The sequence below is a fragment of the Podarcis erhardii genome (assembly GCF_964252035.2).
Source record: "Podarcis erhardii genome assembly, chromosome: 1".
NCBI lineage: Eukaryota > Metazoa > Chordata > Lepidosauria > Squamata > Lacertidae > Podarcis > Podarcis erhardii.
This window is the reverse complement of record NC_138497.1, coordinates 73115387-73259565: the sequence shown is the minus strand read 5'-3', so window position 1 is coordinate 73259565 and position 144179 is coordinate 73115387. Positions and strand designations below refer to the sequence as shown.

At 41.2% G+C, this 144179-nt stretch overlaps 4 protein-coding genes and 2 long non-coding RNA genes across 7 annotated transcripts in view; 2 read left to right on the top strand and 4 right to left on the bottom strand.

Annotated features, from left to right (window-relative positions):
• The window catches only part of NCR3LG1 (natural killer cell cytotoxicity receptor 3 ligand 1), a 25487-nt gene extending 11525 nt beyond the window's left edge, over window positions 1–13962 (bottom strand). The window contains exons 1-7 of the mRNA XM_081855134.1: window positions 13340–13962; window positions 10028–10378; window positions 7806–8132; window positions 6297–6392; window positions 3262–3702; window positions 2186–2500; window positions 1–228 (exon numbers count right to left, since the gene is read on the bottom strand). The exon at window positions 1–228 is cut by the window's left edge and continues 84 nt beyond it. Coding sequence (XP_081711260.1) covers window positions 1–228; window positions 2186–2500; window positions 3262–3702; window positions 6297–6392; window positions 7806–8132; window positions 10028–10378; window positions 13340–13430 — 1849 coding nt within the window. The 5' untranslated portion in view covers window positions 13431–13962. The remainder of the gene's footprint in view (window positions 229–2185; window positions 2501–3261; window positions 3703–6296; window positions 6393–7805; window positions 8133–10027; window positions 10379–13339) is intronic.
• Window positions 13963–17875: 3913 nt separating this feature from the next.
• NUCB2 (nucleobindin 2) lies at window positions 17876–48215 on the bottom strand. Its single transcript, XM_081841533.1, has 13 exons — window positions 47849–48215; window positions 37023–37166; window positions 36040–36147; window positions 34316–34442; window positions 30534–30637; window positions 26873–27058; window positions 23988–24078; window positions 22501–22559; window positions 21728–21820; window positions 21003–21092; window positions 19505–19675; window positions 18834–18915; window positions 17876–18087 (listed from the first exon to the last, which is right to left on the bottom strand). Exons 1-13 carry the CDS (start codon window positions 47867–47869, stop codon window positions 17963–17965), a joined length of 1401 nt encoding a protein of 466 aa, XP_081697659.1. The 5' UTR covers window positions 47870–48215; the 3' UTR covers window positions 17876–17962.
• Window positions 48216–61836: 13621 nt separating this feature from the next.
• On the top strand, window positions 61837–120628 carry PIK3C2A (phosphatidylinositol-4-phosphate 3-kinase catalytic subunit type 2 alpha). Of its 2 annotated transcripts, none has more exons than XM_081840061.1 (33): window positions 61837–61959; window positions 68179–69358; window positions 81455–81555; window positions 82451–82608; window positions 83379–83499; window positions 88350–88461; window positions 90666–90745; window positions 90851–90914; window positions 91812–91955; window positions 92485–92527; window positions 92610–92820; window positions 92911–93033; window positions 93894–94061; window positions 95859–95967; window positions 97510–97652; window positions 100064–100252; window positions 100887–100980; window positions 101758–101852; window positions 103239–103419; window positions 103516–103620; window positions 106196–106288; window positions 106691–106820; window positions 107447–107583; window positions 108897–109066; window positions 109473–109629; window positions 110118–110227; window positions 110416–110623; window positions 111527–111651; window positions 112797–112914; window positions 113008–113089; window positions 114667–114776; window positions 114981–115106; window positions 117306–120628. In XM_081840061.1, the coding sequence occupies exons 2-33, from the start codon at window positions 68246–68248 to the stop codon at window positions 117486–117488; spliced, it is 5103 nt and encodes a 1700-aa protein (XP_081696187.1). In that variant the 5' UTR covers window positions 61837–61959; window positions 68179–68245; the 3' UTR covers window positions 117489–120628. The 2 variants fall into 2 exon arrangements, with proteins under 2 accessions (XP_081696187.1, XP_081696186.1); XM_081840060.1 differs by having other exon boundaries at window positions 61890–62035.
• On the bottom strand, window positions 117806–124156 carry LOC309330873. The gene is made up of 2 exons (XR_014151629.1): window positions 123806–124156; window positions 117806–121260 (listed from the first exon to the last, which is right to left on the bottom strand). It is a non-coding gene; the product is annotated as an uncharacterized lncRNA (long non-coding RNA).
• Window positions 124157–124266: 110 nt separating this feature from the next.
• Window positions 124267–128148, top strand: RPS13 (ribosomal protein S13). The gene is made up of 6 exons (XM_081842494.1): window positions 124267–124373; window positions 125013–125061; window positions 126249–126327; window positions 126867–127036; window positions 127239–127339; window positions 127963–128148. The coding sequence occupies exons 1-6, from the start codon at window positions 124351–124353 to the stop codon at window positions 127994–127996; spliced, it is 456 nt and encodes a 151-aa protein (XP_081698620.1). The 5' UTR covers window positions 124267–124350; the 3' UTR covers window positions 127997–128148.
• Window positions 128149–136500: 8352 nt separating this feature from the next.
• LOC309331029 lies at window positions 136501–139602 on the bottom strand. Its single transcript, XR_014151687.1, has 3 exons — window positions 139453–139602; window positions 139111–139154; window positions 136501–136718 (listed from the first exon to the last, which is right to left on the bottom strand). It is a non-coding gene; the product is annotated as an uncharacterized lncRNA (long non-coding RNA).
• Window positions 139603–144179: the final 4577 nt, after the last annotated feature.

Genomic DNA, 144179 nt, shown 5'->3' with positions numbered 1-144179 from the left:
CCAAAGCAGTTGGTATCAGCTGGAGCTCAGAAGACAACTTCAAGCAGCCATTTGAGTCTTTGACTGGCCCCTCTGTGACCACACCTTTACTTATTTCAATACCCCCATCAAGCCATTGAATATTTATGTCACTAAGAAAGAAATCTGTGACTTTACAGGTTAGAGACAATGTAGTTCCATATTTAGGATAATTTGGTTCACACGTAATATCTGTAACTTTGGGGTAACCTAAAAAATGCAGATGCAGAGAAAACAAACAATTGAAAATATTAGTTTAAATTCAAATAATGCTAGTACATCTGGTATTGCAAAACAGTAAATCAGAAGTGACAAATGGCAGATGGGGTGTCACATTAGTATGTTACAGCAAAAGCTAGCCTAGTGTCACTTTATAACACATATCATGGCATAAACTTTCATGGACTACAGGCTACTTCCAGTGGCGTAGCGTGGGTTATCAGCACCCGGGGCAAGGCAAGTAATTTGCGCCCCCTAACCCATGGATTTGCGCCCCCTAACCCGTGGATTTGCGCCCCCTAACCTGTGGATTTCCCTAACCCCCAGATGTTGCGCCCGGTGCGGCCGGCCCCCCCTGCACCCCCCACGCTACGCCACTGGCTACTTCATACGATGCATGAACTCCTATCCTCAGTGGATACACACATGGATATATACACACGGTCTCTCTCAAAAAGAGTTAGGTTTGGAAAAATTACAGTTGCTTATCCTTTCACTCTCACTACAACCCTGGTTGAAATTAGAAGACAGAATGAGCAATTAACACCAGTCTTGTCAAAACTACCAAGTTTGCCTAGTTTAGATGTTATGGCTTCTCCCAGTGAACTCTGGGAGTCAGATCTTTTGTAAAATCAGAGCAATCTCACAAAACTACAAATTAAAAGCTTTGCAGATTTAATTACCGTATTTTTCGCCCCATAGGACGCACCGGCCCATAGGACGCACCAAGTTTTTTGGGGGGGAAATAAAGGAAAATAATTTTATTTCCCCCCAGGCGCTTGTGGGGCCGGCAGCGGGGAGAGGCGCTCTTCTCCCCGCAGCCCGCCTTCAGATCAGGTCCGGGGACAGCGGGAAGATGCGCTGCACCTCCCAGCTGTCCCCGGAGCTTGCTTTTTTGGGGGGGGGAATGAATAAAAAAAATTATCCCCCCCCCCCCAGCCGCAGCTGCCGCCCCAAGCCTTGCGCACACCTGCCCGAAGCACGGGGCACCCTCCGGAGGGCTCCACGTGCTTCAGGCTGCAGGCTGCCGCCCCAAGCCTCGCACGCTCGGCAGGACCTCCCGCCGGGCTCGCAAGGCTTGTGGACACTCACCGGGGCTGCAGGCTGCTGCCCGCAAGCCTTGTGAGCCCGCGGGAACTCCCACCAGGCTTGCAAGGCTTGCGGATAGCTTCCTGAAGCCTGGAGAGTGAGAGGGGTTGGTGTGCACAGATGCCTCTCGCTCTCTAGGCTTCAGCGAAAGCCAGCATTCGCCCCATAGGACGCACACACATTTCCCCTTCATTTTTGGAGGGGGAAAAGTGCGTCCTATAGGGCGAAAAATACGGTAGTTCAAATCCACACAATACGGTATATGGAGAAATGATAAGACTATGCATATAATGGCAGGAGAGCCTTGGCAGTCTGTAACATATTCTAACGTATATGACACCCACATATATATTATTTGTTATTAAATGCATATGATTAAACATGGCTGTGTTTTATTCTGGTTGGAATGCAAAGTGTGCCATCTTTGACCTTCTGGACTGAAACAGATGAGAGCTTCGATTTCTCATTTGATTCATGTTTTAAATTGGCTGCACTATAATGCTTGTCATGTTTACAATTTGCCACTAGCAGACACTATAATTTTCCTACGAAGATGCACATATCAGCTATGACCTTGCTTTGCTTTTTCACCCAGAAAAACTTCTAAACTAATTTTATGAAGGACTTGACACTTCTGTGCAAGGACTCTCTGAGTCATATTTTACATGGGACAAACCCACGATAGCATCACCTAATGACAAAGAGATACAAGTGATCTCTTTCAATACAAGTTATCAAAGACCCACAACAAATACAGATACAGGAAACAATTGCATTATGTATTTCCAGTTTTAGATAAACTATTTAGACAGAAAGCACAAGTAGTTGTTCATTGCACAAGAACTTGCCGAGTACTCACCTTTTAACATGAGTGGGTAACTATGTCTTATAACTTTTTTACAATGGTTGATTTGAACAATAAAGTCTACTGCATGGTCTTCTGGTTGAGGTATAAAGGATACTCTGCTTTTCTTGCAATACAGATTTGATCCTGGGTCCAGTTGTGGCTCCTCTGTGTTACTTATAGCATCCAAAGGCTCATTATTGCCTCTTAGCCAACAAATGTCACACTCCCGTGGGCAGAAATCTTTTACTAAACAAGTTAATGTGATGAGTTTCCCACACTCTGGTACAGGGGGCTCACATTCAATTTTGGAGACTTTGGGAGTACATTCTGTAAATAAATAAATAAATAAATAAATGTATACATACCAAAAAAAGTGATATTACTATTAAGTAGATTGCAATTGGAGAAGATAATAAGTATAGACTTTCTTTTATCCACATATGAATTTCTGATCTGAAGAAGGCAGGGAGTACACAATCCCATGCAGGCCTTATACCATGAAATGCTTTAAAGGTCATCACTTCGCCCTTCGTACGGGCTCACAAATTATAAAAACTAGTCAAACTGAACGAGATTGAGAGAAATAATCTCCACACAAGCCACCTGTGCTGCTTTCCCATTTTATCATTCACTTTTTGTAGACTGATCAAAGAGTTTAGCTACAATCCTGCATTGTTTCCCTTTGTGTATCATCATTGGCAGCAGAAAGTATCCCATTGCATTCATGCAGCTCTCTCACCTTTCATCTGTTGACAGAATTCTTATACAGTGGTACCTCGGGTTACATACGCTTCAGATTACATACACTTCAGGTTACATATGCTTCAGGTTATAGACTCCGCTAACCCAGAAATAGTGCTTCAGGTTAAGAACTTTGCTTCAGGATGAGAACAGAAATTGTGCTCCGGTGGCGTGGCGGCAGCAGGAGGCCCCATTAGCTAAAGTGGTGCTTCAGGTTAAAAACAGTTTCAGGTTAAGAATGGACCTCCAGAACAAATTAAGTACTTAACCCGAGGTACCACTGTAATAGCCAGTGAAATATGTAGTATTATTCTAAGTGATCATTTCAGCCCATCTTTCCTACTTACCTATGACTTTAAATGATATTGTTTCAGTAGACAAACGATCTGGAAAGGCCTCATGTCTAACTTCAAGTATAAGTTCAAACTCCTCCAGATGCTTTACATCTGGAACTATGTTGACTTTGCAGTAAACGTCAAAAGTGCACCTTTGTTTTACTTGCAAAGCTGGATCAAAGGTAAACATGGTCTTCAAAGTCTTTTCAAGATCAGAACTTTCTTCTTCTTTTCCAGTGATGATAAGAGGTGTATCTTCTCCGTGTTCAATATTGCTGCCTGTCATAGTATTCCAAGAGCACAGTTTCAGTTTTTCATTCCTGCTTTGGAGTTTTAAGAAAAAAACTATTTCTAAAGGCTTTGGACGAAAGCCTTGCAGCCAGAACACCACCAGTGCTTCTTCCAAATGTTTCAATTCCTTATTTGCAGTTGCTGAAAATATCCCTGGTTGAACTATAAAGAACAAAACAAAGAATTTCAGGTGTAGAAACTTGTAGCAGTGTTTCAACTGATATTATTAGAACAAGTCATCTGTAAGAGGAACATTCTTGCTGCAGTTTACAACTAAGCATTATTTTTCCTTTTTGTAATTATCACATTCAGTCTATTGCAAATGCTAGTGACTGATACATGGTGAATAGCGATGTATGCAAGATGCTGTATCATAGATCAAGTGGCACAGTCCCTATCCAGAGTGCTTGAAGTACAGATCAGGTAAAGCATAACTGGAAGAAAAAGACAGTCCTGGATGAAGCGTTGGCTCAGTGAGATTAGGAAGAGTTTATTTTTGAGGTTAGGTTCAGTTGAGTATAGCAACAGCCTTACTAAAGAAGCCAGTTCAACAAAGACTGTTTAAAGCTTTAAAGGGCTGGGGATGATATGATAGAAAGCCAGAAGGTAGGAGCAGGGATTTTAATAAGATGTTTGCAGCAAATGAATTTGCACAAAGAATCATTCTGATTTGGAGGATAATTCCTTCCATAATTCCTCTGTGGCAATAAGACACTGAATAGTGACAGTTCAGTGAACAAAAAACCTAACAGCTTAATGTATTGTATTAAGTTCCATGTTCTCTTAAGCTCCAAAATGCTGGGTTTTGCAGCTGTTAAAGGTCACACCTTCAACAGAAGTGTTATTTAGACAATATGGATGGATACGCAGTAGATGTCCTATGTTGTGATTAGTTCCACCTTAAGCAGAAGCCACCATGATATGTTATGAGTACCCATTAACACAGAATGGATGGAAGTGTACTGGCTATGTGCACCTTTCCCACAGAATAATAAGAGTTTAAAAGAACCTTATGGTGATGTGGGGTGCTATCTTCAATCTATAAATCTTGCTCTCTCTGTGTGTGCCCTGGAAGCTTCAGTAAAGTTGCTTAGCTCACCAACCCGAAACAGTTCTTGTTTTAAGTAGTTGTTTTACCTGACACACACAAAATACACGCTCTATATTTACACACTATATACAGGTTGCACAAAGGCTTTTCTCTCTTTGGTCCCAGAGGGTTTTGTGTAATTCAAAATCCTTGCTGAGCAAAATCCACATGCAAGCCTTCTTTTCAGATGAGCTCTCCTCAACAGTGGTGTAGCGTGGGGGGTGCAGGGGGGGCGGCCGCACCGGGCGCAACATCTGGGGGTTAGGGTTAGGTTAGGGTTAGGGGGCGCAAATCCACGGTTTAGGGGGCACAAATCCACAGGTTAGGGGGCGCAAATTACTTGCCTTGCCCCGGGTGCTGACAACCCACGCTACGCCACTGCTCCTCAAAGTGTTTCACAATGATCCATCCCTTCCTGATAACAGCCACTGACCCACAACCAATGCTCTAATCCAAGCCCTTTTATACATATAGTTGCATGCTTACTAAGGTAGCCATATTTTGAAGAGCAACAAAGAGAACGCTATGACAACTCTCGTTTTAAATATCTCTACTATATGTAGGATATAGATTCTGTGATATATTGCTGAGGGGGACAGGTGAAGAGAAGAGGAAAGCAAGTCTATGTCTCATCCAGAAAGTATAGCCAGAGACATTTGGGCATATTTTAAAAATCCACCGACAGAAATTTAGCCCTGAAAAAGAGGACGTGTCCTGGAATAAGAGGACACATGGCAACCAAATCTGCCCAGTAAATTGATAAAGAAGTCAAATTGAGGCAGGTGCATTTTGGAAATGAATCAGAGTGAGACAGCTTTTCCCTCACTAATGAAATTACTGTAACACACTAGCTATATTCCTTAACACCTTAAAGGTCATTCAGTCCAACTCCCTGTTCAGTGCAGGGTAGTCGCAGATTAAGCATTCCTTCTTACTCCTTTTGTACATATCCCACCCGAGTATTTTGGTTAGCTTTGTAGCCTTGAATTAAGAATCTTGCAGAGTGTGCTATTTCTGTATCATGTAGAATGAAGCAAAAGAGCTGAGAAAGAGTGCTTTATGTGTGACAGGGGCTTGGACTAAATGACCTTCAGGGTTTATTCCAGGACTTACTTTATGTGGATGTTATTGGTTGCTAGTTGAGCACTTGCAATGTCAAATAGTAGCTTCAGTTGTATAGACTCCATGAGTCTTTTCTAGTGAGCCGATAAATCTGGGGCATAGGGCCACCACTCTGTCACTGACAGCCATCCATCTCCAAGATAGTGCTGAAGCTAGAACTAACTAGTTAGGACCTCTTGCATGCAAAACAGATGTTCTATCACTGAGTTATGGCCTTTCCCCAATTAATTCAGCAAAGAAATCTTAGCCACTTAAAAGAAAACTTAGTCAAAATTCTTAACCACAGGCAAGGAGATTTTTTGGTGCCTGGCGTACTGGTGCCTAGGATTTTTTGAATACTGTCATTTCAGACCTAAGTTTACCAAAGATTAAGATTTCACAAAAGTACTAATTTTACTTTAATAATAATGAATACGTGCATGTATTATGTTTCATATTAATCTATTTTTGTAAACCACCCCTAACCACCTTTGATGAATAGTATAGAATTCTCTTAATTGAAAATGTCAAATAATCAATTAATTTAATGTTTCCCATTACTTACTTTTCTTAAAGTACATTATGTACAGAATTACAGGAATCACACCAAGTAATAATAAAACAAGTATCACAGCCAACCAGGTAAAATTTGGTGGTGGTTCTGTAAAGAGAGAGAAATTGTTCTTGTTATTTATCACACAAAATAGCAAAATGTTTCAGCCTTGTTGCAACCTTTTGATGAGAAGTAATATTTCATATTCAGCTACTCAATCGTGGCAAAGTTATTTTAGCCCCATTTATTCCAACTGCACATAAGAAAAGTCCTGCTGGAGCAGCCCAAAGACTAATCTGGTCTAGCATGACTATAAGGTTTCCAAACTGGACATAAAGACCTCTCATATTGTTGTTTGCCAGAAAGTTATATTCAGAGGCATGCTACCTCTGATTTTGGAGGTAGCAATTGGTGGGCTTACAGTCCACAATTGTGTCCAATCGCACTGTAAACCCATCTAAGCTAATGGCCATCAACAGACCACCACATGGCAGTGAATTCTGTAAGTTAAGCATATGTTGCATGAAAAAGTACTTCTTTTTGTCTGCCCTGAACCTCTCACCAGTCAACTTGACTGGATGATCCCAGATTGTGTTAATGGAGAACTAATTTCCATCTATATCACACATAAAGGTAAAGGTAAAGGGACCCCTGACCATTAGGTCCAGTCGTGGCCAACTCTGGGGTTGCGGCGCTCATCTCGCTTAATTGGCCGAGGGAGCCGGCATACAGCTTCCGGGTCATGTGACCAGCATGACTAAGCCACTTCTGGCGAACCAGAGCAGAGCTCGGAAACGCCATTTACCTTCCCGCCGGAGCGGTACCTATGTATCTACTTGCACGTTTGACGTGTTTTCAAACTGCTAGGTTGGCAGGAGCAGGGACCAAGAAACAGGAGCTCATCCCGTCACGGGAATTCAAACCGCCAACCTTCTGATCAGCAAGTCTTAGGCTCTGTGGTTTAACCCACAGCACCACCCGCATCCCAGATAATTGTATCACACATATTTTTATACAATTCTAACATGTCCCTTCCTCATATTTGCCTTTTTAAAAAAAAAACTAAAAAGCCCCAAGTGCCATAACCTTTTCTCACTAAGGAGTTGTTCCATCCCTAATATCATTTTTGGTTGCCCTTTTTGTGCACCTTTCCCAGTTCCACAATAATCTTTTTGAGATGCAGGAACTAGAACTGTGCACAGTATTCCCAAAGATTTGTATAAAGGCATTACAATATATTTTATCCCTTTCCTTGTGATGCCCTAGCATGGAAGTCCCAAAGACTAATGCATTTGTAAGTACAATATGAATCTTTGGAGAAAGAAGGCTACATTTCAGAACATAGGGCAGAATTAGTGGAAGGTGCTGAAGGCTCCAGGGTGTGTGGGCAAATATCCCCTCCCCTTCTGGATCAAAAGCCCCTACACTCATGGAAGTACACCAGTTGGATGTGACCCACTATTATACACAAACACACACACACACACACACACAGGCAGAAAAGGTCAACAGAAGGAATACCTGTTACTATCAAAGTGGCATTGAAGGCCTGCCATATGGAAAATGATTTGTGTCCCACAACACAACTATAGACATTTCCATTATCCTGTAAAGATGGTTGTAGCCCCAGTTTACTGGTTACAGTGAAAGTGCCATCTCCATTTTTCACAGGTACCCCTGTGCAAATATCATCTGCAGGTACAACTTCGTTATTGCCGCGTTCAGATTTTTTCTCCCAATGAACCTCAATCAAAAGAGGATAGAATTTATTCACTGTGCATGACAGGGTCTTCTCCTTGCCGTCTTCTAGTTCAACTGTCCTGGGAGACAGCTTTACTGAAGGCTGAGCTGCATGGAGATAATCAAAAGTGTCATTATTTCTGTTTTTACTGCATTTTTATACAGTTTTTCAGACAAAAGCTGGTTGAAAGTGAAGTGAAAGTCATAGTTCATACTCCTGATTTCTCAGAAGGACATGGTTTAAATTAAAAACCTGGGTTGAGGGTTGTTTAATTAGAAGGAGATGGCTGGGGCAAGAGGCACAGAAGAGAAATCCTGAAGAAGGTGTTTTGTGGGTCAAGAGGAGCTGTGTGCTATGAGTGAGAAGGGGGGAAGCCTACTAAGAAGGCTGGTCAAGAGTGTTGGTGGTAATAGAAGTGAACAAGAAGGAACTTGGGGGAAAATAATGGTGGAGGCAGAGAGCTAAAGAAAGGAGTCCAGGAGAATACCAAAATTGGGCAAAACTAGAGTTACAAGAGACTCTGCACAACTGGATGGAAAAAGCAGAAAGGTAAATGACGGACCTGAAGGGACCTGGTTTATTTTTCCCCACCATTGATATGAAGGTATTTTTTTATTCCTCTGCTTTGTTATTTTTGTTGCTATTTATTTATCATTGTATTGTTTAAGTAGTTAAGCTGCCTTCATAGCATTTTGACACTGAAGGATACAGAACAAATTTTACAGGTATACATATATACATACATACATATATATAGGATTATTACAATTTAGAACCTAGACCCCGAGGAGATAATTATGTCAGTGGCAGCTTCTATTGTTAGTGTAGCTTTTGTGATCTGGCAATTCTAAAAGCGCAGTGAGGGCAAAGAAGCAATGGGAGTGGACTTAACTTTCAAAGATTCATTTGAACTAACCAGCCAATTCTTTGGCTTCAAGTGTTTCAAATATATATGATAATATCAGTCTGTCGAACAGAGCTCAGGTGTTGAGTGACAACACCAAAAGAAGGACACAAGGAGGAGATAGTAGCATGCAGAAGTAAAACAACAACTACAGGGGGAAATCTAAGGAGGCACCCCCCCCCAAAAAAAGAGCATGCTTAGTAGCCACAAAATACTGACAACCTGTTGGGGATGGGGAGCATGAAAAATCGGGGTGATGAAGAGAGAATGCAATGGGGTATCTTGGATACCACCTGAGTGGCTGGAGGCCTTAATGGGAGCACTCCACAATACAACGTTTTAAGGCAGGTCCAACTTGGTATATAAGAAATTGCTTAGCAAAACTTTTAATGAGTTAGCTATACCTCTCCATAACACAAAGTGACTTTTTTTTGAAGAGATACACTTCTTAAGAGCTGTCTGACTTTAGAACAGACTCCCTCAGAAGGTAGCAGACACTCCTTCATTGGAAGTTTTAAAGCAAAGATTGGATAGCTATCTGCCATGTATGATCTAGTAGAGATTCCCTTGGGATCCCTTCCAACTCTACAATTCTAGAGTTCTATGATTCCCAAGCAGGTGATTTATAGTTAAGAAATTTTGGTAGAAGTTTAACACTTTCCTTTCCTCTCACTGTACCAAACCACCCCTACAAGGTTCCAAACCTGCATCTCGGGGGGGGGGGGGGAGGCTGAAGCAGCTTGGAATGTATTTTGATGCCTGGGGGAAAGGATTAAGCATGCTTCTCCCACCCCCGTAGTTCACTGTTCTAAATTACTGTCTTGCAAAGTGACTTTTCTCTAAAGATGGGTGATATCACATACATTTCCTTATATAATGCTTACAGATAGGTAGCCATGTTGGTCTGCCATAGTCAAAACAAAAAATTCCTTCCAGTAGCACCTTAAAGACCAACTAAGTTAGTTCTAGGTATGAGCTTTCGTGTGCATGCACACTTGTATAATGCTTAGTTAGACCTTAAAGCTACTGGGAAATTCTGAAATGTACAAGTTCGTTCTCTGTAAGTTTTTTACAAACTTGTGCAACATAAATACTTACCAATTAGCTCCACAACAGTGGTTCCTTCATTTGAATCTGGGGTAACAGTCACAGAACATATGTATATTCCTTCTTCACTAATCTGTATTTGGGGGAGGGAAAGTGCAGCATTGCCTTTTATCAGTTCACTTTCATCCATTCTTGCACCGTTTCTATAAGATTTAGGCACTCCAGAAACAATGGTGTACACTATATTTTCCGCTTCCTTGGAAGAAGGCTTCCAATACCACTCAACTGCTATTTTTGCAATCTTTAGCTCTGGAGTACTGTATTCAGAGATCTCACATGGTATCATCACATCTGTATCCAAGACTGCCACCACCCGACTTTCCATTGTCACTTTCAGAGATTCTTCGTAAAGAAAAAAAATAGCATTATTGCAAATAGTCTTTTGACCTTTCTAACAGTAGAAGGCTATGATTCATCACTGCCCATATTAAATGTATGGGAAACAAAATAGCTTTTTGTTTCCTATTGAATGGTCGGTGATCCTTTTCTGTGGCACTTAATACCATTTTGACACCTTATTTTATACCTTATTTTGAAAGAGACCACAATTACCTTTATTTTGATACCAAAATAGGCCCAATCGGTTAAAAAATAAGTGAAACAGGAGGTTTTTATCTGACACAGAAATTGCATTAGCCTAAAAAGGTAAAGGACCCCTGACAGTTAAGTCCATTTGCGAACGACTCTGGGGTTGCGGCGCTCATCTCGCTTTACTGGCCAAGGGAGCTGGCGTTTGTCCACAGGCACTTTTCCCAGGTCATGTAGCCAGCATGACTAAGCCGCTTCTGGCGAAACCAGAGCAGCGCACGGAAACACTGTTTATTTTCCCGCCGGAGCGGTACCTATTTATCTTCTTGCACTTTGACGTGCTTTCGAACTGCTAGGTTGGCAGGAGCTGGGACCAAGCAACGGGAGCTCACCCTTTCGCGGGGATTCGAACCACCAACCTTCTGATTGGCAAGCCCTGGCTCTGTGGTTTAGACCACAGCACCACCCGCCTAAATTGCGTGAAAATTTAAATTAAAATAAAATTATCCTGCCCCCAATTTTAAACCAAAAAGTATTTTTAAAATAATTTGAGGTTATCTCATAGGTATCTACACATAACAAAAAAAAAAAAAAAAAAACCTGAAGAAAATATAAGTTGTGAGAGCACATGGCACCAGGTGATTTGGTGTGGAATGACCCTTTTAGAAATATAGGGTTGGATTCAACTAACCTGATCCTCCAGCAGAAGCCAGCACCAGGGTTCCTGGTAGTAAAATGGGACAAAAAAAACAAAAACAAAAACCATAGTCTCCTATATTTCACCTGTGAACTTTGCTCTAATCTTTAACACTGGGGAATGGGCAGTCAATAATACTTTAGGACAGACAATGGCAAAATGTTGAGGATCCCTTTCTTTTTCTATATTTCCTTTATGTTTGTGTAGCCTATATGGTTTTTAGCAATGAAAAGATCAAGCTGATGTCCTGTCACTAACTGTTATTAGGCTGTTGCTCTGGCTTGAGGGTTATTTTAGCAACTGGTTTTTTTCTTTCTCTTTCTCAACTTGAACTGTTTTTCTGGGATTTACAGTGCCATCTAGAGGCCAGAGGATTTCCTGTTGCTGAGTTAGGGCTTCTGGAAAGTCAACAGCATGCCAAAGGGCCAAATTTTAGCCAGGAATGAAGGCTTGTTCATTTTCAGACAAATTGCCAAAACTCCTGATGGGGTTACACTCCCTCTGAAGGGAGGTGCTTCTGGATTCACTGCTGTCACCTGAGGCTCAGGTGGCCCCAGTGGCACAGAGTAACCTCCATCAGCTCCTACAGCTGGCCCAGCTGCACACCTATCTGGATAAGGATAGCCTAACTGCTGTTGCCTATGCTCTAGTAACCTCTAGGTTAGATGACTGCAACATGTTACAAGTGGGAGTGCCTCTGAGGATGGTGCAGAAACTCCAGGTGGTGCTCACCAGAGCAAGATAGTTTGAACATATTATACTGATCCTGGCCCAACTGCACTGGCTGCCAATTAGTTTCTGGGCCCAATTCGAAGTGCTGGTTTTGACCTACAAAGCCTTAAATGGCTCAGGACTGAAATACCTCAAGGACTGCCTATGCCCGTATGAACCAACCCAAACCCTATGATTGTCATTTGTGGCCCTTCTTCGTGTGCCCCTCTGTGAGAAGTCTGGAGGTTGGCAACAGGCCGTTTCTGTGGTGGTTCCCCACTTGCGGAATGCTCTCCCCAGGAAGGCTTGCCTGGTGCCTTTGTGACATAGCTTTAGGTGTCAGGCTATGGGCATAGCCAGGATTTGGGGGGGGGGGCAGGACTTTTGTTAGGGGGCAGAACCAACGCGATTGCTCAGTTAAGTATTTCTATTGTTTTACCCCCTCCTTGGCTACGTCCAAGCGCCAGGCAAAAACATTCCTCTTCTCCCACGCCTTTGGCTATTTGAACCATCTATATGACCTGTGAGGGGGTTATTGCTTTAGTTTGTTACTGTTATATATTTTTGTGTTTTTATATTGTAAGCCGCTCTGTGATCCTCGGATGAAGGGCAGTACAATATAAAAAATTAGTTAAGAAATAATAATAATAATAATAATAATAATAATAATAATAAAACGTGCCCCCTGTGGATCCAGACGGTAACGCAGCTGATTGACGGATTTAACACTCCGCTCTCAGGGATTTTTCCTCAAGCGCTAGAAATTAGCACACCGAAGAGGAAACTTCGGTTGAAACCAGCTAGTGGTTTCTCCCGCTTCCCCAATGCAAGCTGAAGAGGCCGGGAGTCCAGTCTGGATTCCGTTAAGGGTTTCTCTCTCCTTCCACACGCGTTATGGCTCCAATCCGTGCCCCAGAGATAGGTAGAGAAAACTCCCTAGTCTCAAAAGCCCAACTGCATGTCGAGCCTAGTGGGCACCATTTCCGCGAGGAAGAGGCGCACGGAGGAGCTGGGCTTTCCACGGAGGAGCAATTACAAAGCGCCCCCTTCCTCCTCCTCTGCTCCAAACAAGTGTTCCCCTTAGTCCGCCTTACTCTCGTTAGTTAGCGTCCGCCTCGCCCCTTGTCGCAAAACTCGCTTCTCCAAGAGAGGGCGAGCGGGTGGCCTGTGCTGCCCCACTCAGCTCCCCTACTAGCTCTCCCCTACATCCAGGAGTTTCCGCTTGTTTCCCCCGGGGCGAGAGCGACCTCCGCGCGCTCCCCCCAAGCAGGAGCCGAACTCACGGCGCGAGTCGCCCTGCGGCTGCCGAGCGGCCTTTAAAGGAAGCAGCAGCTGCAGCAGCGACGCCCCTCGCCCGCTCCGTTTACCTGCCGGCTGGAGGACGCCGCCGCCACAGAGGAACACCGAGAAGCCGAGCAGGAGACCCCTGCGGGCCGCCAACCCACCTCCCCAGTCCATGGGTCTCGCTGGTGAGGCGCGGTTTTCCTTCCACGCGAAGAACTCGCCAGGTTCCCACAATCGTCTTTCTCCTGTGAAAGGTTTCACTTTCCCTTATGAGATTGCGAGCTTTGGTTGGATTTGGACTTGACGTAGATAGTGGACATGCAGGGGCCAGCCGCGAAACTTAAAATCGCACGGAAGCTTCGCATGGTCAAAAAGTCAACTTCAACAGCTTGAGTAGTTAAACCGGGATAAATAAATAAAAAAACTCCGACCAAGAAACAGCTCCTGTACGTAGCTGAGTACTAGGCAATAAACTTTCGAAGCTCGTATCCGTGGCGTCAAAAGAAATCCTCATTTCTCAGGCAGCTGAGGAGTGCTCACGAGTAAGCCGGGTTAAAATACAGGAGGTAAACAGAAAACCAAACAGGCACAGCACCTCAGCAAATCTCACAAATGGTTGACAGCTCGACTTAAGCCTAATCTTGAGTTTAAGTGAAATCTCAACCCATAGCCCCCTACAGTCCTGAGTATTCAATTCATGCTCCAAGTCTCTGGTTTATTGTCTCACATTGACAACAAATAAACTCTGTGTTTTTCTCCAATTGTTGGTTGCTTCAATACATTTTCTGTATTAACCAACCAATAAATGTAATAAATATAATAAAAAATGTTAAACATCCATGTTTATGATCTACAGAGTTGTTGTCTTTAATTCTGCCAAACATAACAATTCTGCCACAACAATTACTGGAAGAAGATGAAACAAAACAAATTCCTTCCAGTAGCACCTTAAAGACCAACTAAGTCAGTTCTTGGTATGAGCTTTCGTGTGCATGCACACTTCTTCAGATACACACTTCTTCAGATACAGTGTATCTGAAGAAGTGTGCATGCACACGAAAGCTCATACCAAGAACTGACTTAGTTGGTCTTTAAGGTGCTACTGGAAGGAATTTGTTTTGTTTTGACTATGGCAGACCAACACGGCTACCTATCTGTAACTGGAAGAAGATGGTCATAGAGGACCCAAAGCAACTGACTATGAATTCAATTTAATTTATACCTCATGTATACAAAGTAAGGGTGAAACAACATTCTGCATACAAATATTGCACTGGAAATAACACAGATATGTACAACTTTGTTATACTATGTATCTGTTGGGATGCCCAGAGCATCTTCTTTGCAGGTGGAAGGTCCCAGGCTCAACCCCAGCATCTCCAGGTAGGACTGAGGGAGACACTGCCTGCCAGTGTAGACAGTGCAGAGCTACATGGGCAGTAGCTATGTGCCAAAGAACTCTTGCTGAAAAGTTTCAATGTGAGGCAGGGTGAAGGACAAGGAAACATAGTCTCCATGTCATAAACCAAAAAGGAATTTAAAAACAACCTTCATGAGACTTGGGCCACCATCCTAAATATTCCTTTTTAGAGAAATAAGTGGCACTAAAAACAAATGAACAATACTTCAAAGAAAATGCATTTAGGAATGAAGCACCAAACCATGGAAATTATGTCTTATACCAAGTTTAGGACTAATTTCTTTTAGCCGGGGAGACAAGAATGATTAAACCTGGGAATTTCACGATGCAAACCATGCCCGGCATCATTGAGTTCTGATCTGAAAACTTTGCAGGATAGGAATTTTGCCTCTTACCAAGGGAAGTGAACAATCTTTGCCAAGCTCTCTGTCCCCATACAGAAACAGTAATCATGTCTACTCAGAAGTCAGTACTCAATTTAATGGGGCTTACCCCCAGTCAAGTGGTTAGCATTGCAACTTGGTAATACTTTTTGTGTCATAGTTTTTTTATACTTGGGGGTGGGGGAAAGTCCCAAGCATAAGATTTGTTTATAAAACAAACAATTGAACAGAAGCTGCAGATTCATTTTTAATGTTAGATTAATAATACTACCGGAACCTTATTTTAATTCTTCCAGATACATTGGTTGTGTCTGATATAATCTGCATTCAGCATGGTCATAGCCTCTTATAAGCATTATAAATTATGAAGTAGTTTGAATAGCCTGGCCCATACACAGCCATGACTGTGCCATATTTCCTTGTAGAACGTGGTTTGGCTCACAGTAGTGATAAACGAAACACCATAAATTCTGTATCCTGAACATTTTTAAAGCTTCTTGATTATAAAATGCAATAAGCTTTTGGAATCATACTGCAACCCACCTTTTTATTTTTGTCATGTGATTTTATTTATAATCTTAAAAGAGGGATGTATGCCACATAAAATTTAATGACAGAATGCTTTTTTGGTCTGTATATACTTGTGAGGCCACAAACAAAATACAGAAGATAACTTTCCAACAATTGTATTAGGTGAGCCTCAAGCAAGGATCACAACCTGTATTTAAGCAGCTGTCTAATGTACTGTTTCAAGTAAAACTGTAGAGAAATAGCCTTCCTCCGGGAACTTCTTTTGATTCTCATGTAGGGTCTCCTGTATGGGTAATATGAATTAGGTCATGGGTATCAGTCCAATAATCCTGTTCCATCGCACCTTGTATATAATCCAACTAGGAAGGCACTATGCATGGTTGCAGTTGCATGTGCTGGCTCTTCTACTGGCCATCGTGGGCTGTGGAAAAAGAAGTCTAGGGCTACAGAAAGACAATTCAGCCTATAGATCAGAACTACATTGCCATATTCATTTCAGGACCATAAAAAGGAAAGAGTGGCTGACACCGAGCAGGAGTAGGAGATGACAAGAAGCAAGAAGGCAAAATTCAGTTAAGATAATGGAACTTGAAAAAAAGGAAGCACAGGACAGGTTCATAGGCCACTCTGACCATGGGCTGGTTCCATGGAAAGGCTGCCCAACTGGCCTCTTTGACTCCAAGAAGCCACCTGTGTGTATTTGCTATCTGTTTTGAGATGTGCTCATATTATGACATTTGTGGTTTTATTAAAGAATTTGGTGCATGGCAGGAGTCACACACTACCGGTTCATCAAGGGCAGGGAGAAAACCTGCACAGGTTTTTTCAAGTATCCACTACATGCTTAACAGTCTTATGCAAACTGTGCGCCAAATTCTCCTTCCCTAACTTTTGTATAGGGAAGGCCTGCCTTTCATTTTATGTCAAAACAGCCAATTTCCTGGAAACAGAAATCATTATAGTTGTTCAATATTTGAATAGCCACCTCCTATTTCTGCTCCATCAGCACAACCATCAGAAAAAAATACTGTCCTAAACGAATGTAGTTTTCAGACCTTATTTTTAAATACTTTGTATCCAGTCTTAATGCCACTGTCATTCCATTTGCTTCAGTAGTCTTTGAATCAAAATTCAAGTAGGAATAACACAGGAATAAAGAATGCCTTTAGGAGTCATGTTCAAAGGATAAACTGGGTTTCAGCTGTAATGAACTGGATGCTTGTTTTTGAGCTAAAATGGTAAAGAACTCTTAAAGCTATGTTGCTCTTAGCCAAGTTCACAGAAAAACAAAGGGTTATGTGGAGAAACTTGAATTATTATTGAAGATGCCGGCATCAGGCTTCCATGAAAATATCCACATCTAAACTGCATGCCTTTTAACGTTTAGGTAATCATACCCAGTGTTAATTAATTTTAGCTTAAACTCAGAATGCAGCTTCTGAGAACTGCTGTTTGTAACATACTGATGATTTTCAAAGGAGTCGTTTACAGCAGGAGCCAAGCTGTTTTGTCCAGGAAAAGACAATGAGAGGTCTTTGCTCATTCTGCAAATATACTTTATCATCAAAAGAGCTCGCTTTCATAGCTCATAAAGGGATAAATGCAACTGGCATATTATGAAACGAAGTAGGACAAAAGTATCTTCTTCATAGCTGACTTGCAGGGGATGTAGCCAGCTGACACACTGCATTCGGTTTGCAACAATAAGGATGGCTAAATCAATACACTTCAGAATTTACTGAAATCAGATCACAGGTGGTTTCTATTCATTTGGTCTCAAAAACCAAAGAGATTGGGGCAGGGGAACCCACCCTCATTCACTACACCATCCTAAATTCCTGCTTTCCATTGTTGGCACTTTTAGGAAAATATTGTCATAGACTTGTGTCTTGATCAAGCAAACTTCCACTTTACACCCACCGACAATCAAGACTGTCGGCATCATGAACATTTACAAAAAAAAGTAAAAGATTTGTGCCTCTTAGCTTTTCCCTCATCAGTGAGTCTTCTGGCAGATTATAAAACATATTTAATTTAACCATGAAGTAGGTGGAGATTTTCCAAGGCACAAATGATGGACAGCCAGCCAAATTATATTGAAGTCAAACAATAATGTGTTCCTGAGGATAAAATCTGGATGATATCCTTAAATCTAGTTACAAAATTAGAATATTTTAATATACCCTTCTCACCTGAAAGATCGGCAGCTTTATAAACCTGCCTTGTATCATTTGTGCCTTTGAAAGTCTTCATGAATCCAATGATTTGAAATGGGGATTTTAAGCTCAATTCCCAATTTGTTTTTACTTCTCTGACCACATCCCCTCCCACTTCTCTCCCAAATCTATGGTACAAATTTGAGGCACGTGTGGTTAAGGGTGAGACTGAACGTGATCTGATCCTGCAGCTGTTTCTTGTACTGGTATGCTTCCTGGTGGTAAAGGCTGACTGCCTCCTGCAGGATGATTTTGAACATTTCCAACTGGTTGTGTTGCAGCTGTAACACAAAATACAAAAAACAAAGGTTAGTTGTGTTGAACAATTACCTGGTAATCCAAATCTCAGAAAGTGTGGTTTTACATATTATAGTAGACTCAAATTTTACATGGAGGTTACATTACAGGGGGTTATGCATAAAGCTGAAATCACATATAGTCAAAACGTCCCCAAAGGTTATTAGAACAGAACTCCACATATTTAAGGTACTAGATATTTTTTTCCTTGCATAAAATCACCTTTCAGAGAACAAAGAAGGTCTGCAGTATTTGCTTGTTCATTTATGTGCAGTAAGATTTTATAGCTCCATTTTCAATGGTATTTTCAATTTCAATGGCTCTCTTTTATGAAAATGCATCTTTCCCCCCCCTCTCATATACAAAAACACACTTGCCCAAATTATATCTCTCTCTTTCATGTACAGCTGCTAAGAGATATATTTGGAGTTTGTATGAAAGGTGCTCCTATTTCATAGTAAAACATGATAGATTCTTTCATTTGAATTATCTGGCAAGGAAAGTATTTGTGTAGGGGTTCAGTTTCAGGCATCCAAGTGTTCAAACATGTTACATTCCAATCTAATGGGTTGGAAGGCTCCTTCTCTTATTTGCAGTAGAATATTAAGTGCCAAGCTATAAATTTGGTTCTGAATCACACTGAGGGCATAAATAGTTTTTCTCACAAGCAATGAACACCATCATCAATAATATGTGTGTGAGAGAGAAAGAGAATAATTAATTTACATACGTGGCTGGAATTTCAGTTCTCCACCTGGTCCTGAAGGAGGGTGTCCTTGCTGTAACTTCTTCTGTTCCATTTGTTGGACAGCCTGTTGGGCAGTTACAAACGTACATGGAATGAAATGGAAAATAGGTAATCCAAGGTGTATCGGGGTGTTAATTTCATGCAATAAAGCGCTATATATATATATATATATTTGAATATGAACATCCATATAGTTCTTGTGTATCACAGTAAAGTCTGCAACAAAATGCCTTCTTAAATAAACTCAGCTTTGCATGGATTCTTCTTTTCTCTGGAACAAGTGCTCCCAAATCCAGTAATCTAGTTCAGTACTGTGCAACATGCAGTAACTTTACAGTTCTTTAACACAGAATATCACCATCACATTATACTGCTGCTAAAAAAAAATTGCATTGGCTGCCAATTAGCAACCAAGCTATTTTTAAGGTGCTGCTATTGGTACAGGTACTGGTGTATAGGACCACAATACCTAAAAGATCACTCCAACCTTTCGAGGTCTGGTATGTCTGAGCAGCAGACCCAGCTAACATGCATTCCAAAGACAGTATACTTTCAGAACAAGAAATGATCATTTGTTCTGTTCTTACTAAACAATAAATACAATGAATTCCGTATCTATAACCAAAGGAAATTTGCAGCTATTCAGATGGTACCTGCTGGAGTTCTTGTCTCTGAGCTTGAAGGTGGTCGTGTTGCCTCTGTAGTTCTTCTTTCCTTTTCTGAAGTTCTAGTGCTTGCTTGTTCAGTTCATCTTCTTGCTGGGAAATGTGACTTTCAAATTCCTTCAGATCGTCTTCAGTGAAGACCTGTTGTTGGTCCAGGGTCTTAAAAACAACAAGAATAAAACACAAACCCCTCAAAGAAAGTTTAATGTTGAAAAAATTAAGAAGCAATTCACAAAGTATTCTATAGACCCACCTTTTGAAATATGTGTGCAAGATACAATATTTTTTATGATGATCCGAAGTTTTGATAAAGAGAAGCATTTTACACTAGCTAAATTCTTACCAGAAAAGGGGGGGGGGTAGAATATCAAGGTTCCTCAAGCACCCCTCCTTTTTCTAACAAGTTCCTGATCTTTGTCTATGCACAATTCACACACCTTGACAGGAACTTGACTTTGAAAAGACTAAGGGTCTGCCCATTGGAGTGATAAGGAAAATCATCAGCCTGCAGCATTACTTAGCTTTTCCCCACAAGAGGGTCCACACAGGACCTGCTGCCAGCAGAAACACTCTCCCCAGGAATCTTCTGTATAGGAAGATCTGTGCTTCTTAAAGACGGTTGACAACATCAGACTTTCAAGAAGTGATCATTTGCTGAACAGTGCACACACAATACAGGAGCAGTATGCTCACACCTTTTGGTGCTGTATGTTTTCCTCTGCTCCTCCACACCCCCACCTTCCTACATACATAAGCCGTGGTCCAGAAAGTGCCACCCCCACTTTGTTTTAATGTATTTATGTGAGGAATTTTGGGGGGGTTGGTTGGTTTTGTGTTGCTTTGTGTTGCCTTGAGCAAGATAAAGCAACTAATAAGTTTAATAAATAATAAGAATGGAAATCTGCTTATGCATATGGATTGTATTTGTGGTAACAGTGCAATTATCTGCTCTATGCTGCTGGGCTTGAATTTCCCTACACTCTTTCTCACTTAATGTGAAGTGCAACAGAATCTTGTTTGCCAAAGAGAACTCCTTCTGTGCTTATAGAGATATTACTGTAAGGAAGACAGCTTCCAAGCATACAGGACAGCATTACAGCACTTAACAGTTCTCAGTTTCTTTCAGGATCTGGGAAGAAATGGCATAAACCTGACTTTATAAAAAAGATAACACAATTCTCTCTCTGTATTTCCAATATAAATCGCTGACTGCTCTGTTCAAAGAATACTGCAGTCAAAATGCCTGTGCTTATTCTATTTCAAATGCATGCACAAACATTAAGATTGTCCCATAAAGTAGTGTATGCACAGTGTCCTTGGACTCACTGTTCAGATTTTATTTTGATAAAGTTGCTAATAATTAAGCACAGATAAATACAACAAAGAAACGGGGAAGAAAATCAAAGGCTTGAGACAAACCGACTACTTGTGGTTTGGGTCAGGATGGTGGTTGCAGCATGTTCTACTTTAAAAATGGCAGGATTACCTCCCAGCTTTCTGGCTCCAAAAACTCTTTTTTCTCTGTAGCTCTCAAGAATTCTTCCAAAGTCACTAACCGGTCCTTGTTGATGTCAACCTTTTATAAGAGGTACAAGTGGATAAGTACACTTTAGGTACTTGCATTTGTATTCAGCTTTTCAAAAGATTTTCAAAAGATACAGTATTTTAATGTTACAGCACAGGCACCACATTATTCTGAGGGGGAAATGATGACTGAAAACAAAGTCTTCAGGGTGGCCAAATGAATTCCCCTCCTACACACTCACTCACAGCATAATCCAATGCATGTTTATGGTACTCAGAAGTAAGTCCTAATGTGTTCAAAGGGCTTCTCCTATGTAAGGTCCACACAGTTAATTCTTGAGAGTTCTTCAAAAGCTTGGATTCCTCACTGAAAATACTATACAATGTTACCAAGCAACTATGTGTATTTCCTCCAGTCCTATTTTTTTAATGTCTAAGGGTCAGAATGCATTAGTGCCCACCACAAGGGACACTGCCATCCTAGTGATAACATTTTAGAATTGCTTGTCACTGTGACTGTCACCATCCTTATGTGAGAATTTCATATTCCCACTAGCAGCTGCCTGGAACAGACCAGGGATATAGAGACATTAGGATGTGAAGTGTGTGTGTGAGAGAGATGAATGTGGTAACAAAAGGGTTTTGCCTACTACAATTATTTATAAAAGAGTGATGTTTTGGCCTCACCTCATTCATGACATGTTCTCTCATTCGTAGCCTCTCTTCTTCCATTTCTACCATGTCATCTTCTTCATTTTTGGGATCATAGACTTTCTCTAGCTAAAACAGAAGCAAATACATCACTGAACTTAAGGAATATGCTTGAAACAGATTATCCATCCCTGTTATTGTTTAACTATATAAATACATCAAACAGAGTTGGCTTCTGTTTTCAAATCAAGAAATCACTGCTTTTTATGCCAATATACAATACATATCGGTACAAAATCAGTTTGAATTGAATTGAAGTCTTTTGGCTTATCCTCTTCAGACTGGATCAGTATATCAACTTTCCAAATTTTGAACTTACCAAGACATTTGGGCATTGGTCCACTCTGTATGTACAGATATGTAAAAGCCCCTTGCATTTCTATGCCCAGACACTGGAAATATGCATGCCAGGTAGCTAGTCCCAGCCTGAATATGAAATCAATAGCTAATTTCGTAAATGGCATCAGTTCCTGGTATGAAGTTTTTATGTTTTGCCCTTGCATCTATAGGTTTTAGCAATGGACTTTCAAAGTGTTGAAAGTAACTATCTCGTATTGCTCCCTGCTCCAGAATATATTGTTTATCCTTGAATAATTGACCTGGGGTTTTTGGGGTTTTTTAAAAATAACCTTTAACACATCTTTGGTGAATACATAAATATTACCAGTGCTGCCATTTTTATATAGAAAGAAGTCCTTAAATATCAACTAATTGTAAGGAAGAGTTTCCATGTAATGTGCATCACTTACCTCTTTAGTAAACAGGGCTTCTAACTCCTGCTCATCCAGAAAATGATCATTATTGACATCTATAAAAAGTATAATGCATATAAATATAGAACACCAAAGCATTAGCACACTCATGCACACCAGGTCTTATTCGCTTGTAGCAGGCTACAATCCCAACTTGATTAACATCTATATCTAACAAAATATTTTAGCACAGCACGCTTATTTTTCTATTTAGCTACTGACCAGACTGTTGCTGTTGACTATTTGGTTTTGTGTTCTATTAGCAAAGAAAATCTAGAAGTGCTCTTCAGGCTTCCATTACTCTTATAATGAAATCGGAAACCAAAACATAGCTCAAAATAAAATCTTAATACATAAATAGGCTTGAATATATTCAAAATTCATACATTGCCTCTGACAAGATCCCACTTGGCCACACTGATACTGAATCATGTTTATCTGCATTAAATCATGGCAGCTTGACTTTTAATAATTAACTTTTGAAGCAAGGGCCTGTTAGACAAGGGTGTGAACATCCATGACCTTTGTAAGATTTCAGTGCCTAACTGCTGTTTAGAAATTGTTGGTGCTATTTAACTTAGAAAGGAATTAACTATCTGTCTCAGATACTATTCTTTATATGTATCTGCTTCAGATCTGTCCAGCCCTGCACATTTGTCACAACACCATAATGTTGATAAAGTCACTTTGCCACACACAGCCTTTGTGCAACTCTAGGGTGTAATAGCAGGGATAAACAGAGAACAGAAATGAGGAGGGGTTAACTCTCAGTCCCATTTCCTGATATTTTACAGGTTCTTTAGTCCCAGTGGCTGGAGGGCAGCTGGGACAACCTTGCCTAGACTTACTTGCTAACAATAACAGCAAAAGAGGGTTTTACTTTGCAGAGCATAGCCTTATAAGCTCTGGCCCGTTTGCCCAGATCTGAGTATCGATTCTTTTAACAGTTTTGGAAATTCTGCTTATTGCAACTTTAAAGAACCTTCAAAAGACTGAGTAATTCCAGAAAGTCATGTATAAACCAGACTAGTTTTCAAGTCCTCGAAAGGGTGATTGCCATGAGCTTTAAAAATACAAGGCAACCTGAAAATGAATCTAAGTTGTAGTCCTTCTTCAAAACATTATTATTTTCTTCCTCAGTATGGACTCCAGACTATTGAGGTAAATAGTGCCAAAATGAAAATTAAGCGCAACAAGCCCACCAGTTATAGAAATTGTTGTGTTACAAGGACCTATACACATGTAAATAAACTCCAGTACAAAAGGGACACTCCAATGTGAAAATGCTGAATTAGAACTCAACTGTCTGATAAATTGTATCACCTCAGCCCTGATCTGCATAATGGGATTTTATCCTACTACCGATGTTAATTTACTTAAGATTCTTTGTTGTCACATGATGAAGGTATTGCTCCAGAGAAGGCAATCCGAAGAGTATCACTCAAGTTGCTTAATTTTTTACCGGAAAAAATTATGCTCCTTACCATGCAACTTGAAAAAAGTCTTTGGATCGAAATCATTGGGGTCCAGTCCATCTGCCTCCTCCCAGACCTCTTTCAACTGGTCTTTACTTCCCTGTAAGTTGATCAGAAAAAGCAATAATGCAAATGATTAGATAGACATTTCTTGCAACCACATTGTGCCAAATAAATCCATATTACCTTTCTAAGAAAAGCTTCAAAATCTAGTTATTCCCCCCCCACACACACACATACACTGAAAAGCACACATATATCATCCATTAATGCCAACATCTTCAGTAGGAATTCCTAAATTGTCAGCAGAGGTGATAACAAAAATGAAACAATATGTTACACATGGTCAAGAACCATTTGGATCATTCTACAATGCCACTCTTATTAACAGATGGGCATAACATAAGGGGAGGTAGAACTTGGTCAGGTTCTAGCCCCCATAGAAGAAGTTGTCATGAAAGCTGCAGCTCAAACATGTATTAGAAAAGTTTTCAAAGGAAGCACAGATCTCAGTCCCTTCTCATAAATGTTGATCAAATAAGAAATGGCTGGAAAGGAAGTATATAAAATGATATTTCAGTTCAGTAAAGTCCTGCCAGTCAGTGGCGTAGCGTGGGGGGTGCAGGGGGGGCCGGCCGCACCGGGCGCAACATCTGGGGTTAGGGCAAATCCACGGGTTAGGGGGCGCAAATCCACGGGTTAGGGGGCGCAAATCCACGGGTTAGGGGGCGCAAATTACTTGCCTTGCCCCGGGTGCTGACAACCCACGCTACGCCACTGCTGCCAGTTCAATAACCAAACCAAATTTAAGTGCATCTATAAAGCATATCCCACTACTTTTATTTATTCTCCTTTTATTTTATTTTTTTAATAAATATTTATTAAGGTTTTTTTTATAAAAGAAATGCACAGATAATAGACAACATTAGTTATGTCATAACAAAATCTCATAACTTCTTTGGACTTCCTCACGTCTCCTGCTCCCACTTACATCGTTGAATAATTTTTTCAAGCAAATTATCATCTTATTTACCATCTTATTTCCGCTCATTTAAAAATAGTCTAACAATTCTCCAGAAGGTTTATATTTTCCTTAATCTCAATTATCGTCAAATTCCGGTCTAATTTAGTGGTGGCCAATTATTTTATGATCAAGCATCCTTCTTAACATTCAACCAAATTACAATATTTTTGTAGATAAATCTTAAATTTCTTCCAATCCTCTTCAATCCTTTCTTCTCCCAGGTCTCGGATTCTGCCAGTCATCTCCGCCAGTTGCATATAGTCCATCAGCTGCATCTGCCACTCTTCCAGTGTGGGTAGATCTTGAGTTTTCCAGTTCTTAGCGATGAGTATCCTTGCTGCCGTTGTTGCATACATAAAAAATGTTCGGTCCTTCTTTAACACCTTCTGGTCGACAATACCCAGGAGGAAGGCTTCTGGTTTCTTAGTGAAGGTATACTTAAATACCTTTTTCAGCTCATTATATATCATTTCCCAGAAGGCCTTCACTTTAGGGCAGGTCCACCAGAGGTGAAAGAATGTTCCTTCATTTTCTTTACATTTCCAACATTTATTATCAGGCAAATGGTATATTTTGGCAAGTTTAACTGGGGTCATGTACCATCTGTATATCATTTTCATTACATTTTCCTTCAAAGCATTACATGCAGTGAAGTTCAGCCCAGTGGTCCACAACCTTTCCCAGTCCTCAAACATAATGTTATGCCCAATGTCCTGTGCCCACTTTATCATAGCCGATTTAACCATTTCGTCTTGTGTGTTCCATTTTAACATCAAGTTATACATTCTAGATAATACCTTAGTCTCTGGTTCTAACAATTCTGTTTCCAACTTCGATTTCTCCTGGAACCCTAACTTTTTATCTTCTGGAACCCTAACTTTTTATCATTTTTAAAAACTTCTTTAATCTGAGCGTAATGTAACCAGTCTCGCACTTTATCCTTCATTTTCTCCAAACTCTGCAATTTCCAATTGTCTCCATCTTTATCTAATATTTCCCAATATTTTGGCCATTTGGCCTCCATATTGGGTCTTTTTCGGGCCTTAGCTTCCAGAGGGGAAAGCCACCTCGGAGTTTTGTTTTCCAATAAGTCTTTGTATTTTGTCCAGACATTAAATACTGCTTTCCTGACAATATGGTTTTTAAAGGCCTTGTTGATCTTGACTTTGTCATACCATAGGTATGCGTGCCAACCGAAAGCATTGTTAAAACCTTCCAGATCCAATACATCAGTGTCTTCGAGAAGTAGCCAGTCTTTTAGCCAGCAGAAAGCTGCGGCTTCATAGTACAACTTTAAGTCTGGCAGGGCAAAGCCCCCTCTTTCTTTCGCGTCAGTTAATATCTTAAACTTAATTCTGGGCTTTTTACCCTGCCAGACAAATTTAGAAATATCTCTCTGCCACTTCCGGAAGCACAATTTGCAATGTTTGAAACAAAAACAACATCTTTGGCAATACATTCATCTTAATAGCCGCAATTCGGCCTAACAAAGAAAGCTTCAATCTGGTCCAACTGTCCAAGTCTCTCTTAATTTCAGACCAACATTTTTCATAATTATCCTTAAATAGACTCAGATTTTTTGCTGTCATGTTTAGCCCTAGGTACTTTACTTTTTTTACCATAGCTAATTCTGTTTCTCTCTGAAACCGTTCTGACTCTGTGTCTGTCAGATTTTTTCCCAGCACCTTAGTTTTCTGTTTATTTAGTTTAAATCCCGCCACCCGACCAAAGTCTTGAATCAATTGCAATACTCTTTTCGTACTAGGTTCTGGCTCCTGCAGGGTCAAAACTAGGTCATATTTATTCTCCTTTTAATGCATAACGCATGAATACACCTTCACTATATGGTAGACACAAACCATGTGCTTACAGGATGGTTAACTTTGGGGTGATTACTGTGCTTTTTCTTCAGTTCTTCATACTTAGCTTCCTCTTGTCGTCTCTTTTCTTCATCCAGTGTTTTTAAATATTCTCTTCTTTCATGTTCTTTCATCATCTCATATTTCTTAAACTCCTCATGACGAGTCTTGTCATAGTTTTCTAAGTCACTTGTGGCCTACAAATTAAAAATCAATTAAGAATACTGTGTTTTTTGACCACTGCAATATGCAGCACAAAATACTCCTTTTATCCAAGCTTTGTTTGTGTCCCAGCAGTGGGTCTGAGGTCATGCTGAACAGCTGATATACCGTATTTTTTGCTCTATAAGACTCACTTTTTCCCTCCTAAAAAGTAAGGGGAAATGTGTGTGCATCTTATGGAGCGAATGCAGGCTGCGCAGCTATCCCAGAAGCCAGAACAGCAAGAGGGATTGCTGCTTTCACTGTGCAGCAATCCCTCTTGCTGTTCTGGCTTCTAAGATTCAGAATATTTTTTTTCTTGTTTTCCTGCTCCAAAAACTAGGTGCGTCTTGTGGTCTGGTGCACTCTTTCCTTCCAATTTACTTATGAAAGGAAAGCGTATATGAAGTGGTTTAGTATCTGTCACTAACAACTGAAAAACCACATCAACTCAAACAATTAGATATTCAACACAGAAAATCCAGGGAGTTAAGCAAAGGTAAAATTATAAGAGAGGCAGAGTTGCAAAGCTGATTCCACAATTTGGTGGGCCCCTTGTGCAACAGTCAACTAGTGTGCCCCCAACCTGAAATGTAAAGATATAGCCAAAGAGAAATAAAACTTCAAAGTTATCACACCCTGACCACCAGTACCATCGACCAGGCCTTTAAATGAGGACAGGGAGCTAAGCTGCCCAACACGTTCTTTTTTGAATTGAACTGCCACCACTACATCAATGAGGAAACTATTAGTTTTGTCTTTTTCCCTTGACATTTGAGTGTGCCCCTGCAAAGCTGGGAGTCTCTGGTGACTTCCTGGCCATCTAGTGCTCAGGGTTGGACAAGCTGATCCTGACTGGGTGAGTACTATAGCACACCGGAGCCAGTGCAGCCGCGAGCGGAGGATCCTGCCACTGTCTGTACAGCGCCTGAGTGGCACCGGCAGCAAACCGCTACATACAACGCATGCACGGTGTTGCACGCATGCGCTGTATGTAGCGATGCCGCACATGCTCTGTATGTAGTGGTTTGCTGCCGGTGGCGGCGCCCGAGCGCCATACGGACGGTGGTGGGATCCCTCCGTCGCCACTACAGCTGCAAGCGGAAGATCCCTTCGCTGCCGCTGCAGCTGCGAGCAGAGGATCCCGCCAACGTCCGTACGGCGCTCGGGCGCCGCCACCGGCAAACTGCTACGTACAGCGCATGCGTGGTGTTGCCGCACATAGCGGTGTACGTAGCGGTGTCGCACATGCGCCCTACGTAGCAATGGCACACATGCATCATACACAGCAACACCACACATGTGTCGTTCGTAGCGGTGCAACGCGTACGCAGCCAGCGGTTTGCCCCGCCCTGGGTGTCGGTTAGCCTTCGTTCGCCCCTGACCGGAGGTTAAAATCCTTTATTTGAATGAATTTTTGCACTGCTTGAAAAACAACACACACTCTCAGGTAAACTACTTAGAACTGTGAAATGTGTCACTTAATGAGAAGCATACCTTTACTGAATGCCTCTGATGTATCAGAATTACCTTAAGTGTACAGTACAAAGCAATTCAATATACAATTGCCATCAGCCCCAGCCAGCATGGTCAAGTGTCAGGTGTGTTGGGAGTTGTAGTTCAGAACATCTGCTGCGGACCAAGTTGGAAGAAGGCTGGGCAAGGTGCAAGGTATTTATATATATGCATTTAATTTCACCATACCAGCTCCAGACTGATAAAGCTGAGGAATCAAAAAGTTGAACCTCTCAAGGATTCCATCCTAGAATGCTCTCAGATCTTACTGTGGCTTATTGTCCATCTGGGCATAGCTGGGGACTCCACCACAGCAGAACCATCCCCACCAGTGGCTCCTGTAACTGTCCATCATCTTAACCCACCCATCCTGCAAGTCATTAAAATTGGAGGGATGCTACTGGTCCATTATTTCTCCTCCCAACCAATCAACAACAGGAAGAGGGAGCTGGTAAGCCCAAGGCTTGCTTAGGCTCATTCCTACTTGTTAATGTTGTACAACTAAACTATGGTTTAGCATAACCTGAAAATGCAGCTGACATGAGTCACAAAGTCTCCCGGTGGAAATCTCACTCAGCTATGAACTCACTAGGGGGAGCTAAGAATTCACTATACTCAAGTCTCAGCCTTGCCACCTGCAACTTCATAATAATAATGTGGTACTAGTTATTTTTAAAGCGGTGTTGCTAGCAATTATCAAGATGACTTATTTGCCACACTTTGAACACTCTAAAGTACTATAACATTAATAAGTATTTACAGTGGTACCTCGGGTTATAAATGCTTCAGGTTACAAACACTTCGGGTTACAAACTCCGTTAAGCCGGAAGTATTTCCTCGGGTTGAGAACTTTGCCCCAGGATGAGAATGGAAATCGCGTGCCAGCGGCAGCAGAAGACCCCATTAGCGAAAGTGCACCTCAGATTAATAACGGGTTCGGGTTAAGAAGGGATCTCCAGAATGAATTAAGTTCGTAACCCGAGGTACCACTGTATCTGTAAGGCTTTCCCTCCTCTGACAGTTGTCCTTCCCAATTATTTAGTAAAGCAAAAGGGCCTATTTGGTGTTTTTGTATCTGCAATACTGTTAACCTCCCCAAGCCTTCAGGAGAGGATGAACTGCAAATCTAAACATACTTTTCAATTTCAAAAACAAAGCAAGCAGCTTTAATTGGCTGATTCATTAGCTCAGGGATGGGGACCTGGTGGTCTCTCCAACTGTTATTCATTGGAGCTGCAGTCCAATAACATCTGGAGCATCACAGGTTCTCTATCCCTGCTTTTGATCTATGGAGACCAATTTTGATCACTGTTAGGAAACACCTGCTTATATTTTGAGACTATTTTGATTCCATCAAGTTTAATGTGGAAAAAAGAGAGAATGAAAAATGCCCTTTTCAAAGATGGTGTTGCAGCTTTTGTTTATTTATTTGTAAGTTTCATTTATTTTTTGCTACTTCAAAAGAACCCATCTTCAGGTTTTGGCAAAATGCAAATCAGTCTAAACCTAAAGCAGTTAACTAGTGATTAATCAACGCAAAACTAGTTAAAATCTTTTGTACATATCTTTTGTACATATACAAATACACTTACATAAAATCGCTAAAGGAATCAGAGAAGAAAATTTGCCAGTATTAGCTGGCAAAGGTCAAAAGAGCACTCAATTTAAAGGCTCTGTAAAAACCTTCAAAGATTGCTTATGTTGGCTTGGGGATGCAAGTCGCATGAGGCACTATGAGAAAAATGAGCAGACTGTTTTCAAATGCACATAAATGTCTCCTGTGGCACAATATTACATTACGGAGCCAAATGGGATTCTCAGACTATGACTCTTGAGGTAACTATGAAAGTTATTCAAAATGGAGGCAGGGGGGAGGGAGAAAAAGTGGATTCCACTAAAGAAAAATACAGCAGTAGCAGCAAGCAAGCATCTGGAAAATATTTGCTCAACACTTACAGCTTTGATTAGCATGTCTAAATCTTTAGCTTCAAAAGTGTGAGGGTTGTCGTGGTTCAGATGCTCAAATTGTTTGAGAAGGAACTGATGGTCTATGCCAGAATCTAAAAACAACCCGTACAAAGACAGAAATGATTTAACTACATATATCAATATATATTGGACAACAGGTTAAGTTTCCTGGCACTGCATGAGGGAAGAAACATATTTTAAAAACACATTTATATGCTGCAGCCCTCAAGAGCAACTCAAGGATGAGCTTTAGCCAAAGTAAAATAAATATTGACACTCAAAAGGACACAACTGTCAAACTGTTGAGAGATTACACTATACTTTTAATAGGCAGAAACTAAAATGCATACTATAGCAGACATACACTACAACTATTCTGCACTTAAACCAGTTCCAATATCCATTATTTCCTCTAATAGCAAATGTTAGTTACTGAGGTCTTAGTTTGGCAGCTAAGCAGATTGTCACTCAACTAACTTACAAATAAGGGGGCAATTTCCACATACTCCAGGGACACAAAAGTATAGAATTTCTGAAGTAAAATTAAGAGGTATTTAACTTAAAATAAAAGTAAAGGGGGGAAATCCGGGGGGGGGGGGAATCAGTGAAGACTGAGCATGCTCAGCAGTTTACAAAAGCCATGGAATGGGGAGTGTCATTTGGAAAAGAAAAAAGTGTTAGCCTCCTTGGCCGCCTAACAATGGCTAGTATTCTGAAGAAGTGAAGGCCAGTATAATGCAACTATGGGTCAGGTGCAGATATACTGTTCCCCAATAAACAGAGTTAGGAAATCCAGAAGCAGGCTGTGATAATCTGTACTGCCTTCACTAGCAGCTTCCTTTCTCCCTTAACTATATTATGTTCTGGCCATTTCCTGCTAAATGGACTAGGCTTTTTTGTTAAACCATCTACAAACACTAGTTAAGATGAGGCCCTGCTCTGCAGTGTAAGAGAGAGGTGAGGGAATTCACACAAATGAGCAAGGCTGCGGGGGAAGCATGTGGGTAAAAGACAGAGTAATATTATGTCTGCACCAGCCTTGAAGTCTTTAGATTCTAAATTAATTCCAGGTGCTACTGGAAGGATTTTTTTGTTTAAATTAATTCAGTTTGAATTTGGCAAGGTTGGAGGGAGTACAGCGTGGGTGTGAAATGATGGGGGATGGGGAGGGAGATCCAATGGCTTTCTGAAATGTGACACAATTCTTACAAATAAAGACTTCTATCTTTCTTTGCCTAGAACCCTCATGTTGATCATCGTATGCACATACGCATCATATGCACATACGTATAAAGGTGGGATAATGTCCCAGGTAGTGGATTTCCAGTTGCCCAGCAAGACGTTCCCTTCCTTGTCTATCCCTGCTGTTCCCATGCAGATTTTGGGTTATGAAGGGGACAGGGGAAGCGGGGTGGTGGTGGAGAGGAATGGGAAGTCCCACCATGTGTGCAGAGGTCTATTCTACTCAAGAATGGACACAACTGGATGCCCCCCACTGTGTATACATCTACAGAGGTGTTTGCATGTTTCCCCCTCTATATTGGCATCTTGGGTAGCTCAGTCAGTAGAGCAACAGACTCTTAATCTCAGGGTTGTGGGTTCAAGCCCCATGTTTGGCAAAAGATTCTTGTATTGAAGGAGTTGTACTAGATGACCCTCATGGTCCCTTCTAGCTCTACAATTCTACAAAATGGCTCTCAGCAAGGAATGTTTTAAATATCACTAACTGCAGCAACTGCTAACCAGGAAAAATATTAATATTCCTCTCACTATCCAAATAATTTTGCTGTTTGAAAGTCTGCTTAAACAATGAACTTTTCTTTTTTAAAGAAGAAGCAATATTTCATTAAACAAGACCCAGCAAGGTAAGTCCAGCTGTGTGTGGAGTTTAAGAGCAGAAGCACTTCTTTTAAAATCCCCCCACCATCCCAAACCTTCCTAATGCTTGCTGAGCAGAATTGTGATTTGCTCTGGTGCGCAACAATTCAGATTATCTTTCTGCCATGAACACAGTGAAAGCAGGTCAAAAGGGGGGGGGGATCTGTAATGGATAATCATGTGAACTGGCCCTAACTGCTTTAGAGAAGAATGAAAACTGTTTCATGAACTAGATAATCTATCTTCATAAAGCCTGGCCTTACACTCTATTCCCCTGAAACACCATTTACTGCTGATTGAAATGTAAGCATTTCAAATGCTGTAGAGAACAGGCCAGTCATCCAATACAGTATATCCATATTTCACATTGCAAAACATTTTCTTCTCCCTATTTCTACATACTACACCTGAAAACAAGGACAGCGGCAACAGAAAAAAGATTTTGCACAAATTGTGTGTGTGTGTGTGTTTATTAAGTGTCACTCTTTTGATAAGTATTGCAGCTGCATTATGATAACTATACATGATACTTTGAAGAATATGTATTTTATCATACTGGACATAATATCAACTGGTTTTCTGAAATCTATCTTTTCTCTCCTTTAGACATTTTTTCAAGATATTGCCAATAAAAGGTGTGGTTTTTCTAATCAAGTTTTACTGTGACACATGCTACGGCCAGTGGGCCGGATGCTGAGCTCTCCTCCCTTTGTGGGTCACTTTGACAGGTAGGCAGCGCCATCTACCAGTCAATCAAATGTTGTCAGGCGACTTAATTTCAAAAGAAAGAGTCCCGATTCTTCCCCTGCATCCAAAAGAAAGTGCAGGGTAGCAAGAAAAGGTGCCAATTCAAAAAGGGTTGACTCTTTGAGGCTAAGGAAGAATCAGAAGTGCACTTAAGAAGGCAATTCTGATTCTTCTTCCTTTTAGCCACAGCTTGAAGTTTAAAGCTGCAGTAGGAACTTCCCTGTACCCTACATCCAGTACTATTTTTCTAGAAAAAGAGGTGCTGGAACTCACCCTAAATGCCTCCCTCGTTCTCTTACAATGGCAATGACGCCCACCTGAGAGATACTAGAACTGAGTTCCGGCCACTCCCGGCTGGAAAAAAGCCCTGCCTACATCATATATGAAATCAGGCCCAGCAAAGGATGGCATGGTTTGCCCAAAACATTCAATATCCTGGGCCCAGTTGAGCTTGATTAGGCCCATAAACCATAAAAACAACATTCAGCTTAAAAGATAATTCTCACATTTCTGCTATGCATATTAGAAATACCTGCTAGTCCATGGATTAATTAACATTGTTTCAATGAATTCATTGCAATGCAATCTGCAATTTAAGCATTTTGGGGAAATGATGATAAGTGTTTAACTTCCACACAAAAATTAGGAACAAGATGCTACTGCATTTTCATAATATCAGTATTACAGGGGTAGTATTAATTCATTTTATTTTTGCTCTGTATTCTCATAACCTTGCAAACCTTGTTTTCAAAAAACCTTTCTAAACAGGTGGCCCGATCAGATAGTACTTTGCAGCTCATCAATAGTTTAGTGTTTATATTCCAGTGAAGTATGTTGCTGGTCCTCAGTGAGAAAAGTAAAACTTGCAAAGCTCAAGAGAAATTAATGAAGAAGCTACGAAAGTATTTGACAGTATCAAAATGGAACTCGTATAGTTGTCTTTTCTTAAACCATTTTCCCAAATGTGTGTCTGCTGTTTCCTCAGAACTGGTCTGTCTTGTTCTCCTAGATTTCCAAACAGGAAAGGACTGTGTAATGAGATGAAAGGAAACACCAAAGCTCTTACGCCATTCTATTTTATATTAATCTCTGCTACTGTTGTAAACAAGAGAGGCAAATGAAACATTTTTGCTTTGTGTTCTTACCTTGAAATGAATCAATCTTGGCTTTAATTAACATCCTTAATCTTGCAACCTCTTGTCTTTTCAGTTCATCCAGCCTTGTTCTCACGTGATGGCTAACTAAATCTAGTTCTTTGCTTAACTTTCCACTCTGTCAATAAAGCAAGCAATTGATAAAGGTAGTCAGTTAATTTTTTTTAGAAGGTAACTGTGTTCTACTAGGTTCTCAACAGAGAGAAGACGGTGAAGCATTTCACAACTGACATGTTGCAGCTGGAAGGACATATTACCTCATTTTATCATGGAAACAGAACCCAAAGTCTAAGATCCACAGGTTCCATATATAATAAATAAATGAGTACAGTAAGCCAGTTAAGGATCCAATCCAATTTTTAGTCCAAAGTTGTGTGAGCACTATGTTGCTGACAGAGAGGTCTTATGCTTAGAAAGCCTTCCTTTTTCACTTAGGGGTGGCGGACCACAATGCATGAAGCTGAGATAGATAAACAGTACTTCTCTTATCTAAAGATAGGAGGAAGTCCTGCACAGAAACCTCCACACACTAGTGCTCCCACACACTCTAGGAGCAGCTAGATAACACAACCCTGTTTAATACCTGATCCCACTGTGAACAATTGCTATCTGCAATTGTTGCTGTCATATTATCATGAAGGAGCTGAAGGATGTTGACAAATTTATCTGGGCAGCCAATTTTCAGAAGGACAGTCGACAGAGCATTACAATTTACAGTGTCAAAGGCCTTAGTCAGGTCAGTAAACACCATATACAGGGGTTGGTTTTGCTCTCTGCATTTTTCTTGAAGCTGTCAAGCGGTGAAAATCATGTCCACCGTACCCCTAGAAGGTCAAAATCCATTTTGGGATTCGGGAAGGGTAGCCTCAGATATTGTTAGGAGACGGTTTGCTAAGATCCTTGCAAGAATTTTGATGTCCACAGCTAATAAAAAGATGCCTCGATCGTTTCCACAATCAGTTTTATTGCCTTTTTTAAAAGAAACTGATAATTTTGGCATCCCAAAGTCTGCTGGAATCTCTTCTCTCCCCCAGACCTTTTTTGGTGAGCTTGTGAAGTTGTTGTCTAAGTTCAATTCCACCCACTTTGAAGACCAGAAGGTATCCCATCAGGTCTGCTGGCTTTGAGAACAAACTTCATGTTACCTGTATGGCGTACTGGCTCTTATCAGAATATAAGAGGAGCCCAGCTGGAGCAGACCAAAGTCCCATCTAGCCCAACACCCTGTTCTCACAGTGGCCAGGGAGATGCCTATGAGAAACCCACAAGCAGGGCTTCAGCACAACAGCACTCTCCCTGCTTGTGATTCCCAGCAGCTAATTCTCAGAAGCATACTCCCTAACACTGGATCCAGTAGCTATTCTCCATGAATTTGTCTAGCCTCCTTATAAATGACAAACCAGAGTACAGTGGTACCTTGGTTTTTGAACATAATCCGTTCCGGAAGTCCATTCAAGTTCCGAAACGTTCAAAAACCAAAAGCAGAAGCCTCAAAACGCAAGCCTCAATACAGAAAACTCAAAACAGAAGGTGTGTTTCCTGTTCGACTTCCGAGGCGCATTCGAAAACCGAGGCACTTGCTTCCAGGTTTTCTGCATTCAAGTTCCGAAACGTTCGACTACAGAGGCGTTTGAAAGCTGAAGTACCACTGTGCTCTACTTCTCTCTCTTATTTATCTAAACAAGCTGCATGCTTGCACAGTTAAAACTACATACCTTTATTGCCTCTATGTCGGCTGTCTGGAGCTTCTCTCTGAAATGTTTGTCTGTCTCCAGGACATCTATCACTTGCCTGAGGTACACATCGTAATAAAGCCCAGTATCCTTCAGGAAAATGAATATCAGTTTGGTAAAAGAGGGCCAAGGAAGAAAAGCATTTCTCTTTCTACAGAAATATTTCAGACTAAATTAGGTGAGATCTTTAGTCCAGCTGTGATTCTAAGACCTAACTATCAGTGTCCATAATGTTTTATCTAGCAGTGAAGATAAATAATAATAATCACATGAAGCAGCTATAAATACACATTCTTTGGGGAACTGCAATTTCTGTGGATTTAACTGAGCTCTTTAGAGATGTCGTTTATAAAGAAAACTCAGTAGTACAGAAGAGAAAGAGGTTATAAGGGAATAAATAAGATATATGTGACATTTTCTCTATAGCTTTCCTTCCTATGTTTTTCTTCTAGCTTTAAGAACCCAGTTAATTTTAGGTCTCAAACTAAATGAGATATGGGGAGGTCAGTGACTGGATCCCCATGGTTTCTTTAAGTTAAAATCAGTCAGGTTGAGCCCAAATAATATTTGGTGTCTGGTGTTCTGGTACAGAAAACTTAAGTCCTTTTCCAATATCATATGGTTTATCTCTTTTTTAAAATGGAGGATTTCTTTTCTCTGCTGAGAAATTTCCTATTTAAAACACTGGATAAAGTGGTTTGAAGTCAAACTGCTTTCTCTGAGAGTCAAAATGGTCCAGTTAGTTCATTTCCTCACTCTAATTTGCTTCTTTTTTTCCTCTCTCTCTACAATATTTTCACAAAGCTAACAAAAAGAAGAAGACCTAAATTCAGACCCTGAGTGCCACAGATGGCCCTGAACAGTATTAATACTTTAAATTCAGAAATAATATTCCATCAGTTCAGCAGAAATGGTAATATAAAGTTATGATATTGATGCCATTACAAAGTATTTATTTCACTTACCGGATTATCTATTTTTGCATTCTCTACTTGTTCTTCCGCTTTTACCTTTGTCTTGTCTATGTCTATAGGCACTGCTTCCAGCGCAATAGCAAGATAGGTCAGGAGCAAAAGACACTGTTGTAAGAAAACAGCTTTCCATCTTATCTGAAATAAAACAGCAAAGTATTTTTTCTAAGCATGTAACACTCTTTATCCAGGATTGCTCCTATGGCAAAAGCAATCACGTCAGAAGTATGAGGAATCCCAGATGCATGCCTTGTCAACTTAAAAGAGGCTAAAGTAGAACAACTTTTGGTATGACAGGAGTGACTTATAGTCGCACTCTCGTGAATTCAAGTGGGCCAAAACTGAGGTGTTAGCATTAGTGAGCAGTATGAACACAGTTCAGGACTGGTACTAACTATGAACACAAGTTTACACATTTCTGGTTAATAATGCAAGAGATGAACATATAAGACCATATGCAAAGTGTCTGGTAATGGCATCTTGACATCTGCCATCATATTCTGTACTATCTTCATACCATTTTTATAGTACTGTCCTCCTATTCATTTTCACAACTTTGCATACTCCCTTTTTACAAATGGAGAACTGATACCATTTCCCCAAAAGGCTGTGCTGGCATAACAAATTTGGAGGGTTGAGCTACAGAAGCAACCTGAGTAACCTACATGAGCCAGACTGCACTTCAGTTGAAATACAGTGGTGCCTCGCAAGACGAAATTAATTCGTTCCGCGAGTCTCTTCGTCTTGCAGTTTTTTCGTCTTGCGAAGCACCCCTATTAGCGGCTTAGCGGATTAGCGCTATTAGCGGCTTAGCGGCTATTAGCGGCTTAGCGGCTTAGAAAAAGGGGGGAGAAAGGGAAAAAACTCGCAAGACTCGCAAGACGTTTTCGTCTTGCAAAGCAAGCCCATAGGGAAATTCATCTTGCAAAGCGCCTCGAAAAACGGAAAACCCTTTCGTCTAGCAAGTTTTTCGTCTTGCGAGGCATTCGTCTTGTGGGGCACCACTGTAAATCTATGAAATCCAAGCATGTAAGCTTAACCAAACTGTGGGTCCAATTATCACTGATCCTACTACTACAACAATTTAGTCCCTGAGCAGTTCCAAGGGAAAAACAAATCAGGTGTTGGAACTTTCAAACCTTGGAAGAGCACACATGAGAAACAGCAACAGAAGAAGATAAAGTTTATCTGTTGTTGTTTTGTCTCATATTGACAAAAAGCAGCCTCTCGGGCTAATATACCAGGACAGCTTTGTACTAAATATGAACTACTGGTTTGCGGACACTAATAAAAATATTATTGCTTATTCTAAATATTTCATTCCATATTTCACAGCTTCATTTGTTATTATAATAATGCCTTGAAACATTTCCAATAAAATACGCCTTTGCAACACCAGTACAGCAGCATGTTTTGTGATATCGTCTTGGCAATACACTCAGTCCTAAGCAAATGCTGAGTGGTCGAAGATGTGCTCGGGTCAAGCTGTACCATAACATCAGCTCACTAGAACCAACTGTGCTGTCACAACTGCGTGTTGTTTTCAGTATTATCTGTCTTGGGAAGCTTGGTCAGGATCACTATGGCTGCATTAGAGTTTTAACCAAACCAACCCACTGGGGTATATTAATTTCTAGCTCTCACTTGCATGGCAACTTTTGTTAAGCTGTGGCCTCTACTAAAGGTATGTGGCAGATGAGTGTATGAACTGACCCAGTATATGTAAATCGTAATGATTCTAATCAGAAGTATTAATAAGATAAAAGAAACTGCTTAGATGGAGGCAGTGCTTTTTTCTGGGGGGATGCAGGGGTACACATACCCCTAAACATTTTGTGAATCTAAGTTTGGCCTCAATGAGGGACAATATTTCAATATGAGTAGGAAAATGAGAGTACCCCTAAACATTGGGGGGGGGCTGCATGGCGGAACTTCATCCTCCAGTAACCAGAGACCAGCATTGAGTGTTAGAAACTCAGATATATTTCCTTAAAGCTATATTAATATTAAATATTAATATTTAATATAAATATAAATATTAATATTAATATTAAATGTATATTACCTTATACTAATTACCTTAAAGCTAATTGCCAAATGGCACCTTAAACCTAGGTTATGGTCACCATAACCAACAGTCTAGTCACCTTTTTGCAGTGAAGTTTATGACTAAAATTATTCTTATAACTAATTTCATTTCAACACTACTTTATATTTTAAAGAATGAATCTCAAAGCAGTTCATCACACCAGCCACTGTCTAGCACTATCACAGAACTGTAGAGTTGGGATCCTGAGTATCATCCAGTCCAACCCCTAGGGTACTGGAATATGCAGCTGCCCCATACAGGGGTTGAACCTGCAACCTTGGCATTATCAACCTCTAACCAACTGAGCTATCCTGCTTTTGCTGCTACCACTAGTGCACAAGCAATTACAATGCCAGTATTCAGCATCCATAGTAGCAGAGAAGGCAGAACTAAGAAAACACTAGGGAACAATGGACTCAAAGGTTCATATCTGAGAAATCAGAACTCTTACACCATTCTTTGGGGCTGCAGGAGATAAAAATCTCATTAGCCTGCGATTCAGCTACACTTGAATTCATGTCTCTTTGCAAGCTAGGAGCAAAGTGAGATAGTCAATGAGCTACTAACAACAGCAAAACATTTATCAGGACTGGGGATTAAATAGGACCCTTCGCTGGGGCTTTTGCTCTGACATCAACAGGTATTTAGGGACATCCCACTGTTTCATTTATGATATGATACAATAAGCAGTCACAGCCCGTTGTGTGACCATGCATAAATTATCATGGGTTCACTTTCTGTAGTAGCAAGCCAAAGTAGCATGGCAAACATGTTATCAAATGCAAAGTGGCATGTCCTTAGATTATCAGCACCCCACATTCAAGAACTATGGAATGAGTCTGATTTTGAACACAGACAGGTATAGCTGTGAGTCACAGCTCTGACGTGGAATGCATAACAAGGGTAGTGACTCCAGTCGATGCAAAATTCATAGATTCAATGATGACGGTGAGCAAAAAGAAAGCATGCCCTTTTAAATTAATAGATGCACACATCAGCATAACAAATATTAACTATGGTCTTGGAACCATGTATGCTTGCATTGCCTCGCCTGGAGGAATTCTACAGCTTCCAAAAGCCTCTCAGATTTCCCAGAAAATACAAGCATATCCTAAAATCCTAAATGGGAATTTAGGCCAGTCAGTCAATTTTATTGTATATAGCCAAAGGCCTTTACAATGGGCAGAGAATATAAGGAAAAACCTTAATCTAAAACCATACAATGTAGCCTGTAACAGTTTACAACATAAAAGAAACATTAACAGTTAAGACTGAAGTGTGTTCACATAGTTGGAACGGAGCTTCTTGGCTGCCAGCACAAATTTGGCTACCTGGTGTGTAATGTATAGATGTTTAGATGCAAGGAGTTCAACTGTCACATCCTGTGTGGATCAACCTGGAAGCCAATTAAGAATTGGCAATATACATTTTCCTCTGGGCATTGTATACAGGGGGCAAATCAGCAGATAGTGTGTAATGTCCTCTACCTCAGTGTTTCCCAACCTTGGGCCTCCAGCTGTTTTTGAACTACAATTCCCATCACCCCTGACCACTGGTCTTGCTAGCTAGGGATGATGGGAGTTGTAGTCCAAAAACAGCTGGAGGCCCAAGGTTGGGAAACACTGCTCTACCTGATTGCATCCACATATACATTTGCGATCCATATGGGGAATTCCCCTATATCTCCCCTCTAAATATGCTGAGGGAATCTGTTGGAATCTTATTTCTACAAAGGCCCTGTGTAGTTGGGGGAAGGTCAGAGTCTCAAGGTAAGGGGGCCTTGAGTGATTGGTCTTAATTTGGGGGTACCAAGTAGAGTAATGGGGGGCAATCATGGATGCTCTGTCTTGGTTGGCATCCTGAGCAAAAATCCAATTTCTAAGGTCACGTGGGCTAAGTAGTTCTCCATTTGAAGATTATAAGCTTATCTTGGCACTTTTGTGCCCAGCCCCTTGTCCTTAGTTGCTCTAACCAAAATGGGAATTTAGGAGGAAGTCAAGACACATAAGATTGCACTGTGAATTTAACCTGTCTCATCTTCCAGCATTTAAACACAGCAACCAACATAGTAAGTGTAAGACTGTACAGGCCAATTTTCTGAGCTCTGGGTCAGCCAACTGCAATGAAGACAGGAGGTTATGAAAGCTTACTCTCAGCGATATCAATCACAGGCATCTACAGTTAAAACATAGTACATTTTGGGGAAGAAACCCTAGCGAGAACCTGCTTGCCAGTGCCAGGATAGATAGATCGAAGGTCAGGCCACACATGTTCATGCTTCAAAGTTAATCACCCTGAAGAAATTAAAGAGTTATAGGGGCCAATTCACATTTCACTTCTTGGTTAACATTTTTTATTACATGTATTTTAAAATAGTATTTTATGTCACCCTTCAATATGAACATTTACTAGGTGTTTCAAAAGAAAGGAAGAAATCTACACAATAGAAGGGAACATAACAATAATACTAAAATTCAAAACAAAAGCAATTAACATCTTGGGAACATTTATAAAAGTTTGTCTGGAACTAAAAAGATAGTTACCAGGTTAAGCCTTGCTAGGAGGAGAATTCTACAATTGTGGCACCCCAACTAAAAATGTCCTTTCCCCAGAAACCACCTGTCCCACTTCTGACAAGTAGGGACATTTGGAGAAAGGCTTCAGATTAGAAGAAAGTAATTCTTATCGATCCTTCAAGGACTAGCTGTAAAGGAAAACAGGGCTGCTGTCCCTTTAATGGCTGCACAGAAGAGGGAATTTTTGGCAGGTGCTACTTGGCATGTAGAGGTGAGAAAAGCTGCACCTGCAAGCTTCTGTGTCTTTAATACTTGCAAGTGTGGCTTTTCTCACCTCTCCTGCTAGACTACAACCCCTCCTCCTGCCTTTTCCATACTCAATCCCTCATGTTTGGCACTCCTCATGTTAACAGAGGGAGAAATGATAACAGAGGGAGTAGCACTACATGAACCCTAGTGAAGGTTGTTGCCCCTGATGCCTCACATCTGGAACAATCATAGAGCAACTGTTATTTGATGGAATTTGTACTGATGACTGTTTTTTAAATGCACCGAGCTGAGGGGGTATAAAACTGAGAAGATCCATTGGGGGGTGCCAAACTTTGGCCTCACTCAAGTACCAAAGATTACCAAAGTCCACTCTGCAGCAGGAAAGCACCATGGTCTTCAAACCCTGCTTAAGGACTTCAAAGAGGCATCTGACGGGCCACTGTGTGAGACAGATTCTGGATTAAATGGACCTTCTTAGGTTCACAGATGTCTTAAGTATCAAGAGGCTGCCTCTGCCTGGAGGGAGAAATACTTTGGCAAGCTGGACATAAACCTACAAGTTTATGACGACTTCTTATCGTCCAAACAGAAATTTATTTTATACAGTGGTACCTTGGTTGTCAAACAGCTTGGCTCCCAAACAAATTGGCTCCTGAATGCCACAAACTTGGAAATGGTCCGGTTTGCGAACATTTTTAGGAAGCAGAACTTCCAACATGGCTTCTGCGGCTTCCGATTGAGTGCAGGAAGCTTTTGCAGCCAATCGGAAGCCGCACCTTGGTTTTCAAACAGTTCCAGGAGTCAAACGGTCTCCCAGGACAGATTAAGTTTGACAACCAAGGTACCACTAGAATACTAATTACCTTAAAATACTGAGGGAGATATTTTACACAAAAATTACTGGTGAATATGTGCATGAACCACCACTTGACTCCTCTACTGTTGATGGCTGGCAGCTGCATGTGCAGGCTGACTCCATGTTTATTACGGCCTCAGCCCAGTATACCTGAAGGAGTATCTCCACCCCCATGGTCCAGGCCAGACACTGAGGTCCAGCACTGAGGGCCTTCTGGAGGTTCCCTCCCTGCGAGAAGTGAGGTTACAAGGAACCAGGCAGAGGGCCTTCTCGGTAGTGGCGCCCGCCCTGTGGAATGCCCTCCCATCAAATGTCAAGGAAATAAATAACTATCTGACTTTTAAAAGAAATCTGAAGGCAGCCCTGTTTAGGGAAGTTTTTGATGTTTGATGTTTTTAATATGTTGGGGCTGGGGAAACCCAGCCAAGTGGGTAGGGTATAAATAATAAAAATATTATCATACATTACTATTATTATTTATTGAAATTATATACCGTCTGATACCCGGAAGTCTCAGGGCGGTTTACAGTCCATTCATATGTGCCGTCAACACCAAGGCAGAATTTTCACATTGCCTTACACCTATGATGCTGAAAAGCCAATTCATGATTTGGAAAATTTGGGAAAGTTATACTTAAGAGCTATTGATCACACTAGCTGGCTCTATAGCTCATCTGAACACAAATTAACTGACTGGCCAAACAGGAATTCCCTCATAGAACATATGACCTTTCTCCTTAAATCCCTTTACTGGCTTCCTAGCTAATTTAGCATCTGGAACAGCCATATTTTCCTGAGCCTTAACTCCGTCTGGCCTCGCCCTCTTTTTTTTTCTATACTGGTTGAACTGGGATGGCTGGAGTAATGTAGTTCTCCTGAGATCTGTCAGCAGAAGACAAGATCTTTTCAACTCTAAGCTATAGCCAGCCTGCTTTAAGATGACACGACATTACAATCTATGTGCCTCCCATCCCCCCAATCTCCTAATTTTGGTTTCCAGAGGGATAGCCATATTAGTCTCTTGCAGCAAAAATACCGAACAGTCTTATGCCATATTTATTGTTGTAATAAATTCGTTAGTCTTTAAGAAGCCAGCAAACTCTTTTTTTCCCTTTTTTCTTTTTGAGACATTACTGACTATAATTTCCAAAGGAGAATGAACTGTAAAAAAAATACTCAGCCTCCCCACTCCTCTTTTTTTCTTCTGTACAAGTTGGAACTTGAAAGAATATATCCAGGATAGCTTTTCTACAAGGTTATGTAAGTCATAACTTACCAAAGAAGCAGAGTATGTATTTAGAATACATAACATTTCTTTATGACTTATGTTTTCTGTATTGTTTTTAAACCTATTTTTGTTGCTTTTATTGTATGGCTGTAAATCACCTTGGGACTTATTGTGGAAGGTGATTCACAAAATAATAAATAAATGTAAACATGCACCCAACAACTTTGTTGAATACCACCCTTTTATATCCACAATGAAAATATACAATAAAATATTTCCAATTAAACAACATAGTAATGGAAGTCGGAGGCTCAGATAAAGAGAATGCCTGGGTAACCAGGTGTGTCTTCAAAAGCTGGCAAACACCAATACTGATAAGGCATCTCTTATTTCAACAGGGAGCATGGTTTTAACATCAGTGAAAAAGCTTCCTCCATATCACCATAAGCTGATAATTATTAGACTCCGGCAAGACTAACTTGATTCCATTTGATCACCTCAATGCCCTTACCAGGAAATGGAGGGAAAGTTGGTCTTTTGGGTAACCTGGTTCAAAGTTGGATCTTTTAATCCTATATCCTGTCCCATGATATAATATTCTATTCCTAAAAAATCCTTGATAAACAACTGCCCAATTTTCTTTTAAAAGTACAAAAAAGGGAAAATTCTAGTTTATGTGGATATGTTTCAATGGATTTCAAATATTTGGATACTTTGAAAATATTTCACCTCATACCTCTTTCCTTCAGGTTAATTATACCCTGCTAAGAAAGTGATGCAAGCCTCAAAAAAGAAGGAAGATCTTGCTAAAGCCATTCTCCACAGTTGCACCATTAAACAGTCAAAATGTGGTCTGTGGTTGTACCTCAAATTTAACTGAACATGGTATTAGGTTTGATGTTCTTCCAACAACAATGAAACACTTTGATGTTGCATTTTCTCCAGTGAGCTCAATACAACTTACGTGGTTCTTCTCCCATCCTCATTTTATCCTCAGCCTAACCTACATTGGAAGTTTTTAAACAGTAAATGAAGCAAAAACACTTTAAAATAATAGTGACCGGCCCAAGTCTGTCAGTAAGCTGCATGGCTAAGTGTATTGGGGGGGGGGGGAGGTTATCTACTGCATCATACTTGCTCAGACATTTAATAATTATTTTATACAACACCATCAATATTCCTGAGCCCACAGAGGATGCAATGGAAAATGCAACAGAGAGACAAGAGCAAGAAGGGATGAATGTAACCAAATGCAGTTACACCTTCTTAAAACTGCTCACAGTTGGAAATGAGGATTAATGGCATGAGGATTAAGGGGGTAAACCAAGGCCACCCAAGAAAGGGTGTAAGGAGGGATTTGAAGGAAGAGACACATTGCATATATATTCAGGGAGGAACATTTTTTCCTTTCTCAACTTTTGGATATTTCCAATAATACATGCCAATATATTATTATTTTTCTATAGCCTTTTTAAAAGGAAAAAAACAAAAAGGAAGGCACAACTCACAGGAATGGGGGAAAACCTCCAGGTGCAAATTCCTTCTCAGGGGCACTCTTAAACCACTTTCAGCTGCACCAACCAACTTGTTTCAGGCAAGACGGGTAAGTTAACAAAATGCGGTTCTATTTAGCACCTAATAAATTTCTGGCACCAAAGCAAAGGTATTCCTAATAATTTGTTTAACACCACCACCAATCCATTACATCAGGAATGGGGAACCTGTGGCCTTCCAGATATTGTTCAACTCGAAATCCTAACAGCTCCAGCCAGCATAGCAAATGGTTAGGGATTAGTTGTACTGTGTGCTGGGAATTCTGTTCATCTGGATGGAGGTGTGCAACTGGCTTTAAATGGAGTTTGCACATCCTGAAGGGCCAGGCTGAGAGCTTGTAAGTTTGTCTTCTGAGCCAGGAGAGTCCTTATCAGAGGAGGACCAGGAGCAGCCAGCCTTACTACACTTCTTTATGGTTATTTGTCGCTTTACAAGTTTCCTGCAAGGCAGAAGGGTAAGAATGCAACAGAAAAATCTGCAAATGGATGAATTTGCCCTTGCTCTATGTGGAGCAGCTGGCCAATCAAAAATGGAAATAAGACTCCCACCCATGTGAAATGAATTACTTTGCTAAATTCAGTGATGGCCCAATTCCCAAATAAGGCTGTTGACAATAGTGTACTTAATATAAAAACCGTTCTTCATTTTCAAATAAATCTCTTATTAAATTGAACAATGCAGATAAAATCAGATAGTGTGATTATGCTGAAATAATTGTCACAGTATAAATGCCACAATCACTGAAGTCCTCTTTTAATCTTCTGAGAAGCCAGGGGGGACCACAGGTACTGGCAGTGGCATGAGAAACTAGTGTCAGAGGTAGGTATTATTTGTCATCTGCCAAGGCCCACACCCTTCCAGCAGGCCACGATCAATTCCCAACATCTCCTGGCTCTGGTGTTGCTGCTCCTTCCTGCTGTCACTACCTGCCCACCTGTCTTATCTGAGTATTCAAGCAGTAGCAAAAGTAACAAGAAGGAACAACTCTCTCCCTTTGGGCAGATATGCAGACTGAGACCAGAAGGAGAAAGCAAGTTAATGGTTAGTTGGGACACCAGTGAGGAGGTAGGCACACTCAGGAATGGCACCCATTGAGGACATCTTGCACAAAGGACCTAGCCAGGACTAATGATATCCATCTTATCTGAAAACATGAAGCCCTGAACTGCATTAAAACCAGTTCAGCCAAGGTTTTCTTGTGAATGTAAAAGAAAGCTTGCTTCCCTGCACACTTCCCCACCTCTTTTTACACATAACAAGGGCTATGATGAATCAGCAACAGGTCACTGCTTTCATTCATTGCTAGAACCATTTTATTTCACAGTGTTTTTAAAGAACTAAATAATCATTGTTCTGATAGCACAATAAAACAAAGTGGCAATAGTCTACCATTTAAAGGAAACAACCCACGTGCCTACATCAAGGAACTGACCCTGCTTACCCACAGATTAATTTAGTGTGTGGGGGGGAAATTAACTTGGATGTAGCTGACATATTAAGGACACCTTGCATAAAAAATAAAATACAAGGAACTGAAACATACAAACATACAGCGTAAGACAGGCTTAAATATGCAATAATTGGGGAGCTTACTCATAGATTGTGGTCCTACCATGCCCATCTCAAGAAGTAACACAGAAAGCACTCGATTATACTTCAAATACTTTTGTACCCCAACAAGAAAGCAGTTACTGTATGTGTGTGTGTGTGTTACTTTTTGCTGCATTGTATATTTGAGGACAAGAGTTGCTCACATAATGCCTTTATCACTCCATCCCATTGATGAGTTAAGAAGAGTAAAACTGGGCATACTTCTGGCTTTTTAAAAGCCCACTTCTTTTTCCCCAGGTGAACTGATGTCATCACAAGGTCACAGGCGTTAATTCTGCCATTCAAAAGGGAACTTTGACTACATGTGCTAGCTAGCATGCGTATCCCAGGTGCAGCTAACCCCTTGGACCAGCTCCTCTCCATCAATTTAACCGACGCTACACTTCTCCTACCTTGGGCAAGCACACTTTCTCAGAAGGTGGCAAGCTCTGCAGTGCTAACAATAGCCATGGCTCACCACCACCCAATCTGACAGCCCCTTAGTTGAAAAGCAAATAAACCCATCAGACTCCCCCTTCCCACCCTGCCCACGGCTTAAAATATGCTGCCAGAATAACCTGTTGGGCAAAGAAGAAACTTAAGAGTGACACCTGTCCACTCAGCTCATTACCCAGGGAGGCGTCCAAGCAAGTGCACCATCCCAGCGGGCAGCCAGCTTGCCCCTTCTGGTCCAGCTTTGGAGAAAACCTGACTTACCTTGATCTCGCTGTGATTCATAGCTATGGAGACGGAGAGATCCTGAGCGTCTTCCAGCTGATGTGGCTTCTCCCTATTGTGTACTCGCGTGCTAGGAGAGAGAGGCAGCCTACAGAGCCCCCAGCAACAGCAGCCCAGTTGCCAGGCACCTGGTGGCTTCTTTTCCGCCTGCCTTCCTTCCTTCCTCCCTTCCCCTTCCCTGCCTTCCTTCCTTCCTTCCTCTCAGCCTCTCTCTTCGCCGATACACCCCCTTGAAGCAGATCTGTAGCGAAACCTAGTTCCCCCGTTCCCATAGTAATAGGCACCACCTCTTGGAGCACGCGGATTGGCGGAGGCTGTCCCCCTTCTGGGCATCGCGTAGGGCCACGATTGGGCGACGGCGAAGCAGCCGGGTTCGGTTGCGCAGGCGGCGAAACAGGCCTGGGGAGGTGCGTTGCGCTGGGGGAAGGTACGTGGCGGTAGCGGCGGTGGGCGGTGCTAGTTTGATTTCCCCGCCCTCCCGCTCAGTGACGCGCCGCGTTGAGGAAGAATAAGGCCGGGAGGGGGCGGTGAGTTGATACAGAGGAAGCTGCCAGTGGCCAAGAAGCCTTGGAAGAAGAGGAAGGGGGAGCCCGAGAGTTATTCATTTTGAATCAGTCATTGTCCCTTGGTCCCAGTATCTGGAATTTCCCGGAGAAGGAGGATCCCCAGGCGCCAGTAAATTCAAATCCCTCCAGGAAGGCAGAGCCCTCCAGTACAGACGTCCCTTTGCAGATATATGGGACCCCATGATCAGAGCTGTCCTAGAAGAATAAAGTTTTGTTTTATTTATTTAATTAATTTGCCAGCCGCTTTATTTTTCCCAGAGCAACCTAAAGCTACTAAAAAGCAAACAAATAAGAATATAAAGCCCACATAGCTACATTAAAACATAAAATTTTATGTTGTGAACAGCCCTGTGATGTGATCTTTGGATGAAAGGTGGTACAAAAGGGCGGCATGGGGTGTGTTGAGTTTATGTGCGCTCTGCTGATGTACGTGGGGAACAGAACCCCCATGGAAAATGGTCTCCACCTGTATGCAAGCACATCTCTGTGTCTTTAAAACAAGTAAAGCAAAGAGGTCAATGGAATAGCATTCTGTTGCTTTGGGTAAAGGTAAAGGGACCCCTGACCATTAGTTCCAGTCATGGCCGACTCTGGGGTTGTGGCGCTCATCTTGCTTTATGGGCTGAGGGAGCCGGCGTACAGCTTCTGGGTCATGTGGCCAGCATGATTAAGCCGCTTCTGGCGAACCAGAGCAGCACACAGAAACGCCGTGTACCTTCCCACCAGAGCGGTATTTATTTCTCTACTTGCACTTTGATGTGCTTTCGAACTGCTAGGTTGGCAGGAGCAGGGACCCAGCAACGGGAGCTCACCCCACCGCAGGGATTCAAACCGCTGACCTTCTGACTTCTGATCGGCAAGTCCTAGGCTCTGTGGTTTAACCCACAGTGCCACCCGCATCCAAAAGGTGGTATACAAACTGAATAAATAACAATAGTAACAATAATAACAGAACCAAGAGGAAAGTGAAATAAGAGAAGTTATGGTAAAAGAGTAAATAAACTTAGGGTGGCTTTGCAAATTTGTGTGTGTCTGCTTCTGCACTTCTGATACTGAAACGGAATGGCAGAAACATTGGTTCAGCCACTTTAATAGTCCTTTCATCCTTCAACTACTTGATCTTTGGGCCTTTTGGAGGGCAGGAGGAGGAAATCAGAACCCTTTGGGTTACACTTAACACTGATGCAGAGCCAATGCAGTGGTGCGGTAGATCTTGTGGTACTTAGGATGATGTGGCTATATTGCAAAAATCTGTGGATTACACTTTTGAATTGTTTTTTAGCTGCCTCTGATGAAACGTATGGCATATTCCAAACACCCAAAGCTTGATTTTGGGATAAAAAGATTTGAAACTCCTCACTACCAAGGAAATGTAATAAATGAATACTGCATAACACTTATGTCTCATCTCAAATGTAACTGATCTGTAGAGAAGACTTTCCAACCTGAAAAAGAGACAATGCATGTACTTTTATAAACCAATAAAATCTTTCATAAAAATTATTTAAAAAAATAATAATTTGAGACATCTAGAGAGAATTTGTAAAAGCTCAGATCATATGAACTCAAAACAACCTAAAACCCTATGTAATTGATCAAGTGCTGGAGGGGGACTTTCATTTTCTGACTTTTAGTTAAACTATAGGAAGTGTTTATGTTTTACTTTGGAATCAAGGTTATTTATATATGCATCTTCACATGTTCTTGTCATATTTGGGTTTTCTTTTTCATAAATCAACATTATAGAATGTGAATTATCAAGCTTAGTGTCTTTGTAATTTTGTGTTTTTTTCTTCTTTTCGTTCATTAAGGGAATGTTTATAATATTTTTAAAGTTTTCTAACATGTACTAACATCTACTCATACCAGAGTGGTTCTCCAAGATCTTATGCAGAGGAATTCCAGTTTGGCTTCCTGAAAGTCATAGAACTATAGAATCATAGAGCTGTAGAGTGGGAAGAGACCACGAGAGTCATCTAGTCCAGCCCCCAGCAGTGCAGGAGTCTTTTTGCCCAATGTGGGGCTCGAACCCACAACCCTGAGATTAAGAGTCTCATGCTGTACTGATGGAGCCATCAACCCCAATGCAGGATTTACTTTTGGGTAGACATGCACTTGAATCAGGTCAGAAGTCTATCTAGCTGTGGACAAATCAAGCAAGGCAAGATAGCAGTAGTATAGCTTAGATGGAGGGGGGGATTCTTAATTGTACAGAATCCTTGCCCCTACTGGATGTAGTAGCTCATGAAACACAGAAGCTTGTGCATCTGGTAAAATAAGGCCATTAAGTGGGGGTTTTAAAGTGCACCACCTTGCAAGTCAAAATAGTTTTAAATTAAAGGTTGTAAACAAATGTGCTGTATATAAACATTTTTTCTATATGGTCAAACCTAAACACAAGTCTTCCAATTGATATGAATGCAGGGAAAAGGGGCTTCAGGAGGGGATCACTGGTGTATTAGGGGAGTTATGCTGGCGTATCCATAGACACATAGAATTGTAGAGTTGGAAGGGACCATCTGTTGTGTTGTGGGGCTTATGCCAAATCCTATAGTCTCTCAGCTGGCAGATCTTCAATAGGCCTGAATATAAAACCATGTAGTGCTGCTGCATCTTAAACTTTGAAGAAATGTGTTTATTGCTGTCGGCCACATTGTTCCACAGTAAATGCTACCCACACACAAAATAAGCAAAGTGCTTTCACTACAGTTGGGATGATTATTTGTACTGAAAAGAGGGAAACACACATTGCCGGTAATCCTCACAAAACAACTGTTCCATTTCTTAGCAGACAGCTGCAGCAAAACATGATCTGTTTCCCAGCGAGAGCAAAAAAATCTGCAGACTGCCAAGTGTTTTCCTTTTCTCGAAAAAGGAGGAAATAGCACTTGGCAAAAACATACCACATACCTGTTGCTAAGAAATCTAGTTTCTTCCTGAAAATGATGCTTAATTTAGAATGCTTTCAGTGCCATGCATCAACTGTCATTTCCATGTCTATCAATTCTTGGGGTATATATCCTGGAAAATATATGTGGTTCTTCAAACCAATGTTCATTCAAAGATTTAGTTCAAATTAACAAACCTTCATTGCATTTAAATTCCTCTGCTAGTCTCATTAAGGCTTGTTTCCATATGTTTTGGCAACAGAGTAGTTGCTGTCCAAAATCCCTTCCTCGTAACTGAAGAGAAGTGTAGTACTGGTGTATAATCCTCCTCCCTGCCTGCCTGTGTGCATAGCTTCACTTCTAAAAAACAAGATGCTACAGCCCATGTCTGTCAATAAATACCACTTGTGGTGACGGTTCAGAATTTAAAAACCTTCCCTTATTTGGGACATGTGTCAACCCTTACTTAAAAACTCATAATTCTGCGCATGACCAAATGCAACATGGGGCTGTTGAAGCAGCAGAAGGCGGCCTGAGACTACTGTGCAAACTCTTGACTGATTGCAGACCAGTCTGCAATGTACAAAAGCACACTAAAAAAAGACCCATGTGTGTTTCAATGGCTATGTGTATGCACAATCTGTATAACAAGGCATGAACAGGACTCTTGCTAGTTGCAATAACAAAAAGTGAATCTGTGGCAGGAAACAATAGGAAGCTCAGTCCCCTTACTGCTCACACAGAGGAAATCTGGCCTTCAAGTTTTTATAAGGGTGAGGTCTTGGCACATTACTTTGGCTATAATCCTATACATCCATCTTGTAGTTCTATCAGAGTAGGGCTCGGTGATGAAAGACAAGTTGAAACACTTCCTGGCATCCACAAGGCTCTCAGATCCTGCCGCAGGGTCAATCCTCCTAATACTGGGTATTTTTTCAACAGATCTCATCTATTCTCCTGATCCTGGTGTGTTACCATTAACAACCAGCGCTGGATTTATGCACAAGCTATGTAAAATACAGTTTCAAGTCTTGGGTTGTGAGGGGCATCTAAACAAGCAAGCAAACAAAAACTACTGTTATATTGTTTCTGAGAGTAACACCAGACTGGTATGGGTGCAGGATAGTTCACTCAGCTGCCTGTTTTACTGGAAGAAAGCTGTATGAGAGCACTTTGTTTCCTGTTCCAATGAAATAATTCACAGAACTAGACTTGGAAGGGTTTGGCAATTGCTCCAATCTCCTTAGCAACTTCCTGTATCTCATTCTCACACTTTGAGAGCCGTGACAGTAGGCCACATAGAGAACAAAGCTTTTATAGTCCTGATAAAACATCAAAGGAAATAAATGTGATTTAAATTCCTGAAATTCCTTCTTAATTTCCACCGAGCACCAGTAGATACAGAAGTGTCTTTATCACAAGAAGAACTTTAAATATTGAATAAATGAGCACAGTTAAGGTCGTGACAGAGTTATTCAAGCGCCAAGCTGTAATCTTAAATGTCAGAAAGATGTACCCTCAGTTTTAAATTGTTGCTTCACTTGCCGTTATTGAGGACATATCTGAAAAGAACATTTGGTATCTGTAGCAATTAGCATGCTTAAAAATTCACAGAGAAATGCCAGTCAGATACTTAATTTTAAGAATTACATGCAGCTTTCACGTATTTTATTACACCAGTCTCTGCTGACAAAAAAAGCAATGTGGAATAAGCTTTGGATAATTCTCAACACATTAACTTCAATTATTTTTCCAATTAACCACAGAAATTGTAGAGCTATGAGAAGATGCACAATGAAGTTGCTGTTTTGCTACAATCCCGTTTGAGAGTTGGAACTTCAAAACAACAGCCTTGCTGTGTGTGACAAGGTTTTCAGGTCTGGGAACACAGCCAAGGAGTTTTATTTGAAAGGCAATGCAAGGATAATGAAATATACTCAGAGTCGCAAAGTGATTTCATGCTCTTTATTCAGCTCATAGTGGTGAGGAGGAATGGAAGTCCCCTCAAAGTATCTGCTTTATATACATTATTTACACAATGGGCTGCACGTGATTGGCTAATTCCGGACTTCTCCTGTAAACCAATCAGGTTGTGGATTCACTTCTATCTGGAGCTGGATTGGGTGGCTCCTGCCGACCAATCATACTGCTGCAATGTTCGAGGACCAATCAGACTGCTGCATTCTCAATCCTATTGTTCTAGGACCAATCAGACTGCTGCATTTTGGATCCTATTATTCTAGGACCAATCAGACTGCTGCAGTTTGGATCCTATTCAACTCAGTACATAACAGATATAGGGATAAACAACCAGACAACAATGGAAGTTTAAAAGCTTTATTTCTTAATCAAATGCTACACATCTAGGGTGTCCTCTCCCTTATGGAGAATTACCCTGGAAAAGGAGAAACAGAAATTAGATAGGAGGAGTTATCCTGCCTAAACAGGCTAATCCTAATCCCTGCCCTGGCACTGAGAGAGAACTGCTTTTATGTAGACATGGGATGGAGAACAAAATCCAATCCCACAGGGATCCAGAATGCCATGAGCATTTTGTGTATAATGCGGATCAGTGGAGGGTTGATGGAGCAATTACAACTAGTCTAGACTCTAGAGAATGGCACTGGCTGGCAGCTTCTGGCAGCGTTGCCACTGAAGAATTCAGCAGGAAGGAGGATGGAGATGAAACTATAATTAGTTGACTCTGCCTGTCATTGGCTCTACCTACTGTTGGGCTCCCTTCCTTTTGCCCTAGCAGTCTCAATGGGCACCAGCCTCTGAGTACAGAGACAACCTAAGTGGAAAACAAATCACCTTTCCATTCCGCCTGATGAAGGGTTCCATGTACAGGAATTAAAAATAAATAAATATCTATTTTGCCCATCTGGTTTAGTAAATTTTATTTGTAGTTTTTTTATTTGCAGTTAACCCCTTCCCCCATTATACAGACACAAACTGGTTGCCGTTTTAGAGTAACTGCAGAGAAATCTCATTGTCATTGCTCTCCACAATCAATAGTCACAACTGCAGCCTTGGTTAGACTTTGTTTGAAGCTGCACAGCAATGTGTCAATTATGTCAAGGAACAACATGATCTCATCAGCAAAATATGAAGAAGCACTGGGAGGTAGATTCTTCAGGGTTTAGATAATTGGATATAGAACGGCCAAAAATCAGTACTTTTGGAAGAACTAATGAAATAGAAAGCTGAACAACAAAATTAGTAATTGATTTCAGCGGCTAACATGGATCAATTAGGTCTAGTACCCAGGGAAAACATTTATGCACTTACTGCCTGCATAGATTAAAATGTGTGAACAAATTTTAAAATTACGCCTGGCAATGCATATGAACCATGCAATGAGTTTTCTACATTAAAGATTGAGACTCGTGTATCTTAAACAGCTGTCCCTCCTTTTGCTCACACTGCTTGAGAAACCACTTTTGAAAATGGGAGAAGTTAAAAAGCAGATTGTTAAATGGCAAGAGGGTCTTCAATCCAAAAGGAAACAAGAATTATCCCAGGTATGCAGAAGCTCTTGGGCTTATATAAAAACTTATTAGGGGTTCAAGTTGGTTTCCCCAGCCACTCTGGGCAGCTCCCAACAGAATTAAAAGCACAGTAAAACATTAAAAACTTCCCTAAATTTCTTTTACTATATTCTTTTACTGAGTCTTTTTCTCTCTTTTTGTAGGATAATTAGTATTCTTTAGCCTGCAGATAAGTTGCAGTAAAAAAAACAAGCCAAGAATAACATATATTATTCTGCTGGTTCTTTCAGAGATAATTAGGCCAGATCAATCAGTTCCAACACTTAATGTGACCAAGTAATAAAACCCAGGATGGAGCTATGTAGATAGGAATAAGCTAGTGTAAATTCTTACAGTCCATCCAGGGACAAGGAACCACTCACCTGAGCGTACCCCTTTACTTTCACTAGTCTTAAGTGAACAGCTGCAATTCCTTCTTGCTGTGTCACATTCCAGTGGGTGTCCTCAGGGCCCTCACAGGATTTATAAGCAACTTGGCAAAATATTCACCAAGGAGAGCAAAGCTGAAGGTGCAGCACAGTCCAAACAAACCAGGGTCAAGCGGAGGGGATAATTTCAGGTCCAAAACATGACCCAGAGGCAAAGTCAAGCAACGGTCAAAGGTCAGTATCACAGAGAGTTCAGGCAAGATACAACACAGCAAAGCATGCAAATTACACCAAGGGGCCCAAAACCTATGTTGTTTCCAGAGAAGAGAAGGCCCGAGAGGGAGACCTTGTAAACTCCCTTCTTGTAGACCACACCCTAACCACAGCTGCTGGTAGTGAAGATGTTTCAGGAATTGCTTGCTTACAAGCCACACAATGACTCTTGAGTCTGTGAATGCATACTGTGCTGTTGTTCTTTAGCCCAGACCCGGACCTTTTGGTGCCAGTATTCCTGAGGACTGGAAGGCGGGCCCACCTTCTCCCATGACAGCAAAAATGTTCCTCAGCAGGTGTCTCCTCCTGATGGCCTCTCAAGGAGATCCTCAGCGCTAGTTCCAGCTCCTCAAGGTCCTTGACATGTTAGGTGCCTGTGAGGGAAAGTAAGGAAGGGGAGAAAGGGAGGGGAAACAGAAGCAACCGTCAGACTGAAGGAAAGGAAAAAAGGAGAAGACTCAGTCTAGGGCTACTTCAACGCCTTTGGGTCCCCTTGCTCCATGCACACACACTCTGTCCTCCTTCCTCCAGTTAAGTCTCCTGCTGAGCCGGGAAGCCCCCACCCCGCCTTTCTCTGAATGGAAAGAGACTGAGGGAGCATTGAAGGAAATTAGGAAGGGAGATTGAATATTATTATTAAACAGGAACAGAAAGGAAGGCGGGCAGGCATGCTGCAGCACCATTCTGTATGTTCACTTAAAGAAGGTATATTTCCAGGCGGCTGCAGAGCAATTTTTTTAAACATAGTCCACAACAACTCATACATACAAACAAACCCACCACCGTTGACAATTTAATTATCAAATTTAAACTCCTATCCCCTTACACAAAGAAAACATAACATAAAAATAAAAGACTTCATTTATCCTGTAAACGGCCTCCTTATTTACTTCTTGTGAGAGCATTTTTTTTTTAAAAAAAGGAAGTGGTATTTTTGGTAGGCCAAATAGGTTTGGGAACCTCTGACTTAGAGTCTATAGTTCAGCAAATCCTGCCTCAAATTAGGTTAATTACAACACCTCCAGAGCTAATGTCTGTACTTAGGTGGAAGAAAGCTAAATACAGTACAGACATTACTGTACTTCCACAGTACTGTGGAAGTCCCTACCACAAGGAAATAACAGGGGCAAACAATGTGGCAATTTCCAAAGAGAGATTACATATCAATAGAAAATGTTAGTTATTCCTAGCTGATTATGCCAATCTTTGCCTCAGCCCATCACCATTTTGTTCTGGCTCTGTATTACTGTTTTGTAACTGGTGGGCCACAGTCATTTTTACCCCACTTGTGGACTCTAGTGTGAGTATGAACCCACAGTGATTAGTTAATGTGCTGACTGCTTTAAAACATTACCACCACAACACAGTAATCCTTAATCAAGGTTTTGACCTACTTTCACAATCCATCACACTGATAAAATTGCAATCTCTGCAAAAAACATAAACACCGTTTCACAGTATAGTCCCACAATATACTTTTTTATGTAATGGTTGATTTTAAAACTGTAGGGCCCTATTTAACTATTATGGATCTTTTGGATTGTGATATTTTTCCAGAACCATTTAGATATATTTTGATAGACCTACATGACTCGATCCAACACACCAGAGCCTCATTTATAAGTTACCGTATTTTTTGCTCTATAAGACTCACGTTTTCCCTCCTAAAAAGTAAGGGGAAATGTGTGTGAGTCTTATGAAGCGAATGCAGGCTGCGCAGCTATCCCAGAAGCCAGAACAGCAAGAGGGATCGCTGCTTTCACTGCATAACGATCCCTCTTGCTGTTCTGGCTTCTGAGATTCAGAATATTTTTTTTCTTGTTTTCCTCCTCCAAAAACAAGGTGCGTCTTGTGGTCTGGTGCGTCTTATAGAGCGAAAAATACGGTAATATTGTCTCAACCATAGTGAAGGTCTTCAACAGCAATAAAAGTCAGCATACATAAGATATTCCAAAATTATGTGTGACTGCTTCTTGTGTGAACCAGACAGAGGACAGGAGGTGGACATTAATCCTATCAAGCTTTTCCATTTCCTCTCCCCGCCCTCCCCTCCCAGTCCCAGCAGCTAACCAATGATGAAGAAGAGAAAAAAAGGTATTGAATATGTATTTCTTCCTGACCTACAGAGTTCCATGGCAAGAGGCACTGAGACATAGGTGGTATGTTGCAGTTATCACAACATACAGAATATGGGAAGGAAGGAAACTATATGGATAAATGTAGAGACAAAGGTGGAGTTATATAGTAACCCTGGCTAATATTCCTATTAATTGCTCATTTTGCCTTTATTTATAAATGGAGCAATTATTGAGTGTTCTAAATAATTTCTTTAGGATATGTTGTTACCTTTGAGATCAGGTTTTTAATATTTTTAAATGGAAAAGTAGCATAAAATGTTTTAAATAGATAAGGTAGGAAAAAGAACTACTCAGTACTAATGTTTCCATATGCTGTTTATGAAAAGGATTAAAGAGGGTCCCTTATTTCCAACATTGTCAGCGTCTGCATACTGCTTAGTTAAGCTTAATTGTAGTTTAAAGGTGAATACAGTGTGCTGGTGCACAGACTGAAAAATCACAGCTGCTTTGCTCTTCCCATCCTCCTGCTGCTCTTGTGGTGGCAGGGAGCTAAGCCACGGTTTGGCTTAGCATTGTGTCCAAATGCAGGCTCATGGTTTGTTTTCCCCCAGCAAACAAAGAATGTGCCCAGCTTCAACATAACACTGACTAAACCAAGCCACATTTTAGGTCCCAGCAGCACACCAGTAGCAGGGGTCGGGTAGGAACGGAGTGGTTGCAATTTTGAGTAGTATATGCTGCATGTTGACCTTTAAACCATAGTTAACAATACTGTAGTTTAAAGTGATTTGTGAACCAGGTTATAGGGTTATACAGTATGTCAAATATTATTTCCTCAAATGCAACATTCGTCTAATAATTCAGTAGTTTTATGGAAAATGGAAAATATTCTGAGTCAATTCCATACAAATGTTGTAAGATATTATCTCAGGGTATGGTGGCGCTGTGAGCCATTTTGTGAGCCTAGGACTTGCCAATCAGAAGGTCAGCGGTTCGAATCCCTGCGACGGGGTGAGCTCTCGTTGCTTGGTCCCAGTTCCTGCCCACCTAGCAGTTCGAAAGCACGTCGAAGTGCAAGTAGATAAATAGGTACTGCTCTGGCAGGAAGGTAAACGGCATTTCCACACACTGCTCTGGTTCGTCAAAAGTGGCTTAGTCGTGCTGGCCACAAGACCCGGAAGCTGTACGCTGGCTCCCTCGGCCAATAAAGTGAGATGAGCGCCGCAAACCCAGAGTCGGTCACGACTGGACCTAATGGTCAGGGGTCCCTTTACCTTTATGGTCTGATTGCATGAGGCCACCACTTTGCTGAAGCTAAGCAGATGAGTGCCTGGATGGATGACTGCCTGGGAACCACATGTACCGTATTTTTCATCCCATAGGGCGCACCGGCCCATAGGACGCACCTAGCTTGGGCTTCCCCCGACCCCAGCCCCTAGAACAGGCTGCTATCCGCAAACCCTGGGAGAGCTGCGCGACTTTGCGCAGCTCTCCCACGGCTTGCGGAGAGCTTCCTGAAGCCTGGAGAGCGAGAGGGGTCGGTGCGCACCGACCCCCCTCGCTCTCCAGGCTTCAGCAAAAGCCTGCATTCGCCTCATAGGACGCACACACATTTCCCCTTCATTTTTGGAGGGGAAAAAGTGCGTCCTATAGGGCGAAAAATATGGTACTCTTCTTTGAGTTCCACAAAGGAGGGAAGAAAGGAGGGAGGCATACACATGTAAAAGTATGAAATTACCTTTCCCTCTGTCCTCCTGTATCCTTGGACTAATCAGAGGTAAATTTAGCCCAGTTTTTAATATCAGGATTCCACACTGAAAAACTCCCTAAATAAAACTCTGGGCTTATTTCAAGTGTTATTACTCTGCAGAGAATTGTGCATATCTCAGACACATTGTCTGCAAATATTGTGACATGTCAGGATGTTCCAACTTCAGTCAAGCAACTGATTTCTAAGAAGTGATGCAATTACAAGGTATTCAAGAGATTTTAAATAGCCTTATGGTCTTACTGGCATTTTAAATATTCAAGCAGCACAATCCTATGCATGTTTATTTGGATGTGTGTTTCACTGTGTTCAGTGGAACAAAAGTCTAAGTCTGATTTAATACAACCTAACAAAAAAAAAGTAAAGAAAGAGACGATTATGAGGGAAGCAGGACTGAGCAGCATACAAACTACTGTGTACTTTGTCCATTTCTCATATCGCTGGGCAACTCCTGGATTATATAGGTGTAATTTTAACAATATTAGTTTAAATTTAGCAAAAGCAGTTAAAGTATTTTTTTTCATTAAATTGCACCTTCACTAGGAATTAAATGTTTTTGGTTTTGAGTTTTGTCATAATACATTACAGGGGAAAAAGACTGAATCTCAGCCTTTAACATCTCTATATACTGTCAAAATTGTATAACCAAATTCGATGACCATACTTTTATTTCTCCTTCTTTATTTCTAATATTTTTTTCACCAGTAATTTTTGAACGATTGTTTCCATTGATATTAAACATGCATTATGTAATAGCTGTTTGCCTAATCTAACCTGAAAATATACTGCCTAATTCTATTTTTCAGACCTAGTCTGCTCTTTCAATTGATATTACTTCATAAGTCTTGTTTTAGTTTATTTTCCCTTGGGTACGTTCAGTCTTTTCCCTGTAGCACATGATAAAGTTCAATGTTCCTGTATTTGCATACCAGCTCACATTTTTTATGCAAGTTTCCAGTAATTCAAAACATTCTTACTTAGATCTAATGGCAGGAACAGGAAATGATTGTTTACTCTCCCTCTCTTCTTTGAATCTACTTACTATCACTATACAAACCTGGGCTCAGTAGAAGCTAACTTGTGAATGAATCATTTAACCAGTGCCAACTAAACAATTACTTTTGGGTCGTTTTTAGAAATATGTGTGTTGGTTTAGAAGCAGAATTATTGTTCCAAGTCCAACAATCACATTTGTACAGGCAGTGTCCTAATATTCACTCTAGTGATATACTGTGTTTAAAATAGATCATTCCTCCCCCTGGAATATAAGCTTATCGTCAAGGAGTAAAGTAAATGACCATCATGTTGTCCTTACTGCTGTAAAATGCAGACACTGGTGACATCTCCAACCTAGTCCTGACGTGCTGATCATAGATGCTGCCATAAACAGCACGTCCTCAGGAACAAAAGTCACGTTGTCTGGGACGAAGCATGAAATCCAACCCCTTTCGGTCACCCCACTGTTGTTTGCCTCCACCCATTATAGGAGACAGCCAGTGAGATGAGAAGTGGGAGGGTTTTGATTTTCGTAGAAAACAACTAGTGTTGAGACTGTGCCTTCTAAGTTCTCATGCCAGTTGCCACTCCAGGCCACATTTTGAAGCTCTAGTTCGAAGAGTTAGTTATACCAATAATAGTTCTACTATTTTGGGGGTGAGGAATTTTGCTATCTGGCAAGAGATTAGTGGAAAGCTTAAGTTTCCACCCCACCCTTCTGCTTTCTTGGCAGGGATCCTGTTCCTTGAAGCTGCTTTGTGGCAAGCAGAAATACGAAATGAGGCTTTCTCAAGCACGAAGTTGAACACTACCTGCTGAATTTCTGTCATGCAGCTGTGAAAAGTGCACTGTGAGAAACAGATGACACCCCCTAAAAAGTATTTCTAGTACGAAACACTAGCTGGCAAAGATTGCCTCGTACATTGCTCACTGGCCCACGTGGCAGGACGATGTGGGAAAAGGGCAGCCTTCAGGTGACGATGTATCGCACCTTGGTCAGTATCCAGGCTCTTCCGAAAGCAATTAAAAGTGCGTGCGCCGAGAATGACGTAACAAGTTAAGGTACAGCGTGTAGGAATGGTTGTAAACTCCACCCCCCCCCTCCTGTGCAACAGCCACGTGAAGAAAATTCAACTGGTGAAGTTATTCCACTCACTGCAACCCGAAGGCTGGGAAAGGCTTTACCCGCAGAATGTTTTGTCCTGCAGCTGTTACCCAAGGAAGGCGGGCTGGGATGTGTGTGGTGGAGGGGCGGGGAACTCTACGGGGCAGCAACCCGAGAAGGGTGTTTCTGTGGCCCTTCTTGCCCGTCTAAGCTCGACGAAGCGTCCTGTAGCATCCGAAAGCTTGCTCCCAACATTTGAAAAAGCCCGTATCCTATCAGCGTGCTTCGAAGCAGCCAGCTCCTCACGAGCCCAGCGCTCGACCCGGCCTCCCTGCTGCGGCTCCGCCTTCGCCGCCCCTTCCCTCAGCCGGCCTCCCCTCGCTAAGAGCCGGAAGTGGACGCGCGGCAGCAACAGCCATCCCAGCGCGGGGAGCGAAAGAGGCGGGGAAGCAGCAGCAGCAGGAGGAGGAGAAGCGGGCTTGGAGTCGAGCTCGCCAGTAAGTTTCTCCGCGGTGGGGACGACGGGAAATGGCTGCGGCGACGGCTGGTGCTTCGGGATGGAGGCTCGCTGAGGTGAGGGCGAGTCTGGAAGGCTGCGAGGGGAAGGAGAAGGGAACGGGAGAGACCCCTCGGGGGGCGTTTGCTGCAGGCGAAACGCGGTTCCGAGGGGGCGCATCCCCGCGCTCAAGCTTTGCTCAGCCTCTCGGGGCCGCCTGCTTCCTCGCCGCTGAGGCCGCGCTTCCCCGCTCGGTCCCCGAAAACCCCAAGGCATAGTCAACCCCAAGGCGCCCGCCGAGGGGCTTCTTCGCTAACTCCCCTGGAGGAGGAGGAGGAGGAGGAATGAATGAGGGGGGCTGGTCTGCTTGGGTCGTCCGGCGCCCGAGGCCAGCCAATTAAGGTGGCGCCGAGGAGGAGCTGCCTGCGTGTGGCTCCACTTCGGAGTAAGGAGACGCTGGAGCAGATAAGGAGGCCTCCTCCATGCTGCCTTGCGAGAAATAGGGCAGGCGAGGAATAGTCTCTCGCTTTCCCACTCCTCCCACCCACCCACCCACCCCTCGCCTTCGCGGCCTTGCAGAGCAGTTGTTTTGTTTTGGGGGTTTTTTTGGCACACGCAGATGACTGCGTCTTCCCGCTAATCGTATTGCGTCGAGAGACGGAGAACAAGCTGTAGTTTTGACTCACCGAAACAAATTCCCACGGGTTTGGTTTGTGGGGGGCCTAATAAATTGCGGCTTGAGCATCCTTGGGCAGGTTGGCACGCAACCGAGAGACATACGACTGCTCGCACTCCAGCGTGTGTTGACAGTAGTTGCAAATGCTGCTGGTGTATCACCGGTGTCCATGTGATCAAGCCTCAAAGTAGTAATTAACGATGGTAATATAGATGCTGTGGTGCATAGGAGCAGGTTTTTATGGCCAAAGGCCCTTGGGTACCACAAGTTGTAAAGCAGCAGTAGGGCTGGGAAACGTTTAATACATGCAGCCAGATTTGATTATCACCGGTGTTATTCCTGGGGTGTGCTAATAGATGCTAGAACAGCTAAACAAAACACTGTAATGTTGCCATGGGTGCTTATAGGAACTATAGTAGAACTCTCTGATTCTAGGTTCAGACACTGGTGGTATTTGATTGTATTTGTGGACACCAGATACAGTATAAGGAGCAATATTTGTTACTGGAGTTTTATATTTTGTATCATATAAATATCTTTGTTTACTGGGATACTGAAGAGCTTAACTGATTTAACTTGTTGGCCTTTTATTATTTAAAAGTGTGTTTACTTTTAAAGATCTGACGCTCAAATGCTGAGTTTTTATCCCTTTAGACTTGGGTGTGTAGTCTCTTTGCTGCGAGAAAGCTTAGAAGTGTTCTGAGTGTTTATACTTCTTACTAGCTTTTTGTTACAGAAGCTGGTAGGGAGGAAATATACAATGCATTCTGTATTATTTTGCAACTGCAGTTTTCTGAAGAGGAATCATGTCACAGGGTGGGATTCAGCTCTGTTTTACTCAGAGTAGACCCACTGAAATATATTTACCTAACTTATTCATGCTCGTCAATTTCAATGTGTCCTGAGTAAAACTTAGTTGAATACCACCCATAGTTTCACAGAATTGAGACATGATGCTGTGGTAAACGGAAAAGAGCAAAATTGCTACATTCAAGTTAAACTTCACTTGTATATGATACTGGTTTTTGATCTTAACTATTTGCTGTTCAAGTGACTCATTGGGCAGTTTTATGTTTCACAAAAGAGTAAAGGTCTTGTTATTCAAGGAAGAGGCATAAGAAATGTAAAAGTTTAATGTGTACAGTTTTATTTGAGGCAGCAGCCGATAAGAACTGAAGCGTACAGTATATGGTAGGAGTATAAGTGTAGGTTGTACTTATTTATAGCCATTCAGTGGAAGTTAATATATTTATGGAATCTCTATATTTAGTATGCACTGACGTACAGAGGAGAAAAATAAACTATAAATGATTAGAAAATCTGTTGCTTCTGGCACCAGTACAAAACAGGCCATAGTTAAAGTTCTGATTCTGCAAGTATTGAAACTTATCCACAAGTTCACTGTTAGTTTTATTTTTGCTTTAGCATGTCAAGTTGGGAACAGGAAAGAGAGAAGTAAGGTGTGACAATCCTGAAAGCAGAAATAAAAGGTAATCTGGGAAAACTGAGGGAAATTGACATTTCCCAGGGATTCTCCCTATGGTTTCATACTTAATATCCCCACATAGCTTCATACTGGATCTTTCCCCCTGAGGAATGTTTGTCCTCCACCCACCACATTCCATTGTCCTTTGTGGCAGGCTTTTTTGTCATTCTGCGTATGTTGCTCTTGCCACTTTGTGCTGCAGAAGTAAAGATCCCATTAACATAACTATTTTTACAGTGACATATTCAGTGTTGGCATGCTGAACTCATTTGAATGTTTTGATATGTGAAGCTGCTTTGTACAGAGTCAGACCATTAGTTCATCTAGAAATTTCCCAGTTTTGAATAGATATTTTTCCAGCTTTGCCAGGGCATGCCAGGGATATCTGCTACTGATGTTGTATGCCTCCTCTATCTCCTTAAATGCCAGTGGCTTCAAGATTTAATCCAATGTTTTTTGTTTGCAAAGATGCCAGTATTGTATCATCTTATTAACTATACTGCACATGCCTCTGGCAGCTGTTTTAATGTCTTCCATGTCTTTCATCACATAAGTTTTAATATTCTGCAACCAGAAAATTATATGGATAGTGCATTAAATAAGGATAGTGGGTTAAATTTGAGGGTGTCAGCTCCAAGATCCAGCATAGGTTTCCTTTTGGAGAAAAGCAGGAAATATTGTTGCCTATTTTTCATGCAGATACCTACACTGCATCCCATACTCATCATACTCATACTGCTGGAGCATCCCCTAATAATAATAATAACTTATTTCTACCCCACCCATGTGGCTGGGTTTCCCCAGTTACTCTGGGCGGCTTTCAACAGAACATCAAAAACAGAATAAAACTTCAAAAAAACACTAGGAACTTCCCTAAACAGGGCTTCCTTCAGATGTCTTCTAAAAGATGGATAGTTGTTTATTTCCTTGACATCTGATGGGAGGGTGTTCCACAGGGCGGGCGCCACTACCAAGAAGGTCCTCTGCCTGGTTCCCTGTAACTTCACTTCTCACAATGAGGGAACCACCAGAAGGCCCTCAGCATGGGACCTCAGTGTCCGGGCTGAACAATGTGGGTGGAGACGCTCCTTCAGGTATATTGGGCCGAGGCCATTTAGGGCTTTAAAGGTCAGCACCAACACTTTGAATTGTGCTCGGAAACGTACTGGGAGCCAGTGTAGGTCTTTCAAGACCAGTGTTATGTGGACTCGGCGGCTGCCCCCAGTCACCAGTCTAGCTGCCACATTCTGGATTAGTTGCAGTTTCCAGGTCACCTTCAAAGGTAGCCCCATGTACAGCGTGTTGCAGTAGTCTAAGCAGGAGATAACTAGAGCATGCAGCACTCTGGTGAGACAGTCTGCGGGTAGGTAGGGTCTCATGCTGTGTACTAGATGGAGCTGGTAGACAGCTGCCCTGGACACAGAATTGACCTGCTCGTCCATGGACAGCTGTGAGTCCAAAATGACTCCCAGGCTGTGCACCTGGTCCTTCAGGGGCACAGTTACCCCATTCAGGACCAGGGAGTCCTCCACACCCACCCACCCCCTGTCCCCCCAAAACAGTACTTCTGTCTTGTCAGGATTCAACCTGAATCTGTTAGCTGCCATCCATCCTCCAACCGCCTCCAGACACTCACACAGGACCTTCACTGCCTTCACTGGTTCTGATTTAAAAGAGAGGTAGAGCTGGGTATCATCTGCATACTGATGAACCCAAACCCCCTGATGATCTCTCCCAGCGGCTTCATGTAGATGTTAAAAAGCATGGGGGAGAGGATGGAACCCTGAGACACCCCACAAGTGAGAGCCCAGGGGTCTGAACACTCGTCTGCCAACACCACTTTCTGGACATGGCCCAGGAGAAAGGAGCAGAACCACTGTATAACAATGCCCCCAGCTCCTCTAGGCGGTCCAGAAGGATGTCATGATTGATGGTATCAAAAGCCGCTGAGCGACCCAGCAGACCCAACCTTCCACAGCAGGGAATGGAGGGAAGGAGGAATTGACAGATATCGTCACCCTAACTGCTTCTACTAGTGTTAATGGAACTCCCAGGTTGGCATAACCAATATTTGGATGACACACAGTTTTATTTCTTTATTCCACCTGAACCATATGAAACTCTCTCAGTGCTGAACTGTTGTCCGGAGGCAGTAATGCGTTGGATGATCATGAGGGTCAATAAACAGAAGCGCAGTACTGAGAAGGTGGAGACACTGTTGATGGACAGATGCTATATTTAGCAGTTGGGTGTACAGTATACTGCACTCGCCTCTCAATGAGCATTATTCCATATACCCTCCATATTCTGAGGGTACTCCTGGATTCAGTGGTCTCACTTTGAGGCACAATTTGCCTCAAATGCAAGGAGTGCCTATTACCTGGTCAGGCTGATGTGCTAGCAATGCTATCTAGATAGCCATGCCATGATGATCTAGGCTCCTGTAGTCTCTAGTTTGAACTATTGCAATGCACTCAATATTGGATTGCCCTTGAAGATGGTCTGGAAATGACTGCTAGTACAGTATGCTGACACAAAAGCATAAGCAGATGTGTCTGTGTGGAGTTATCTAAGAGCAGTTACTGGCTTTTAAAGTCCTTCATGCGCTGGACCCCAGTTACTTTTCAAAGGGCCTTCTCCCAAGGGAAGCTTTGTTTCTCATGTTGATGGACTTAGTCCACTGTGTGGTGACATAAAAGAGCACTTTCTCTTTTTTGTGCAACCCCCCCACACACACACCCCGTGCCCAGTAGAACTCTCTTCCTGTGGGAGTGCAGATGGTGGACTTCGGTGGATTTACCTGTTGTCCCAGGCATTTGGGGTAAACCTGTGAAGGACACAATTTCTTTAGGTCTTCTCATGCTGTTGTGTTTATTAATTGGATTTACTAATGACACTTTTTAATTAATGTATATTTTGGGTTGTATGTTTTATGATATATTGTAAACCACCCTGGGATCACCATGTGATGAAGGGTGATCTACAAATTTTAAAATAAATAAAGTCTGGATTGAACCTATTGCATGTAATTCATTGTATATGAGCAATGCCAGATGAAATGTATGGTTTCCAATGCAGAACATTCCTCTAAGTAAGAAATCTCATCTGGTTTAAAATGGATTCTAGGGTTGGACTGAGCTGTGTTGGCAAGACAGTGCAGCACAACTTTCCACAGTTACTGATGTAGAAATAAATTGCTTTTAAGTTTAGATATGCTCTTCCAAGCATTGCATTTGTAGCAATATATAGAAGTAATTAATATACATAAACAATGCACTTGTTCTAATAATTATGAGAAATATGTAGCTGTGAGTAGCTGCTGTTAATTACAGCTGAAATATTTTATATGCATTTCTTGCTTAGTCTTAGTGTTATGTGTGAATGCAGCCACTGAGTAACACTCTTATTTGTTTATTGCCATCTCCGATGTTCTTTTGCTGAATTCTAATGCCTGTGCTTATCTATCCTATCCAGCTCTGTTGGAAATACTGGAAGAAGGGTAGCCAGAGCTAACCCTGATTCTAGTGGAAGTCTGAACAGCTTGCTTACTGAAACTTGAGTGGCTGCACTTTTTCAGCCCCTGTTCTCGGACTACCCACAAAATTTGATCGCACTCACACGTCATTCTTAGGGTTTGCATGTTCCCCTCTAGTTGGGTTATGTGTGTCTGTCTCGCAGATGAAGAACCTAGGCTTTATTGGAAACCAACAGTCCTTGGGACTGTGCACCTGAATGACACAAAAGGAAGCAGGAGCAGGAATTATTTAAGCATAGGTTAATTTTATTACTTCATTCATTGCATTTATGTGCTGCCTCATAACACAAAATTCTATAGGCTACTTAGCGCAAACAAAATGCATATGCAGCTGGTTTGAGAAATGAGACAAGTGGTTGCTGATTGATACTGCATTGTTTTTCATTTTACACGCATACAATAAAAGCTTGGACCTAGTTCTTGAAGCGGTTTTAGAAATCTACCATTTTGAAATACTTTTTCATTTGATTTTGCAAATATTGTTCATTTTGTTTCTAACGAGTGTTTTTCTTTCTCCTTCCAGTGCTTCTGAATCTGGCTTTGAACATTTTGGGGCCAAGGATTTGCAGAAGAGGTGACTGGAGTTGTTAATGGACATCTGTTTTCACGGCATGGCCCAAATATCTAGCAGGAATGAAGTCAAACAGCGTTCATCACCCTCTTTGGGCACAGCAAAGGCAAAAGAAGTGGACAAAGAGGAGGCGCTGCAGATGGAAGCTGAGGCTCTAGCTAAGATGCAAAAGGAAAGAGTGGTAGCTGGTAACAGACAAAGTGTTGACATTTTAAGCAACTCTTGGCCAACTGTACAATCCCACAGGAAACAGGACCATGATCTTATGGTGTTTCCAGAGTCCGATGCCAAGAGAAAGATGGATGATAAGTTAAATACAATTGAGATAGAAAAACTAAGCCATGCTGAGCTAGAGAAACTACTACTTGAGGACAGTTCTGAGTCAAGCAAGCACACCACGTTGCCAGCAACTCCTATTCTGAGTTCATCATTTTCTTCACAGTTTTATGCCAACCCTACTATTCAGAGAGGACAGTGGACACCTGGGTTTCCTGGGCCTTCTACTTGCACTATACCTTCTATTTACCCAGCAAATTCTTACAGCAAACAAGTTAGTATCTTTCAGAATGGCTTACATCCAGGTATGTCCACTTACCAGTCTTCAAAGCCTATTTATCTAAGTCTTCCAGAGAGGTCCCAGTACATTACATATGCACTGCCTGCTACTTCAGCCTTCCATCCACAGAGAAGTTTGCCTATATATCAGCCAACACTTACCCCTGAAATGGCAAAAGTATTTGATAAGATAGCAAGCACTTCAGAATTTCTGAAAAATGGGAGATCAAGCACAGACTTAGAAGTGACTGCTACTAAATCTACAGTTAACTTACCAACCTCTGAAAACTCCAGTGATATTAGTAAATTTGATTGGTTGGATTTGGATCCTTTAAGTAAACCAAAAGTCGACAGTATGGATATATTGTATACGGCAGAAGATGATGCAAAGGTGACTTGTAGTACAATTGTAGAAGATCCTTGGGATGCTGTGCTACTGGAGGAGAAATCCCCAGGGAAATGTCGTCTTGAAAGAAAAGTTAGTGGGAAGTCTTCTTCTGGGGCAACAGTTACAAGAAGTCAGTCTTTAAACATTCGAACCGCTCAGCTTACTAAATTACAGGGCCAAACATCACAGGTAAAACATATCCTGAAAGCTTATTTTCATTTTGTAAGCTTACTTTCATTTTGAAAAGTTGATACTATTTAATGGAATGAAGAATTTGTTCCCTGCCCATAATTCTACAAATTCTACAAATAATTGATTATTAGAACTTTTAAGAAAATTGTGAATTCGGTAACGTGTGTTTATTTTGCATTAATTTTTAAATTGAAATTTTTAAATTGAAAAATATTGTTCCTGTTAAGTACTATAGTCGCATTTTCTAAAGAATGCAGTATAGCTTCAGACAATTGCCTTCTAGATGTGCAGAAATCAGAAGAAAGAATGGTGAGTAGGGAGAGTTTTATTTGCCTTCATTACTGCCCCCACCTTGCACCCCCACCATCGGAAACTAGGTTTGTGTAGCTGCTTCATTACTGAACAGTACACAGCTGTGGGTAGACCTTATGCAGCTCCATCAGATCATAAACCTTAGAGTGAGACACTAAGTCAGCAGATTATTTTTTTTTTTTTATAATAATTTTTATTGATTTTACAACATAAAGAAAAAACAAAACAAACATAATGCGACTTCCCCAAACCTCCCCTTCACTGCATCCAAATTTCAAAATTTTTAGCAATTCTTCATCCCATTTTTATATTTAATTCTCTTTAAAAAGAGTTTCTGCTTTATAAATTTCGATTTATAGCTGTAATTCTTAGTGTCCAATCCCCTGACATCTTAACATTCCGAAATTTTACAACAATTTTTAAGATAGATTTTAAATTTTTTCCAGTCCTCCTCCACTGTCTCTTTCTTCTGGTCACGGATTCTGCCGGTCATCTCTGCCAGTCCCATAAATTCAGTCACCTTGGTCTGCCATTCTTCCAGAGTAGGTAGTTCTTTAGTCTTCCAATACTTCGCCAAAAGGATTCTTGCTGCTGTTGTTGCGTACATAAAAAAGGTCCTATCTTTCTTTGGTACCAATTGGCCGACCATGCCCAAGAGAAAAGCCTCCGGTTTCTTTACAAATGTCCACTTGAGGATTTTCTTAATTTCATTATAGATCATTTCCCAGTAGGCCTTAATCTTTGGGCAGGTCCACCAAAGGTGATAAAAAGTTCCTTCACATTCATTACACTTCCAACAATTGTTATTGGGCAAATGATATATCTTTGCAAGCTTGACTGGGGTCATGTACCACCTATAGATCATTTTCATTATGTTCTCTTTCAGGGCACTACATGCCGTAAATTTAATACCTGTGGTCCATAACTGCTCCCAGTCAGCAAACATAATATCATGACCAATATCTTGTGCCCACTTAATCATGGCTGATTTAACCGTTTCATCTTGTGTGTTCCATTTTAGCAGCAGATTATACATTCTAGACAAATTCTTAGTATTGGGTTCTAGCAATTCTGTTTCTAACTTTGACCTCTCCTTCTGAAATCCTAGTTTTCTGTCCTGCTTAAAAGTTTCATTAATCTGGTAATAATGTAACCAGTCTCGGACTTTAGGTTTCAATTTCTCAAAACTCTGTAGTTTCAGCTTTTCACCATCATATTCTACAATTTCACAATATTTTGGCCAGTCTGTATCCATGTTCAATCTTTTTACCGCCTTAGCTTCCATTGGTGACAGCCACCTGGGGGTTTTACTTTCAAACAGATCTTTATATCGATTCCATACATTATACAATGCTTTCCTAATAATATGATTTTTAAAATTTCTATGTACCTTTACCTTGTCATACCATAAATATGCATGCCAACCAAAACTATTATCATAACCTTCCAGGTCCAGAATGTCTGTATTCTCAAGAAGTAGCCATGGTTTCAGCCAGCAAAAAGCTGCTGCTTCATAATAAAGTTTTAAGTCCGGCAGGGCAAAGCCCCCTCTATCCTTTGCATCAGTCAAAATCTTAAATTTAATTCTGGGTTTTTTGCCCTGCCAGACAAATTTAGATATATCTTTCTGCCACTTCTTGAAACAGTCCATCTTGTCTAAAATTTGCAATGTCTGGAACAAAAACAACAATCTCGGCAATACATTCATCTTAATTACAGCAATTCGGCCTAACAAGGAAAGTCTCAATCTTGACCATATATCGAAATCTTTCTTCACTTCAGCCCAGCATTTCTCATAATTATCTTTAAATAGATTCACATTCTTAGATGTTAAGTTCACCCCCAGATATTTTACCTTTTTAGTAATTTCCAAACCAGTTTCTCTTTGAAAACTATCTTTTTCCCCCACCGTGAGATTTTTTTCCAACACCTTTGTCTTGTGTTTATTCAGTTTAAAACCTGCTACCTGACCAAATATTTCAATAAGTTCCAAAACTCTTTTTGTACTAGTTTCTGGCTGTTGTAGTGTCAAAACTAGGTCATCTGCAAATGCTCTTAGCTTATAATGTTTAGTTCCGACCTGTATACCTTTAACCAGCTGGTCTCTTCTAATCATGTTAAGGAAAACCTCCAGTACCGATATAAACAATAGAGGGGAAATTGGGCATCCCTGTCGTGTCCCTTTCTCTATTGGAATTTCATCCATAACCATACCATTTACAATAAGTTTGGCCTTTTGCTCAGAATAAATTGCACTTATACCATTTTCAAAGTTCTTGCCTACCCCCATTCCTTGGAGATTCCTCTTCATAAAGCTCCAACAAATATTGTCAAAGGCTTTCTCTGCATCCACAAAAATCAAAACAGCTTTTCTATTTATGTCAGTTTCCAAAAGTTCTAGAATATCTATAATATTCCTCACATTGTCTGACAAATGCCTGCCTGGTAGAAAGCCTGTTTGGTCCCTGTGAATCTCCTCTAACAGCACTTTTTTGAATCTTTTTGCTAGAATGTCTGCAAAAATTTTATAATCCACGTTCAAAAGTGATATAGGGCGGTAATTCTTGACTTGATGTTTCTCAGTTTCTGTCTTTGGTATAAGTGAGATAAATGCTTCCTTCCACGATTCGGGAGCCTTTTTCCCCTCCAAAATTTGATTGCAGACTTCTTTCAATGGTTGTATTAACCAATCCTTCAAAACTTTATAATATCTCGCAGTTAATCCATCTGGTCCTGGTGATTTTCCCAGCTTCATATCCTGGATGGCACTCTCTATTTCTTGATCTGTAATTTTCTCGTTTAAACTCCTTCTGTTGTTTTCAGAGATTTTTGATAGTCCGTATTTTCCAATAAATTCTTCTATCTCCTGTTCATTTTTTGGCCCTTGTTTGTATAATTTCTTAAAGAAACTTTGAAAACAATTGCTTATCTCATTTGGTTTATTAATAGACTTCCCATCTACTTCGAGTGATGTCACTGTATTCAATTTTTGTCTCTTTTTCAGTTGCCAAGACAGTAGCTTCCCACATTTATCTGCAGATTCAAAAGTCTTTTGTCTCATTTGTTTAATTTTCCATTCTATTTCCTGGTTCGTCAATTCCATATATTGTGTTTGATAGAATTTTATTTCTCTTAGTATCTCCTGGGATTTAGGCTTAGATCTCAATTTCTTCTCCCCTTCTTTTATTAGATTCCAAATTTTCTCTTTCTTCTCATTCTGCTTTTTCCTCTTTATTGAATTCTGTTGTATTAGGAAGCCACGCATCACGGCTTTACTTGCGTCCCAAATGATTCTTTTTTCTGTGTCTGATCTCAAATTGATCTCGAAGTAGTCTTTAAGTGTTTCTTGGGCCTTTTTGCAAATTTCCCCATCTCCAAAGAGAGTGTCATTCATTCTCCATCTAAAGGTTCCAGCTGTTGTCAGTTTCATTTCCATCTTGACAGCATTGTGGTCAGAGCAGGTCTTTGGGCAGATTTCTGTTTTTTTAACCTTTGATGCCAGATTACTAGAAATCCATATTTGATCAATTCTAGTCCATGTCATTTTTGCTTCAGAGAAGAAAGTCCCCTCCCTTTCCAGAGGGTTCCTAGTTCTCCAAATATCGATCAGATCCATAGTGTCAGTCAGGTCAAAAAAAGTCTTTGGTAGTCTTCCGTCATTAGATATTGTTTGTCTTTGGGCCTTATCCATGTTTGTAGAGACGACTCCATTCATGTCACCCATCATTATAATTTTAAAGTCCAAAAAGTCCATTAAAGTCTCATGCAACTTCTTGAAGAATTCAGCCTTCCCCTCATTTGGTGCATAAACTCCAACAATCAATATTTTTTCTCCATAAATTTGGATTTCCACTGCCAGGTATCTTCCTTGGTCATCCTTAAAGATCAATTTTGGTTCAAATTTTTCCTTGACATAAATCACAACTCCTCTTTTCTTGACTCTATCTGATGATATAAATTCTTGTCCTAATCTCTTGTTTGTTAAAAGTTTTCTATGTATCCTGGCAATGTGAGTTTCTTGTAAACAGATTACGTCTAGATGTTCCTTCTTTAATAAATGAAATACTTGGCCCCTTTTTCGAGGGTGGTTCAAACCATTGCAGTTCCAACTGAAGAGTTGCAGAGACATTTTGGTTACTGGGTAGACCTTCCACCGACTGCACCAAGTTGTTGTTCCTCCTCGGTCGGTGCTCGGTTCAGTCCAAATGATAGATTTGAGATGTCCGGTACTTCCTCCTCGCTGACAGTTCCTTTCTGAAGATCCTCTTGATTTCTTTCCAAAAAGAACTCTTTATCCTGGTTTGTTTTTATTTTAATTTTCTTCCCTTTGTAGCTAAAGGACAGCCCTTGTGGAAATTCCCACCTGAATGGGATATTATTCTTCTTAAGTAGATCAACTAGTTCTTTAAATTGAGATCTAACCTCCAAAAAGTATTTAGGAATATCCTTGAAGATTTGAATCTGAGAATTTTTAATGACCAAGGCCTTCTGGAAATGTAGGTTCAATATTTTGTCTCTTTGTTCCTTTGATCCTAAGGTAATTAAACAATCTCTTGGCTTCTTCCCTTGCTTCCTGCCAATCCGAAAGGCTGAGGTTATCATAAATTCATCTTCCTCTCCATCTAGCTCATCATTCCAGAAGTCTTGAAATTTGTCTGTAAGGAATTCCCCGAGCTTGTCCTCTTCCTCTTCTGGAACCAGTCTTAATTTCAGATTCTTACTTTTCCTTTCCAGTTCTAGTAGGGCTAATGCTGAATCATGTTCATGTACTTTTTTTACAATAGGCGCAAACTTTCCTTTGGTTTCTTCAGCAGTGGACCTAGCACTCTCAGCTATTCTCCTTGTTTCCGTAGATTCTTGAACCAAACGGTTTATAGAATCTGTATTAGATGAAATTGTTGTTGTATTCAGGTCTAGTCTTGTTGTCAACTCCGTCAATTTCTTTGAGTTCTCTGTAGACTGTTTAGTGAGTTCTGCAGATTGCTTGGTAAGTACTTCTAGTGACTGATTTATTTTAAGCAGGGCCTGTGTCATTGACTCCATTGATGCTGCTGTTATTTTTTCTTGTGCAGCTGCTGCTCCTGATAAGGAGCCTCTTTTTTGAGCTTGTTTTTGAGCCTGCTTTGTTTTACTTCTTGTTGAAATCTCTTCTGGCGGGTTGCTCATAACTCAAGGTCATTCACACAGGAAAGTTGCAAGTGGAAAATCCCACTGGATACTCCGTAATGTAACTAAAGCCCTCTAGAGGAGGAAATTGTAACCGTCCAAAGGCACCCAGAACAAAGAAACAGAAAGTCCAAAGGCAAAAGTCCCATTAAAAGTCTTTAGTTTGTAGCACTTTACTGTTAAAATTGTAATCCACCAAAGTCCCGAGTATGTTTCAAAATAAGTCTTATTTTGTAGCCGCTGTCCTTTGACAGCTCACTTGACAGTTCCTTTTTTCAGGCGATCGCTGCTCCGGCAGCCTGGCCAGAAGTATCAGCAGCAGAGGTTTTTTATTCCTTATCCCTTTCTTTTGCAGGTTAAATTAATTCTGTTTCCTCCCCCCCTTACTAAGTCAGCAGATTAAGGGAACCCTCTTGTTACGATAATTTTTTGACGTGATATTTTTCCTCATACTTGTAAAGTCCTTCAACCTCCTGAAAATAAACATACTTGGGGCAATCCTGACTGTGGGTGGCCCTGGTTTGCAACCTTGCTGATAAAGTATAGGATCACAGAATTGGGAATTAGAAGAAAAAATTTAGGACCCACAAAATGTTGCCGAATAGCCTCCTGTTGAGGCTCCACCCAGTCTAAAACAGAAGGCCTGGTCTCATGTCTGGAAAACTTTTCGTACTGTGCTATTTAGTTCCAAAGAGATTCAGAACTAGCTTCCAGAATGGGGTTTTGTTTATGGTTTTTTTTGTATCTAATAGCAGTGGTGGGGGATACTTTTTTTGAGGAATGTGAAAGGAGTGAATACTCCACATAGTGCTGTGATAGGAGTCTTAATCTCATGGTTTGCATACCCCAGACTTTAATTCCCCTGAAATACTGTAGCAGTTAGCAGCTCAAATATGCCAAGACAATGCCCTCTGCATCACTTTCCCCTATTATTAATTATTATTATTCTCCAACTAACACTTTCAACACTCTGTTCTTCTTCAAAGCCAGTGACTGTGCTCATTCCCCATTAGGATGTTTTTGGAGTTCTTTTCCTTTTTAAAAAATGCAGAAACTACTATATTTTCTGTGGGCAGCTCCATTTCACCGCTAAACTAATTGGTCCAGAATCACCAAGTGTGGTATTAGAAGGGATTATTATTATTTAGTTTAATCATTATCGAAAAGTCACAAACAGTTCAGGTAGGTCCAGAGTAGTCAGTGTACGTGCAAGTAAACTTAATTGTGATGAGTTCTTAAAGTCTGGTTATTCCTATACTAAAAACTTACTGACATCACATGGGCTACTTGTGAGGAAGTGGTTTCAGGATTTCTGCCATTGTGTAGTTGGTTACTTTGCAGAACTACTGTAATAAGATACTTCTGCTGAAAAAAAAAATTTAAAGATTATTTTTCCATGTAAACAGGCTCTTTTAAAAAAATGACATTAGAAACTCTTATATCCCATATTTCAAACTGATGTTGCACACATAATGTACTATGTAGTTTATTAAATATATAAACTGCTTCTAAATTAATAGTATATGCATATCATGGCCAAAACTGTTAACTTGGTCCCCAAATCTCTGTGGTTTATCCTTTACAAAGAGCTTCCATCTGTGTGATCTGTCATGAGTATTAGGAGGAAGTAGACATTTAGGCCCCGTGCATGATCAAAACTATCTGGCATGGGAACAAAGCTTTACAACTCTGCAGGATAACACTTCAGCAGAACAAAACAAAGGCCTGAGATTTAATATGCTCACAACGGTTCTCAAATATTGAAGCGTTTTTTTTCCCTAGTGTAGGAAGTGGCAGTCATATTAACCCCTACTGTTCATTTATTATTCTTTAGAATGTCCATATAGGATCTCTGAGTCTGTTGGGATGTGCGTTATTTGTTTGCAATGACATGACAGCCAGATAATAATAAGATGGATTAGTCAGCTCATTTGTATGCCTAGGGTGTGGGTGTTTTCTGGGGTTTCTCTAGTTGTATTTTTTGTCTTAAATTTTTCTGCAGGGATAGTCAGTAGGAGTGATGTTGTGTAGTCCACAGCACCTTGAGAGTACCACATTGGCTACCCCTATCGTAGATTATGGGTTCCGTATATGTGGTGGTGTTAGATAAGATAATTTATTACGGTCAAAGACCAGCTCGTATGTGTGGTGGTGTTTTTATTATATTCAGTTATTTTGGGTTCTGACATTTTTATTGTAAGCATCTAGTTGGGGTTTGCACTGAAATACAGGATAGAACTAAATGTGTCAGATGAATGTTACTGCCATTAAAATTAGGCATTTTTTATTCACAAAATTAAAATTAAATTAAAATATCAGGTATTAGCTTGATCTAAGACTTGGGCATTTAATTTTGTTTCCAGCTACAGAATATAATTGTTATGCTGAATCAGACCATTTAATTCAGCATTCTTCCTTGGAGGTGAAACTAATGAATCAGTTGTCTATTAAATGTAGCAAAATCCCTGGCACAGGAGCTATTGCCATTTAATTTAATGTCATGTTCACTTCTGTTAAAACACTATGTGATATCTTCATAAATTAAATCCTTACTCTATTCACAATTCAGTTATGCTAGGTAAAGCTCAGTCTTTAAATTGGAGACATGTTTTTCTTTCTTTCTTCAACACAGTTCTTCAGAAACCTTGATGTTGTGGAAAGTTTAAAATGACATACATATTATCAAAACTAAATCTATTGCAAGTCACATTAGCACATTGGAAAGTTATTTTCATTTTTATCACATTTGCAGCAAAATCAGAATCATGTTTACATGGAAATAAAATCAGTGAGGCTTAATATATGAATGGTTGGTTTATACCTTGGAAAGTAGGAAGAGATATGTGAGGTTAAAACATCTGGTATATTACTGTATTGTAAGCCACAGTCTTTTTCTTTGAGGAAAAAATGACAAAACCAACTAGGCAACTGGAATTAAACACAGCTAAAATTCTCCTCCCATCAATGCAGGAGGGGAACGTGCATGTTCAAGGTTCACTGCAATACACTTACATTGTTCTAAGTTATGGTTTAGCATTACATTCAAACATGGCTAGTTTGCTATGTCTAGGATGAACTGTGGTTAGTTTCAACTATGGTTTGTACAAACAAGTATACTTCAAACTGTGATTTAGAATCTTGACTTGTTAAGATAAACTATAGTTGAACATAATTGCAGTTCGCAGCTGAGACAGAATGATGCACTGTGGTTAACTGAAAACATAAGCAAATGCTTCTAATCTTCTCTTGGCCACACTGTAGGAACAGGGGAGGAGAGGCAAGCTTGTGCATATAATGCTAAATTTGTTTTAGTGTTCCATCCAAACCAGGTTACTTTTTTTGTTTATCATCATCATCATTTACCCACATTTCACTCCAAGGTCCTGGGGCAGGCTACAACATTAAAACACAATATTAAAAAGGCTTTAAAACAATTTACAACAATCACAGAACATTGAAGAATGTACTTCATGGGAGTTGCTTGTAAAAAAAAATGCCGCTTTCTGTGGGTTAGAGCCAAAGAAAGGTATTAGCAGGTATTAGCAGAAGACACTTGATGGCTCCCCCAGAGTATTTTGTAGTGTGGTGAAGGGGCTGCAGCCTTAATCCAAGCCAAGGTAATTTTTTGGTACCCACTGGTTTAATTGATGCTACCCAGCAACGTGACAAATGGTAGACCAGGACCAACATACTTGTGTTATTTTATTTTACTGTTGGCTATTGAATGGAGGACTAATCATATGCTGCCTTTCAGAGTGTATTTTGGCACTGATAAATGGGACATTTCCTCTTGTGGCATGTCATATGGTACATGTGCTTTAAATCACAAGCGAATGTCTGATTTAAGCAGTTGGCACAAAAATGGCACAGGTGGCAGGAGCTATGGCATTAAAGCAACTCCTATTTTGAAGTTGTTCATATAAGACATTGTATGAGTTACTTTTTTACATTTTCCCCTAGAGATTATCTTTAAAATTTTGGATTTTGACTTGACTAATAGCAGCTGCGTAAATATTTGTTCAGGTCTTTTAATAACATGAATAAAATGTTCCACAGACTTTTGAAGTAAACCTACTCACATATTATTTCAGGACTTAATTCCACAAGAATGCCATTAAATTCTGTATATTGGAAATTAGAGGTAGAAGCCATAAAACTGGGATTATTTTAAGACTAAATAATTAGAACTAAGAATTCCTTTAGTAGGGGTTCCAGGTCATACTCCATTTCACTTGCTTTTATTTGGAAAGTGGAATCAGAGAACAGAAAATATCCTGTTTATGTCTGTTGCAATATCATCATATTAAATTTGAGATTGTACGCCTCAGTCTTAGATGTAGGCTGCAATCCTGTACCCACTTGCTTGGGAGTAAACCCCGTGGAACCTCTTTCTGAGTGAGTGCATATAGGATTATGCTGTTGGTGGTGGGTTAGGGTGAGGATGTGTTATAATTATGTCATAATGGTGTGTTTAAATCTGGTTTTTCCATCTTCTGTCTATATGTGTTAGGCAATATATACTGTTGATTATATTGTGTGTGTGCCTGTGTGTCTGTGTTTAAATAAACAGAAAACGAATCCATCATCAGATAATGAGACTACCAGGTTGAACTGGAATTTTTTCAGACACACAGTTGTTGCGTATTAAGGTGGAGAATTTTTCAAAAAAAATTTTTAGTTTCTATACTGGTTTTTGGTAGAAGGCCCCCACAACAGTCAAAAGCATATTAATACAACAGAAGATACAGTACAGTACAGTATATAATAATCTACGAGAACAATATATGACAACAGAATCTCAAGATAGAGACAAGACTAAAATAGAATTTCCCCAAGCTAAAGAATTAGAGTGTTCTTAACAACCCTACATTCCATACATTTAAGTGTTAGAAGCCTAAACAGACAATGAGCCACACTAAAAAAAAAATACATCTAACGAAAGGAATTAAGCGGTACTCTCACTTCTACCCATTCTAACTGTTCAGGGGTTTAGGGCAAACAAGCAATCCATGTAAAATGTCCACACGAAAACAAAAACCAACGGGGAGCATGCCCAATATCTATAGCTGCCACAATTTAACACGCATGCATTTTTTTTTGCTAAGACAGCAGCAGAAGCAAATAACATTTCTGTGTTCTTGAGACTTGAGGCATTTATAGCACAAAGTGATAGCAATAAGCTGGAACTGCAGTGTTTGAAGCTACTTGAAACATTTCTCTTAAGTCAGAGGTGAGCAACCCATGGTCTAGACTAGAGGACCCATGACATCGTGCACTACTTCTCTTGGTACACTTCACCCGCCCCCAGAAGCCTGAAGGAAAAGAGAGAGAGAAAGAATGAGTAAATGATGACTGAATGACATGAGGAAAGGACAAATGTTTGTGTGAATAAATGGGTGTGTGGTATGAGAGAATGAAATGTTCAGTGAACAGCACAGCTAGACAAGGTGTCTGACCCTTTATGTGCTTTGATCCCATTTGCAACCATCAAGAAGTGGTCCTGACCATTGCCCCATCCCCCGGGAATGTGGAACTCAACCCTGGGAAGGTTGCCCACCCCTACCTACTCTTAGCAGTGGTAGACTGCTTTCTATGAAACAAATATATTTGGAATCAAATACACTTAGTTTTGCCAGCTCTGTCCCACCTTTAGCCACTGCAGGTGAGACTACGGCTATACTTTCACTGGCTTCTTTCTTCAAAACTTTCTTAGGCATTACAGATATAGACCCTCTTAAAACATCAATATATGCAAAAATTTAAAATATATACAAAGAAGCAGCCATTCAAGATATATAGTAACAGAATTTTTCATTGGAATGTCTTCCCGCCAAACCGTGCCATTCAACACTGTAAGAGATACTATTGACAGAAATTCAGCCACCCTTGCAGCCACCCTTACCTCCGAGTTAATATCAGACAGGTAGAATCTGATATTTTCATTGTGCCATAATGTTAAACCACCCCAAAAAAGGGGATAACACACATTTATGTAGCTGGTTGTACAGTGGACAGTAGAAATTAATATGTTCTACAGTGTCTAGCACATTCAAATAACATCCGCAATGTCAATCATTTCTACAGATGTTTAAATATCTGCCCTTAACAAAAGCTGAGGGGAAAACGTTCCGTTGGGCTAACATAAATGCCATGCGTTGGGCTGGAATTACTAGCTTTGAGATATAAGTGTTATTGGTTGCATTTAAACCATAGAACTTTGGGGAGCAGATTTTATTTACAGCTGATTAAATGTTTTGTTTTTCAATACCCCTTAGTCAAATTTGGATATTGCAATAAATATATTGCTTACTAGAATTATACATTAATTCCAAGTCAATACCAATAGATCTATGAGTTGTATGAGTTGGAGCCATCTGGATTTATAGGAGTCCTTGAGTAAATCAGAAAGCAGACTCGAAAGTTGGGAGCAAAAATGGCAAAGCAGCCAGTATTTTATAGTGCTAGTCCACGCCCAATATTCCATCATGTGTATACTTAATTATGCACACATCGTCTCATACTTGATTGAATTTGGGAGACCAAGGAATACGTCTCAAGAAAGGCTTATAGGAGTCATGTCTATCACTGCTTTACTTCTTTATTCTTAAATTTCAGACAGACAATGGGACCAGTAACCTGCCAACAGGAAATAAATTTCTCAAAAATGGTGATGGCCAAGATCAAGAACAAGCAGCATTTTGTGATGCCATTGCAAAGTAAGCAGTAGTGTGGTGCAAACATCTTTAAGGAAGTAAATTACAGCAATAGTTTCATTTATAGGCTTGATACTTGAGTATTTTGTTTCATGTGTCATGTGTTATATGCATGCTTTTTGACTGGTTTGGAGGAAAAATGCAATTTTTTAAAAATAGTTATTAAGCAGCAAAACACTTAAGATTGATTTCTGAATTTTTACTGCATATTCATATGGCTGTAGGATGTTTTAAGTAAAGGGTAAAGGGACCCCTGACCATTAGGTCCAGTCGACTCTGGGGTTGCGGCGCTCATCTCACTTTACGGGCCGAGGGAGCCAGCGTACAGCTTCTGGGTCATGTGGCCAGCATAACTAAGCCGCTTCTGGCGAACCAGAGCAGCGCACGGAAATGCCGTTTACCTTCCCGCCAGAGCAGTACCTATTTATCTACTTGCACTTTGACGTGCTTTCGAACTTCTAGGTTGGCAGGAGCTGGGACCGAGCAATGGGAGCTCACCCCATCACAGGGATTCGAACCGCCGACCTTCTGACCCACAGCGCCACCCGCTATCTGTTACAATACTATGTAATGGAGAATTGGGGGAAAGAGGGGAACCTGAAATTTGTGCACTAGGAAATGTTTAATTCTGTGATTACATAATTTATTCCATGGTGGGTAGATTTGCATAAACTTGTTCACTTTTAAAATCTGATTCAGATATCTTTTGTATAGATAGTTTGAGATTTGTAGGATAATGGAACATTAGGTTCCATGAGTACAAGGCCAATGACTGGTCTCATAAGGTGGAGGGGAAACAAGTAAAACAGTTTTTAAGCAAATGAATTAACTGTGTGAATCCATGTAAGTGTACTTTATCTTCATCAGAGCAAGGAACTTACATACATATTGCTTACAGGTTGAGGACCAAGTTTCCCTATGACAATCTTGATACAAACTCAGGCTTTGTGCTGAGCCCAGTAATGTTGCAAAGAAATATCAGTGGAGAGAACTCAAGCATCAAGATTTCAATAGAAATTGAAGGTTTCCAACAGCCAGTGATATTTACATGTGATGGTATGGGTGTTTTCATTTTTTATAAATGATGTTTCCATAGATCAAAAGATTACCTCAAGATGAAAATTCCAAGAATTATTTGCATCCTAAATTATTAGCACACATGAGAATAGTCATTATTCTGCAGTTTGTGTTTCAGTTGGTTGTAAATATCAGTAGATAAGATTCCTCTTACCAAATGCGTCTGGTGTAATTATTAGGGAACTGTTAAATAGGCTGGGTTTGGGTTTTTGTTTTTGTTTTTACTAGAACTAGTTTAAGTGTTTCAAATCTATTAATTGGGCAGCCTGGTCAAATTTGCATGTCATGTCATCCTTTTAAATAAGTCTGGGAATAAGCCATCTCCCGTGTGATAAAGTTGGCTAGCTTGGGTTCTAAAGTAACATTTTATTATTTAGATTATCACCACCACTCTCTTAAATCAAGCAGTTTAAATTAAAGTATAGTGAACAAATCATTTTCCTTGTAGTTGAAAACTTGCAGACATGTCATTGATCTTTTTATGGAGAACCCTCATAGAACTCACTGCATATTCTGGTATGGTCACCAGGTCACTCTGATAGTGACCACTCCCCTAATACGTTACCTTGTACTGGATTTTATGTCTTTAAAGGACTTCTGCACTTAAATCAGCTGGAAATAGAAATTATATTTCATATAAACGTCTATTAACTCATTTAAATTGGAAAAACCTCAAGAGTTAGCGCAGAATAAAATAGTACTTTCTTAACTATTGTCTTCTATGTTTTTTGTTTTTTGTCTTTAAATAGCAAGTTCTCCAGTTGAGCTTATAATAATGCAAGCACTTTGCTGGGTGCATGATGACTTGAATGATGTAGACATTGACAGTTATATCTTGAAGGTTTGTGGACAAGAAGAAGTTTTGCAGAAGTAAGCAGATACTTTCCCTCTCAATATTTAAGTGGGCTTAGGGTGCTTTCAGAAAGAGAATATTGCAAATAATGCAAATGTTTGTTAACTTACTGGATTTTCTGCAAAAAGAGTAAATCTGGATTAAATACAGGCTCTCATTTTGATGATGATGTCGTGTGGACACTGGGGGGGGGGGACTTGTATGTATAGCCGAGAAGAGATTTTTTGCTGACCCCTCTTCTACTCTGCACCTAAAATATGTTTGGAAAAGAGAGTCCTCCACCTCTCAAACAGTTTTTTTGGGTGGTTTTTGTTAAGTTGTGGGTTGACATAGCAGACGACACAGCGATTCCTCCAAGTAGCTCTTTATTTCGTAAGCTGGAATAGAACTGACTGCAAACAGCTCAGCCAGCCTGCTTTTATAGGCAGCCGGCTGTCAACATTGTAGCAACGTGGACCTGAGTGAAAACTATCTACAGACCTGAGTGAAAACTATATACAGTATCCCCCTGCTGGCCCAGGGTGAAACTTCACTACATAACACCCCTCCCCACCGAGATAAGGCGTTAGTTACAATCGTAATGGTTTCCTTATATACAGCACTACGCGTAATAGTTCAATTAGGCACAAAAGCATATCGGTTACATTTACCATACTTAGACCAACAGTGATACCTGTCCAACAACATAGTCCTTTAAATAAGTTGGGCGCTTGGGAACTCTGCCAGACCGCCGGGGACTGGTAGCCAAGTCCGGAGGGCCACACAGTTCTTGCTGAGGCTGTGGTGCGACCCTAGGTGGCGTTGGAACCAACTCCCCTGGATCCGCTGCTGTGGGTGGAGCCTCCGCAAGTGGAGTGGTCTGAGTCTGTGGTAAGTCTGGCAGACCCTCTGAAGCGGCTCGGTTCGGCTCCACGCTGGCAGTTTGCGAGGGAGGTGTAGGTGGGGCCTCGCCATCTGTACGTGTCTCTTCTGGAGCCGCAAGTGCAGTTGGGGGCACCTCGGTAGTGTCCAAGTCCCCAACCCTGCGCCTAAGCTGGTCTATGTGCCGTCGCCACAAGCGTCCGTCATCAAGTGCCACCTGGTACGAGCGAGGTCCAGTGACTCCCACTACTGTGGCTGGCACCCAAGGAATGTCCCCCACATAGTTCCGGGCAAAGACCTGGTTTCCTGGGACAAATGACCGTGGCGCGTTGGCACAGCCTGGGGGTTCAGCCACGGCAAAGTCCAGGTGTAGCCGGTCGAGCGGTGACCTGAGGCGGCGGCCCATAAGCAGTTCAGCAGGACTCCGCCCTGACGGAGTCCCTGGGGAATCACGACGCGGTCTCCCCACAGCAGACAGCCGCGATGAGCTGAGAGTTCATGTTGTCTGGTTGCGAAGGGCTGGAACTCTGATGCAAAAGGCCCTTGTGGCCACCCCCTCCACACCCAGTTGAGCACCCGGCTGATGGTGCGATCCTGGGCAGACGCGGAGGCCACAGTGGCAGCCGATACAGGCGCTGCCGGAAGATCCTCAATCAGAAGGAGCGATGAAGCTGGAGCCGGGTCTTCCACAAATGCTGGAAGAGGGCAACGGCTGAGGGCGTCGGCATGGCCCATCGATTTCCCCGGGCGATGGATGAGCCGGTAGTGGTAGGCAGCCAGGAAAACAGTCCATCGCAGCATGCGTGGCGAGAGGACCGGTGGAGTTGGATGATCACCGGCGAGGAGGCCCAGGAGTGGCTTGTGGTCAGTGATGAGGTCAAAAGTCCTGCCATAGAGGTATTCATGGAACCTCTTCACTCCAGCCACAAGTGCCAGTGCCTCCTTGTCGAGCTGGCTGTAATTCCGTTCCGTCGGAGATAGCGTCCTGGAAAAGTAGGCGAGCGGTGCTTCTCTTCCGTCTGGAAAACGGTGACTAAGGACAGCACCGATGCCAAAAGGTGAGGCGTCGCAGGCAAGGACCAGCGGCCTGGATTCACTGTACTGTACCAGCACACTGTCTGATGACAGGAGAGCCTTGACCGCGTTGAAGGCCGCCGTCTCCCGATGACCCCAGGCCCAAGGCGTCTTAGTGCTAAGGAGTCGGTGAAGAGGCTCAGCCACTGTGGCTTTGTGGGGCAGGAACATGTTATAAAAGTTCAGCAGCCCCAGGAACGCCTGCAACTCCGTCTTGTTCTTTGGGGTGGGGGCCTGCTGGATAGCGTGGATCTTGGATGGGTCGGGTGAAGGCCGGAGGCATCGATAAGATAGCCCAGGAACTCTACCTGTGGAACGGCGATCTGGCACTTCTCCCTCTTTACCTTGAGCCCGGCCTCTTGGAACCTGGTCAGCACGGCACGGAGGCGCTCGAACAGCTGCTGGTGTGAGTCTGCAGACACCAAGACGTCATCAAAATATGGTACCACGCCCGGAAGCCCTTGCAGGAGACGCTCCATAAGGCTTTGGAAGATGCCAGGAGCCACACTCACCCCGAACTGCAACCGGCGGCAACGGAATGCCCCCCGGTGGGTGACGATCGTCTGGGCTTCAGCAGTGGCATCATCGACTGGCAGTTGTTGATAGGCTTGGGCAAGGTCCAGCTTAGCGAAGACCTTACCCTCACCCAGGGAATGCAGCAGGTGTTGGACAACAGGAACCGGATAAGCGTGCTGCTGAAGTGCCTTGTTGATCGTGCACTTGTAGTCAGCGCAGATTCTCACCGACCCATCTGGCTTGACAGGCGTGACGATGGGGGTTTCCCACTTGGCGTGGTCAACCGGCTCCAAAACTCCTTGGGCGATCAGTTTGTCCAGTTGTTCGTCCACCTTAGCCTTGAGAGCAAAGGGAACCCGGCGTGGCTTTAGCTTGATGGGGGCGACTTGTGGATCAAGGCTAAAGGAGATGGGCGTACCTGTATATTGCCCCAAGGTGCCGTCAAAAACCTCGGCAAAGTCTTTGACCAGACCCTCAGTCTCTGCGTTAGAGATGCAGTTGATGCCGGTGACTTCCAGGCCGAGGGCATCAAACCAGTCTAGCCCTAGGAGGCTTGGCCGCTGACCTTCGACCACCACCAACCGGAGCAGGCCCGAAAAATCCTTGAAGGCGATCCGGAACCGGCCAACGCCTACCACGGGAATGTTGTTTCCCTGGTAGTCTCTCAGGTGTACGCGGTGAGAGTCGAGTTGCCTTTTGGACACTCTGGGTACCAGTCTTTTGATGGTGCTCCATGACACGATGGACAGGGCAGACCCGGTGTCGATCTCCATGTCACATGGAGCTCCTTCAATGAGCACCGTGACGTTCAGCTTGCGTCGCGTAGGCGAGTCGGTTTGGCCAATCGTGGTTCCAGACGGGCAGCGGCAGTTGGTGAGAGCGAAACAACTTTCCTTGGCAGACTGGAGTGAAGACTTGGACTTGCGAGTCGATGAAGGGGGGGTGTCAGACGGAGCCGATCGGCAGACCTTAGCAATGTGGCCCCTTCTGGAACACTTCCTACAGATGGCGTCTCTGAATCGACACTTGGCACGGGAATGGTTGCCTCCGCAGCCGGCACATTCCGGTTGGCCCTTGGACTTCTGTTGGAACTTCCTGCGCTCCCGCTTTGTCTGGTGCACGTCATCGTCTTCACTGGAGGATGCCTCATCACTGCTGGCCTCTTCATGATGCACCGGAACTGGCTCCCTAGCAAGACGCGGGCTGCTGGACTTGCGGATCTCCTGGGCGGAGCGTTCAGCAGCTTCTGAGGCCACAGCCTCCTCAATGGCTTTCTGCATCGTGAGGTCTGGCTTACCAAGGAGACGCCGTTGCAGATGGATGTCCCGGACCCCGCAGACGATTCGATCCATCAGGGCATCTAAGTCTCGGAACTCGCAGTGCATTGCAGCCTGTCGCAGGGCGGTGGTGTAGTTGTTGATTGACTCCCCCTCTGCCTGGTTCCGGTGGTAGAACGCGTGGTGGGCAGCAATCTTGGACGGCTTTGGTGCGTAGTGGTTGCGGAGCTTCTCTTGGATCGTGTCCCATGGTGTTGCCTGGACTGCTTCAGGCGCAACCAATGCTCGGGCCGTCTCAAACACCTCAGGCCCACAGAGGCTGAGGAATAGGCCCCGCTTCCGATCCTTTGATACTGCTGTCAGCTCGTTGGCTTGGAGGTAGCAGTCGAACCGAGCGAGGTAGGAGTCCCATGATTCAGAGGCTGGCGCAAACGGTGGTAGAGGCACAAGTGAAGCCATGATTCCGATGCCGGCGTGAAGGGCGATGGATGGAACACAGTGCTCTTAGCCAGAACAGTCAGCTCTGAATTGGTTCTGTCCAGTGATTTTGCTCAGTGATTTTGCTCTGTGATTCAGCTCAGTGATTCAGCTCAGTTCAGAGGCTGGCCGCATCTGGCTGTGCTCTGATGTCCATCGATCCCATCCTCGTCGCCAGTGTTAAGTTGTGGGTTGACATAGCAGACGACACAGCGATTCCTCCAAGTAGCTCTTTATTTCGTAAGCTGGAATAGAACTGACTGCAAACAGCTCAGCCGGCCTGCTTTTATAGGCAGCCGGCTGTCAACATTGTAGCAACAACAGCCCAGAGTTCCCACCTAAAATAACTGACGTGGACCTGAGTGAAAACTATATACAGTATCCCCCTGCTGGCCCAGGGTGAAACTTCACTACATAACAGTTTTGAAGCCTGCTGTATCTCCCAGACTCATCACACAACTATGCTAAGCCATAGTTAACAAAGAAAAAGAGAAGAAGCAAGGGCAGTAGTGAGTGGGCAGTAGTGAGGAAGGGAGCATGTTACGTCTGCATTGACCAGTGTTGCTTTCTAGATTCTAGTCACTATTACTTTCCAGGAAAATCTTTTAGAAAACGTTTTGCAAATTTGAAATGGTAGGCAACCACATGCATTTCTTTTACAGTAAGCACGGTGTAGGAAGCCATGAATACATTCAGAACTGCCGAAAGTGGGACACGGATATTAAACTGCAGCTCTTGACCCGTAATGTTATATGCAGAGATTTGGCACGAACAGTAAGTACAAAGTGAACACACACTCTCAAAACAACCTGACTTTATTGATTTCATGTGTGTTATTGAGGTTGTGCACATTCCTTGTTCTCTTCTTGTAGCTTGGAACTGAGGAAAAATATAACTTGTTTTCATTATAGTTATAAGTGAGGATTAAAAAAACATTTCAGCCTCTTAACTGTTCAGGAGCACGGAGAAATATATACTTGTTGCTAGTGATTTCATTTTATATATTCTGTACTATTTTGTCAACACTTCCTTAAAGCGTTAAAAGAACTTGATAAAGCACTATAATTCGCCCCTGCCCTGTCATCTACACTGCATCAAGTATCTAATTTTCTTTTATAAGACAAGCCAGTCCAGATACATAGAATGTTAATCTTGGTTTATTGCTGTTTTTAAATTTTTTTAAATTTCTTAAATGCCCATTTTAAACTGTTTTTACTTTACATTATATTGTTTTATGCTCTCTTTGTAAACCGCTTTGAAGTTGTTTGTTTTTGTTTAGAAACAAGCGGTATTTAAAGTTTATGAAATAAAGGAATGAAAAAAACAATTTTTAGCTTATTTCTTGAATTAGGAAGGTTCTTTCCCATTGTTATAGTTAATAAAATTAGTCCTACTGAAATATGCTGTAACATATCAATAGATATTAACAGTGCTTTTTTTAAACAAAAAAAGTTTAGGGGTACTCTCATTTTGACTCAAGAAAATCACCATGGACAAAAGTATAAAGATTCACAAAATGTTTTGGGGTATGCGTACCCCTGCATACTCCCTCAGAAAAAACCACACTGGATATTGTCCCTGACAGATATTAATCCAGTTAAACAGCAGACATTTCCTCCGTCGGGATTCTTCTTTTGCAGATGATGGGTTCCAAATTTATCCAACATGTTAAAGATCAGAGCACAATTCTTACTCTAGAATAGAGCTATTTTTTGTCACCCTGTTGTTAACCAAATGGTATTGTTGAATGTGTCATAGTATACTATTAGTGTAGGTCTTAGGAAAGTTTCTGTAAAATGATCTTCAGGTGTTACTTAACATTAAAACATCTTAGCCATATATATAAAACAGCAAGTAGTCTTTGTTGGAGAAGTAAGATGCCCAGTACTAGATGTTTTACACATCTTTTGGAACTCTCATAAAATAGCAAAATTTTGTACTAACATTAAAGAAATTGAAATTATCACAGGACATACCATGCCAAGGGACCCATTGAAGCTTCTTTTTGGTTGCCTATGGGCAACAGGAAGATGATCCTTTATTAAGTGCAGCCCATATCACTGTTTTTATAACTGAAACAAAATCTGGCCTCCAAGTTTGGAGGACTAGCTGATTAGTTTGAGATATAGCTTGCATGGTTAAATTGACCAATATGATTCAGTTCAAAAAGATTAGGCACAACTATGATTGTTTTGTTGAAAAATTGACTCTTCATCATCTGTGATAAGGCACAAATAAACTTAAATCCATATGCTTTTTTGGATTCTCCAAGATCTTTATTTACTGTGTTAAACATAACCAACTTTTCCTCTCCTTTTTTGCTGTTCTGTTTGTACATTGTTTAAAAAAAACAAAGAAAATAAAGCATCCTTAGAACAGCAGTCATCACAATGAATAGGGCTGAAAGAAAAAAATGCAGGAAATTCCTGTGCACATATAAACATTTTGTACATATTATAGAGCTCTTTAGCACCTGGCCGCGGGCTTTTTAAAGTATTTGTAGATGTGAAATAGGTTCATTGGAGAGCTTAAGGGCTAACAGTGCAATCCTTTTCATGTCTGCCCCAAAGCAAGCCCCACTGAGTTCAATTAAACTTACGTATTCCTAGGTCAGTTTTGGCTTACCGCCTAAAACATTAGTTAACCTGAAATGGATTTTACAGTAAAAAAAAAAGTGAGTTGGCTTTCAAAATTCCTGTTTGGTTCACTGATTCATGGTGAATAGTTAATAGAATTTGGAGAGTGAAAAATATTGGTACAAGTTTATAGACTTTGTGACAAACCCTTAACTAGAGTATTTGAAGGTAGATATTTGTGCACTTTATTCTTTAAAGGAAGAGTGGGGGGGGGGGAGCCAAAATTCTCATTTTCTAAACTCCAGACAAATTGCTGTCCATGTTTATATTACTTTTTAGAATTCCTTTAGAAGAAACATGTGGTTATAGCCTTCAAATAACTTGTATATCTCTCATTTTTAGGAAGATGATGACAGTACACCTGTAGATTTGACGAAGCATCTTTATCATGTAGAAAAGCTTTTCAGAGAAAGCATTCAAAGGTAACTACTGTCATAACATCCTTTGTAATGAAATGAATTACCTCCAAGTTGTCAGTATATTTCTTTTACAAATGCATATAGTAATATAATCATTGTTCGTTTCAGTGAGTCTCTTGAAGAGCTGTTGGAAGCTTATCATAATCAAGTCGATAAACTACTTAAGAATGAGGTAAGCATTATCTCTTGCTGCGCTAAACTTACTTCTGTGGCAATAAAAAAATTCCTTCCAGTAGCACCTTAGAGACCAACTAAGTTTGTTATTGGTATGAGCTTTCGTGTGCATGCACACTTCTTCAGATACACTGAAACAGAAGTCACCAGACCCTTATATATAGTGAGAGGGTGGGGAAGGGTATTACTCAGAAGGGTGGTGGGAATGGGTGATTGGCTGATAGGTGTGGTAAACCTGTTGACGACTGTTAACAACTGCAATTGGTCTTACAGGAAAAAGCAAGGGGTGAGATGGCTAAAAATATTTTTTAGCAGATGGCGCTGTGGTCTAAACCACAGAGCCTAGGGCTTGCCAATCAGAAGGTCGGCGGTTCAAATCCCTGCAACGGGGTGAGCGCCTGTTGCTCGGTCCCGGCTCCTGCCAACCTAGCAGTTCGAAAGCACGTCAAAGTGCAAGTAGATAACTAGGCACCGTTCCAGCGGGAAGGTAAACGCCGTTTCCGTGTGCTGCTCTGGTTCGCCAGAAGTGGCTTAGTCATGCTGGCCACATCACCCAGAAGCTGTACGCCAGCTCCCTCGGCCAGTAAAGTGAGATGAGCGCCGCATCCCCTTTACCTTTAATAGTAGTAGAATTGAACTATTGCAGCTTTCTCCAAATCTGCTAAGTCTCACCACCCTGGTCCATACTTCCCCATGTCCACATTCCTCCACATTAAAAACAAACAATGGTAGTCATGTGTATTTTTCAGAGTACAAATGAGAATCCATATAGATCTTTATAAGGGGCTATACACCCTTTGCTGGACAGGGGTAGCTTGGCTGCTGTGAGTCTTGTGTTCGTACTCACACAATTGGACTCCTAATTCAGAACTCTGTCATGTGCTTTTCTCATCAGAACCAGACTAAAGCTGTAGATCATATCATTAAATCTGTTCGAAAAATTTGCTATACATTGGATGGGGTAGAGACTCCTGCAATTACAACATCTGTAAAGAAGCTAAGAAGAGCAGTTAACCTTCCAAGGAGTGTGAGTCCTGAGGTAATTGGTTTGCCATATTTTGTGGTGTGTACGTGCTTTGTGAGATATAAGGAACATTTAGTCCCATCCCCCGCATTACCTGCAGACAAGTTGATAGGGCAAATCTGGGAAAGACAGGTTTTTGTTTCACTAGCCAAGAAGCATGGCGTGAGGTAAATGGAAAATGTTTCTTCTTATTTTTTTGATGAGGGGGGAGGGTTTTGGAGCATGGTGAATTTTTTCCTTCTGCAATTACAGCCTTTGAAGGGACTTGGGGCAGTGATAGTGATGACGTTCCTCCTCCCACATCCAATTCTGTACTTTTACAGTGGAGGATGAGAGGGCAGAGAGAACTGTGGCATTTACAGTAGGTGACAAGAAACCCATATTTTGCCTCTACAGAAATAAAGAAAGAAAGAACTATTATGAAATTTTCATAGGATAGTTTTAACAATCAGTTGGATACCTGAATAACTTTCATTTATAGTATAGTGTAACCAAGGGTTTTCCACATATGTGAGGATTGTGTTTTCCATATGTTATTGCACAGGTGTCTTTAACATCTTCTGATGAGACTAGCAAGAATGCAGTTGGTAAGTACAAAACTTGCATCTAATTTTGTTTTTAATGTTTGTTTTAATGGTTACCTTCCTAAAGCAAAATGTTTTATTTTAGGTGCCTTGCAACTTGAAAACCCTCTGCAAACGAGCATAGATCAGCTGACCTCAGCAGTATATGCTCTTCTTCAACTCCACTTGAACTCGTGCAGCAGTCCCTTAAACACTCCAAAGATTCAGAAAAGCACTAAAGAAGCATGGACTGCCACAGAGCACCTCCAGTTCACAATATTTGCAGCTCACGGAATCCTTAGTAGCTGGGTCTCTGTGTGAGTAACTAAACCAAAACGCACCTTTTACCCCAGTGCGCACGCATCACAATGTTTTGATTCATCATAATGTTTGTCTCCCTTTTACAGTTATGAAAAATACTATTTGGTTTGTTCTCTTACCCACAATGGAAGAGATCTTTTCAAACCTGTGCAGTCCAAGAAGGTTGGCACTTATAAGAATTTCTTCTATTTGATTAAATGGGATGAATTGTAAGTGGTGATTTTTTATTTATCTGACTCATAAAAATATTATGGTTTCTCTGAGCAGTAGTTATCACATCCCCTGAGATTCTTAATTAATGCTAGTGATTCCGTCAGACCACATAGTTAACAGTGACTTTCATTTTCTATGCTCTGTCAGTGCATGAAATTCTGAATAGTTTACCAGGTCCTTCAGCATAATTTGCATTAAACCTCCCAACTTTTCAAGATAGAAATAACTAAAAATAAAATTGGTGTTGTTCTACTGTTCAGTTATTAATGTATTCAGCTGGTGAAGAAAACAAGGAAGGAAGCTTGCAAGCCCAGGTCCCATCCCCAGTATTGTCTTGGGGATCAAGCTGCTTCCCACACAATGGAAATTCCTATACAGAACTGGGAATTTCCTCATGTGGGAAACTATGAGGAATCCTGTGTGAAGCTGATGGCATATGAGACATGTGCATACAACCAAGTAGGCATGGGCTTTTTCCCAGATGGCAAACCATTTCTTACACAAAAGTGATGGATGTTGGAAATAGCAATCACCATATTAAAAGCATGGCTTTACAAAAGTCAGCTGATTATTCCTGTTCCATTTCTCATCATGCTTCTAATGACTCTGTTTCTTTGTCACTAATGTTTATAAATATTGCATGAAATATTTTGTCCATGTAAGAGGGGTTTCTGTTGAAGTATGGTGAGGGTTAGTGAGATTGCAATAGTGCAATTGTCTACATTTAGTTGGCAATGGAGAATAAAGCACTGTTTTAGCAATGGGGGAACTGCGTATTGATCTTCTTGAACATATGATATATTTTTAAAGCATAGTTGTCAGTAATTCCTAACGATTCTATTTCTTTATTTTACAGAATAATTTTTCCTATACAGATCTCTCAGTTGCCATTAGAATCCATCTTATGCCTTACCCTCTTTGGAATATTAAATCAAAATGGTGGTAGTTCACCAGATTCCAATAAACAGAGAAAAGGCCCTGAAATGTTGGGTCAAGTTTCCTTACCTCTTTTTGATTTTAGGCGGTGAGTATTCAAAATGTCTTCTGTGGCAAATAGTATAGTTTTGTTAGAGGGAGGTTACCAATTCTAATCCAAAGAAAATAGAATTGAACCTAAGAAAATGGAAAGAGAAATGCATTATATAGGTGGGATGGGCTCTAGATAACAGCCACCTCCTATTTTGAATAATATATTTTAAATATGTTTATTCTTTCAAGGGGTGGAGTGATAGGCTGGCTCCATGTTAAGGATTGTGATACTTTTGAATACTGAGTGGTGTTGACTACAGTCCTGCTTATGGACTTCTTAAATCCCTAATTCATAAGATTTCAGCTATTAAGGTTTTATCACTCTAGAAATTCCACTACTTGTACGAAATTCTCTAGGTTCCCAGTACATTGTCCAGCCAAATGCAGTTGGAAAGCAGTTCCCATCATCCTTGACCATTGGCCATGGTGGCTAAGGTTAATAGGTGTTGGGGCCCTCCAGATGTTGTTGGTACTATATGTTAGCAGCCCCAGAGTGAACTTAAGGAATACTGCAGGTACAGCCTTTTTTCAAGAACACAGAACACAATCAAGTGGGTTGTCATCCTCCACTTGCTAGAAGGCAGAAAAAAACATTACCACTTCAAAATAACCTGTAGATTATGCCTGTCGGAGTGGCAGGATTTTGCTGGTGCTCTTCTGGCCTAGTCTTTTCTGGCTCATTGTGTGTGCGATCTGTGATATTCTGAGTGTAGTGAGTGATTCTCTGTTGTTGTCCCCCCACCCCACTCCACCCCCTGAGGCCTTTTCCTCAGCATTTGTGTCTTTCATTCTGAGCCATTTCCCCCTCAGTGTCTGTCTTTCTTTGTTTTTCCATTAATTATACAGTTGATTCTTCTCTCCCTTCCAATTAATTCTTTCCTTTGTCACCAAATTGTACAGTTGACTATCTATTGCCTTAAACCCCAAGTTGGGGGCTTCCTTACTTATTAATTGTATTTTTCTTACCTGGGTTCAGCCTTCAATTCCTTCCTTTAATTATCCCTCCTGAATTAATTCAGTTTTACTCTTGAATGTGTGCATGAAGCAGCAGCATTGTCACTATGAGCATCTTGCACGACTGTGGTCTTCTCTAAGGTAGCTGTCCTCACGGATGGGCGACATCCTCAACAATTCCACTCTAAGATGTAGATTGCCTTCATAAAACACCTCTCAACTTCTTTAAGGTTGCTGTGTTTGTGGCAGATGGATCTGTGGACACAGCCCATTTGTGTCTCATGCTCTGGCAGCAGAAATAGTATCAAGACGCATTGTGTGAGGAAACTGATCCCAACTAGACTGATCTTAGCAACAGATTATTTTGATGGCAGGGAGCTTGTGGGAGATGACAATTCATTAGGTGACATTCTCATGGAGATGGATAAAAAGAAGGCAGTGCCATAAGAGGGAGGATAAGTCTCCTTTTTGGTGCTTCCATCCTTGTCAGACTTTTCATGCCTCCTGTTTTGCTTGCAGAGGTCATGAATTTTGATCAAATATGCTACTAAAGATTTCAATCCAGAGGTCCACAGTGCTCAGGACTTCTGAAAATTATCTTTATAAGCATATGGAAAATTATCTTTATAAGTTTGCTGATGCTGAAGTATATGAATCAGGTCTGAGATGATTCTATGAACAAAACTTGTTTTTTCTTCCTAGTAATAACTGCTTAAGTTGGCTCTTTATTTGATTTAACAAGCAAATTCTGTCCTCACATTCCAACTGCTATCATTTTGTAACTGATAGTTCTTTCTCTGCACAGAGCACTAAATTCTTCTTGGTTTTGTGTCCGTAGAATGTTGACTTGTGGAACAAAACTTTTACACCTTTGGACACCTCCCACAAACCTTGTCCCTGGAGCAGTCCATAAAAAAGGAAATTTAATGGAAAGAATAGTATTGCAGGTAATGCTAGTTCCCTCTTAATTGCTTTTAAAAGCTTTTATACCCTATGCAGAATTATTTGAGTAGTAATAAATGATCCCTTCACAATCTCATCTTCTTTAATCCACTATGAAAATTTGAGTGCTGTATCTCGTCATTACTTGGACTCTTTTTGCAAAACTGTGAGAGGATATATCTGGCCTCTTTCTGCTTTAGCCTTTTTGTATATGGCTGTGCAGTCCATGCACATACAAAAGAGTAAAATAACTGCAGAGTGATGAAGAAATATGAAAACTTCTGTGACGTAGTTTGCCTGTGAGGGTTTAGACTTAAAGATCTCTGTCTGAGGGATTTGCACATTACAAGTTCTTATACACACAACCCTTTTTCGTGTGCAAGGGTGGGTGTTTAATGCAGTTTAGCAGACGATTTTATCATCCTGATAAGCATGCTGGGAAATGGTGCACGGATCACATTCTCAGTATGCTGTAACTGCAAAAATATACATAGATCCTTGTACTTGAGTATGGACCTTTGCATCCAAAAATGTGATACATGATGTCTGGCCTATACAAACAATGTAATGAGATGGTGTAGTAGAGGCAGACTGTAGTACTTCAAACTGCTGGCAGCCATAATACTTTTGAATGTGCTCCTATGTAAATAAAAAATTAACAGAAAGTTAGAACCTCTCTTCCTAGTACTTCAGTTACTTGTAATAACTTCTAGGGAACATTTTAAAATGGGCTTCTCCACTTGTAGCTTCATTTGTTCGATTTTGCATTCTAAGGTCCACTTTGCACAACACAGTAAAGCTATTTTTAATTATCTGGGCACATAACACCAATCCTGGCCTGACTGCACTGGCTGCCAGTTAGTTTACAGGCCTAATTCAAAGTGCTGGTTTTGGCCTACAGAGCTTTATGCAGCTCAGGACCACAATACCTCAAGGATTGCCTCTTCCCATATAAACTGATCCAGACCCTGCTGTCATCATCTGAGGCCTTTTTTCATGGTCTCCCTCCTTGGGAGGTCTGGAGGGTGGCAATATGAGAACAGGTTTATTCAGTGGTGGCTCTCACTTGTGGAATGCTCTCCCCAGGGAGGCACGCCTGGTGCCATCATTACATAGATTTAGGCACTAGGCATTTGTTTTTACCAGACCTTTGGCTCTTAATTATGTGTGGTGTCCTTGAGTGGGTGGGACATTTTAATCTAGTCTTTTAAAAATAGTTTGTATTTGAGATTTCCCCCCCCCCCTTATGCCAGTTTTAACGTATATATTTGTTTATATATTGTAAGTCACATTTTGCAATGACAAATGTCATATGGAAACTTCATTATTATATACTATATGTATTATTTGTGAGAACACTTCACACTAAATGTTCTTTTTGATATTTATGGTCTGTGGCTTTGATGTTTTGTTATTTTATTGTGAGGGGAAAGAGGACAAAAAGTGGGTGCTGGAAATGAGGTCGTAATTGGGATGTAGAAGTAGTTCTCTGAGTTGCCATGTCATAGTTTGCATCAATAATAAGTTTACTTTTTTAAATTTTTCAGATTGATTTCCCTTCCTTATCATTTGATATTGTATACAAAATTCCTCAAGCTGCAAACAATACCACATGTCATTCCATAGAAACATTGGAAAAAGATTCAAGAGAGCGTCTTCTTTCCATTCTTTCCAAGGAGGGTACACTTGGGTATGTTGCATTGTGTTAAGCGTGGTTAGTCATCATGGTGCCCTCCAAATGTTTTGGACTTCATGTCTCATCAGCTTCAGTTAGGACGGCCAATGTTCAGAGATTATGGGAGTTTTAATCCACAATATCTGGAGGACTTCACTTTGGTTATTCTTAATATTAAGAGTAGCAGTTTGCCTTTCTACATAATTATCCTACAGTCACCTTTTAATTTAATATACATGTTCAGAATGTTGCACTTTATTAGGCGTTGAGTTTTTCTGTCTTCTAGTTTACAAGTCCTGACAAAATTATCTTCATGTAGATGTAGATGCAGAACAATACAGTATTTCCACACATTTGAATCTCATGTCGAAATCTTTCCTCTTTTGTGTGCGAGACAACTTGAAACCTGACATTCTTACAGGAAATACGCATCAGAATACCGTAAAGCATGCTGCCCACCTGTATACAGTGGTGCCCCGCAAGACGAATGCCTCGCAAGACGAAAAACCCGCTAGACAAAAGGGTTTTCCGTTTTTCGAGGCGCTTCGCAAGACAAATTTCTCTATGGGCTTGCTTCGCAAGACGAAAACGTCTTGCGAGTCTTGCAATTTTTTTCGCCCCCCCCCCTTTTCTAAGCCGCTAATAGCCGCTAAGCCGCTAATAGGGTTGCTTCGCAAGACGAAAAAACCGCAAGACAAAGAGACTCGCGGAACGGATTCTTTTCGTCTTGCGAGGCACCACTGTACTGCCATATATGGCAATCATCCATGCATTTATTTTTGTTTTTTATACAGCTTGTATTTTGACTGGATTTTTGGTGATCTGGGGAAATCTTGTCTTTTTATGGTCCTGTTTGCATGAAATAAGTGGCAAAAAGCTGGGATATAGTTGTTAGTGCCTCCCTGAAGGAAACTCGTTTCTTGTCCATTTGAAGTGAAGGGTGATTTACCTTTTTATTTCAATATGTGTAGATTGTGTTGATCCTGATTAGACACATCACAATCATTTGGAAGCTGACTGAAGATGTGATCACAGTACAGTGGTACCTTAGGTTAAGTACTTAATTTGTTCTGGAGGTCCGTTCTTAACCTGAAACTGTTCTTAACCTGAAGCACCACTTTAGCTAATGGGGCCTCCATCTGCCGCCGCGCTGCCAGAGCACAATTTCTGTTCTCATCCTGAAGCAGAGTTCTTAACCCGAGGTACTATTTCTGGGTTAGTGAAGTCTGTAACCTGAAGCGTCTGTAACCCGAGGTACCACTGCATATTTCCAAGTGTTGCAGATTCAGGTGTCTTCAGTATTTCAGTAATCTCTGTCCAGAGGTCAACATGTTAAATATTTCCCTGTTGGTTTTCCTGGACCTCAAAGCTCCTGCTTTTAACCTTTTTGGGTCTGCAGAACCTGTTGACTCTTAGTATGACAGAATAATAGAAGGGTCATTCCATGTCAAATGATCCAGGGACTTTTACTTTACAATTTCATATTGCTTTCATTTTCAGTTTCCTAAAAGTAGTATAAGAGAAGCTACCTGATCTCAGTTTTTAATTTTTTATTTCATCCTGTTTTTGAGTTATGAGGGTTTGAAATTTCAAAAAAATTGACAATTTTGGCCTTGCTGGACTATATAAAAATCTTAAAATCTCAGCCCAGGATTGAAACCCACCTCACCCCTGATGTCAAGGCCAGAGCTTGGGCAAAGCCCACTTAAGCAGTTTCCAAAGTTCTGTTGGGAGCCTTTGAAATGCTTCACAGAGTAGGGTGCAAAGAATTGCAATCCTGTTGGGGTGTGTGTGTTCCTGGTCTGGGTGTCCCATTCCCCCCATTCATTTCAAGACTTTTCTCCTTTGAGTTTGGGACTTCAAAGCACCAAATCCCCTGACTTCATTTGTGATATCAGGTGATTGTCAGATTTGACCCATGAGGCAGATCCTAATAATGATACGGCCTTTGGAGTCAAAAGTGCTGCCAGGGACTGGAAAAAATGGAACCTGTGCTGCAATGGCTCTTATCTCTGACTAAACATAGGGATATAATAAGGTTTGCTTGCTGACTTTTTATGGGGAATACAGTACTTTTTAGCAGTATATGGAACAACCATTTTAATTTCATTTGTGGCAGAGCGTGGAAAGCAATGCTGTGTCAGCTCTAAAGTCTCCTAGCATGAATGCAGCTCAAAAGCCTTGCTTTACCATTCTGACTATAGCAGCCTTTTTCCTGCTTGGGCCTTTTGCAACAGTAGAGTATAATATTGTGTTCTGTATGTCCTAAACTTTGTGGCTGTTTTCTTTCCAAGGGGCATGCATTAATGACCGCATTAATGATCATATATTTATGATAACCATAAATATATTGTCATGAACTAATAAAAACGTTTTCTTTCTTTCTTTCTTTCTTTCTTTCTTTCTTTCTTTCTTTCTTTCTGTAGATTGTCTAGAAAGGATAAAGCATTTTTGTGGGAGAAGAGACATTATTGCCATACAGAGCCAAGCAGCCTTCCAAAGATATTGGCCAGTGCACCAAACTGGGATATGACAAATCTGTCTGAAATATATTTGCTGCTTCAGCAGTGGCCTCCCTTACCTCCTCTGACTGCATTAGAATTGCTGGACTCCAAGTAAGTAACAAGTTCTGAACTATGTTGTGCTATTCTCTTTTTCAAGTGAGAAGTGCAAGTCACATTCATAATTCATTAACTTACTGTTTGCTGCTGTTTGCAGCCTCACAATTGTGTCCTTGGAGATTGCAGATGATTAAATGTGCATCTTGCAAGGCTTAGGGTTATAAATTGCAATTTTTTTAGTAGGCTTGTAGCCTGATTACAGTGGTGCTGTGCCAGTACATAAGTGGGATGGAATGTGGTAGTCACCTCACCAGAACATTACAGTGTTGTTGACATTGGAAGAATGTTATATAGTTTTGCAGGTGGATTCACAATTAGGAATATCCCTTATTGGTACAATCAAGTGTCTTTCCTGTTGTGTTATACTGTATGTACTGATTTGGAGAGTCACAGAATGACAGTGCATTCTGAGAAACATTTCAACAGTCCCCATAAGGAGGCAAGGCTGCAAATTCTCAAGACAATTTTCTTTGTTCCCCTGCAGATTATAGCACATTTTATATATACTGAGAACTGGTTTAGATTCTTCATTAATAAAAATAATTATTTATTCCAAAAACCACCAGGGAAGTATGCTCTTGTCAAAGTTAAACGAAACGCTGTTTGTTACAGATGTTATGCTTTGTAGCTTTGCAGATCAGGAAGTAAGAACAAGAGCTGTGCAGTGGATTGAGGCAATTAGTGATGATGAACTTGCTGACTTTCTTCCCCAGTTTGTGCAGGTGAGATGAATGACACATTTAAATATCTTGAAAGCGAGGGGGCAGGGAACTTGGCATTTACTAATTGCACACAAAAAATATGGATCATTTTGACGTTTTGAAAGTGTAGCATTTAGATACAGTGTTATTTTGTCCAATAAATTCAAACTACGGTTTGTAATTTACCTGGTATGATTGGCAGTTGCTTTTAAAAGACAAACTGGACCTCCCTCCTTTTTTCCTAACCATTTCCATGCATTCCTGGTTGCTTTTGCTACCCCTTTAATGTAGACACCCACCTTCCTTCTTGGCAAGGGCCAGAGAGAAGGGAATAATGAAGGATTAATTGGCTTAGGTCCATCATATAATTAAAAGTGGTTAATTGTTGCTGATCACAGGTTTTATTGCGTATTCTAGTTGTTGACTGCCCATTTGCTTATAAGCCAGTATAAATTTTGATTTATACTTAAAATTTGTGTTTTGTAAGTAGTACTATTTTTCATTGTTATGGGAGGTGTCAAACAAAAAGGCAGATATTCTAAATAAGTACATATTTTCTGAATGAATAGTAATTTAATCTATGCTGAATAGCTTAACATACCCAGGAATATGGTTATGGGAAAAGTTTCCCCCTTAAAATATCTGTAAAACTACATGTGTCTGGTTGTAGTAAGCCACCTACAGTTGTGTTCATTGAGTATCACAACAATATTTTATAATAGTTCAATGTAGCCCCTCAAATAGACAGCTGCTTTAATAACTATGTTGGTTAAAACTTGATCTCTCTTATATATTTAGGCACTAAAATTTGAAACCTATCTGGACAACGCTCTAGTCAGATTCCTTTTGGCCCGAGCATTAGGAAATATTCGAATAGCACACTATTTATATTGGTAAGAAGATCTACATTCTTTTTGTTATCAGATTTTTCTTCTAAGATTTTATATTCCCAGACTTTAGTTAGTCTGAGAATATAAAGTATATTATTATTATTATAGATCACAGTTCCTTAAAGCATAGAAAAATATCTGCTGCCACAACTGGAAATATTTTTAATTACATGTTCTGAAAAACCAGGAGTGTACTTACTTTATGATGTCCTGGGCTGCTTCTTTCTTTTCCAGCAGGCTAATTTACCGTATTTTTCGCTCTATAGGACGCACTTTTCCCCCTCCAAAAATTAAGGGGAAATGTGTGTGCGTCTTATGGAGCGAATGCAGGCTCCATGGCTTCAGCGATAGCAATGCGAAGCCTCCGAAGTGCAGTTGGAGCGCTCCCGCCACGCTCCGGAGGCTTTGCGTTGCTTTTGCTGAAGCCTGGAGAGCGAGAGGGGTCGGTGCGCACTGACCCCTCTTGCTCTCCAGGCTTCAGGGATAGCCGCCTGAAGCCTCCAGAGCACAGCGGGAGTGCCTGCTGCGCTCCGGAGGCTTCGCGTTGGTTTCGCTGAAGCCAGGAGAGCAAGAGGGATTGGTGCACACGAATCCCTCTTGCTCTCCTGGCTTTGCTTCACTGGAGAAGCGCTGCGCAGCTTTCCCTCTCTGCACAGTGCTCCTTCAGTGAAGCGGGAGGAGAAATGGAAGGGGCTCTGTTTCTCCTGCCGCTTCGCTGAAGGGGCGCTGCGCAGAGAGGTAGAGATTTTTTTTTCTTGTTCTCCCCCTCTAAAACAAGGGACGTCCTATGGTCGGGGGCATCCTATAGAGCGAAAAATACGGTATATTGTAAGGTGCCACATTTTACATCAGCCTTTCTCATACTCGTGCAGTTAGTTCATCATTCTGTATCCTAAGCAAGATGATGCTTCGTAATGAAAACCCACGTACAAAGGGTAAGAAAACAATAACACCAATTTAACGTCAAATGTAATGTTCCACTGCAAATGTAGTGGAAGTAGCATGGCCCTGAACCCAGAGATGAAAAGTAGTTTATCTATAACACTTTCTCTAAAGTTCCTTGATAGGAGTCTTCTGTGGAAGCTGAGAACCCTTTTCTGCAGTATTAGAGAGAGCATCTTAACTCTTAATTCACATTTCCTTGCCCAATCCATGGCATGTTTACTCTGGTGTAATTCACACTGCCCACACTGGGGCTTACTTCCTTGTGTTTAGGATTGTAGCCTCTCTCCCTTCACACCTTTTCTTGTATTGCTTGTGTTGTATGTGTCAACTAATACTGTATTCTGTGGCACTTTATAATCTAGTTACTGCAGCAGGAAATTTAGTAGCCTACGGAGGGTGTGCAATTTGTGAAGAAAACTAATCTAATATTATGTAATATTTCAGGTTACTGAAGGATGCCTTGCATGATATCAAACATGGTATAAGGTATGAGCATATCCTTGGTGCCTTCCTTTCAGTCTGTGGCAAAGGATTGAGAGAAGAGCTGGAAAAGCAGACAAAATTGGTACAGATTCTGGGAACCGTGGCAGAAAAAGTAAAACAAGCAAGTGGATCTTCCAGACAGGTTTGTTACGTTAGGAATATATATTTGTATGTGTATTGCTAATTAAAATCACTTCTCATTCCAGGTAAATTTTAACCTTGTACTGTTCATTAACAGATTGTCTTACAAAGTGGAATGGAGCGTGTTCAGTCCATTTTCTTAAAAAACAAATGCCGTTTGCCTCTCAGTCCCAGCCTTGTAGCTAAAGAACTGAATGTCAAGGTATGGTGTGTCTCTATATTTCTAATCCAGTATAATATGTATTTATTCACATCTAGTAATACATGCAAGAATAACCAGCAGGAAAGAGCCAAACTGTTTGGCGGGCATAGGGCAAATGACTTGAAACTGTAAATGATTAAAACAAAACAAATTCCTTCCAGTAGCACCTTAAAGACCAACTAAGTCAGTTCTTGGTATGAGCTTTCGTGTGCATGCACACTTCTTCAGATACACACATGCATTTCGTGCATGCACACGAAAGCTCATACCAAGAACTGACTTAGTTGGTCTTTAAGGCGCTACTGGAAGGAATTTGTTTTGTTTTGACTATGGCAGACCAACACGGCTACCTATCTGTAACTGTAAATGATTAAAACCATTGTTGGATAAGACGAAAGGTCAATCAGTCCAGTTTCTAATATTAGCCAGACAAGTCTCTCTGGGAAGTTCACAGGATGGCATGAAGTCAAGCACTCCTCCCTTTATCTCCCTAGGATATGGCACGTGGAATCATGTTGCCTCTGTATATGGAAGTTCCAGTAATAATCAGAAGACAGAACCTAAAATTCTCTGTATGGGAATTTTTGACACAAATTTTGAAAGTGCTAAAGAAAATAAGACCACCATAATTAGAAATACGCATACAGTTTTTGCATAATCTCATCTTGACTTCAGTTCTTTGTGAAATTTGAAAGCAAATACAGTCATACCTGACTTCCAAAACATTTGGGAACCAAGGCGCAGCTTCCAAGTCAGGAAGCTCCTGCAGCCAACCAGAAGCCGCGATGGATGTTCAGGTTCCAAAGAACGTTCACAAACCTGAACAATTAACTTCCAGGTTTGCGGCGTTGGGGAACCAAAAGGTTTGTCTCGCAAGGCAAGACTTCCAAGGTACGACTGTACCGAGGTACGACTGTACTAAACTGTCAAATAAATTTGAGTAGGTGCACAGCTGTAGGAAGAAACAGGAAGTTGTTGAAGCCATATTACTTTTCAAGTCCCCCCCCCCCCCGCATTCATGAGCACGGGATAAATCTTTTTTAAAGATACATTGCTAATAAGATACAAAATAAGTAACAATAAAAGGAGGGAGAATTAACAATATAGACAAATATGTATAGTAAATGCAAGCAGATTTTTCATTTAAAAAAGCTTTATAATACTGTTGGAACATACTTGGCTATTTTTATAATGAGGCACTAGGGCAGTGTTTCCCAACCGGTGTTCCGCGGCACACTAGTGTGCCGCGGGACGTCGGCTGGTGTGCCGTGGGAGGGAGGCGGGCGAGTCGGGCGGCGAGAGGCAGGGCGGCGGCGGCGAGCACACGCGGGGCGGGGAGCGAGCTCCCTCCCACATCCCATCGCCCCGTGCTCCGCGCTGGTGTCCACAAGCCTTGCGCACCCGGGGGATCTCCCCCCGGGAGCAGCCTGCAGCGTGGAGCACGGGGCGCCCTCCAGAGGACGCCCCGTGCTCCGCGCTGGTGTCGGCCAGCCTTGCGCACCCGGGGGATCTCCCCCCGGGAGCGCAAGGCTTGCGGGCAGCAGCCTGCAGCGCGGAGCACGGGGCGCCCTCCAGAGGACGCCCCGTGCTCCACGCAGGTGTCCGCAAGCCTTGCGCACCCGGGGGATCTCTCCCCGGGAGCGCAAGGCTTGCGGGCGTCAGCTGGCAGCGCGGAGCACGGGGCGCCCTTCGGAGGACGCCCCGTGCTCCGCGCTGGTGTTGGCCAGCCTTGCGCACCCGGGGGATCTCCTCCCAGGAGCGCAAGGCTTGCGGGCGGCAGCTGGCAGCGCGGAGCACGGGGCGCCCTTCGGAGGACGCCCCGTGCTCCGCGCTCGTGTTGGCAAGCCTTGCGCACCCGGGGGGCGCATGGGGCGCCCTGAAACAGAGGGTTCCCCATGCTGCGGACTGTAGCCTGCCGCCGGACGCGCGGGGCGCCCTGAAGCAGAGCGCCCCTCGCGCCAGGCAGACATGGGCCAGCCCCACAAGCTCGGGGGACAGCGGGGAGGCGCAGCACCGCCATCCCACTGTTCCCCGACCTGGTTTTTTTGGGGGGAAATAAAGGAAAAAATTTTTTCCTTTATTTCCCCCCTCAAAAAAGTAGGTGCGTCCTATGGGACGAAAAATACGGTACTTACTATTTCATAATAAAGTACTTATAAAATACTTTCTTTGTGTTTATTTGATTCCTATTAAAGAGAGTTACTTTATATATAGTCAATATAGGCACAGAGTTAATTTTTTAAACATTTTCTAATGGTGGTGTGCCTCGAGATTTTTTTCATGAAACAAGTGTGCCTTTGCCCAAAAAAGGTTGGGAAACACTGCACTAGGGTTAGATGATACAATTCAAATCTCTGGAAATCTGTCATCCTCACTTCATCAATATGGCCATGAGAAATAACAAAAAGATACTGCTTTTAAGTTGGACTTCTGTATCCTTTGTGGTTCCCTTATTTGCTAGTTTAGCAAAATTAATTATAATATTTTCTTGTAAGGATAGTTGGAGCTCTTTGGTTGCCTTTGTATTGCTAGTTAGTCTACCATTGCAGTAATTAATGTAAATTGTATTTTGCAGGCATGTTCCTACTTCAGTTCTAATGCAGTACCTCTTAAACTTGCTCTGGTGAATGCAGATCCCTTGGGAGAAGAAATTAATGTCATGTTTAAGGTACATTTTTTCAGCATGTGTTTGACAGACATATTTTTGTGGTAACATAAATTTGATAAATCTTTTAAAACTAGTTAGCTTTATGATACATACCTATGGCATGTGTGGCTATTGCAGTAAAGTAATTGGGTGGGGGGCACCAATACAGCTACTTGCCAAGGGACCCTAGGTATGCCTCTGAAGGAGCTATAGATGGCAACGAAGCCCTGAGCACAGAATGCTGTTCTCTGAGTTTCTGAGGTTTTTCCAGGCCTTGCCCATTCATCTTCAAATAAGAAGAACTGAATTTTCTAGCCATTTCTGGTCTTGTGCAGAAACGTAGTTGACTGTGCACACCCCAGCTTATGACACATGACCTGTTGAAAGTCATTCTCTCTATTTGCATCCTTACTTTTGTTCTAGGTTGGAGAGGATCTGCGTCAAGACATGTTAGCCTTGCAAATGATAAAAATTATGGACAAGATCTGGTTACAGGAAGGACTGGACCTGCGGATGGTTATCTTCAAGTGCCTTTCAACTGGCAAAGATAGAGGTGCAAACCGTTTGTAGTTCCCAGAGAATAATGCCTTCCATGCCATCTAGATTTTGGTCTGCTTTTCATGTCTGTTCCCAGTGGGAACACAGCTTTAGCATGATTGCTCTAAAGCCTCTGCCTCAAAAGTATGTCTGCATTTGCAGATCAAGCTAGAGAAACACCTTGCAAGTGTAGTTAGTAGCATCTTTGGGGGATGACATAGACAGAGCTATCTGATATAAAGCACCCTCCTGCAGTTTCAGCTGTGTCTGAAATCAGTTGGATAAAGTGTTAACATGGATGTAAAGGAAATTCTATCCCATATGAAGAAATTTCAAATATATGATTGGAGAGGAGAGCTAAAAATTGTAAGGATTCTGCTGCTAGCAACTTCTAAGTCTAAAACTGTTAACGTCTTTTTGGTTATCTAAAAAGTATTGATTTGATTTAAAGATCAATTTGAATGAGCACGGGTACAGATATTACATGTCATGCAACATTATTTGTCAGCAAGCACTTCGGATTCACAGAAGTATTTCTTTAAAATGTTTGAAGTTAAGACTTAATTTAATCCATTATAGAAATAGAGTAAAAATCCTGTATGCCTGACAGTAAATATTTTTTTGCTTATTGGATTGCTTAAGGTTTGGTGGAGCTTGTTCCAGCTTCAGATACACTTAGGAAAATTCAAGTAGAGTATGGAGTGACAGGGTCCTTTAAAGATAAGCCCCTTGCAGAATGGCTAAGAAAATACAACCCTACAGAAGAAGAATATGAAAAGGTAACTTTAATATGAAACTGATGCCGGGAAAACGTACATGGAGCCAGGCCACCTCTCCTCCTCCCTGCCCCCTGACTTTTCCTTTGCACACCAAGGATTACTGTCTGAGTCCTGCTTCCCTCTTTCCTTAAAAGAGCCCTACTGTGTCAGTTTATCTAGTTCAGCAACCTGCTTCTTGCAGTGGATAGTCAGATGGCTTTATGTTTTTCATAAACTTTACATTGTTTTAAAGTATATTTTATGTAACCCATTCTGAAGACCATTCAGTGAGCGGGAGGCTATAAGTAAATATGGCTTCAGAACATGAACTGATTATGATATGTAAACTGCCCTGTGATGTTTGGATGAAGGTACACACACACACACACACACACACACACACACACACGTTATGAGATGTAGAGTAATCGTTGCTATTGAGAAAAGGGCATAGCTCAGTGGGAGGGCACATATATTGCATATATAAACTCCAGCTTCACCCTCTGACATCAGAAGCAGAGATAATGACATCGATGTTTAGATCCTAGAAAATAGCTTCTGTCTGAACTAGGTGGACAAGGATGTTACTTAAGGCAAGCTTTATTTTCTTGGGGGGGAAATGGTTAGTAGGCTTAGCTTAATTTTTAAAAATAAGATGCTAAATATTTATTCTAGCATTTGTTTATTTTAAAAGGAAACTATTCTATTGTGCCTTGGGGTGGTCACTTCAGTGCTGCTAATGCAGCAGTTTGACTTCACCCCCAGAGGCACATTGCATTGTCTCTCGAGACAGATGGATGCCAACCAACTAACTAGCCAGATTCTGTTGTGATGTTTAGAAACTCCTGTTGAAGTACATAACAGGTTTTTTAAAGCAAATATTACATATTGGAAAGAAAAGGAAGATCTACAGTAACTTTATTACTATATTACTTTGATACTTTTTATTCTAATTTTAGTGCAGTTTTTTCGTTACACTTCCTAATTGCGCATGTTTCCTATTAATTTGTAGAAGCCATTTTACTGTGTGCCTTAATACGTTTTTAACTCTTCAGGTTTTCTCTCCCGTAACTCTTCTTAACACCGCTAAAACCTACTTGCAACACCTGGCACAAGATGGTGCTTACTCTCTTCCAGTTGATCATATTACCCTATTAACTTCTCCAAAATTAAGCAAAACTTAATACAATCCTTAAAAGTCCCTAATTATGTTCTATTTGAGTGATTGGCAGTTCTGCTACCACACTTGACTTATGTATGATAAACCACAGTAGTATTCTCCAAGTAGTAAATTAGATTGAATCTAACTTAACATTTATTTTTCCTTATACTAGGCTTCTGAAAACTTCATATATTCTTGTGCTGGGTGTTGCGTGGCCACCTATGTCCTAGGTATCTGTGATCGTCACAATGACAACATCATGCTTCGAAGTACAGGACATACATTCCATATTGATTTTGGAAAGTTTTTGGGCCATGCACAGATGTTTGGGAGCTTTAAGAGGTATGATTTCAAAGTAAAATTTGAGGCTTCACTATACAGCTAACTTTACAGCTATAGTAATGAATGGTCTTGAAAAGATCGATAGCTTTCTGTGGCAGTATGCTCTGTTAGCTGTAACTTTTCTTCCAAAATAATGTTAAATATGACAGTGTATGATTGCCATACAGACTCTGCATCTGATAAATAGAGCTACATTGATCTTATTTCGACCTATGAAAATATACAAAGAAGGGAAGGGGGCTGTGGGCCACTGATACACTCTGAACCATTTGCTTACAGCAGTTGCTTCCTTCTCCATTTTGCACAATTTGCAGAGTTCCTGTGAAATTCCCTCACGTTAGAAGTTTAGAAAATGAAATTTCAGTACTTTAAAAATCTGTATTTAATTTATCTCTTCTTTCTAAAGGGATCGGGCTCCTTTTGTGCTGACATCAGATATGGCCTACGTTATCAACGGTGGTGAAAAACCTACCATCCGTTTCCAGTTGTTCGTAGATCTCTGCTGCCAGGCTTATAACTTGATAAGGAAACGAGCCAACCTTTTTCTTAACCTCCTATCACTGGTAATAGTTTTTGTATTGTAGGAGGTTTCACCAAATAAGGCAAGAGGCTTCCTCTCCTCCTGCAACCTCTGTTCCAGACTGTCCCTCAATCTTCAGAGCATATTTTGGAAAAGGGTGTGCAGGATGCTGAAGAAGAGAGGAGAGGATGGGGAAGTTCTGTTTCTGGGAGGGGAAGTCAGTTGTGCAAGTGGGCTTGTAACCCTTGGATGTTTTCAAGTGAATGGTTCTTGTGCTTAAAGACAACTATGTAGTGTTAAGTGCAGGAAACTGCAGATTAAATTTATGTCATAATGACTGCAGTAATAAAATTTGGAAATGCTATTTTAAAATATAGTACTGGTTTGGTTTGGTTTGGTTTGGTTTGGTTTGGTTTGGTTTGGTTTGGTTTGGTTTGGTTTGGTTTGGTTTGGTTTGGTTTGGTTTGGTTTGGCTGTACCAGTGAATATTTGATCTTCTCCATTTTTAAAACATATCTGTTCACTCTATAGATGCTCTCTTCTGGATTACCAGAACTTACTGGAGTTCAAGACTTGAAATATGTCCAGGATGCTCTTCAACCCCAAACTACAGATGCTGAAGCTACAATTTTCTTTACAAGGTACCACTTTTTCTTTTCTTTTTACAAAAACCTTATTTATGCATGTTCATCAGTTTTAATAAAGTAGGTGTGATCAATTCTGTGATCTATGAAAATAGTTTTCCTTTTTACTCCAATTAAGCAAATGTACTGTACATCTCAAAGGAAATGAACATGATCTGATTCCTCCCCACTTTTTTGTTTTTTAGGTTGATTGAATCAAGTTTGGGAAGTGTTGCCACAAAGTTCAATTTTTTCATTCACAACCTTGCTCAGCTGCGTTTTTCAGGCCTGCCTTCCAATGATGAGCCCATCCTCTCTTTTTCTCCCAAAACATACTCGCTTAAACAAGATGGTCGTATCAAAGAAGTGTCTGTCTTTACATACCATAAGCGATACAACCCAGATAAATATTATGTAAGTATGTGGATCCATACTGTGTCTTAAGATTTCCAGGTTTTGCCATTTTTCATTTTATTATTGGTGCAACATGCAAAGTCCTGAAGCTGTTGCTTCTCCACAAATATTGCCTATGTATTATCTTGGAACTTGACATCAGGTTCATCAAGACATTTAACTGTGGGGTGAAAGAAGTAGTTTGTTACTTTATTAAGAAGGGTTCCAGCCAGAGAGGCAGTTGGCCATGGAGAAGCTCCCTTCATTCCATAACGGGATAGACTCTGAAATCCTGGATGTGTGTGTGTTCTTTTGCCTTGCATGCTTCTGCAGATCAGGAAGCCATGGCCAGTTCCTGTCTGCCATCATTCAGTGTTTATATAACAGCTTAGCAATACTATTTCAACAGCTCAGGATCCCAGGGTATGATCAGTCTGAATTGCATTTTCCACAAATCTAAGTGCCAAGCTTTAATTCCACAATCTAACATTAGAAGGGAAGCATATTTCCAGGATAGTGTCATACAGTAGAAAATGAATTCTGTAAATGTTGGCTTCCTGTTCATATACATAGTGTGCGCATACACCCTGTCACAGCAAAAATAAAACCAATGTAACCTTGAAAATAGCTTGCAGCCTGTCACTGCTGCTTTTCTCATTAATGAAACTCCGCTTTCCTGCCCTCTTATGTAAGAGCTTTGAGGACCTATAATTCTGAGGACCTATAATTCTGAGGAAGAAACCTGTATACACACTTGCAACACCTGGTACTGAAATTATTATTGTTCTTTTTGTGTGTTTAAATGCTTGACACAATGACACTGTCTGCTTTCTTTTGTTGGATGATGGGAAATAGATATAATAAAGAATTTATGTGTGTGTGTTTTTAAAAGTTATTAAAGTGTGTTCCTTTCTGATTTGGCAGATCTATGTTGTCAGGGTTTTAAGAGAGGGGCAAAATGAACCCACGTTCATTTTTCGGACATTTGATGAATTCCAGGAATTCCACAACAAGCTTGGCATCCTATTTCCTCTTTGGAAGTTACCAGGGTAGGTTCCTAAAAACTCAATTAAATATAAACAAAGTAATTTGAAATCCACTGAGCTTTCATGTTTTGCAACAATTAAATTTTCTCAGTAACATTAAAAAGTGGACATAGCAATAGTTCAACGTGTAATATCTATGCTATGCCATGCTATGCCCATCAGCCATAGCCTTTCCTGTGAACTGAGGCTCACTTCCTGGGATTATACACAAGTGAAGTGTGAAAATTAACCTTTTATGAAATACATTTCCCCATGTATGCAGTACTCTTAAATTCCAGGAGCTAGGCTGTGAGTATACAACACTTTGTTGTAACTGTCTCTGAAGGAAAGTATCAAAGAAGGATACAGAATAGTCACTGTAGTTCCATAGCCCTAAAGCCTTCATTTATTTCAGTATCTCCTTAAGTGCTGTTGAGCTTTTTACTTTTTGTAAAAGTAGTAGTAGCTTCTCCCTGAAACAAACTGTATTTCATGACTCATTTTTTAATTGAGAAAAGAATATCATTTTAAATTAGTCTAAAATTCTGCCTGGGTCACAGACTGGTATACAGTTTTCTGCCATTCTTAAGGATATGGTGTGTCAGAATGACTCAAAGGATGTTATAGTAACATACTAAGGGTAACATGTAGTGCTGGTCATTCACCATTTACTTCAGCAGGTCTGCTCTGAATATGACATAGATGTCACACACAGAACTTTGCCTAGTAATAGCTATTAATTGTTGCTCAGTTCTCTTGAGTAATGCAGACACATGAGAATTTATTTTCTGTATTTGTCATTTCATTTCTGAAAGGGACTATAACAGTTGATGATGCTTGAGTATTTGCTTTCAGTGATTTTAGAAAAGGGAGAGGGGACAGAAGGGTGGAAAATATTTCCTTGGAGCATGTGTGTTGCCATGTTACCTTATACTTGGAGTACTCTTGATATAGTAACAAATACTGGACAGCTGACAACAGTATAATTTGCAGTGTTCCTTCTGTTCTATTGTAAGATTGCCCAAGCTTTTGGACCAACTCATAGATTATACTAGTATCTTGTCTTATAGTCTTGAAGTATTTGATTGTTTACTTCAGCAAAAGTTAAATACTGATTGTTGCTACTTACTATTGTTATTAATGTTGTGTTCATTGTATCAATATTGCAGCTTTCCTAGTAAGATGGTTTTAGGAAGAACACACATAAAGGATGTGGCAGCCAAAAGGAAGGTGGAACTGAACAGCTACATACAAAGTTTAATGAATGCATCTGCAGATGTTTCGGAGGTAGTTCTACAAAGTAATATAAACATCATTGTTTTAATTCCTTTATGTTGGGTACAGTCACCTCATAATAACATTTTGTCTTTCCACATCTAGTGTGATCTTGTTTATACATTCTTCCATCCCATACTTCGTGATGAAAAAGCTGAAGGAATAGATGGAATAGCCAAGTGTACAGGTAAGAATATCACTTTTAAATCGTGTCCTGAAAAGTGAAAATATTTCTTGTAGTTACATTCTATCAAGCACAAAAAGTGAAATCATAAAGGCAGGAGGACAACTGTATTGAACTAGTTATTGAACATTTCAGTCATTCTCCCCCCCCCCCCAGTTTTTCCTAGCATACAAACCAATAATTCAAAATAACTTGAGTGTGAATAAAAATATTTACCTGTTTAAAGTGTCCTTGAAAGAGAATGTATCTCAAAACATTTACATTTGAGGGTTTCTTTTTCTATTTTAAAATACAAGTTCAATGATTTTGTGTGCTGGTTTTCTTCTCCCCTCCCCTTTTTTTGCTTCATTTCTTGTTTTATATTGAATAGAAGAACCAGCAAATAGAATATATTTCAACAAATGTCACATTTCTCATTTTGCCAAAGAAGTCCACCCATGAATAAATGTCTCCCTTCTACACTCATCTGTAATTTAAGCTCTGTGGGAAATTGTCAAACCACAAACATATTGGTATAAAGTAGTGAAAGTTTTTAATGGAGAGGAGGTGAATTTGTTATCTAATAAAGTGTGTGTGATTTGTCCAGTGGGCTTTGTGCAGTTCACTCTATTTTGTCACTATCTCCTCAATAACAGTTTGTTGGATTCATCTCTGATAGTGTAGCCTTATTAGACTTTACCGATTGGTGGGCTCTGCATTGCTCCCAGGAGGGAGGGAGGAAGTCAGATGACACCGAGGGTTGGTTCAGAGAAAGAGTTCTTTATTTCTGCTCTCCAGAACAGCAGAAAGGCACTTGCGTGGTCAGTCCACAGCAAGTCCAAAGAAATGAGAAATTTCATGCAGTATATATATATCCTCCAGGCACCCTCTCCCCCTTCCCCAGGAATCCAACCACGTCAGCCTATACACGCAGGTTGACATCACATGTGTTCCTGCTCCGGTATTCTTAACAATAAAAGGGTTTTCCTTCCTGTACTTCTGACCATAAAAGGGTATTCCTGTTCCTACTCTTATCTTGGAGCAAGAGGTCACCAACTCCAAGAACACACTCTGGCGCTGTTCCCAGACTAGGTCTGTGCGTCAGTGTGGTCAGGACGTAAGATAAGACCTAGACGTGTCATCCCTGTTCTACTGGAACAGCCAAGGTCATCCTTGCCGTCATTAACTGATAAAGGAGAGGGCTCTGAGCACTTGTTTATACAACCGGGTTTTTGTTTATACATTGACTCAGAGCTCGTTAATGGATTTTAGCTAAGGAAAAATAGGGATTTTGGTGCCTGTTTTAAACTGCCTGCACAGTCAGTTTTTGGTTTGGGAAACCCATTCCTTCAATAGTAATGTGATATTACATGTTGTCATTTCAAGTAGTCAGAACTCCATAAACTGGCCTTTTCAGAATGACCAGTACTGATCACAGAGAGTGCTTTTCTCTCACATCCCAGTTACCCATGGTGCCACTCTCTGATAGCAGGGAATGATTTTCCCTCTGTGGGAAAAGGGAATGACAAGTGCACAGATTAGATAACGTTCTGACTATGGAATGTAGAGGGAAATATCATTCTGCCTTTTCTTTTTTTAAGATGTGAGCCCTTCAAGTCCTACCTCGGGCAAAGTAGGAGGAGAAGTTAAACTATCTATCTCCTATAGAAACAGCACTCTGTTTATCATGGTGATGCACATTAAGGATCTGGTATGTACAAAACTGGAAAATGCATATGATAGTTCATAGTAGATTTTGGTGACAAGTAGTTTGCTCTTACCAACAGTTATTTCTAAGGGTATAATCCCTGTGATAAAAATCCCTGTGTTATTTAAACAGCAACGCCAGTGTCTTACTTTATTTCAGTATGGTTGATGGTTGTTTCTTACACCAGAGATGTGCTCTCATTCTCAGGTGACTGATGATGGCACAGACCCAAATCCATATGTGAAAACATACCTGCTTCCGGACATACATAAAACCTCTAAACGGAAAACCAAGATATCACGGAAAACAAGAAATCCAACATTCAATGAAATGGTAAGCTGAAATAAGCTATGTATAATATTCTGTGGCTTTTCAAAGCAAATCCATGTTACATAGCTATAACTGATGGAACACATCAGTGGGCCCCCATTGAATTGCCCCAATGGGAGTAAGAAACATACTCTAAATCACATCTATCTTGCAGCTGCCATAACACATGCTGTATGAAACAGCTTGGGGCCAGAATATATATATGTCTGGCTGTACAATTTTCCAATTGCTTTTACATCCCAATATGCCTTAAGCTGTTAAGAGAAGTCTACCACCTTTTCAGGGTGCCCAGTGTGGATCACAGAGAATGCTTTTCTCTCACATCCCAGTTAACCGTGGTGCCACTCTCCAATAACAGGGAATGATTTCAAAAATTGGGAGGTTAGCTTTATCCTTGAAAGCACTGTATCCCTGTTTATGAATTCGGAGTGGGAGAGGAGAGCCTCTTCTAAAATATTTTCTTCAAGCAAGAATCCAGTGCCAGGATTTTCCCTGAAAATCTGCCTCTTTAAAAAAAATTATTCTCAGTCTTCTGAATGTTACAGTTAAAACAATGGAATATGAAATTGGGGGTGAAGGTAGGGAAGGAACTTTGCAAGTCCGTTTTTGAAGCTTATTTATACAAGCCTGTTTTCAGTAGATCAAATCACTGAGGTCTTAAACTTGGGGGAGTTGGTAAGCTCAATTTCGGTTCACTGGTATTTACTTCTGAGTAGATACCCAAAAGGTTACAAAAGACTTGTGCAGGCAATCTGTTGATCCTTGTACGTCTCTCTTCCTCTCTCCCTCCTGTCCCTGTACCCCAACAAATCTCTTCTGCCTAGGGGGTGGCAGACACTAGAAATACACCACTGCAACTGCATTTAAGCTAAGATGTTAGAATATTTGTGAACAATCCTTGACAGCAGAGCAAATAGGTCAATGACTAATTGAAGAATTTTTCATCTAATACAGGTGGGTGGGTATAGGTGGACATCTAAATCCATATATTCACAGCTGAATGAAACATTCCAGATATATTTATGGATTAATCTAAGGGTGTGCCCACGATTACAGATGTCCCCACATGACGATAATCTGTTGAGTGGGGATTTAAAATGAATGCAGACATTTGCTGTTGTAATCCCAGGGGATGCAGATGGGAAGTGTGTGCATGGATATCAGGGACATGTAACTATGTTGACATTGTCCCTTTCCAACTTTCATCACTAATTAAACTATTGCCCTTCAAAGGGTAGGTGCTAGTTCAGGGAGTGGAATGTTTTGAAACATAAATTAGTGAGCATATTCCAGTATTTAATAAAAGGATTTTAAAAAACAACCCAACACCATTCCCACTCTAAATGAATGAATGAATGGTCAAAAGAAATACAGCGGGATCCGTTCCAGAGCCCTGTTCGCATCCTGAAGCGAACGTAAGACGCGTGCACGGGTCGCATTTTGCTGCTTTTGCGCATGCGCGCGACGTCATTTTGAGCGTCTGTGCATGCACGAGCGGCGAAACCTGGAAGTAACGCACTCCATTACTTCCGGGTCGCCGCGGAGCGCAACCCGAAAATGCTTAACCTGAAGCGTATTCATCCTGAGATATGACTGTACCTTAAAAACATACATTTGTGTTCAGGTACCAGCGGGTGGCGCTGTGGTCTAAACCACAGAGCCTAGGGCTTGCCAATCAGAAGGTTGGCGGTTTGAATCCCCGTGATGGGGTGAGCTCCCATTGCTCAGTCCAAGCTCCTACCCACCTAGCAGTTTGAAAGCACATCAAAGTGCAAGTAGATAAATAGGTACCACTCTGGTGGTAAGGTAAACGGCGTTTCCATGTGCTGCTCTGGTTCACCAGAAGCGGCTTAGTCATGCTGGTCACATGACCCAGAAGCTGTCTGCAGACAAACGCCTGCTCCCTCAGCCTATAGAGCTGATGAGCGCCCAACCCGAGTCTTCCGCGACTGGACCTAACGGTCAGGGGTACCTTTACCATTACCATATACCTATGTTCCATATGGCTGATTGAGGCAGAAGGTTACCTCAGTCACCCAGCAAATGGTAATTAGCCTAAGAGTAGGAAATAAAAGACGTATTCTATACAGGGATCTGTCTTAGTCAGCATCAGTTTTTGTAACTTAATCCTGGATGTTTTGTAAATAAACTGTCTTGGCTTTCATTGTTTATGAATTACTGTGTGTGTGTGTTTTTATATAGCTTGTATACAGTGGATATAGCAAAGAGACACTAAAGCAAAGGGAACTTCAGCTAAGTGTACTCAGCGCTGAATCACTGCGTGAGAACTTTTTCCTGGGCGGTGTCACACTCTCCTTAAAGGAATTTAACTTGAACAAGGAGACTGTCAACTGGTATCGACTTGCTGCTGTACCATATTTGTGAACCTGGCAGCTGAGAGAGGTGAAAATAAGAACAGAATTGAATAAACTCAACTTCACCCATATTTGGTCACTTTTTCCTACTTGAAGATAACTCACACACTTTAACATAAAACATGGCAACTTGGCAGATTGCTGTTGGACCAGCCTTCACAAAGTTTAAACAGGGCTTCTGGAAAACCAGCTCTGCTTCATGCTTTTACTGTAATAATATCCAAGCATTGCTGTAAATGAATTGTATAAATTTAATATCTGTGGATAATGAAGTTATAAACCTTGACTAGATGTTCCAAATTAAATTTAAGGGGTATTTTTTAAAAAAATTAAAAAAATAGATTAGATTCAGTCACATTTGAATCGCTTGCCTGTTGATATATTGGAAGCTTGCTTTATGCTGCTGTTATCGGACACAGTACCATGTCAAAAAATATCAAAGTAAAAAAAAAAGATTGCTCCTTGTCAGAAAAGAGTTAGTGGCTGTAGAAACTGTCAAAAGGGAGATTTAAACAGACAGCTAGTGAGCATTTGGACTCATTAAATCTCTTTGAGGCTATTATCAGAATGAGTGCCGGTAATGGAAGTAATAAACAATGGTGCCTTATTTTGTCATTCAGCTGCTTCTTATACCTCATTTCTGATAATTGTTTCTAAAACACTTTTTTATCCAGCTTTTTTTTTTAAAAAAAAGAATGAATGTTTGCTCACATGGTTTGCTATATAAATACTTCATTTAACATTCCTCCCCCCTTTTAAGTTTATTCAGCTTCCTTAAGTCAAACTCAGATGGCACCAAAATGTTAAACGCTTATCCAGTTCAGCACTCATTTTTGTGCGCCCTTAAGTTATACCTTGATAAACGGCCACATTAAGATATACATTGAAGCTATTTTATGCCATGGTTTGCTGCATAGCACATATATTTCCAGAAAGTAAATGTTATGGGTTATGCATTATTTGGTAGGGATTTGGGATTCCGTTTCCAGGTCACTTTAAAGTGCAGAAGAGCATAGTATCAGCTGCCGGTTGAGAATAACTTGCACTAGAAACTTTGGGTGATGTGATTGGACACAATAACAGTTTTTCAGTCTATGAGCACAAAAAGAGTAATCCAAGCACCTTATTCACTCCAGTAGAAATTGACTTGCTAAAATGCGTGGAAGATGCTCTGCACCACCTTTTAGTGGATTGCACTCTGAATCCACTGATTTTAATTGTATTCTAGTTTTCTACATTTGTGTGATACTTAGGGATAGGTTGCTATAAATAAAATTTACTAACTGGTAAAACGAAGATTTTAAAAAGCTGATGTAGGAAATGTTTAGATTGCACCATGGCCAATATCCAACATTCATCGTACTTTGAGTATGCCTAGTGAAATCAATGAACTCATAATTTAAGTCCATTAATTTTATTGGGTCTACTTTGAGCATGACCTAGTTGGATATCACTTGATACATTTAAAGCTAAAGCCCAAATACTTCTGAATAAAGCTGATCTCTCAACTGTCCGTAATAATGAGCTTAAAGCAAAATTATGCAATGATAAAGGAGGATAAAGTAGACAATGACAATCTTTATTTGCCGGGCAACTGAACTAAAATGTGATCTAATTTATTTACCCTAAAGCATAGTGAGGTCTCCATTTTCGGACCTAATATTAAAAAGTGCAAGGGAGAAATGGGAATAACATTTTGCTGCCTGAAATATTTGTGGTCCAATTGTACAATAAAACCTTGGAATATTTCTCAGTGTCAAAATTACATTGTGGCTAACAAAAGCTACTTGAGGTTTTAAAAGTCCTGGTTTTATTAGCTTTGAGTTCAGTATGTAAATAGTAACCTATATATAAACTAACTAGATTGTATTTCCTGCTCACTTGATGCTTTTTGAGATGCATTCCATTTCATCAATAGAACCACAACCAGACAGGAAAGTAGACTACTGTTTTTGTGAAACGTTCCATTAAATTACTGGAAGCAATATGTACTGCTTTTTTGCAGTCTGCTACTAGAGCACAGTATGTTACAGCACAAAACGCAACATTAAAACGACTCTTGGCTGGATGCTGGTTAGAATATGTATGCTATCTAATGGTAGCATTTGCCAGTGTTTGTCCATGCCTGTGCCTTTGCCCACCTTCACCACTTTTCAAAATAAAGTACACGTTGGTAGATTCTTAAACTGTTCTTCATTTACCATTAAAAACTGTAGAGGAACAACATTAATTTTGCATCTGTTGAATTATTTATAGTGGTGTGATACACAACAGATGATTATCTTAGTTTGGTATACACAAAAGGGGAGGAGGGAATAATTGGGTTAACATTTAACACTTTCGTGTTTTTAAAATGTGGTCTTACTGGCATTTTATACATTGTTAATCAAAGAAAATCTTATGCAACATGTATGGACTGCAGCTAGAAAGAAAATTGTGTCTATGTACTTTTGAGGAAAACATCTTGCTGTAAGAAAAATGATCTCCACGTTTTCTGTACTAAATAACCTGGCTATGACTTTGCACTGAATTTTTTAAATATTACTGCTTTTTTATGATCTACACATATGTATGAAAGCTCAAGAGATCTTTGATATTTCTCTATTTTTAAAATTAAAATGGTGCAGAAATCTTAGTATGTTGCCTTAAAAACCTGATTGCTCTTTCTAGGATACTATACAGTGCAGCTTTCAAATTGAAGAAATTTTATTTCTGTATTTGCCGAGTTAGGGGCACAGTATAATGCAGAGTTATGTATGCTTAAGCTCATTTACACCAATGGACTTAAGTCTGTTTGTTTTAGATTGTAGCCTATGCATGTTACATGGAGGAAAACCATTCAGGCAATATAGCACCATTCTCACAATCCATAGGAATTAATTTCCTTCTGTGCTTTGTACTCTCATACTGTGACTAAAAAAAAGTATGGCAAAGGTTCATAGATAATGAAATGCATTGGGAGCAAATGTAGAAGTTTGCCTTGAATTGTCTATTTATCTGTAAGAACCAAATACTTGTTATATTACACTGATAGCTAATAAGGATGTACAGTACAGTATTTCTATCGGTATCCTAACCCATAATATGTGGGTTAAATGTGACTCCATAACTGTCCTACAATTACATTAAACACTATTCTGGAATAAATAACGTATTGCCTCTTTTTCTACAAACACTGGTATGTGTGCGTAGGGAAGTAGAAAAACAAACACAAGCTACAAAAATAATGTAGGTGCCTTGTAATAGATTTTACTGTTACCCATTCAATTAGCAAAGCCTAAATTCTCTGTTTGCTAATAGCAAATTTCTATCTTTGGCTACTACTTGTGTCTGGTTTGAAGTGCAAAACTCAAAGCCACTGCATTTTCTGGAGTTGGTGGTTGTACAGCTCAGATAAATGAGGGCACCTTTAAAATTTCATCAGCTTAAGAGTGCACAGCTGCTATATTTTCCTTTTCTGCAGAAAATGTAGAACAGCATTTGGTCACATTTTAAAAATTACTACTGTATTGTCTTTATTTCACTATACCTGGCTGAGTTTTGTGGCAACAGCACACAAAAGCAAATACTCTCAGCGATTCACACAGTATGTTGGCTGGGTTTGCAAAACTTATGGCAGTTCTTTGAGTGGCTGGGATTTTATTTAAAACCATGCTGCCGTTGGGCTGAAATTGGATGTGGAAGGGGCTTCCTATCCTTTTTTCTTTGTGCTGTTTTCTGCTGAATAGCATCTCCACTCACTGCTTTTACTTCCTCAGTGGTTGTAAAAGTATAGCTGTTTCCTGCAGGAAAGGAAAATAGTCAAGAAAAACAGTTTCATGTCAAAAGTACATCACCTGAACATGCTCACATCTACTGAGCATAACAGTTTCACTAAAGTTTGCTTCTTTGTAATTGAATATGTAAAAAAATTAAAAAATTGATATCTCTATTAATATCTCTATTAAGACCTGGTCTTAATAGCGATATTGGATTCCTGTCTCATTACACATGCTAATCATCTGCATACTATCCCTTGCTTTTTCCTGTAGGACTAATTGCAGTCATTAACAGTCAACATTGAGTCAATCACCCATCTCCTCCTACCCTCCTGAGAAAAACCCCACCCCACCCTCCCACTATATAAGGGTCTGGTGACTTCTGTTTCAGTGTATCTGAATAATAATAATAATAATAATAATAATATTTTTATTTATATCCCGCCCATCTGGCTGAGTTTCCCCAGCCACTCTGGGCGGCTTCCAATCAAGTGTTAAAAACAATACAGCATTAAATATTAAAAACTTCTCGAAACATGCACACGAAAGGTTATACCAAGAACAAACTTAGTTGGTCTCTAAGGCAGTGTTTCCCAACCGGTGTTCCGCGGCACACTAGTGTGCCGCGAGACGTTGCCTGGTGTGCCGTGGGAGGGAGGCGGGCGAGTCGGGCGGCGAGAGGCGGGGCGGCGGCGGCGAGCACACGCGGGGCGGCGAGCGAGCTCCCTCCCACATCCCATCGCCGCTCGCTTCGGCCGGCCGCCCCGTGCTCCGCGCTGGTGTTGGCCAGCCTTGCGCACCCGGGGGATCTCCCCCCGAGAGCGCAAGGCTTGCGAGCGGCAGCTGGCAGCGCGGAGCACGGGGCGCCCTTCGGAGGCCATTCCGTGCTCCGCACTGGTGTTGGCAAGTCTTGTGCACCGGGGGATCTCCCCCCGGAGCGCAAGGCTTGCGGGCGGCAGCTGGCAGCGCGGAGCACGGGGCGCCCTTCGGAGGACGCCCCGTGCTCCGCGCTGGTGTTGGCCAGCCTTGCGCACCCGGGGGATCTCCCCCCGGGAGCGCAAGGCTTGCGGGCGGCAGCTGGCAGCGCGGAGCACGGGGCGCCCTTCGGAGGACGCCCCGTGCTCCGCGCTGGTGTTGGCCAGCCTTGCGCACCCGGGGGATCTCCCCCTGAGAGCGCAAGGCTTGCGGGCGGCAGCTGGCAGCGCGGAGCACAGGGTGCCCTTCGGAGGACGCCCCGTGCTCCGCGCTCGTGTTGGCAAGCCTTGCGCACCCGGGGGGCTCGTGGGGCGCCCTGAAACAGAGGGTTCCCCATGCTGCGGACTGTAGCCTGCCGCCCGACGCGCGGGGCGCCCTGAAGCAGAGCGCCCCTCGCGCCAGGCAGACATGGGCCAGCCCCACAAGCTCGGGGGACAGCGGGGAGGCGCAGCACCGCCATCCCACTGTTCCCCGACCTGGTTTTGGGGGGGGAAATAAAGGAAAAAAATTTTTCCTTTATTTCCCCCCCCCCCAAAAAAAAGGAGGTGCGTCCTATGGGACGGAGCATCCTATGGGACGAAAAATACGGTACTTACTATTTCATAATAAAGTAATTATAAAATACTTTCTTTGTGTTTATTTGATGCCTATTAAAGAGAGTTACTTTATATATAGTCAATATAGGCACAGAGTTAATTTTTTAAATATTTTCTAATGGTGGTGTGCCTCGAGATTTTTTTCATGAAACAAGTGTGCCTTTGCCCAAAAAAGGTTGGGAAACACTGCTCTAAGGTGCTACTGGACAATTTTTTGATTTTTTTAATGTATATTTCTACTGCGTCAGACCAACACGGCTACCTACCTGCCTCTTTGTAATGTCAAATATAGTGCTTGATTGGACAAGCAGATGGTTTGAATGTTAAATATTATGGATTAGTAATTGCAGAAAACACCTTTTTCCTGTAACAACAGACATGGCCCAGCACATCCAGAGCTCAACACCTTTAGATCATAGCTGTCAACTTTTCCCTTTTCTTGCGAGGAATCCTATTTGGAATAAGGGAATTTCCCTTTTAAAAAAAGGAAAACGTTGACAGCTATGCTTTAGATGCAAGTTTATTTTAAAAGAAAAAATATGCAGTAGAGCATGAGATTCTTAATTTCTGGTTGTTGGCTCAAGTCCTGTGTTGGGCAAATAGAGCTAGGGGTTCCAATTTTACAATTCAATGAAAACAAAGACAGTACTGTGCATGGTAGTCCCTTCTGGAAACTATACTGTAGGTGTCATGGTAATTGAAGTCAAGGGACTTATTACAACACTACATATCAGCGCTCTAGCTCAGGTCAAGCCAAGGAACTCCATATTTCAGATGGAGGTGGAGGTTCTTATTAAAACATGGTTTCATAATATACAGAGAGAATATATATATACATATATGTACACACACACACACACACACACGGTGGGAAAATGTCACCTGAGGAAACGACTTCTGTGCCTGCCTTATTTGACCCGAAGAAGAACTGTCACCTCTGTAATCAACATTTGGGGAAAAACAATGTTCAATCTGAAATATAGACAGGGTATGCACACAGTATCTATATGAAGAAATAGACCTCTCGGACACTCTGGGTCTTCTATGGAACCTGTTGCTCCATCCCTGCAAAAACAGCATAGAAGCGATCGATCCTCTCTGAGGGTTAAAAAGAAGCGCCCTTGGTGAACTCTATGAAGAAGCCCCTGACCAGGGAGACTCTGTCATTTGTCACAGCAGCTGTTTCTGATATTTCGCATTACTATGAAGTGCGCAATGAACCGTATCGATTGGTTTTGAGGAATCTGTTCTTAGTTTTGCTTATGTGCTACTGCGCTTTCGATATATAGCGATTGTAACGTTTTATGTCACTTATTTTGAATGCCATTTCCCGCGAGTGCAAATAGACGGGCTGCGCCGCCCCTCTAGCTTGCTGCGAACTCTATGGTTCTAGCCAAGCAAAATGGACGTCTCCTAACAAAACAGGAAAGCCGAGAGCGGCGGCGGCGGCCGAGCGCGCTGACGTCACTTCCGACTTTAGGAAAGAGTAGATCTGCACGGCCGCCTCGCTTTCCTCTTCCTTTTCGCCGCCGCCGCCGCCATCATGGGTCGCATGCACGCTCCTGGGTGAGTCGTCCGCGGAGCGGGGAAAGGAGGCGAGGGCCGGGGCCCGAGAGGAGGGCGCTCTCTCTAGCGCTCCTGGGGCCGGGGGGGGGGGGAAGCTGGTGGGGCCGGGCTATGGGCTGGCGGCGCGTTGCTTCGTGGCCCTTTCTCGGAGGCCTCGAGGAGAGGAGCCGCCTTGTGTCCCGGGTGTCCATGGCCGGCCTCGGCCTCGCTGTTCCTGGCTGGCCATTAGCCTGGGGCTGGATCCTGGGGCTCCTTGTGAATGGAGACTCAGGGTGGTTTTCACCCTGGGCTTCCCGACTTTCTCCCGGGGAGGCCTCTGGAGTCGGGCCGCGGGAAACGTGGGCTCAGACTTGATGTAGTAAAAATGAAATCGTTGTGGGGAGTAGCTTTCCTCCCTCCCTCTTTATAAAACCAGAAAATAGTGGGGCTGTTGTAGTTCAAGAGTTTTTATTTTTCCATTGGTTTGACTGCACACGGTACGGTCTTGGAAGTATCACGGGTGGTCCTAACATTTATGGGTTGCTGCTGCAGCAAGTTGATGACTGTTGGGTATCAGATAATGAGCTCCTTGTCTGCCATGTTTCCAGAAATGCATGTTTAAAACTTTATACTCATTTCCTTCGGTTTCTTTTCCCACAGGAAGGGCCTGTCCCAGTCTGCCTTGCCCTATAGGCGAAGTGTGCCCACAGTAAGTAATACCTTCAGTTGTTTGTGATCCTGCTTTGGCTTAACAAATGTGGGGAATGGTGTACAGTCAAATAATATTCAAGTGGGTTGCCATTGTAGAAAACTATTTTGGCCTACAGTGTATAGACTAAACAGTGGTGCTATCATGCATTTGTCAAAGTGTCCTGTTTTCTAAAAGCTCTTAGTACAGCGAAGTACTCTCTAAAGTGCTGCAACACTTCTGTTCAACAGGTAGTTAAATAATAGGCAAGCCTTTCTCAAATATTTATACTAATGAAGCACACTGAAATTTGTCTGTGGCTGCAACTGTATACATTCAATTTAGCGTGGCACTGGAAATGGTTTGAAAGGTAAGAACATAAGAAGAATCTGCTGGATCAGGTCAGTATCTTGTTCTCACAGTGGCCACCTAGAAGCCTGTGGGAAACCTGCAAGTAGGATCTGAGCACAAAAGAGCTTTCTCTCCTGTAGTTTTTAGCAAGTGGTTTTCGGAAGCATGTTGCCTCTGACCATGACGGAGGAGCAAAATCATCATGGTTAGTAATCATTGATGGTCTTAGACAAATTTGTATAATGGCATTATGATACTGGCAGTTTTATTTTCAATTCCTTTCCTAATGATCCCTAACATGGTATTTGCCTTTTTCGCAGCTGCCACAAACTCAGTTACTCTCTTTATCAACCTGTCGGCTATGACCGCAAAATTTCCTTCCTGGTCAGTCTCTGCTGGTTCAGACCCCATATATCGATACTCCTCCCCCCATACACACATGTGCCTCTTTATAGTTTTTCACAGTGAATTACATTTGTCACTTTACTAGTTTGGAGTAGTCCTTTTGGATCTCTTTACAATTTCTTATAGTGTTCCTGAACAAAAGTGGTATACGTTTGTACATATGTACAATTTAAAAGCTATCAATTAAAACAAAAGTGCAACATAAAATGAATAAAACAGCATAGTAGCCACTGTGGAGTTACAATGCAACGCACCACTATTTTCTGAAAATAAATGCTACAAGGATATGCATTAAGATTTAGCAGAGAGGATTGTTTGAAAGATTCCTAGACAGTTGCATTTTCTAATGTATTGCATGGTTAATGTAGTCCCAATTTCATTCTGGGTGTTAGTTTATACTACCAACATAAACTATGTGTGAACTAATCTGGCTCACAATTGAATTATTACAGTGGCTCAAACTTACTTCTGATGATGTCAAAGAACAGATCTACAAGTTGGCGAAGAAGGGCCTAACTCCCTCACAAATTGGTATGTTGAGCTAATGTACCACATTTTGCAGGTATTACTCCTGTTGGCTACATAGAGTTTTTACAGTTCTAGTTGTGTTGCTTGACTATTGCTAGTGGAGTGCTCAGATGTAGTGGTATAGCTGCATTTCTGTCTTGGGTTAAGCATATAAGTCTTAAATCATGTGTAATACATTGGATTGGAGCTGTGTGTGCGCGCGTGTGTGTGTTGCTAAATAAATATTTCAGCCCATTAAATTTCAAAGATTTATTTGGTTTCAGCCCTCAAATTCCATTGCTTCTAAAATTTCAAGGTGCTGTGTAGTCACTATTAGGTTGAGTTTATACTTGACACACCCATCAAGTACCTGTATTTCTGAGTGTGCATAGCACTGTTTTGCTCAGGTTGCTCTCTGTGATAATTGTTAGAAACCATTTTTTATTTCCATAAGAATAGTTTTCCCTTGTATTGACTAATAATTCCTTGGTAGAGTGAGCATTTCCAATCATAGCTGAGTTGTCTTGTATTTCTAAAAGTGTGTAATTATTTCTCTGTTTTAGGTGTGATCCTCAGGGACTCCCATGGTGTTGCCCAAGTTCGTTTTGTGACAGGCAACAAAATTCTAAGGATTCTTAAATCCAAAGGACTTGCCCCTGATCTTCCAGAAGACCTTTACCACTTGATCAAGAAGGCTGTGGCTGTCCGCAAGCATCTTGAGAGGAACCGGAAGGTAAGAAAGCTGGCCATACTCCATCCTCAAGATTATAAAATGGGACCTGCAGTTGTTCTAAGAACAATTGCAGGAGATCGTGCCTCTAGGTTAGGGAAATCCTTTATGTAAGATTTCACTGAACATCCCCTTCCCCCAATTTCTAGTTAGTTTCTTTTGTTAAAAAGCAGTATTTATAAGAAAATTGGTTTTCCCTCCTTAGGATAAAGATGCCAAATTCCGTCTCATTTTGATTGAGAGCAGAATTCATAGGCTTGCTCGTTATTACAAGACCAAGAGGGTACTCCCACCTAATTGGAAGTAGTAAGTATAATTTTCTCTTGATCCTGGTGTAGAAATTTTCCATGAAGAAAAAAAAAGTAGACAGCAGGTTTCAGTTTCCTAACCTTATGACATTGGATGGGGGGTGGGGTTAGCACTTATGCAAGGAAAGCTGCTGTCATAATGTTCTAAACCTAAAATTTCTGTTACATCTGATTTGACAATAGGCTGGCGACCTATAGGCTCAGTTTTATTTTAAAGGGTAATGTAGCAATTAAATGCAATTGGGATATGCTTCTTTAAAAGAAGTCAGCTCTTTCCGGCCCATGTGAGTACTGTTGGCCTACAGGTGCTATATATGTAGTGCATCTATAATAGAATAACTTGTTAGAAATATGTGCTAATCCTGTTAACGGGTATACTAGGCTAGAGTTTCTCCACAGTTCTTTAAGCATTCAGTTGCCTCATTTGCAGGTTGCTCACTGTGATGATTGTGTTCCAAACATTCGTAGTTTCCACCAGAAAGGTTTTTCCTTTGTGTTGGCTCAGCCCTTCCTTGGATGTCTGAGTGAGCCGTTGGAATTGTCATAAAATTCCTAAATGCAGTCTTGTGGGTGTTGCACTTGCCACATCTTGACATCTCTCTTTTGCCTCCCTCTGTCTAGTGAATCATCCACAGCTTCTGCTCTCGTGGCGTAAGACCTGTTCTATTCACCGAGGGATCACATTGGTCATTTTTTGTGTCCCATGCAATGCCTCTTCAGAGAAGGATGCTGTAGAGCTGTCTTATTTAAAATTGGCAGAATAAGATGTTATCTTGACCATGCGAATAAAATCTGTTTTTTCCACCAGATTTGTAAAGATTTCTTAATGTAAAACTGCTTTTGTGCTGCAAATTAATTTACATGAGTTGTAAGTCAGTAGCAGATTGTGGGATGGGGGGGGGGAGGTGCTTACCTTACCTCCTGGCAGGTGAATCACTGCAGCTTTCTGAGAGAAGCAAGATGGTGGTGATGCAAATGCACCAGCACAGCTAATGTGGTGGTGTATTTGCACCATGCTGTTCTCCCTGCCATGCCCTTGTTTTTTGGTAAATTGAGTATTAATGAAATTTTGAGACTTGAATGTAAAAACAACCAATAATGGCTTCCTTCTTGCAGTTGCCTATTTCCAAGGCTTGTGCAGTTTTCCTTAAACTGATGATAATATAAATCATTTCTTCACTGATGTATAACCAGTCTTAACAGTGAATGGCATCCATTGGTGTCGTCCTCCTTGTGCAACAGGCTTCCATTTGAGCAATGGAACTTGCCTTTTCTCTCCATGCACCCTTTAAATCTACCTGCAGAGGGGTTGCGGGGACCCTCTGGAGCAGAGGGAGGAGGCACTGCAGGCTAAAGGGGAAACAAGAAGTCACAGCTGCTGGTGCATTGTTGGAAATCACACCAGGACAGCACCTCGGGTGGCACAGTGCATCTCCCTGTTAACCAGAAAGTTGGTGGTTCAAGCCCACCCGGGGCAGCTGTGGGCAGGATTCCTGCATTGCAGGGGCTTGGACTCGGTCCACTCTTCAAGTCTATGACTCAGTATGTTCAAAGAAGCACCCTTTATAAGAGGCCATTTTAACAAATATTTCAGTTGTTGGGGGAAAATGGCTACTTCAGGCTGAAAGGTGTTCTCCAAATAGATTCTGTATGACTTGATTTTGTAGGGCAACGCAAATCTTTTTCAACTTTGAATGAGGGGTTCCTTATTCAGATGTATGACTTGTTGCCACATCAAGGATATGCCCAAGTCTTCCCTTTCTTTCTTTCTTCCATCCCTCCACCTTTTCCCCATTGTTAAAGGTAGCATGAGCCACTTGCAAGTTTTTTGTTCACTAATGAACATTTCCCCAACACTCATGCATTGCCAGAAGTATTGCCATTTGAAACCAAGTCTTCATTCACTTTAGCATCACTGTTCCCTGAGCTATTTTCATTACATTCTAGTTATGGTTACAGATAGGTAGCCGTGTTGGTCTGCCATGGTCAAAACAAAATAAAAAAATAAAAAAATTCCTTCCAGTAGCACCTTAAAGACCAACTGAGTTAGTTCTAGGTATGAGCTTTCGTGTGCATGCACACTTCTTCAGAAGTGTGCATGCACACGAAAGCTCATACCTAGAACTAACTCAGTTGGTCTTTAAGGTGCTACTGGAAGGAATTTTTTTATTTTTTTATTTTATTCTAGTTATGTTTTGCTTTAGGCAGCAAATGATACAAGCTTTATTTAAGACACCTAGTTAAGCAGCACACAAAAGATACGTATGCACCTCTGCTGTCGGCTGGTTCGGGAATGTTTTTGCATGGTACTGCAAAAGCATGCAACATTACACAAACATCTTTCAAGAACACTGGATCCAAACAGACGGGCAGGTTCTGAGAGCTTCCAGAGTGTCAAACATTTTGAGTTCTCCAAGAGGGGCCAGGGGAAATAAAAACACTATTGGAGTTAAAGCCGTATACGGTAGTTTGCATTGGTTTTCTATTTTTGAAGTGTTTTCTGCAGAGGAACAGAATCTGACATGCATTGCATAGCATAAGAGCCTACTACACTAATCCAGCCCTCCAGCAGGGATTTGGTTTTTCCTCTGAAGCTTTCTGTTAGCTTTATGTGGCATAATGATGGCGTCTGAGCAGCAGAAGCACAGTGGGGTAGGCAGGGATTATTCTGTGTAGACTCTAGAACTGCAGTGTTAAATATAAAGTATCAAAGAATGGAAAATTTTGATCTACAATACAAACACAGTGGTTAAGAGTTTGAATAGGACTGGGGAGACCAGCCATGAAGCTCACTGGCTAAGCTGACCGTAGGCCACTGACAGCCTAACTTACCAATAGGGTAGTTGGGAGGAAGGACCAATAACACCTTGAAATTCCTGAAAGAAAGTGTATAAAGAGAGGATGGTTTAATAAGCTATTCCCGAAGTGAATCGATTCACCATGCCATTTTTTAACTTTGATACTTCAACAAGTACCAAGAAATAGTATGTGAATAAGCGGGTGCACAAAAGGCTTTGTTAACTTGCAAATTACCGTAGCTATTTTAAGGAACACAGGAAGCTGCCTTATACTACTGTATATTCTATGTTGGCTGGCACCAGAAGGAATCCATTCTCAGACCTTTTGTGTGTAAAAAGCATATGATTTATCTTGCTCCTAAAATATCCTGCACTGAAGAAGATTATTCATTATGCATTTCCAATAGTAAATCAGGTTTTAGGCTTCATCCCCCAGAAGAATGAACTACTTGTAAATGTTATCCTGTAAAAGAGGTTGCCTGTTTTACTTATTTCAAGGAGATGTAATTTCAGTAATAACAATCCCTTAGGAAACTCTTCAACTTTCTTGCGCCTTGAAAATGACATATAATGGACATACCACCACAGATTTCCGTAGAAAAGTTGAGTATGTGCTTAAATTTTTCACAATGAATTTGTTGGCACTTAGTTTTGAGTGGAGTCTAATATTCATATTTTACAAACTAGGACAGGATTCCTGAGATACTGTACATTTAAATCAAGCCCAATGTTTCATGTTAACTCTGCTTTCTAGATGAGGTGGGAGGGGCGGGAATTAGGTCTTGCCTGGAGTCCTCAAAATACTGCACTTTGGAGAAGAGCTTTCGGAGTTAATACGAATGGCAATAACACAGTCAAGCTTTTGATTCCATGCTTGTGCACGCAATAATCAAAAATACTGCAGAACATCTCTTGTGATCCAGGCAGAGGGGGAAAGCAAGATGACTGCCCTTTTCTGCAGAGCCCATAAGCAGCTGTTGCTGTGAAGTATCAGCAGAGGTCCCTATGCTCCCAGCATAGTTGTATGTTGACACTGGCCTGGCAACATTTTAGAATGCAGGTCATGTGATCAGCTTTTCTTCTGCAGCCAATACTACCGCCTTAAGCTGCCAAGAAAAGTATTCAGAAAGCACTGCATTTTGTTTGTGTGTGTTTGCCAGATCAAAGTCCTTGTGCTAACTCAAAATGGCAAAACACTACTTCAGTGGCAAACCTGTGGCTGGTTTTTCTTTTTCCACTAATCTGAACTGCTGGTTTTATTTGTGCTCTGTTGCTGAACAGATCTTTAGAATTGCTCTGATTGCATTAATATAATACGCTACTAAAAGCTTGCTACAGCAGGTGTATCTTCTGGTGAACTGGGGACAGATGTTTCACAAGGGATGCTGGTTTCAGGATTTTTATTTCAGGTTTTTTGAAACACGATCTGGCTAAGGCATTTTAATTCTTTGTAGTAAAACACACACTGCATTCCACAAATATGCAATGTGTGTACCTGTGTCTACAAACAGCTGAACTGCAGTTATTCACCTGTAATGTTCAATGCATAGTTGAGATGCATAATAAATGAGCAAGCACACAAAATGTGTAGTGACAGATTTACTTGTGTTCAGTGTAATATGTGAAATGTAAGGCTTATGGTGGTGGTGTTTTACAACTCACAAGGCTGGAAAACAACTTGTAATCAGTAGCAGGCTTAAGTTATTTCGGGTTTTTTACTCCATTGGAATTTTTGAAAAGTAGCTTACATGTCACTATCTAGTTGGTGGGTGCCCACTGGGAACATCTTGCACAAGGGTGCCATATAACTTAGGGCTGTTTTCAGGGGGCCTAATCACACACATACACACACAATTTCCTGTTTTGTGAACAAGGAGCTACCAACATGGTTCAAGTGGCAAGGATGAACTGCCAGTGGTTAGGGAATTTAGTCCAGGGAAGCCCAGGGTGAAATCCCTTCCACAAACCTTACTCTGGAAGCCTTGTGTGCTTGTAGTGAGAATAAAAGTGAGCTGTTGTGAGGTGCTTTGAGGAAAAGTGAGATAGAAATTAAGTGAGTACATCACTACACCTTTAGATCTTCAGATGCAAGGGGGAGTGGAGAGCTATAAGTAGCCCCAGTGGCACTACTTACAGCCCAGGGCTCCACTTAGAAAAATGAACAGGAATACAGCAGGGCTGGGTTACTACCTTTTGAAGTTAAGTGTGGGGCCCCACATAACACCATTAAGTCCAAAGTCTAAAAATGTTAGCAAAGTCACTTAAATAACACAGATGGAGTCCAAAGAGAAACATGTTAATGAGAGAAGTGGTATGCAGCTTGAGGAGAAAGAAGCAAAAGAGGTTTTGTCCTTCTTAGGTTAGGTCTTGCTGAGAACAGAGTTAATGTACAGTGCAACTTAACATCCACCTTCCAGACCTATGCAGCCAATCAGAGCAGGCACCACCTCACCAGAGATATGCCACTCTGACCAGTTGCTAAGCAACACCTCCCCATGGGCAGTTGACTAACACGGAAAACAGAATTAACCGCATAAGTTACAAACAGAATGATCCCAGATGTTGCACTTTCAACAAATACCACCTTCCCTAATCCTGTGCCATTCATATGTTTTGGACTACAACTCCCATCAGCCTTAGCCAGTGCCACTGTGCTTGTAGTCCAAAACATTTGGAGGGCACCAGTCTGGAGAACATAATATTTCTCACAAGGAACCTGTTTTTAAATATGAACATAGAAAACCAGGCTAACTACCATATAAATGCTGCATAGGATCCTTAGCAGCTGCACTTCAAGCTGCTTTGCCTATTAACAAGTGTTGTAGATCATTACGTGTCTCTCATTCATGCCCTGCTAAACAGCACAAAAATATAAAGCCACCTTATCCCCCGTCTTAAAGACACTTTTATCTCATCCTTACTCCAAAGAGATCACAACAGCATACATGATTCTTCTCTCCTGCCCACCACAACAACCCTGTGAGGTAAACTAGGCTGAGAGAGATAGGGACTAGGCCAAGGTCACTTTGTGAAGTTCACACAGCTGAGTGGTAATTTGAACCTGTTTCTCCCAATTCATGTTGTCATCACAGCTCTAATCACTGAATCACACTAGCCCTCCATATTTTAACTCTCCCACCTCTAGAAATCATCAATCCTGCACTGGCTGTAACTATGTGTTAGTCATCTCAAGACTCCCAAGCTTCCTGAAAGATTCTTTAATAGATCAAAAGAGGTGAGGTTGCACTTTACTTCCACTCAGATCAGGCAGAAAGCCTAACAGATCGATCACACATGATAGATGCTTCTGTCTCCTGCAATAAGCTCCAAAGACCTTAATGAAAAACTACACTTTTCAAGCAACTCAGTTGCATCTGGCTGCAGCCACTGTGTGCTTTGGGCATAAAGAAAGAGCAGTTTGACTTTTGCTCCCCCCACTCCCAATAAGAGCTGAGGTATTTCATGATGGTTAGTGGCTGTAATCAGTAACACCTTTAGTAATAAGCTGAGATCTAATCTTTACCTCAGCCACCATGCACATTTGTTCTTGAACATGTGACTATTTAGTAGTTCTCTCAGACACACAGGTAAAGACAGATGTCAGATAAAATTTCTTCAGTTTAATGTTGTTTCATTTATTTTACGACCACGAGCTAGGTCTAGTATTTGCTCCATAATGATCCTATCCTGCACTAGCTGGCTCATAGACAATTCCCACCTGATGTCCAGATGAGGCTTCACCCTCCTACATAAACCTCCCAGAGGGTTTCCCTCCAAAACACAACAAGCCTCTTAAAGAGATATCACCACAAGGTAGCATCTGAAGCATCTGTTTTCACTGACAGAGGAACTCAGTACTGGTAAAGGGATAACATGGATTTTCAGCTGCTGAAGATAGCCCTTTCTGGGGCTTGAAATTTGAGGGGCCCAGCTTTACTTCTGGGATCCTCTGAAAACTACAGAATCGCTTCTTCACCATTATTAAGAAAATACACTTAATAGTACCAGCATACATTATAAAGGCATGTGTTCAGGCAGATAACCACCGATTCCTCACTCTGCTCTAAAGCAAGGATAACATCTTAAACTGAGAATGGGGAGGTGAGGCCAATCTGCTTGGAGTCTTGATCCTTCCAGGCCATAATTTCATCTCTGCCTTGCCCTTGAAGTTTGACTGTGGAGAATCCATCGTCTTAAGCCAGCAGGTATATATTATCCTATTTCCTTTTATGCATGTTAATTTCCCATAGTATATAATTGTATTATATACTATTTGACCTGAGACAGCAGATACAGCTAGTTTGGTTCCTAAAAAGAATCAATGGCGGAGCCTGGATTTTAATTCACATGTGCATTACGAGTTGCTTGAGTTGCATGCCATGCTTCTGGTGAAGCAATTGTATGGTTAACCCTCCTCCCTTTCTCATGTCAGTTTGGTTGTGGGAATTTAGCCCTACGAGTGCAGTCATAGGAAAGAACATAGGAAGCTGCCTTATGCTGAGTCGCACACTGAGTTTAGCATCATCTTTCTAGGGTTTTAGACAGGGATCTTTTCCAGGCCTACCTGGAAATCCTGGGAACTGGACCTGGGGTATTTTGCATGCAAAGCACATATATTTCCACTCAGCCATAACCCTGCTGCATATTGCCTCAGGTATCGCTCAAATTGGCACCCAGGTCAAAATTCCAGCATATGGAAGGACTATGCCTCTCAGCTGAAGGTGTCTATAGCAGCTTATCAGCAGGAGCAATACATCTCTGCCATCCTTTCCCTCAACAGAGAGCGCCATCTTTTGTGAGAGGCTCCTTAATGAGCTGCTTAGTCATTGGAGATGGCTTTTATACTGTTTGACCCACTGCAGAGGCCAAAAATCCAAGTGGAAGTAGGTCTAGACATATAAATACTTGGCAAAGGGTAGGTGTTAGGAAAAAAGCAGCCCAATAAAAGACATGCATGGTAAGAGACCTCTGGTGCGCTGGCCTGTAAGTGCAGCTCTTGACAGGCAGTGAGCGGGTAATAAATGTGTTGGAGGTAGCCAAAGCTGCACATGGGTAATCAAGGATGACACACTCCCCGGTGAGCCAAGCTCCTACACACAAACTTAAGGCTCTTGCCACTTTGTCAGGAAAACAGGAGGTGCCTGCAGCTCCCATTGGTTTCGGTGAGATTTGTGGTTGCTCTAAAAGTCAGGCAAACCGGGTATGCAGTAGTATATGGTGGCTGAAAAGCTTTCTAGGCGGCTAGATTAATGAGTCCTGAAAAGAGCTTTTCAAAGAGTGCAAATTAAAGTTGAACTAAAAGAAACCATGGGAGCAGCACAAAGGCCAGGCATTTACAAACACAGTAATATCCTCCCACAGATTTCCTGAAGCAGCATGTTCTTACAGCACTGAATGCTCTAGAGTTCTTGGGGCCACTTTCCTCCAGCCTCGTGGCAAATCACAGGCTTGTTGATCACATAGAGTTGCGCTTACAGCTTCCATTTTATTACTGCGGTACAAAACGCTTTCATTATGATTCCCCCCCCCCTTTTAATCTTACTACTTCTTGGGGGTGGAATTATTATTAACAATGGAAATAAGTGAGCTTAGAAAAGCTGCAAAGTGCTTATAGAAGCAGGGCATTTATTACCAACTAGTAATTTTATTCTGGTCTGATTCTCCAGCTCTCACTAGCTCCTAGTATAGCCATCTATGAAGGACAGATTGCTTTACATTGGAAATATATTTACATTTAATCATATGTATAAATGGGAGGAAGGCTTTTTAAAAACATGATTCTTTTATCTCAGGATATGATTTGTTTATTTACACTTAACAACACTAAGAGGTGTTATCTCAGGGTAACTAAATGATTTTTAATCCATTAGAAAGGAGGTAAATTGCATTTCATCTAGTGAAAACCTGTTGCACACTATTCCTGTCAGCTTGCTTATTTGATGGGTGAGTTTTGTTGCTTCAGGAACTGAAGAAACAAGCTTTCAGTTTTGAACCTAACATGCTGTTCCCTGCAGGTTAATAACCTCTGCATGGGCTCTGGCCAATCTTCTTCACTTGTTCAAATTGTCTCCCAATTCTACCGCACATGGTGATTTATTACAGTGGTTATAGTGACACAGTGCTGCTTTCAATCAAGATTGATTCTAGATCCCGCAATCCACCAGGGTGGGCGTGCTAACTTGCTACCTATTTAAAACCTTCCCCTTGATTAGGTTATCCATACCTTTACCTCCTTGCCCAATCCAGGTGAATGAAGAAGGAAGTGGTGATTGCCTACCCAATGTCATTGGGCAGGTGTGGCTACATCCTCCCCACTGCCTTCATCCGCTTTCAAATGGACAAACTGTGGGGTAATGCAGACTCAGTCTGAAAGGAGCTTTTATTTTTGGAACAAAACCAATTTCTCAGAAAACGCTTTTCAAGGGCAAACAATATGCAGTAGATCTAGGTTGTGTGTGGACTATATAGAAAAAAGTCTCCATTGATTCTAGAATAAAATGTCGTGTGCATGCAGCCTCAGTTCTGCAAATAGAATGATTCCTTCTCTTCAGAGAAATGACTTCAATCCAGCACAGCTTGCTGCTTGAGGGAAGGGAGGGAGATGTTTTTGTTAGCAACTGTGAACTGCCCTGATTTCTTTTTTAAATGAAGGGAGCTCTATAAATGGTTTAAATGAATAGAATTAAGTCAGATACTCCCAGCTCACAATAAATGCATAGAAAAGGAACGTGAGCTCCTTGGAGAAAAAGGTGGGATATAAATGCAATAAATAAAACAAATAGGGAAACTATTCAGAAGTAGCCTCTGGGATCTTAACGACTGGTGTTCTCTCTCCACTCCTGCTGCCGCCCCCAATCTGACTTCATATGCTATGTGGCTCAAACACAGAGCCATGGAACAATAAAGCTATTCAGTTCAAACCTAAGTCCAAATATTCTATTACCATAGAGCAGTCTGTTTATTTATTTAGCACCATCTATGTACATAGCACTTTATGAAGAACAGGTATGACAGGGTTATTCCAAAGGCTTACTATATAAAATAAGACACTAGGAAACAACATAAGAAAGGACACGGTTAGGCAGGGTAAGGATATGTGATTATTTCAGTTTTACATACTTTGGATCAGTTACAAAAAGGCACAGGGACTAGAGGTGATCCAAAAGTTTCTTGAAAAGGAAATAAGGGAGGTGATTCTGGAAGGCAGTTCTAGGCAGCAAGGGGAAATGGATGGAATCGTTTCAGCAAGCAGGAGATGTTTGAATGGCTGAGGATGGTAGAGCAGGATGAGCAAAGGTCACAGGTAGGGATGTGTTGGAAAACAAGCACAGAGCTCTTAAGGAAGGGCAAAGCCATGGAGGGGTTTAAAGGTGAAGATACAGAAACTTGTGTATGATCCAGGAGTGGACTGGAAGCCAGTGAAAGCATTTAAAGAGATAGGTCTGTTAAGAACCTAGATGCAACACTGAGCAGGTGGGGCTTCCATCTTCACAACCTAGCCCAGACTATAAAGCTATGCCAGTTGCTCCAAGATGCTGCTGAGGCTATGTGCTCCTTCTGCCTCAGAGGTTGTGTATGGTCCACAACTAGCATCCTCTCTGAGGATCTGGCTGTGCTTTGCAGTTTCTTTCAGAGCCCCAGTCTTACTGATTGCATCTGACTTGGATCCTCACCTCCTTTTGGTGATGGATATCTCAGGCGGACATTTTCAGTTTGAGCACACCCTAGGACATGTGAGTGTACTATACAGTGGTACCTTGGGTTAAGTACTTAATTCGTTCCAGAGGTTTGTACTTAACCTGAAACTGTTCATAACCTGAAGCATCACTTTAGCTAATGGGGCCTCCTGCTGCTGCCGTGCCACCAGAGCCCGATTTCTGTTCTCAGCCTGAAGCAAAGTTCTTAACCTGAAGCACTATTTCTGGGTTAGCGGAGCCTTTAACCTGAAGCATATGTAACCTGAAGCGTATGTAACCCGAGGTACCACTGTATTAGAAACGTCAATTATGCAGACATTAGCAGCTTGAAACACAGCAAGGTTGTTTCCGCCCTCTGCATTTCAAGTCACTTTTTAATGTTGCTATTCACCCCAGTGATGTCTTCACCCAAGGCCTATTATACCTGATTTGTTTCCCCATGCCAAACTTCAATTCACAGAAGTAGTCATCTGCACTTGCACAACTGCTGCCTCAAATGTACATACCTCAGTCTAACAGTGGCTTCTACTTTTTAATCAGATGAAAGCTTGTTTGGGTGAAAGGGCGTTAAACAGGAACATTTCTCAAGAATACCTGTGGATTGTGACTTAACGTCATGTGTACTTGGCTTCAAACTCCAGTGGTGGGAGTGTGCTAGAGCCAGAGTAAGCTGCAATGTGTACACAGTCTTAGTATAACCAAAAGCCATGCCACTGAACTGATTTTTAAAAAAATATATGGACTCTAAATTACAGACTCAACTGTTTGAAGTGGTTTACTCATGCTGTCAGCAGCCACCAAGCTATCCAGGAATCCTTTCTAGGGATATATTACAAAGGTCAAAAATAAGACTCATTCAAGCATTATTTCTGTCGTTAAAGAAGATGCTATGGAACACTGAGTATGGAATAGAATAGCGGAGATCACTCACATAGGTCCAGGCCAGCTTTTAACCCAGATACTGAGATGAAGGTTATTTTGAGTTCAAATGCTGCTGTAGTAATGACAGTACAGCATGTATCTAACTATGTGGAAGGATCTAGATATGACTGCAGCAGACCTCTGAAATAGGACACACTCATGGATCGGGGCAGTGGGGGAGGTGATGTTAGACTTTTCCTTCAACCTGTAGAACTTATGCCTTCCAAAAATCAGCTTTGTGCAAGCAAATCAGGACAAATGCTGAATAAACACATCTGGAGTAGCCTTGGTGCACTGGGCGACCAGGATTCAAATCCCCACACTGTCATGAAGTGACCTTTGGCCTAACCTACCTCACAGGGTTGTTGCAGAGATCTGTGTATGTCACCTTGTGCTCCTTGCGGGGGAAAGGCCGGATATAAATGCAATAAACAAAACAAAACAATGTATTATACTTATTAAAAAGATTGTGAAAATGCAAACAATTTTGGCTGAAGCAATTTTACTGACCTTCTGACTGAATTTGGAACACCTTGATGGGGAGTGGTGGAGAAGAGTCATGGGGTGACAACATGAAACAATCAAGGGGTGCTGCATTTGGGAACATCTGGTATTGCCATTTATTAGCAACCCCCAGTGGCTTGGCAGGAATTCCAAGCCAGCACCCAAATTCTTGAAATATCAGTTGTACTCACACATAGGCAGAAAACCTGAAGCGGTGCCTTTTGTCCTTGTGCTGGTCCACTCCTCACTTCTGCTGCATTACTGCTGCCATTGTTCTTGAATCTTGAGTAATGGGATAATCTACTTAGACTCATTTAGGTTTCACAGGCCATTGGGTACAGTACACTTAATAAGGAATTTGTGAGCTTTTCATGTCAACTCAGCTGTTTGCAGCCCTCCTTCAGTTGACTACTGTAGAGAATAAAGGAGACCTTCCAATGCATTTTACAACACAGTTGTTGCTCAAAAGCACTTGATACTTGTCAGTAAGCATTGTTTAAAGCAGCAGATTTCCCCCCTCCCCAGAGTTAATTAAAGTAATAAACTGGTTATGCATCTTGGCTGGTAAAATGTGATAACCTCATAACAGTTCCCAGAAGTAGGAAAAACTTGCCATTTGTCAGAAAAGGTCACCTTGTCCGCATGAGGCACAGGATAAGAAGTCATCAGTTTCAATTAAAAAATAATGTAGTGCTCTTCTAGACAACAGGAGGTTGGCAATTGACATAAACGCATAGAAAATTCAGGCTAACTAGTGGGCTTGGCTCCATTTTGAGTGTGGCAGTGATGGCCATTCACATCTGTGCAGCGCACATTTCTGAGACTAGAACCAACTTGCTGAACATTTCAGTACCACTGTCTTAACCTCTCTTGTCCTGCCATGTATCATTTGAATCCCTTGTTAGGTTTTTCCAAGTATCTGTGGTGTTTCTCCTTAAGCCTGTCAAACCATATTCAGTCCAAGCTACGAGCTTTCCAGATATTCTTACCCCACAGAAAAAGCTGCAGGGAATCAGAATGAGAACAACTATTTTAGGCTGATAAACACAACTGTTCAACAACTGACAATCCTTTCTTAGCTGGTTGTAGTCACCATTCTGAAAACTAGTACAGTCATACCTTGGAAGTCGAACACCTTGCTAGTCGAATGTTTTGGCTCCCGAATGTCACAAAACCGAAGTGAATGTTCCAGTTTGTGAACGTTCTTTGGAACCCGAACGTCCACTGTGGCTTCCACAGCTTCTGATTGGCTGCAGGAGCTTCCTGCAGGGAATAGGAAGCCGCGCCTTGTTTCCAGAATGTTTTAGAAGTCGAATGGACTTCCAGAACAGATTCCGTTCGACTTCCAAGGTACCACTGTATATTTATTTATCAACAATATTCATGTACTGCCCACTGACTAACGTTCTATGGGCACTGCCTTTTGAAAATTCCACCGGGACGTGAATTCCGTCTTTGAAATTCCGGTAATGTCCAGGAAAATTCGGACGTATGGCAGCCCTATCTGTTGGGGATGCTATACCTTTCTGCACTGAGTAGGCAATTGAACAAATTGGTGTACCAGGTCCCTTCCATCCTTCTGAATTCTCCTTGCTCTGCCAATAATGTAACTGCATTTTATTTTATTTTTAGCTTTGGTCTTTATATCCACAGTTATTGGCACTTGTTTCTATTCCTAAGGCTTGCTTTTCTTAATCTATGCAAAATGTAATAGAACAACCTGGATCAGCATTTCCTCCTTTTAGAACAAGTGACCTTTTATAGAAATACTGTCCTAATGATAAGTTAGGTATTTTTGGAACAACTGAGATTTATTTATTGGCCCTGTGCATATTTTTAGAGTTCCATATCCATCAGGAAGACCCATCATTATTCATGTGACTGACTCAGCAAATTGCATCTGCACTGCTATACTGCCAGAGCAATAGCATTATCAAAGTGATTAAAAGCAATTTATTCCGTGTGTGTTGTGTTGATGCTGGCAAATTTACCCTGTTAAAACATTAACGTCCCTGGTAAAGAAAACTGGGACAAGCTTTAAACAGGTCAATTGATCCAGTGTAACACTGTTTTCTGCAGCAAATGCAAGCCTTTCCATGTATAAGTTGGAGTTAAAATATTAAAGATTAAAAACAATTCCCTATACAGAATTGCCTTCAGATGGCTCGGGGGTCAGATAATTCCATACCTTCCAACATTTTGCCAATGAAAATGGGGACGTCCTAAGGAAAAGTGGGATATTCTGGGATCAAATCAGAAAGCGGGATGGCTTCTCTAAATCAGGGACATCCCTGGAAAATAGGAACACTTCTCAGCTATACAGCTTCAAAGAAAACATTTTAAGTGTGTTTTAAGTGCAATATACAATGTGACACTAGATGGCGATGGTGAGCCTTATGGAAAATTCAATGTATTTTTAAAAACGCTTTAAAAAAAAGCATTTTCAGAACTGTTTTTATATTTGTGTAGATTCCATCTTGGAGGGTCTGGTAAATAGATTTGATAATTGCATAAGGGACAGATTTTTTTTAAAAAAGTTGCTGAAATATTGTTTTAGTTTATCAGCCTGTATGCATAGCAGATGAAAAACAACTTAGGAAGACCCAGTGCCTAGATCAGGGATGGGGGCTCTGTTGTCCTCCAGATACCTTTGGGTTCTAAGTCTCATCAGTCCCTGTCAGCATGGCCAATGGCTAAACCTCTCTGGGTAGTTCTAACTTTTTTCTAGTCTTAGACTATCACTTTAATTTGTTTGGAGAGATGGAAAGGAGAAAAGCTCAAAAGGAACCTGAATCTTTGAAGGGAAGGGCTTGGCAAATAAAAAGAAGAAAAGGAGGGGAGTTGAATTCTTGCCCTACTTTCTTCTGGCAGGTTCTAAATAGGACTAACTGGAGCATGCGCAGTTAATCACAGACAGTCTGCTGCAGCTTGGAACCAGGCCAGTCCTAGCCTCCTAGTAAAAACTTTCACTTAAGAGCTTAGTTCACCTCCCTTCCTGCTACTTTCTAAAATGTATCATGTTTATTATGTGCTGTTTTTCACTTGTTATCAGCCACCTTGAATGCTGGTTGTCAGGGGGGAAAGTGGGATAGAAATATTTTTAACAAACAATATAATATAATATTGCTGTCAACTGCCCTGAGACGTAGAGATGAAGGGTGGTAGACAAATTTAATAAATTAAATAAAAATAAAGTAACAAGCAAACAAATAATGGCTTTGCATAGGCCCTAAAGCAGGACTACCATAAGCAACAGTAGGCTGGGCAGGAATTGGAGTGGGCCTGGGTATGGCAGATTCAGGCTAAGACCTTTGTCTGCCTTTGCAGTGCGGTGCTGCAGTATACAGTCTTGCTCAGAGGACGAGAACAAGTGTAGATTGGGACCCACAGTTCTTAGGTTCCCAGATCTTGTTGCACTCCAACTCCCAGTATCCCCAGACAATTTAGCCGATTTTCAAAGAATTATGGGTGTTGTAGTGCAATGACATATGGGAACCCAAAGTTGAAGACAACTTAACTAGTAGATATCTGAGTAAAGTGAAGTATATTGACAAGCGTTTCTGACCCCCAACAGTTTAACAGTGACAACGACAAAATTGCTACCTCATTTGATAATACCGAAATGAAGTGGCGAGCTGCATTTGATACCTAGGAATAGGGTTTTATGTAGAGAGACTGTGATCTCCATTAACTTCTGGTATTAAAAACAAATCCATGGGTTTCTAATTAGGAAGATAAGAAGCTGCTTTCTACCATCTCAGACCATTGGCCAATTTAGATCGGTATTGTGCACAGTGGTTGAAAGTTGACTATCCAGGGTTTCAGACCAGGGACATTCCCAGCCTTACCTGGAGATAAGGGACCAAAGGTAGGCACTCAAAGCAGATGCTCTACCACTGTGTTACATCCCGTCCCTTTCTTTAACTGTAAGTGTATATCTTTTGCCCTTGGCTCCAGCTGGTAGATCTTTTGAGTTTTAGTGAAAAACAAATGAGATCACACTGGCCTGAAGTCTGCCCCCACCCCCCAAATTAGAACAAGTGTATGCTTCACTTGTGCATACAAACCAAAAAGCTTGCTCCTGATGCCCTAAGCTACTATATCAATTTCCACTGAAATATTGCACAAACACATTTATAATTAACTATCACTAGGGACAATTTTTTTGCAAAGCCTTGTTAAGTGGATAAGGGCTTGGGAACAGAACTGTCTGAAGCCCTTAACTACATTAGTATGCTTGATATTGTCACTAAAATAGACGGGTGTCCAAGCAAAAATATTTTTTCTTATCTATAACATGGAAAAAGGTTATATAAAGCATTCAGTTTCCTTCTTAGTTCTGTGCAATGTAATGTCACACATCCTAAATATAGAACTTTTCATAACAGTTGAAAATACCCCAGGTTTTTTTTTTTAAGTTCTAAATCTTTATTAAATGTCTAATATCTACAGCTATTTTAATGTCTGGTTTCTGTGTTAAACACACATTCATTGCATGATTCAATTAAGTAGCAATTGCTGTACCTGTAATGCCTGGTTTGACAACCAATCAGCACCCTCTCAATCTCATAATCACTGGCAAAATTCACCTCAACATTCCTCTACCAGCAGGAGCCTATGCTGGATCAAAAGCTCTTCCAAAACCAGAAGAAAACCTTCCACCCATGGAAGTCAGAGTTGTGATCCATGCCATGCTTTCTTCTTTTCAGATGGATTTCCCAGACTGATTCAGAAAGATAGTGCTTTCTGTTTGGAATGTTTTTAATACTTCCCTTTGCTTTAAGTTAATATGATAGTAGTGTTCTGTCATTTCCCTTCATCTGCTGTCTTCTAAAACAGCTGCAAAATATATTTGTCTCTTCCCGCAATACAGTATTATCAATTTCATATGCCATGGCATGATACACTCTATAGATAA

Bases quoted from the DNA above. Each gene is read 5' to 3' on its own strand.
- NUCB2 (XM_081841533.1), bottom strand. From the start codon at position 47,869: ATGAATCACAGCGAGATCAAG. The intron at 34,443-36,039 runs GTATGTAGTTTT...CTTTATTGACAG, and splicing joins CCGACATAGAGGCAATAAAG to AGTGGAAAGTTAAGCAAAGA. The intron at 24,079-26,872 runs GTAAGCACATGG...ATCAACTTACAG, and splicing joins ACCCCAAAGTTAACCATCCT to GGAAGTAAAGACCAGTTGAA.
- PIK3C2A (XM_081840061.1), top strand. From the start codon at position 68,246: ATGGACATCTGTTTTCACGGCATGGCCCAAATATCTAGCAGGAATGAA. The intron at 81,556-82,450 runs GTAAGCAGTAGT...TATTGCTTACAG, and splicing joins TTTTGTGATGCCATTGCAAA to GTTGAGGACCAAGTTTCCCT. The intron at 103,420-103,515 runs GTTTGTTACGTT...GTTCATTAACAG, and splicing joins CAAGTGGATCTTCCAGACAG to ATTGTCTTACAAAGTGGAAT.
- RPS13 (XM_081842494.1), top strand. From the start codon at position 124,351: ATGGGTCGCATGCACGCTCCTGG. The intron at 125,062-126,248 runs GTAAGTAATACC...GAATTATTACAG, and splicing joins ATAGGCGAAGTGTGCCCACA to TGGCTCAAACTTACTTCTGA. The intron at 127,340-127,962 runs GTAAGTATAATT...CCCTCTGTCTAG, and splicing joins CTCCCACCTAATTGGAAGTA to TGAATCATCCACAGCTTCTG.